General features: G+C 46.2%; 3 protein-coding genes and 1 long non-coding RNA gene across 5 annotated transcripts; 2 read left to right on the top strand and 2 right to left on the bottom strand.

The window, feature by feature from the left end:
• The first annotated feature begins 50,460 nt into the window (after positions 1–50,460).
• Positions 50,461–95,151, top strand: LOC119454326 (SUN domain-containing protein 2-like). The gene is made up of 11 exons (XM_037716287.2): positions 50,461–50,754; positions 53,676–53,834; positions 54,055–54,318; positions 54,950–54,996; positions 57,848–57,953; positions 61,365–61,577; positions 63,962–64,127; positions 68,079–68,194; positions 69,915–70,082; positions 70,808–70,900; positions 84,846–95,151. Exons 1-11 carry the CDS (start codon positions 50,461–50,463, stop codon positions 84,957–84,959), a joined length of 1,740 nt encoding a protein of 579 aa, XP_037572215.2. The 3' UTR covers positions 84,960–95,151.
• Positions 77,555–78,388, bottom strand: LOC125945945 (uncharacterized). The gene is made up of 3 exons (XR_007467250.1): positions 77,939–78,388; positions 77,717–77,856; positions 77,555–77,640 (listed from the first exon to the last, which is right to left on the bottom strand). It is a non-coding gene; the product is annotated as an uncharacterized LOC125945945 (long non-coding RNA).
• Positions 95,152–98,949: 3,798 nt separating the features above from the next.
• On the top strand, positions 98,950–122,956 carry LOC119453708 (manganese-dependent ADP-ribose/CDP-alcohol diphosphatase-like). Of its 2 annotated transcripts, XM_037715745.2 has the most exons (7): positions 99,042–99,167; positions 102,785–103,358; positions 104,144–104,206; positions 106,865–107,000; positions 112,815–113,092; positions 115,391–115,671; positions 120,068–122,956. In XM_037715745.2, the coding sequence occupies exons 2-7, from the start codon at positions 103,324–103,326 to the stop codon at positions 120,439–120,441; spliced, it is 1,167 nt and encodes a 388-aa protein (XP_037571673.1). In that variant the 5' UTR covers positions 99,042–99,167; positions 102,785–103,323; the 3' UTR covers positions 120,442–122,956. The 2 variants fall into 2 exon arrangements, with proteins under 2 accessions (XP_037571674.2, XP_037571673.1); XM_037715746.2 differs by lacking the exon at positions 102,785–103,358 and having other exon boundaries at positions 98,950–99,167.
• Positions 122,957–128,839: 5,883 nt separating this feature from the next.
• Positions 128,840–136,833, bottom strand: LOC119454325 (heparan sulfate glucosamine 3-O-sulfotransferase 6). Its single transcript, XM_037716286.2, has 2 exons — positions 136,603–136,833; positions 128,840–130,612 (listed from the first exon to the last, which is right to left on the bottom strand). Exons 1-2 carry the CDS (start codon positions 136,825–136,827, stop codon positions 130,226–130,228), a joined length of 612 nt encoding a protein of 203 aa, XP_037572214.2. The 5' UTR covers positions 136,828–136,833; the 3' UTR covers positions 128,840–130,225.
• Positions 136,834–144,179: the final 7,346 nt, after the last annotated feature.

Below are 144,179 nucleotides of genomic sequence, written 5' to 3'. Positions count from 1 at the left end.
CGGTGCAGCGTGAACGTACTACATCGGCAGTGCTCTCGCGGAGTGCTGTGTTGTAGACACACTATAGTCCCCAAAATTGTTCTTTTCCGCGGGTGGTTTGTGCACTGATAAAATGCAAAGTGCTGGCCTGTAGACTTTTGACGAGTATATGCCATTATTTACGAGCGTAAGTAATTGGCGACAAAAATAAACGGAAACATCGAAGGAAAGCTACCACTCCGCAACGCAAGCGAAAGGCGAGCTCAAAGTCCAGGCCAAGCAGGCAACACTTACACATACTCTCGACGCCATACCGTCGGAAGCACCCTCGTGAAAACGTCTATACGTGCCTTCCAAAGTCACCTTTAAAACGTTGTCTTTAAGACGCCCGCATATGACTGGCCATTTGGACACCTTGTCCGCATATAAAATTTTCAAGCACTTGTTGCAATTTTACAGCCAAGCTCACTCTTCGATGGTCGCGTCCGGCAATAGAAAAAAAATGGCTGTGGCTTAACTCAGTTATGCTTGGGTGTGCGTTGCGAGAGGTACGGTTAATCGTATTGTTTAGCTTGGTTCTCTGTATGGTTACATCTTTATCGTTTAGCTTCGTACGTCTGAGTGTTTAGGTTTGGTTGTTACCTCTCGTTAAGCTATGGTTACATAAAGACTAGACATTTTTAAAGTGTAACGCGCATTTATTTTGAAAGTCTTCATCTTGTTTCTGAATTGCCACAAACACGGCCCGATGGTCGGTGAGGCAGGAGGATAAGGGGTTGTCGTCCAGTGACTTGAACACGTTTCGGGTGCTATCCTCATCTGACTCCACTTGCCTGGCCGCTTCGTACTTACGACGCTTCTCGAGGCGTGCGGCTCGTTCTTCTCTGTCTGCTCGGCTCGCTGCCTCCTCTTGGTTTCGTTCCGACGACGAAGCCTGCCTTCTTTAAGTCTCTCCGACTCGCTTTCCATATCTGCCGACGAATCCCACCGAGCCGCCCCTTCTATATGTACGATGCATCGCTGGCTCCTCCTCTTTTGTGGCAACGCGGTTTCACCGGCTCCTCCTCTGACTTCATGCCAGATGGTACGGCGAGCGGCGCTGCCAGCTAGGCAACGGCTTAGCTCGCGGGGCTGGCACCGGCCACAGCGAAACGGCGAGAATGCGGCCAATGTAGCTCTCGCCTACAAAAAAAATCGGAGGACGCCTAAGCTTCGCCTTTAAGAGTAGAACGCAATAGTGTTATCGGGACCCGTTCGCATCGCATTGTTCACATCCGGCAAGTAGGCTTCATTCACTGCAACGCTGAACGTGGGAAAGCCAGCTTACAAAGACCAAGCTTACACCGATCCCCTTAAAGTTGGCTTCACTTTTAACCAGAAATGCATAGCTGAGAAGACGTTTTCCCAGGGGCAATATAAGTGGTCTTATATTAAAATGTGAAGGCCCTAGCACATTTTTATTATTTTATTTATTGTTTGCTATTACGCATTAGCAGGCGAAGTCCCAAGTTGACCTGCCGAAGATGCGAGCGCCATCTGGCTATTATTTTCGCAGGTAAGTACGCCAGTGCGGGGCTGTAGGTCTGGTATAAATGATGAAAAATGGGTTTGTTTGAGTTTCCTCGTGACAGAATTGTGTTTTCTCGTACATTCGAATTACAATCCGACGCTGCATGGTAAAGTCATACTTTACAATCCTTCACCAAAACATTGCACCACGTGGAGGGCCTGCGCGGTCGGGGTGCTTGGGGATGCTTTTCTCCGCCACCGACGCCGACATCGCACGCCGACGCCGGATTTCACAGCGTAAACTGTTATGGGCTCCTTCCAATAGCCGTTTCAGTTCGCAATGGTGTCCGCCGCCGCCGCCGGGGAATGTAACCGCCATCGCCGGATCGAAAAAAGTACCCGACTCCCGCCAGGATTGAGCCCGCGCCCTCTGCGTGGGAGCCAGATACTCTACCACTGAGCCACGCAAGCGCTTGCTATCGGGCAGCGGAAAAATGCCCTATAAACGCTCTCAAGCCAGGCACGCAAGCGCAGACGACCCGAGCCTCCGCTGGTATGGTGGCGCCATCTAGTTAAGGTGCCTACAAACGCCGCGTGCCCTACATGTAAGTTGCAGTTGTAAGGCTTGATCGGGCTCAGCAGACTTCTCTGCAGAAAGCATTACAAGCCGCAGCTCGCCGTCGACGCCGGGCGGACAGTTCAGATCGTTTTCGTCCGATTGAGGCGAAGAGACTTTGCCGCGAAGACCCTGTTGTGCGTGGTGCCGAAATTGGAGCTATACTCTTGAGCCGCTCCACCAGGTTACACTGCTCACCAGGTTACACCAGGTTACACTGCCCTTAATGCTCTCGCGTTAAAGCTCTCATTGGCCGTATGCTGTATGTGCGAGTGAAAGCGCGCGAGGGCGAGGGACGCGCGCTTTCACCGGGAGCGAACGCACGGCGGAGAGCAAACGCGAGGTACGTTCGATACGCCTGCCCCGCCTGCACCAGTTCACGAGGTGCTGCACCCTGCCATTCGTTTCATCAGTCTAAGTATGCGCAAACATTGTGACGCTGGTTGATCTCTACGCAGCCTTATGAATGTTATAAACTTTATCCAAGCATTATAAACCCTTATCAACATTTATCGGTCCTTATCGGACTGGATACGACCTTTATCAAACCTTATCGGTTGTTATCAACTGTATCGCAATGGACCCGATTCTTATGAACCCTTATCTGTCCTTATCAACCTTATCGGACATAATACGACCCTTATCAACCATTATCGGTGCTCATTAACCTAATCAGAATTGACTTCGACCATTATAAGCCCTTATCGCTCTTAAGCACTTTATCCATCTGCGTCAAACTATTATCTACTGTGATTAGACCTATATTACCCCTCATAACTCCTTATCATTTTTATCAACTCAGTATATGCTTATCTGTGTCTGTTGCGCGCCGTGAAGCTCATAAGCCTTCATAGATCGGTGGCATTTCGGTCGGGGAAGGAACGTCCCAACGGAATACACATCCCACGACCACCGAAACGCATCGGAGATGTGGCGTGTTCGGCATTACATATTCAAAAAATCTGAATTCTCTTGATGTCTGCAATTCAGCTATTCATGTTGTCCGAGAGGTGGATTTTACTCCACCATCACCAAATCTTTCAACAAAGCGTTCATAGAAACCGTTCTTATTTGACATTTATTGTGTACCGCAGGTACAACACATTCATATGGTTCACATAAATTCAGCCTGTGCAAGCGTGGGTGCTTACTTCAAGAACTGTCGTCTCTGTGATGTACCGGAAACTTTACAACACTCCTTTATTGATTGCAATGACGCTATATTGTTTTGGGACGTTCTCCAAACGACTTTTAAAAAGGATCTTGATATAAATCCTCATACGCGATTCGATATCTTATGCCATCGAAATGTGAAGATGTGCCTTTTGGCATGCTGCTACTTATGGCGTTGCACAGTTTATGGAAAATTCGCATGTTAGATCAGAATGCAGAACCCCCAATTCTATCTTCGCAGTCACATTTCATTCGGATTATTTCTCAACGGAAAGACTTTTATGAACAAAGAGACTTCCAACCAATCTGGTGCATTGTTGATGCTCAGTGCATCCTTTGGTCTCCCTTTTAGATAACTGTCTACAGTAATAATTGTACTGTGTAGTGTTTGTTCTGTGCTTGTAGGCGTGGCTATCACAGTTTTAACCGCAATGTAAATACCTTACGCATGTACGTTTTGTATTCGTAATAAATACCACGAAAGAAAACAAAAGTGGGTGTTTAGTTCAGTGGGCAAGACACTCGGCTTCTCACCATGGGGTCGTAGGTTCGAAATTCGCCGTCACCAACGTTCTTCCTTTCGAATTTGTTTTGTGTTATACATTATTTTCTTTATAGCATATAGTCTTACCTGACCTGCGAAATTAAATGCACGTGGATTAAATACAACCTTTGTAAAACATATTCCTTTATAAAGTGCTCCAAAACGTTATATGGCCCCTTTACGCTATGGTTCTCAATGTCCCAAGGGTACTCAAAGGTTATATTTTGCGAAAATAATGGACCCGTTATGGGTTATGCGTAGGCAAAGTTCAAAGTGTTTGACTTAATTGTAGCCTTTGAAAGAAATGATGTACATACATATCCTCTCCGGAGCGTTAAATGACAGTTTTACAAAAGGCGCAAGATTTAGCCCGCTGCCCTGGCAGAACTACAAAAGCTAAAAAAGTTCGCAAAACTTAACTGAAGTGAAATTTAGTGAACATGAGGCAGTTTGGCTAATTCGCGTGTGCATGTGGATCAAATACAGCCTTTGTAAAGTATTCCTTCCCGACTAGTTCGAATTAATTTATGGCCATTATTCCTTATTTTTATCAGTGTCCCGAAGGCGCTTTATGCTGTACAGAGTTTACATTTGGCGAAAATAAATCAAACGTTATCCACTATGTCTAGACAAAATTCCAAGTGCTTCAGTTATTGAAAGCCTGAACAATAAAACGCGTGTTTTGAGGAAAATTTACATTTTACATTTACAGTTTTTTTTTTCTTTGCTGTAAATTGCGTGTTCGAGCGCTCCACAGCGTTATGAGTGTGTCTTAGACAGAATTTGCCCTGTTTCCCTCGCAGTACTACAAATGCCCCCCAGAACAAGTTAATCGAAGTTCACAATCACAAAAGTGTGTCATTGTCAATACTGCTTTTGCAAAAAAGTTTTTTGGGCAAGGGCTCGAAAGCGTTATATGGCCAATTAGTGTTGTGTTTCCCAGTGTCCCGAAATTACTCTATGGTACACAAAGTTTACATAGGGTTAAAATGAGTTGCACCACATGGGTTGTGTGTATACGCTCTATTTAACGTTTTCCGGTTAATTACGGTCTGTGAAATAAATTACGCACTATTCAAGCATTGCAGAGCATATATGATTGAGTTCCACAAGCATCGTTAGATTTCGCACACACTTTGAACAAACAAGTGTTATACGGGCAGCGTTATACGGGCAGTGTTATACGGGCAGTATGTGATATGTTTATGTGCAATTTAAGTTCTTCTTAGAAGTGCTCGAATGAAACAGCTTCTCTGGAAATTGATTTCTTATTCTGCAACTTCGCAAAAGCCAGCTGTAATTTCTTTTTAACATTTCAATTATTATCGGTTCCTTCTAATGCTAGCTGGTGTTCTGATTTTATGTGTTTTTCGCCTTTCTAGTATTCTTTATCAGTCCTGAAAATTTACTTCCACCTGTGACTTGTAATAATCCGTCCCATCTTTCGAAAATCCCCCATTGCGGGTATTATCAATAACTTTTTTGCATAATTATAACAATAACAGCCCCGACGATGCATTACTCGAGACAGTGCCTCACCCTTTCGATGAATCGGCGCACAGGGGATAAGAAAGCACGATGCCGTCACGTTTCAAGCACCTTGGTGTGATCGCTGTTGCAAAAGGGTGAAAGCAGGGCCATGGCATCCCTAGCAGCACAAAAGGCCGTGCCAATGCAGGTGCAATGTTGGGTAATTAACACCGGCCCTGCAACAGGCGATTGGCTCAATGTTGACGCCGGTACAGTGTTACTTGGAACGTGTTGTACTTTTGCAGTGGCGTCTGTCGTGGACGTTTCCCTAGCTTTGACTCAATCTTGGTTTTAACAACTGTCATAAGAGTTTGAAAACGAAAGTCCAGCAGCCTCGCAGCGATCCAGAAGTACCGCGAGAACTGTAGGAATCCTGTACTGGTGACCTATTAGCCATCGCGCAGTTGTCACGTTTTTAACTTGCCGCGTCCTCGTTCGTAGATTCATCGAAACTATTTGTCGTGCCAACGACGTAGTCGTTTGTTTTTGCCGCTGTCGTTCTCAACGGGCCCGGCTACCGCTCGATCGATTGACACTCCGGAACTTCCTATGCGTGACGCTTTATATTCCTTTCTTTTTCAGTACAGAGCGAACGGCGTGGAAGTTTAGTTGGTATAATGCGACACGCCTTCCACTTAAAGCGTCGCACCCCGGCTGCACAATAGTAATAAATTCCTGGATGGTGGATCAAACATTGCTGTGGCTGCATCGCTTAATACGAAACCAGTGCGCTAGTGGTAGAACAGTAATAGAACAAGTACGCACCACCACCGGTGATATCACCAAAGTGTATTCGCATTGCTGGGAGTCAACGTCGCCCACTGGCGTCGCCAGGACTACGGAATTGCGCCGTGCGCGCTATATTCGAAGTTTGAAAACAATATGACAATAGCATGCTCCATCTTCCTGGAGCACAACAACGTCTTCGTGTTTGCACTTGTTTTCTCTATAGCTTTTTTTCCCCCTTTTGGTGTCTTCTCCATCTTTTTTTTTTTAAATCGTTATAACTTCCTTTTTTTTCTTTTTTGTAGAGTTTTTCTTGATCATCTTTCTATCCTAGTCACAATCCTTCCGCGACCTCGTGTTTTATGTAAAGCCAGAGGTAGAGAGATCAAATCCCGGCCGCGGTGGCCACATTTCGATGGCGACGAAATGCAAAAACGCCCGTGTACTTTGTATTTCGTGCACGTTAAAGAATCCCTGGTGGCCAAATTAATCCGCAGTCGGCCACTACGTCCTGCGTCAGAATCAGATCGTGGCTTTTACACGTGAAACCCCAGAGTTTAATTTAATTTTCGTAAGACCGGTGATTAGTCTTGCGGTTGATGACACGCGTCGTATTTTGAAACGATTGTTCTTCCTCGATGTATTAGACAGGCTAAATGTCCGTAACAATACAGGCATTGTGGAGTAAGAAAAGAGCAGACAACTACGTTGTCACCCAGTTGTTCGCCGATTCAGACGAAATGTTTACGAAAAGTTTACCTTGTGAAAACTTGGTCATGTCTTTTAAACCTCGCCTGCCGAGGAATTTCATACCAGCAGAGTTCAGCTTTTTCTTCTTTTTTTCTTGTCTTTTTCTTTCTTTTTTACACGAAACGTGATGGTAGAGCTGCCGCTTATTAATAACGTCACACTTTGAGCTTTTTTTGTCTGTGTATGACGTCATGATTTTTCTTTTATTTTCTAACCATTAGCCACGCCGAGTGGCGCATCCAGGCTACAAAAATTCTTTGGGTGGTCTGAATGACAAAGGCACAAATAATTGAAGATAGAAGCGTTCCAATGACTGAGTAGTACCAAATGTACACTTTCACATATCTCTTACACCCGTAATGCACAGCTGGTGCCACAGAAGGCCCTGTGCTGATGCATGAGGAAGACATAGTAGTACTAGTGGACAACGCAGGGGATTTACATAGGCTTACGAGTGCATGCTGCAATTAGGCAGTTTATCTGAGGCCTAATTCTAACATAATGAAATCCGGGATTATGGTATTTAACGAAGAAACGAGTAATGAAATGGTATCAATCCAACTGAAAGCCATACCTATAGTGAACTAGTATCCTGGTGCATACCTAAAAGAACCAAGCATTTACTCACGCACCAATCACGATCATCTGAGGATGAATACAAAAAACGGAATTCGGCTTTAATAAAACACAAACGCTTTGTGCTTCAATTAATGAGAGACGGTACAAGGAATTGGAAACGGAATAATCATGCAAGCCCTAATAACAGCAGGCGCATATATACAATGCTTAGAATCAGAAGCCTAGTCGGGTTTGGGATTTAATCAAAGGACGATGGGCCAGTTGGTCCTCAAGGTAAAACCACAAATGTGGCAACGCAAGCTGACATTAGTTGTGCTTTTTTTTGTCGGAGAAACGCCGAGCAAAATTGTTCCAGAGGTATTTTCTGTTGCTTCCACCTTGCTTCGCGCTGCACAACTTATAAGGTTAGCTTGTGTCGTAGTATGCAACCGTGAAAAGATTGCGCTAGTACTCGACTGCGAAGTTGGGAAAGGAAAAAAAAAACATGTGGGGTAAACTACAGGATGGGTTCTGTCCAGACAGACGCTTAGAGGATATCTTAGTACTAACTCAGTGCATAGATATTTCAATAGCTCAGAATAGACCTTTATGGATAGCATTTCTAGGTATTAAGGGAGCTTACGACAGCACAGACAGGGCATATTGCTATGGGATATTCTCCCATCCTCTGTCTCTGTTTCAGCTGCTGTATCCCTCTCCCACACGCCTAAGGTACAAAACTTAACAGGTATGGCTAACCTATCTCAACTACCTCTTCTCTCTGCCCAAAAGCAAATTGGACGTCGTGTCTCAAAGTTTTCTCATTCAACTGCGACATACGATAAGAATCCCAGCTCGTGCCGCTGCTTCTTTTGCCGCCACTATCCCGATTCTAAGAGTGCAGTGTTTCTTTTGTTGTGATGTGTGCAGTTTCGTCACTTAACATCACGAAACTGCACGGTGGTTTTATGGGACGCGGTAGTGGAGGGCTCTTGAATAATTTTGACCTCCCCCTCTCCCCCTCCCAGGTTTTCTTATGCGAGCACCTAAATCTAAGTGCACGAATGTTTCTGCACATCGCCTCCTTTGGAATGCTGCCTCCGTGGCAGAGAACCGAATCCGCGACCTTGTTCTCAGCAGCAGAACGCCATAGCCGCTCAGCCACCGCGGCGGCTATGCTGCCACGTCAAAAAATCCACAAACCGAGAAATCATTTTCTTTGCCAGCACTCACTCCCACACAAGCACCACGTTGTCATTTGTTGCCATCTTCTAGTTTTACAAGTTTTCCACTGGTCTTTGCTCTTTTCTGATTCTGGAAGGATTGACTGAATGCACGGTGTTATCAGAGTTTGTGCTTCATCAGATTGAATGGTTCGTTACGCCTCGAGATAGCTGACTATTGCGACTCGGGCGAGGACGAGAGACGGACTCTTGAAGTAGACGAAGAGGAGACGAAAATCTTTATACAATATGTACAGATATAGCAGGTAATAGCAAGTAATAGCAGGTAATAGCTGGTAAATAGCATACAAGTAGCAGTAAGAGCGCACAAGACCGACGGGGCGGCTGGTGACGACTCTCCTGCATGCGCAATGGGCCGGTTCTGCCTTGAATCCCTTTTGGGTGCCTCGTCGGCAGGAACGAGGCGGGGCGGGTGCTGACGTCACCCGCGTCTAATTCTTGATTCGTCGCGGAAAAGGCTAGGTGCCGCATGACGTCACCCACGTTGCATTCCTGTTTTGTCACGGGATTAGTCTCGGTGCACATAAGAACGCGGGGGGGGAGGGGGGGGGGGGGACGCTTGTCGCCTCGATGATAGGCGCCCGGTATGCCACAACAGCACCCCCGCCGCCAGGCGATGCATCCAGGAGTCGTGCTGTCCGACGCAGCTTGGAAGATTGGATGCGCTGGTTGAGCGACGTCGTCGATGGTCTGGAGATACAAGCTTTGCCGCTCATCCCGCCGGTGGTCTTCCTTGTTGCTCGGCCCCGTGAATGTCCACTGGAACGACCGAGAATCAGCAACGCCAAACCATTCAGGCCACAGCAAGCACCCTCTGAATACTCTCCAAGCATACAGACCAAAATCGATGAACAAAGCCTTCTGATCTGGCTACGCTAACCAAAACAAAACAAAAATATTCCCCAACAACACGAGAGACGTATCCGAGAGAACATTCGAGATGCCTACCTTTTTTTTAATTGTCAATGCGTGACAGTGTTAATCAAATCAGAATTTATTCGCAAGCGATTCTCAACTGCAATGAGGGCAGGTTGGCAAAGATCAAGGTTGCCGAAGATGACTTTAATTTTTGCCCCCAAAAGCCACAGTCGAAAATGCGGAGCGCTTCTGATCTGTGTACTTGGGCGTCACTTCACAAAAGTACAGAATTAAATCCGACAACTAAAAAAAATTATCGGGTTTTACGTGCCAAAACCAGTTCTGATTATGAGGCATGCCGTAGTGGAGGACTCCGGAAATTTGGACCACCTGGGGTTCTTTAACGTGCACCTAAATCTAAGTACACGGGTGTTTTCGCATTTCTCCCCATCGAAATGCCGCCGCCGTGGCCGGGATTCGATCCCGCGCCCTCGTGCTCAGCAGCCCAACACCATAGCCACTGAGCAACCACGGCGGGTCAATTCCGACAACTTTCACCGCATACCGAAATAGCCCTCCGCTTAGTGCTGTCTAAATGCGCTCGGCGAAACGATTACCGTATTTTTAAAGCACAGAAGCGATCCTAAAAACTAAAAACAAACACTAAAACTCGCGCGAACGACATAAAAACAAGAATAAATTAAAATTCTACTCTAACAACTACAACTAACGCGTACGATACATAAAACAAATCACAATCGAAATTAAGCATTTAGGCTCTTCCTAGCCTACACATACGTAAAAACAAGAAACAAATGAAAACACTGACGCGTTCTCTACTCGAACGTTCAGCAATCAGGTCGCAGTGAAATAATTTTCAACAAACTAAAAAATGTATGTGTCTCCCGAACAGAAAGGACCAGAGCATGAAACAGTGCGCTCTTCTTGAAATCTCAGCCCTTTCATACGCTCAACACGCGACTGAACTTTATCGCAAAGAAGAATGAAAAAATACTAAAATGAGATGTAACAGAATGAGCTTTCAGTACCGTGTTACTATTAATCGCTTGGTGTTCGCAAACACACGTTTTTAGACGCGCTAGTGCAGGTCGCCCAGTCGCGACAACAGAACAAAACTGATTTGCCTGAAGCACGTGCCAATTTCGAACTCCGGCCTCCAAATATTCCTTTACAGACCCGCATGCACAGCGCCTTTAATTCTTTCCGCCAGAAAGTGAACGGTAGCAGATTTTCAAACATACCCACCGCTTCGCTTTGTTCTTCTGCTTGCAATGCCTTGACACCACTGGGAACAGGCGGCATTTGCGGCGTCTGAATTTCTGCGAAAGCGTTGCTTTACCGACGCGCGTCACGCCTATTCTAGATTTCAGCAGCGGCCTAAGCTTCGGCTTCACCCTACTCCGCGTCTTGGCGGTTGGCGCTTGACCCGGCTCGTATCGCCGCCCGAGTCCGACTTTCTCGGCTTCTGCCTTCGCCGTTTGCCCTCGGCGCCGCTCGCAAAGCTCGTGATCTCGGCACTCGTACTTGCAGGTACGTACACTCCCTTCTCGTCACAATGATATCGCTCCTGGCGGCAAAACCAAGCTAGGCTCATGATACAGATATCTGTACAGTCTCACACTTAGGGGAAATCTCGGAGCGCATTGCATCGCGATGCGGCGAGCGCTGGTGTCGGGCGCAGGAAGCAGCTCGCGCAGGCGCAGACGCTCGAGGTGCGTTATCTTGAACCGCGTCGACAGCGCGACGCAAGATAACGCGCCTCGAGCGTCTGCGCCTGCGCGAGCTGCTTCCGGCGCCCGACTCCAGCGCTCGCCGCATCGCGATGCAATGCGCTCCGAGATTTCCCCTAAGTGTGAAACAGACTGTACAGATATAGCTGGTGGCGACTCTCCTTCACAAAGGGCCGGTTCTGCCTTGAATCCCTTTTTGGCTCCTCGTCGGCAGGAACGAGGCGGGGCGGGTGCTGACGTCACCACCGTCGCATTCTTCTTTCGTCGCGGAGAAGGCCTTGTGCAGCTTGAAGTCACCCGCGTCTAATTCTTGATTCGTTGCGGAGAAGGTTTGGTGCTGCATGACGTCACCCGCGTTGCATTCCTGTTTCGTCGCGGGATTAGTCTCGGTGCCCAGGAGAACGCGGGGGGGGGGGGGGGGGGGGGGTGACGCTGGTCGCCTCGATGATAGGCACCTGGTGTGCCACAACACTAGCTGGCACACTTCCAGAGCCACGAGGTTCAGTGCAGGCGAGCACTGCGAATTCAATTATTTGTATGAACACCTAGCTCTTGCTACTCACAAGGCTAGAACTGCAAAGTGATTGAGCCGTCCGCTTGTGAAGCATTTCTTGGCACATGCTGTATGGTGTCAAGGCCTGTGCAAACTGTTGCAAAAACCAGTTGGAGCATGGACACCTACATATAAAGTTTTATACTTTTTACGCACTGTACGTGGGTGTCCACACATTTAACAGCGCGCGAGCTGTTTAAGCCAGCTGTTAGTCCGTTAGTCGTCCACAAAAAGTCGGTCGATCGTGGCGGTAGTGCAGAAAGGGTCGAAGCGCAATGCCACGTACCCCTGTGAACTAGCTAAGCATGGTTGGGTCAGTCATCATCGATAGCCAATCAATAGGTAATCGATAATCGATCAATAATCAATAAATTCCGGAAAATGCTCGGGATGACTTGGTAGTGCTTAGCCTAGCCCAAAATCCAGGACTAGCTAGGTGCCCGTCAGCTCCGCTGTCTCTTTAGCATTGCGCCTCCAGTGCAAGCTACGCTAATTTTTTATCAATGTTTTATGTCACGGACACAGCCTTATGTACGTTATTCTTTTCATTCAATCAAAAGGGGTAAAGACTGACGATAAGCTCTTGCACGCGTATGTTTTCCATCGCGTTGCATAATGCTGGTTCCCCACAGTCAGCTTCGCCGCAACGCGCTGGTGTCACGCTGTCAAGCGTACCAAGTGTACTGCAGTGAAGCATACATACCTGCCAACTCTTCCGAATTTTCCGTAAAATGTACGAATTTGGACCCGTCTTACGATTTTACGAATGTCGGCTCAATTTTTACGGAAAAGTGGTTATATTCGCGAAATAGTTTTTTAAATTTTTAATAAATTCACACCGTTGCTGGTGGGTAGGGGCGCCACTTACGTAGGGGCGCATAGAGATGGAGGTATGCGCCGTAATCTTTATTGTCTGCAGAGTAAGGAGATTTTTCAATCTGTGACGTTGCCTTCGTCATCGGATTGTTGGACTACCTGACGACGGCTGGAAGTCACTGGTTGTCGTTACTCTCAACATAGAGGTCCACCTGTACGTAAGTGGCGCCCCCAGAGACGACGGCGATTTCGGGTCGATGCGGCAGGCACAGTTTCGGTATGGGAGGCTGTGGCTAGTCGTCCTGCCTGTCACCTTCGCTAGGCTTTTTTCGCGAGTACAGTAAAAGCTCGTTAATTCGGACACGTCCTTTGTTCCCGGCAGGCGTTTGCATTATTTAATGCAATGAAACTCTCGTTAATTCGGACGTATTTGGCCGCACATCGGTTAATTCGGACAACTCTTGGTGCTCGGCCAGCGCGGAGCGCCGCAAATGTGCGACGCAAACGAGCTATAACTAGAGTGTACTCTACCATAACGGCATTAGCGTCCACCGAAACGAAGCGACGGAGTTCAAATTTTCGTACGGGAATGACAGCAACGCCAGGACGCTTCGTGCCTATTTGAGCCTTTAAAGCTTTTATTCTTGCGTTTGCCGGCGCGCATAGCACCGCGTTGGCCGCGTGCCTTCAAAACTGCGTAGTCGCCATCCGTGATCGCGTTGATAGCGGCCGCGGTTTCATCCGCAGCGGTTGCGGCAAAAAGTAGTTTCGTTTTCACTAGTACACTCTAGTTTTCACTCAGTGTCCGTGCCGTCAGGGAATGGAATACGAACTCCTTGAAAAGACAAAAAAAAGAAATTTGAGGCATTCCACGCCGCCGCGCGTTGTTTTCCATCCTTCCCCGCATCGCCAGCCTCGCGCGCCTCTGTCCCGTTGCCCTTCCGCCCCTCCGAACATGAATGGTCTGTGCCCATAGCTCTAAGCCACGCCACCCTCCGAAACATGAATGGACCGCGCCAAAACAACGTTAGCGTCCACCGAAACGAAGCGACGGAGTACTGGAATGACAACAACGCCGGAAGGCTTCATGCCTATTCGTGCCTAGCTTGCGTTTACCGCCGCACATAGCACCGCGTTGGCCGCGTGCCTTCATGACTGCGTAGTTACCAACCATGATCGTCTTGATAGCTGCCGCGATTCCGTCTGCTGCGGTTGTGGCAAACAGTAGTTTCGTTTTGACTCGGTACGCACGTCGGCCGCGTGCCTTCATAACTCGGTAGTCGCCATGCATGATCGCGTCGATATCGACAGCGGTTTCGTCCGCAGTTGCAGCAAACGGTAGTTTCGGTTTGACTATGCGTGCGTCGGCCGCGCGCCTTCAGAACCGCAAGGTCGCCGTGCATGATCACGTTGACAGCGGTTGCGGTAAGCAATAGTTTCGTTTTTACTCAGTGTAAAGCTGTCGAGGATGAAGAGAGAGAGATTGCGGTTGTGAAGAGGAAGAGGCGCACCGTCTACATCGCGATGGGCGGCGACCCGGCGACAGTGGCGAAAAAATAAACGGGATGTGCGCGCGCTAGTGAAAAGCCCGTCTCAGATGAAGACGCACGCCGCGGCCGCAATGTGAAGGAAGTCGCGAAACCTTCGCCGCTGCGAGCTCTAATCAGTCGCGAGATGACGAGAATTGCAGCTTCCGCATTGCGTTTATGCAAAATAGAAACAGAATTTGCTGATTCATACTGCAAATAAGAGCGTGTTGACGTAGTAAGCATTTGTTTATTGTTTTCTTGATACCCTCGATAATTCGACATTCAGTTAATTCGGACATTTGTTTCGGTCCCGTGAAATCCGAATTAACGAACTTTTACTGTATGACCTGTTTTGTGGGCCTCGCTTTTGTTGTGCGACGTGCTGCTGCATCGGGCGCAGTGCGACTCCGGCACTCCGGTGTTTTGTACTAGCCGTAGAGGCTGCGAAGTGTGATGGCGTGCTCGAAGCCTCGTCAGTACTAGATACTAGCAGTACTTCCAAGTGTGTTTGAAGTCGTACTCCTCGGCAGAATTCCCGTGCACGCCCCCCCCCCCCCCCCCCCGGTCGCGAGTTTACGAATGGGAAAGTCTTGAGGTTGGCAGGTATGAGCATACGAAGAGTGGAAGGGGCCAACTGTCACGGAATATCGTGTCATACTCGCGCGCACCCGCCGTCATGTCTCATGTCACAGTAAAGGCACGGAGACGGCTAATGAATGTGCTGGCAGGCCTTCAGATATATTTCGGATCTGGCTGGGGTGATTTGAGCCCTTGTGTGGCCTACCTAGTGTGTGGCCTACCTAGCGCATCGGGCGGTGGCATACGCCACCTAGCCATGACTATTAACATATCTTGTACTTTGTGGTGGGTGAAATTTCACCCCTGCCTTGATTTTAGCCAGCAATCAGATAACCTCCGTTTGGTTATTTCTACCCGCTTAAAGTCTATTTTGCCTTCACTGTCCCTAAACCCCAATGCTTTGAAAAAAATCAGCCCCGTTGCTTTGCACTGTAGGGTTAAGCGCTTTACAGAAAAGTATGAGGTGTTCAGCCGTTTCCTCTTCTTCTCCACACGCACCGCACAATGTGTCTATACCTTGGTACTTGACTCGGTACATCTTAGTCCGCAATACTCCCGTCCTGGCTTCAAACAACAAAGAGCTTCCCCTAGAATTATCATAGATATTTTCTTTCGCAATTTCGTGATTTCGTCTGCATCCCTGTTTTACACAGACCCCTCTCTGTTTCTTTAACCTTTTTCTTAACCGCTGTTTCCTGGTTTGCACCCCTCCTGCAGTCCAAATATTTGATTGACAATTTTCTGGTCACCTTCCTCCATTTTGTGTCAACATTCCTCATGTACAAATAACTGAAAATTCTCCTTGCCCACCGCTTTTCTACCATTTCTCTCAATCGCTCCTCAAGTTCTATCTTGCTGCTGGCTTCCCTGCCCTCAAATGACGTCCATCCCATGTCCCCCTGTACCCCCTGATTTGGTGTATTTCCGTGTGCTCCCAGAGCAAGTCTACCTACCCCTCGCTGCTTAACTTCCAACCTTGCTCGAACCTCTGATCTCATGCACAGGACCTCATTGCCGAAAGTCAAACTAGGAACCATCACCCCTTTCCAAATCCCTCTCACCACTTCGTACCTATTGTAATTCCACAGTGCCCTATTTTTCATCACAGCTGCATTTCTGCTACCTTTAGCCGTTACATATTTTTCATGTTCCGTTAGGTACTCAGCCCCATTGTTTATCCACACTCCAAGATATTTGTACTTATCCACCACCTCCAGCGTAAACTCCTGTATCTATGCTCGCTGCCCTGATTATCATTAAAAATCATGACTGCCGATTTTTCTTTACTAAACTTCAAACCTAAGCTATCTCCCTCTTTACCACAGATGTCCATTAATCTCTGCAAGTCGTCTTTGCTGTCAGCTATAAGTATAATGTCATCCGCGTACATCAGTCCTGGTAATGACTGTTTAATCCATTCTCCTTGCTTGAAAAAGGAAAGGTTGAAGCCAAGTCCGCTCCTCTCTAATTTTTTCTCTAATCCTTGTAAATACAGCATGAACAACATAGGTGACAGAGGGCACCCCTGCCTAAGCTCCTGCTGTATCTCTATAGGCCCAGATACCTTGTTTTCCCATTTTATAAGCACCTTGTTACTTTTATCATCATCATCATCATCATCAGCCGATTTTATGTCCACTGCAGGACGAAGGCCTCCCCTGCGATCTCCAATTACCCTTGTCTTGCGCTAGCGTATTCCACCTTGCGCCTGCAAATTTCCTAACTTCATCATCCCATCTGGTTTTCTGCCGACCTCGACTGCGCTTCCCTTCTCTTGGTATCCATTCTGTAACCCTAATGGCCCACCGGTTATCCATCCTACGCATTACATGGCCTGCCCAGCTCTATTTTTTCTCTATTAATGTCAATTAGCATATCGGCTATCCCCGTTATCTCTCTGGTCCACACCGCTCTCTTCCTGTCTCTTGACGTTAGTTCTAGCATTTTTCGTTCCATCGCTCTTGGTGCGGTCTTTAACTTGTTCTCGAGCTTCTTCGTTAACCTCCAAGTTTCTGCCCCATATGTTAGCACCGGTAGAATGCAATGATTGTACACTTTTCTTTTCAACGATATTGGTAAGCTCCCAGTTAGGATTTGGCAATGCCGGCCGTATGCACTCCAACCCAATTTTATTCTTCTGTAAATTTCTTTCTCGTGATCAGGGTCCCCTGTGAGTAATTGACCTAGATAAACGTACTCCTTTACAGACTCTAGAGGTTGACTGGCGATCCTGAATTCTTGTTCCCTTGCCAGGCTATTGAACATTATCTTTGTCTTCTGCATATTAGTCTTCAACCCCACTCTTACACTTTCTCGGTTAAGGTCCTCAATCATTTGCTGTAATTAGTCTCCATTGTTGCTGAATAGGACAATGTCATCAGCAAATCGGAGGTTGCTGAGTTATTCACCGTTGATCCTCACTCCTAAGCTTTCCCAGTCTAAGAGCTTGAATACTTCTTCTAGGCATGCAGTGAATAGCATTGGAGAGATTGTGTCTCCTTGCCTGACCCCTTTCTTGATAGGTAACTTTCTACTTTTCTTGTGGAGAACCAAGGTAGCTGTGGAATCCTTGTAGATGTTTGCTATGATATTCACGTATGCCTCTTGTACTCCTTGATTACGCAATGTCTCTATGACTGCTGGTATCTCTACTGAATCAAATGCCTTTTCATAATCTATGAAAGCCATATAGAGAGGTTGATTGTATTCCGCAGATTTCTCGATTACCTGATTGATGACATGGATATGATCCATCGTAGAATATCCCTTCCTGAAGCCAGCCTGTTCTCTTGGTTGGCTGAAGTCAAGTGTTGCCCTGATTCTATTAGAAATTATCTTGGTGAATATTTTATACAGTACTGAAAGCAAGCTAATGGGTTTATAATTCTTCAATTCTTTAACGTCTCCCTTCTTATGGATTAGTATAATGTTGGCGTTCTTCCAGCTCTCTGGTACACTTGAAGTTGTGAGGCATTGCGTATAAAGGGTCGCAAGCTTTTCAGTTATGATATCTCCTCCATCCTTGATTAAATCGACTGTTATTCCATCTTCTTCAGCAGCTTTTCCCCTGGACATGTCTTTCACGGCCCTTCTGACTTCATCGCTAGTTATAGAAGGAGCCTCTGTATCCGGTTCATCACTATTTCGAATGAAAGTAGTTTGGCTGTTTTGGGTACTGTTTTGGGTAATATATTACTTTTATAGATATATTTTAAAAGATTACTTACTCCATCTTCCACATCTAGAGAGCCCAGTGTGTCCCACAAATCCTTTTGGATTACACTGTCATAGGCTCCCTTGATAATCAGAAATGCGAGCCATAGGGGCCTGTGTTCCTTTTCTGCTATTTCAATACACTGCGTCAATGAGAACAGATTATCTTCTAACCTTCTTTGTTTCCGGAACACATTTTGTAGTTCCCCCAGCACCTCCTCGCTCTCCACCCATGCCTGCAGTCTGTCCTTTATAATCTGCATCACCGCCCTGTAAACCAATGACGTCACTGTTATGGAACGGTAGTTGTTTATGTCGGCTTTGTCCCCCTTTCCCTTATATATCATGCTCATCCTGCTCAGTCTCCACCCGTCTGGGGCTTTACCGTCCATTATCATTTTGCTCACTGCCTTTCTTAGCACTTTCTTAGACTTTGGGCCCAATGTCTTTATTAACATAATTGATAGATGCCTTCAGGACCTGTCGACGTGCTACTAGGAACCCTCTTCTCTGCCCTTTCCCACCCGCTTTTTGCAAGTGGAGCCACTGCACTAACTAGTCTATCCTCACCTGATTGAGCACTTGCTATGTTTCGTTCTTTAAATTTTTCTGTCATCATTGTTCTTATATGTTCCATTGCCTCATCTCCTTCTAGCCGAACACCTTGAGCTGTAACTATAAACCTCTGCTCTAGGCTAGTCTTATTACTCAAGGAGTTGAGATGTTTCCAAAATTTCTTCGCTGCTTTTCTATCCTTTTTGTTTACTTCTGACAACCATTGGGTCCCCTTTCTTCTAATCTTCTCATTGATCAACTGGGATGCTTCCCTTCTACAGTTTAAGAAGTTATTCCATTTTCTGCCTACATCAGCTTCTGGTTCACACCTCCGCTTTGAATATCTCTGTTCCCTGGATGCTTCCTGACGTTTCTCTATGGCCTTCTTAACCTCCTCATCCCACCAGCTCTTGGGTTTACGTCTTCTGTTCCCTTTTGGCCTGACTCGTACCTTAGCAAGCTCTAGCTCAAATAGCCCTGTTAAATTTGCATATGTCCATTCCGTTTTTGTATCCTCTGAAATTACTTCCTCAATTTGTTGGGTTGCTATTTCAAGCTGCTTTTCCGAGTAAAATATCCCACCTGGTTGTTCATCTTGCCTCCTACCTACTTTCATTTCTCTTCTAAAACTCACCTTAATACGTTTGTGATCACTACATAGACTTCTGGAGCCATATTCATCTATGTTCATTACCTTTAGCCTATCGTGCATCCTATGTGACATTAGTGCATAATCTATCGTCGACTGCAGGCTCCCTACTTCCCATGTTATGTGCCCTTCACACTTCTCAGTACTGTTGCATACAACTAAGTCATGCATTTCACACATATCCAGCATCATGTTGCCTGTTGAGTCTGTGTACCCGTCCATGTCTTCTATGTGTGCGTTCATATCTCCTAGTATAATAATCTCGCCCCCTCCTCCTAGCTCATTAATGTCACTTGATATGCATTCCAGCATTTTTTTGTTTTCCTCTTTGGCATTTGCTCCTGTCCACAGGTATGCAAAGCCAAGGAGTGTCTGCTCTCCTGCAACTTTCCCTTTTAGCCATAAGTGCTCCTTGCATTCCTGTTTGACCCTTTGCCAATTCATACTTCTATGAATGAATGCTCCAATTCCACACCCTTTTCTGCTGCCCTCTGTTCTATTGCAATATTCCCATGCATAGTCAGGATTACAGGGTGGTTGCTCCATGTCCCTAAGATGTGTCTCCACAAACCCGTATACCATCAGCTTTTCCTGCCTTAGTTGCTCGTCTATCTCCTCCCACTTCAGCCTATTCCTGCCACCTTGCATGCACCAGGGGCAAGGTTATTCTGACACCTCTATGTCAGAATAACCTTGCCCCTGGTGCTTACGTCTATTTCTTCTCCTACCGATTCTACGTTTCTTGAATCTTGGGGCCTCTCTGGGTCCGTCTTCGTCTACACTGGTGGCCTTAGAGCTTTGGGTCCTCCCAAAAAAGCCGTAGCTTGGCGCCCTATCCTACTACCTACCCTCTCGCCCGTGGCACCACTGTAGTGAATGCCATCCTGTGCAAAAGGGTGGGAGCCAGACTTGTACACTTCCCGGTTTACTTCCATTACGCCGTACCGAAGTGGTCGGCCCAGACAGGAGGGGTAACTCGAGCGCCTTGGCGGCGAAGCGTGGAACGATAACCGGCACAGGCGGCTCCATAGAGAGCCGCCAGCCGACCAGGTCAGTATTTGAGTAGGTCGTGGGAAAAACGGTCTATAGACAGTGCACAGTGCAGCTTGCGCAGCTCCACTGGTCTACCTACGTCGGCAACGCCGGCCATTTCACAAAACAAGGCCACCCCCATCGTAGCCTCCGAGACTAGCCCAACAAAAGCCATGGCATTTCTATATGTTAACATGGTCGCGGTTGCAGATCATTCAAGTTCGGTTACAATATGGGCCTTCTGAAGGTCTCCCAGAGCACACCACAACCAACTATTTAAACCTTGACACAACATGTGTGCCTCAAACCACGCTTCCAACTTCCGTCTTTGTCGTTTCTGACCTTTGAGATAAGTGGTGTTCAAATCCACGCCTCATTTTAAAATCCACGCCTGTTTTTCTTTCCTTTTTTCTACTCTTTTCTTTCTCTACTATTTTTTAAGCAAATAAAGAAAAAGAGCTTGGTAGGAAACCGCCTGGTGGGTTGCGCTCATAACACCTATACACTTATCCAACATGCATGTGATAGCGCCTCTGGACTAAAATGCGAATCTTAAAGGCTATGCTTTTGATGGTTTAATGTGGCGGAAGTGATTTTGGAAGCCGGAATCATGTCGTAGACGTCGAGTTTTGGTTTCATACAATAATTATTGTATAGAACTCTATGTATGGAACAGAATTTGTAACTATGAGTTTCTTACTTCTATGGGTTGGCGACACAAAATTTTAATCTCAGGCATGGTGATCTCAGGTATAATGGCTAGAATCTCAGGGTCCCAGGTTTTCGTGGCGCTAGTAAATGACTATTTTTGCATATCCGTGTGGTAGTCGTTTTGATCACATCGAAGCCCTCCCTAGGTTCTCCGGAGGAGGCTTGTAATTATTCCCAGAATTTTAATGCAGAATGCTTGTTGCCTTGACACGATGGTTATATTTGTCAAACGCATAGTTTAGAATGCTTATAAATTTCTTCAATTTCAATTATTGCTCGACGAGGAGGGAGAAACTTTCAGTTTATTAGCTTACCAAACAGCTGCTTAACAACAAGAAAAACTAAATTATAAAATTTTATCATTTATTTTATAGACCACCGTGCACGAGCATTGCACGAGTGATAGATAGATGACACAGTAGAAGAATAGTTCGCACTACTCTAGCGCGTGGTTCATAATAAGAAGGAATTCTGGGAAATACGCGCGCTTCTTTCGTTACTTGTTTGAATGCATCCTGCTCGCTCGCACGTGTACGACCGGCTCTTGACTCGCCCACCGCGGGAGAAGCGGTAAAACGAGTAAGTACCACAATAAGCGGCACGGCATGTCGAAAGCGTTTTCTCCTCGCCGCGTCGACCACACTCTCAGCTGTTGGTGGGAGGCGCTTCGTGCATGGACGCGGAAGCGACGCCGCCCCGACAGACGTATCTTTTCTTTTATCTATGGCTTTCGCTTTGCGGCCGGGAAATGACGAAAAAGAAGCAGCGTGTCCTCGTCGCCATGGTGAACAGCTGAAGCCGCTGGTGCAGCGCGGCTTATTTTGAGGACCACTGGCGTGGGACGTCGTCTCGCACCTCGAGGGAGCGAACCTCGTCGCGACGCTCGCTCCTCCTCTAGGCCTACTCTCCAGAAACCTGCCGACGTCGTCGCGTCGCAAAGCTCGTCACACCACGCTACGACTACGGTACCGATGAACGCGGCGTAGCGTCGTGCACTACGTGCGCGGCACCGTCGGTGTAACGCCCCGGAATGGATCTGAAAGTGGCCCTCTAAAACGGTGTCAAACGGAGTTCCGCCCCTGATCTTCTTGTCCTGCCCGGCGTCAAACGGCAAGACGATGTTGCTCCGAAGTCGATGCAGCGGCGACAACTGCCGCTGCGAGAAGCCGCACGACCACTTTCGAAGCAGCAAGCGTCGGTGAGTGGACACGATTGTTCGCAGTCACGTAACAAAGACCGCAAGCAGCAGCAACATGTAGGCGTGATTGCTTTCGTTTCGCTTTATGCTAGGGTATAACGGGACTCGATGCATCGGGGAAAAATCTAACCAGAAGCGCGGGCTGCGATCGCTTTGGTGCGGTCTACGCCAACCGATCGACCCTCCCAAGCGAAAGCAGATGTCCGTTACGCTGATTCACGTGCTGTTTGTTTGCAACGGAAGCCGTACCTGGCCGTACGTCGCGGAGCGCTGCCGAAACGAGCGCTTATATGCGCCAGGTGTGTGCGTTTCGGGTGAGACGCACCGCGTTCCGTTCCATCCAAATGCGTGCCCGTTGCGCAAGTCTACCTAGCTGCGTCCGGCGCCGACTCGGCAATGAGCGAGCCTCAAAAAGAACTTCTGCTCGGCCTGTCATGTCGTGTTTTATGACATCTCGACCTTCCCGATGCAGCTCCGCTTTCGTGTTATCTCTCAACCACCGGTGTTTGCACTTTGTAATCGCCTGTTTGCGTCTCGCGTGCGTTTTTCTTTTTTCTCATTTTCGATCTTGCGCCGGCCGGTCGGCGCGAAACTTGGCGGGCATCGGTCGAGCCGCGTGGACAGGCGTCTTATCTCGCCGCAGCAACGGCTGCCAATTTGAATCAGTTGCTCGAAAAACGCGCGCGTCGGGTCGGCCGATTGAAGTCGTTCTCGACAGGCGGGAAATATGTAGGCCGGCACGCTTGACAGGCCATGCAGACTGTCAGCCTCTCACGCTGCTGTGAAGGCCTCTTTACGTTTGCTCTCGATAGCTCTGCGGGAGGCCGCATTGCACGCATGTGGTCTGCACGTGGGATGAAAAACAGAAGAAAGCGAAACCATGACGTAATCGGGCTGCTTAACGGCGACTGGCGAGGCATTGTGTGTGCAGTCCGGTCGCAGAGCGTAGTTCTTTCAAAACGAATTTTCAGTCAGAACTGCGGTTCACTGTATTTGTTTGTGTACGTGTGTTTAAAACCGGAAGCATGAATCGCTGCCAGTAGTGAAGCATATGTGCTGATTACCAAACTTGCATTAACGAGTTCGGTTTGCCTTGGCCTTGTTAAACCGAATTATGAAACCTCGTAATAGCATGTCATCTTATGACAGAAGGTTGCTGCAACCAGGTTTCCAAGGTCCAGCGGCATAGTGGCACATAGGGACACAGCTGTTAGTGGCAATGACACTCTCGAAATTGAGGATGCCCTCACGATTTAGAATGGCTACATTTAGGAGTGACAAATGTGCTGATTCAAGAGTGCGTTGTTTGGTTCAGAGGAGGATTTCGTTACCACTAACAGATTTTGAATTCAACCTTGATGGCAGAGATCTCTTGCATGAGATGGAATTAGCAGCTATTCTGATGCTATTTAAATATCTGGCCTTACTTGGACAACATTTGGAGTTCGAGCTAATTAGAAATCACCTTTATTTGTTTAGCTTCTGGCTGTAATTTACTCAACTGCAGCTGTTGTGCCAGTTGTGATTGATCCCAAAGCCGAGCTCGAAAATAAATTTAGTGTTGGTCATTTTTTTTCTTTTACCCACACTACCCTGATGGTGTGAGGCACAACTGCTGTCACATTGTTCCAGTAGCTCTGGAAAGCGGCACATATGTGTAGTACAGACGTGTGTGTGAAGGAGTCATGCATACGTACCTGCCAAGAATCCCCAAATCTTCTGTCAGGTTTACGAATTGTGGCTCGTGTTACGATTTTGTGAAGGTTTCGTCAGGTTTTACAAAAAAGCAATTCTGTTAGTAATAAGTTTCTTTCTTCATTCCCCAACCATGCCATTGGAAGTCTTCCGATTGTGGAAGGGCACCAGAAAGGTACCCTCTTCCAGCAAACTTACTTGAACCGGTTCCTGAAGCGGGCAAAATTGGCAGCAGCCAAGTCTGTGAAAAAGTCCCTGTGATCTAGAAACATTGTGTTGCTTGTGCTGTTCCAAATTTGCTGCTGCGTTTAAACTTAAATCATCTTTATTAAAGTGAGTATGTATCCCCGTAAATGTGTGCGCTGCGGGCAAGCTTTGCAAAAAGCACTGCATTCCATTTCCTTCATTGCCATGTCAGTGGGATTCTACGAATCCCACTGACATGGCAACTGTGATGTTAAAACATTCACAGTTTGGCAGGTATGTTATCCTTTCTTTTGCACACATTATCCTGATAGTGTGTTATTGTAATAGCCATTGTGTGTTTGCATGCGTTACGGTGGTTTTGAGGAGGACCACACTGACGTGTGTAAAGGGGCTATGGCGTACGGGCAGAGCAGGTTGTTCTTCCCCTCATCTAAGCTTTCCAGTTGCATGTCGGGTTTAGTAATCAAAACGTAAGGGCACTGTGGCAATCGCGGGTCCGATGATGTAAGATGTTCATTCAGGAGTAATGGAATGTGGGGCTGGGCGTGATATCCAGGACGTGTTAAAACATACGTTTATATTAGCATTTTGCACAAGGATGAGGTTGAATACTGCACTGTATCGCACTGTTTAATGTAGCCTGTGGAATCTGTTCCTCGTCCGCATTCATCTATCTTTCAGTGTGACAGCGTTATTGTGAAATTCGGGTCCTATTCAGTTTACTCTATCGCAAAGTTCAATTTGTTAATGATTGCCTTGGGCTCTTTGGCCATGTTTACGCAGCTTGTAGGGCATGTCTAATCTTTTCGTGATATTGAAGTTGACAGCTGACCTTCAAGTTTCTTTTATCACTTGATGGCTGGCAGCCATAATAACCCTTTGTTAATGCAAAAGCATCGGCTAGTTTGCAATTCATATTCAAGTGCGAACAGTGCTAAGAACGCAAAGATGAAGGCGCATAGAAAACGGCGCGTTGCGCTGACTGACAACTGATCAAATTGATGTAAATGAGTTGTCTGTCAGTGCAATTTGTCGTTACCTTTGTGGTTTCACCTTTGTCCGTGTTCTTAGCGTTGTTACCCCCTTAATAACTTTTGTTCCAGGCTGAAATTGAAGTTACCTAGTGTAATTTGCAAGGTGTTCACAATTGCATAGTGTGGCCATGCACAATCTTTTTGTGATTCATACCACAATCTGATCTAGTAAGAAAAGTTGTCAGGAACCTAATAAAGTTTATTAGGTTTATTATAAAAAACAACATACAATTAAGTATACAGAAGGAGCTTCCAGAACGCAAGGCAGTAGTAGGATCCCCTGTCAATGTTTACACAGTGATTGCCAGAACAGCATTAAAATAGCAGTAAACTGTTATATTAGGATCAGAAGGTTAACACAGATATAGCAAACAAAATCTCAAAGCTATTAGCAATCAGCAGCCATATTTAGAGCCATATCAATATAGTTCAGTAACTAGCAACTAGCAAAACAGCTTCTATTTGAACATACCAAGGGATGAACAGTGTCTAATGTAAGATGGCATAGCATTCCAAATCAAGCAGACAAATGTGCGGTGTGTCGGCCATACTATTACAGGTAGGAAAAAAAAATCTAAACAAATTAGGTTCATATTAAGACCAACACTGCAAAATACACTTTATGGTGGAAGGCGACTAACTTTTTAGCAGGATAGTGGCAGGAAGATATTGCAGCAACCGAGTAATTGACAGTACATAAAAGCTGTGAAGCAACAAAGAGGCACTGCAGCAATATGAACTCTGCATTATTTTTCTGATAGCTTGGTTTTGTAAATGCTGCACAGGAGTTAAGTCTGCGAGTTAAGTATTGCCCGGTGTGGTGATGCACTAGTTAATGTGGCTGTGAATAAAGACACTAAAGTGTAAGGTGGAAATGTTAAAATGATGATGGGTGTCTGATTAACATTCTTTGATGTCATAACCTAGTTTTCTTTCTTAAGTGTGCAACATATTTAGTGTACTATATCACTCAGCAGATGTTGTAGTTGGTGTGAAGAAACGGTTTATTTTTAATGCACATTTTCTCTTTGTTCAAGCTATTTACAAATCTTGAAGAAAGCGAAGCTGATTAATTGGCATTTGGTTCATAGTTCCCCTTTCCTTCAGTACACTGACAAAGCAATATTTCATTGTTACTTTTTTTTGTAATATTCTTCATTGTTGCAGAGAGCTCTTCATATCTTTGTTGGGACATTCCATTCGAGATAGCCAGCTATCTTTCTTATCTCAAGTGAATGTGAGGTTGCAGTGCAACCGCAATACATGTAATTGCTCTTCGTGCTTCACTCTCACATTATTGCATTTTTGTAAACCATAATAGGCGTTTGGTGTTTGAAAATTGAATGGTGTTTGCTTAATTCATAACTTGGAATTTGCAGCAATTGCTTTGTACTCCTTAGCACATCTTTACATATTTTTGCTCCAATCTAATCTGTACAATATTGCAAACTACCAATTACCAACTATTCCCCAGTTCACGAACTACAGTTCACAGTAAAGGATGCCTCAATAATGGGGCTTTCTGCATTCCTAGGCAACTTATGTAGGCAAAGTTATTGACAAAGCTTTGCCATTTGTATTAGAACACTGTGTAGTTTGGATTAATTGCCTAGATATTGCTTTCAGTTTAGATATACTATGCCACTGTGGCCTCAAGGCGAATCTCTTATCAAAAATTGTCAGGATAGTTTGGACCATTTCATACTGTAAAAGGCAAAATAACACAAGAGACAAGGAGCTATATGATCACACTTTGTTCCTTTGATATTTTTTGCTTTTAGGCAAAAAAAAAAATACTACACATTTTAATGAGCTTTTTTTCTTTATGTGATGTTTCCGTGGCAACGAGTCCTACTGAGTCCCACTGGGTTTTTTAATGCTATAAATTGCCATGCAGTTAAATGTTTTATCACTCGGGTTTCACAGTTGAGGCTAGATGGGCAGAGCAAAGAACTGTGGTGCGAGTGCAGTGCATGGCCCATGAATTGTGGCAAGTTCTTGGTCAGGTGGGACAGGTTGATTCTGCTACGTTCCACGAGACACTTGTTGCTTGTTGGCATATTTGTTTCAGGCAAAGACACACAAACACTACCATGTAGTAACCTTTCTGTAAACATTAAAAGCAGTCATACAAAATGACATTTTGTAGCTGTTATTATAAGAGCGGCAATCAAGCTCAACACTGTATACAGCGAAAGCCTCACCTGTGCGCTTTGATTCAGTAGCTTTGGGGGCACCATAAATTTCTGCAATAATTACCGGAGGGAACGCCGGCACTAAGTGTCTACTACTAGATCTGCAATCGTGGTGCTTCAAGGCCAGTTCGGGAATGATGGTTAGTACATGGATTTGCGTAATCTGGCTTCGTGACTCATGTTCATTCACTTTCAACAAACAATTCCATTTTAAATGCAACAATTCGCATGGACACGCAGTCTTATTGCATTCATGCATTTAGAAAAATGTCTGCTTCGAAATCTAGGCCAATTATTAAGGCAGATAAAGTATAGTAAACAAAGCCACAGGAATGTCCAAGCAACAAGCATGAAATTTACACGATTGCGTCTATTACCCTTTGTTACCTTGGTCACAGGGTGAAAACTTCCTTCTCATAATATTAGTGAACTCTTACGGGCTGTATGTGGGGCAATTGAAAGTCGACCGTCTGTATGCATTGGTGTGGAAGGGGCCCGCATTGAGGGCTGTCCGCAACAGCACTTTTGGCCGTGTAAAAAGCTTAGTTTCAGGTAGCGCAGCCTCCGTGCAAAAATCTTGTTTTTAATGCGTGTGGATACTTCGCAAAAAGCTTGCAAAAAAATTAATTTAAAAAATGGCTTTGATACCAATACAGAAAAACATTGTCGCAGAAGACATTGACGATAACACTCAATGCAAGCAAATAGCCGTATTGGTTCAAGAAAGCTATTTGCTTTATTCAAGGAATGGGGGTGCTTGACAGCATGTATTTGCTGCAGTCGGGATATCGAGGTAGCATTCGTTGTTTCATTACATGATTCCGAAGCGAATGGATCCATTAACCAGCACATCTGTGGCGGTAGTATAGGTAGACAGCCCATGTGTCTCATAGCTTGAATGGTTTGCGGTCGGCAGCAAATGGCGCCCTGCAACTTAGTTGCGCGAGCACACGGGGAAAATTAGGCTATTACTATCCCCCAGCTTTGTCAAGATTACTGCCATAGTATATACTGCTCACTTATAACCAGTTCAGCTAAAGCAAAATTTCGTTGCAATCAGCTTTTACAGAGCATTACTTCATGGTCCCTTTCCCAGCAAGACAAAAAATTAAAAATTATCTTGCATGCACCTCGTATGTATGCGCAGAGTTATTGGCAATGAAATGCCGCCTCTGTAATGTGACAATGTAGCACACGGCAACTAGTGAGTTGCTTTATCTTTATGGCTTCAAAGATGAGTTCTTTATGCAGCCTAATCACAGATGCATAATATTGACAAAGTGGTACTGTTCTTTATAGTGGACTTGTCAGTCCTAATGTTTCCTCTTTGGTCTCATCAGACAGATGTGTAGCTGTGACCATATACATAAATTCAGCCAATCACCATAGTGTTTTTTTTTTTATATGTAGCAGCAAGTTATGAATAGGCTCCACACTGTATACACAATGTTCTTAAGCTGAACATTCAGGGATAGCTCTGTGGTGAGCATATATGTTTAATTATCACATTCAGAAAGCACTAGATCTCCATAAAAATGAGGAGACACTGAAAAGTATACTGAAGAGGGTTTCAGTAACTAGTTTTACTGAAGCCCTTGTAATAATTGCTTTTTTTTTTCTTACTTTGACAGTATACATTATTTCCACAATGTTTACGAATTTGGGCTCGGTTTACAATTTTACAAGTGTTGTGTCCAGATGTGCAAAAATTAACTTTTGTTTGCGTAACTCGCAAAATAGTTTCACTTGTTTATTGCCGACACTATAATCGGAAGTCTTTTGATTACAAATGAATGCCAGAGGGGTACTTGTGTCAAGCGAGCTTATACAAACAAAATCCTGAAGCATGCGAAATCTGCAACAGCAGAGTCTTCTTCTTCTTTCTGGGGTTTTTCGTGCCTAAACCAGTTCTGATTCGCTGAAAAGTCAGTGATTTATGAATAGAGACCGGATTTTAGGCAAATGCCTTTTTTGTTCTTTGCGCTCCTATCGCCCCACTTTGATATGTGAGCATGAATTATAGGTTAAGAAGGGCTTTTATAGTGTTTTTATAGTGCCTATAAATGCCTATTTTGGCGTTTGTGCCTAAATGCTTATAAATGTCTATTTTCAATATCGGCGCCTATATGAGCACTATTTAGCCTCAAGTTTCGCTTTCGAGTGCAGTTAGAGACCGTTATTCATGTTACCGGGCAACATTGACTGTTCGGAACTCTATGGGGTTCAACCTAGTCCTTTAGTTCAACCAACTCCCAGAAAACAACTGCTAGCAGCATTGAAATAAGACGCGCCGACCAGCATACGCCGCCATGCTAACATTGCGCGAGCGGTTGGCGAATGCTAAACCGCGGAGAGCCTTCAGGGGTAAGGAGAGTGAAGAGCAAAAGAAAAACGTGATGTGCATGCGGCTTTTGTTTTGTTTGTAATTTACTTTTTTAAGGTGTTCACCACCCTTCGGGCGTTCCTTCTCAGCGTATCAGATCATTCTCAGTGACAAGAGGCACAATTTTAAATCCAAAAATCTGGAGATGGTGGTAGTTTGCTATTGTTTACACAATCTTCACAGTGATTCTTAGACTATTCCGCGTGCTCTCCAAACAGATTTCTTCAAACATGTGCACTTCAAATGGGCGGGAGTGTATTTGGCAGTGTTGAGACGTCTTGCCTGTATACAATTCGGATAATGACATTGTATATGAGAAAATTGCCAAGAGTTGTACCTATAGAACAGTCCTCATGTAAGAACATGCTAATTTCTTAATAAATCGTAGTCTCTCTTGCATTTGTTATTTGTCTGTTTTTGTTGTCTCTTAATTTAATTGCATCAGGCAGACATAAATTATCGCTTTTTTAATCAGTATTCCCAGCTTCCAAATATTCTTTTTCATGCCTGTTTCACTATATGCGACGCTCGAGTACAGTGGCCATTGAACATGAATATGAGCAGTGTGCTTATTGAATTAAGCCAATTGATCGTCAATAGTTGAGCAGTTCTATGGGACAATTGCACGGCTATGTTCAACTGTTGGCGCCTTTGCGCCATCGTAGGCAATAACATTTCTTGTTTTCCTATCGTAGATATAGGCCGCGCATGTCTTCATTTGAAATTATTTGCATTTATGTAAAAATTTATTGTACCTATATTTACGACGTTGGTGGCCTAAAACCTTGTTTTGCCTGCTTATTTTGGGCGCCAAAAACGCGCTTTTTTAATGCCTAAAGATCCGGCCTTTACTTATTATACACTTGCCTTGGAAGTTTTAGCGAATGCTAAAAACTTCCAATACAAACTAAAGACCCATCTCTTTTTTTTTTTTTTTGCCAAGTCAAGAATTTGTTATTCGTTTTATCCTGATATTCAGCTATGGATCAATGTCCCAACTTACACTATTACTCTAACCTGCCAGCCACAAAAAAGGGCTTATTCTGTGATCCTCCATCCAAGTCAACTGGGAACTGTGGTAAAATTTTACTTTTTAATAATTGGAGCTGGGCCTAGTCAGTTGTAATAGCATTGCATATAATAAAGGTGAATATGTTTGTTTCCTTGGGCCACATTTCCTTTCTGATTTCCTTATTTTTAGCGTTCTGATTTTTCTCAACTTCAAAAGGAAAGAAAATGATCAATATTTTGTTGTGATATTTGACCACCAATATATTTCAAATACTCATAAGTAATCTGATTTTTGAATGCCTGGCTTCAGACTTCATGGGACTACAGTGCAGCTGAATCCTTCCTTGCTCCTTCTCATTCGTGCAGGGTGTCACGATCTCGCCAAACCACTGACGTTGATGACACATTGCAGCGTTCCCAGGGCAATGGGACCGTGAGCCATTTGAGCGGCGGGCTGAGTGCGGTTGTGTTTACGCCTTCAGTATTCTCAACTCCTCTCAAACAGGGAGCTTCGTCTGGGACTGCTACCACAGGGACCGGCACCGACCTGTCTGCCGACGTCTCGCTGCTGTACTCTGGAAGCAGTAAGACATCGACGACACAGGTGTGCCATTACCCTTTTTTAAAGCGAAACTTTCTTCGGCTCTTCCCTCCCACACTTTGCATGTCTGGCCGAATAGACTGGGCCGATCGCGATACCCGTGCGTGGTGCGTTTCCTTGCAAGAGTTTTAATGTGGTTTGTCGTGCAGGCCAGTTCTGGGGGCAGTGCAGCCTCGCAGCAGCCACAAGCTTGATAGCATTTAACCAATAGAGCTAACCAGTAAGTGTCCCCTGCAATTTCAGCAGGTGTAACTGCACTTCGCGTGCGTCGACCATCGTCTTTCAATGGTTTCTGTCTTCTCTTCTGTTAACGTTTAGAAAAAAAAACACTGGTACATTGCCGTGCGTTGTTTAAAACTGAATCGTCATCAACTCTTTTAAAGGGCCTCCCACGAGGTTTGGCAATTTCAAACAAAGAAGTGTGACATGTACATGATGTGCTGATGATCGTGTCTGCAAAGTATTAGGGTGCTGCGCGCCTCCAGAAACACCTGAAATTTCAGACCGAACGCCGTATGCCTTTCCTCTCGTGGAAGCCTACTGCCAGCCAGAGAGTCATGGTCACTTGCACAAATGCTTGTTCAAGTGCGTGGTCGTCACTCATGACTAATCATCCGATGCTGAGGCGGAACGCTGCAAAATAAAACAAAAGTGAGAAAAGGAAAAGGAGGCGGGACTCTGCTCTGGTACGGGAGAAGGCGGGAAACGAATGCCGCTTTGGAATGCTACTAGAGGTAGACGGAGAGAGTGACTCTGTTGGCAGTGACGCTCGCCTCCAGGCGACATGATAACAGGACAGTTAATCTAATCCAGTAATAAACCGATTTGAAAAATTGTTCTGGTATAACGCTTCGTAGACAGTGTTGAGCACAGTAGAACCTCGTTGGTACGATCACAATTGAGAACACAATAAATAACCCAATATGGTTATGCTTCTTTTTTACCGGCCGATAGCTTCCCGGAAAACACTACCTTTTGGCACAAACCTTCAGTTCGTCACCAAACTGCAGTCGTATGATTCGTTTTCCTGGGGCTACATCTCGTGTAAACAGGAAAAGGCGCGAGGTGCACGTATTTGAGAATGGTAGCCGCCCACCGCAGCAGCTTTCCCGCAGTACTTGCCCGCTCGTGTCACATGAAAACACCAGCACGCGCTCAATTTCCTATTCCGGTACTAGCCAATCTCCTCGCAGGTTGTCGCCCACCGAATTCACAGCCATCGCTGCCAACCTTAATGCGATAAGCATCTTCATCTATCTGTTCCACAGCGCGCGTGGCGTAATGCCATTGGAAGAGTATTGCGTGCTTTTAATAGGTTTAACCTCAGCACCGGAAAGTGAGCATCATGTTTCGCTCTGGCGGCATCATATTCTGGCATCTGCCACCAGCTCAAAGCATGTTGGCGTCTCGTGCCACAATTATTCGCGCTGAGTGAGCATGTCAAAACTTCCTGCCAAAGTGCCCCGCCCGAAGAAGCAGCTGACCCATGCTGAATTCGAGGAGCACAAGCGTAAGCTTGTTGAAGCCACAAAAACAACTAGTGCGTCTTGGGCCGGTCAAGCCCCACCAGCTTGACCCGGGTCGGCATCTCGTGCTATAGCGATTCGCGCAACACTTCGCATTACATAAATGTCAAGTACAGTACAAGTCTGCCAAATCTTTTAGTGACTTCAGATCAAAAGTTTTCCCTGTTGGTATGTTTATTCTCCCATTTTTTTTTTTTTTAACGAGCAGGCAAATTATGTACCCATTTTCTCAGAAAAAAGGTGCGCGTTAGATTTGGGAAATGCGGTATTTGTGCTTGGGAGGGGGGGGGGGGGGGGGGGGGCTGGAATAACCCCCAACCGCATGCTCAGCTGCAGAATGCAACTTGCGACTGAGTGACCACAGTGTGTGCTGTGCTGGGATCACCTCGTGGACAGTACTTCACCAATCAGACGAAACCTACACTTCGACCGCCCAGTTTCTTTGATGCCGTCATTTGCATCAGTGGTGTTGTTTGTTGCCCTGCTTGTCTACAGGCAAATTATGCGGCGTCCACGTAGTAAACCCATAGCTGCGTTGTATTTTCTCACGTGAATTCGGGATGCATGTTTCTGGGTAGGGGTTGGATGTGGTATTGGCCGTGTATGTTCGGAAAAGGTGAAGTTGTCTCAGGATCTCACGCCCAGCTGCGCTGTGATATTGCGATGATAGATTTGGGCCATCACCCTCTGTGTGGAAATGCGACTTTGTGTGCGGATCAAGCATACAGTGTGTCCTAGAGAGTGAGAGATATGGTAGTGCGAAGGTGATTTTGCTTAGGACAAAAGCTTGGGGGAATCAGTTCCTTCTCTCGGCCCTCCGGTTTATTGGGGGGCTAGCGGTTATCTAAGTGCTTGCAAGGTACCTGATTTGCCCAACCGCACCCATCCTGCTCTGGGGTATGGAGCCCTGCTGTGAGGTCGATATTCGGGGGCGATGTCCTGAACTCGTGCGCTCTGATTTGGTGGGGGAGCACTGTTTATTCTCCCATTTTTTTTTTTTTTTTAACGAGCAGGCAAATTATGTACCATTTTCTCAGAAAAAAGGTGCGCCGTTAGATTTGGGAAATGCGGTATTTGTGCTTGGGAGGGGGGGGGGGGGGGGGCTGGAATAACCCCCAACCGCATGCTCAGCTGCAGAATGCCAACTTGCGACTGAGTGACCACAGTGTGTGCTGTGCTGGGATCACCTCGTGGACAGTACTTCACCAATCAGACGAAACCTACACTTCGACCGGCCCAGTTTCTTTGATGCCGTCATTTGCATCAGTGGTGTTGTTTGTTACTACCAAAACAAAGGTCACAAGTTTCAATTCGCGGCATTCCAATGGGTGCGAAATGCCAGAAGGACTGGTTTGCTTATTTATGCATCAAGACCTTCCCACAGATAATTCATTAGTCAGTCTTTGTGCTTTAAGGAAGATGTTGAAATGCATGGAGGCAGTGTCACACATGAGAGTTGTGAGATTCCATGTGCTGTCTTTCTCACAAAGATTCCCTCCATTTCTTGCAGTCTTCGGGAATACTCAGGTCTTCGGATGCCACTGAGCTACAGGCGAAGCAGGTACGGTTCGGGGGTGTCATCCAGAACGGCAGTCCACGCCACGGGCTATACAGTGACACTGACGATTCGGAGAACGAAGTCGTTAGCAGCTGGCGTTTTCTGCAAGGGTGAGTTGGCTGCCTGCAGCTGTTGAAGATATGGCCCGTTTCGCGCAAGAAAAGAAACAGCCCCTGTAGCCATAGCTTTGTACACAAATTACTAGAGGGTGCATGGAAGCTGCAAGCGTGGTGGCTCACCCAACGTGGCAATGATGGGTTTAGTACAGATTTGCCTAAACTTCAACCTTCAGGGGGCAAAGGGCTCTGTGGCTTGGCAAATTGATAATTCTCAACAAGATATTGCATCAGAACAGCAACAATTCACAATGCTTATGCACATGCACAGCTTTATCGCCTTCTGTGTTTAGAAATATGATTGCTTCGAAATTTAAGCTAATGAAGGTAGATGAAGCGGTGAGGAAAAAAAAAAAGCCACAAGGAACGTCTGAAGCCGGAAGCACAAAGATGAGACTAAAACCATGTACCGTACCCGTGATAATCCATAATCCGTCATTCCCATGATAGCTGAACCAGTGCATTGCCAGAGTACCCTCGAGTAATTTTAGTAGAAAACTCGTCCGACACCAACGCCGCCCAAAAAATGTTTGCTCGTTGTCAAAGGCAGTGTTTTGTTTTCAAGCCATCAGGCTTCGTAGTGCTTTAATCCTTGAGAATGCTTTGTCATGGCCTTAAAAGTATTAGAAAATCCAAGTTTTTTCCTGCAAAAGCTGCTACGAACCCTGGTGATAAGTCTTCTAGCTGTGCCAGTTACCCGAGAGATAGTCTGGACCTGTGTCCATCACTCATTACCATGCGCAGTGTTCCCAACGGCTTCTCGGAGGCGGCACACTCGGTCAGCCTCACGCGGGGTCGCGATTCAGTGAGGTCAGTCACCAGCAGCACCACCACCACCACCACAGTCACCTCTTTGACCGACATGCCGGGGACAGAGTTGTACTCGGACACTGAAGACGACGATGAACTCACGAGGCAGCGCATCCGTGAGTTTTTTGTCTCCCACTGTCCTTTTTTCTTTTTTTTTTTGTTTTCTCCATTTGCTTTGATTTATTTTAATCGATTTTTAGATGGGGGCGAAAAGCGAAAACACCCGTGTACTTAGATTTAGGTGCACATTAAGGTGTGAGGCCAAGTCAAAATTGCAAATTTTTTTCAAAATGTCATTTTTTTGTTTTTCACTTTGTTAGATGCGGAATTTATTCTCCATCATTTTGCTGAAAAAAGTTTCTTCCTACGCAGTTTCTTTCAAAGGATACATAAAAAAATGTAGACCCACCCGGCATCTACGAAACCGAAACTGAAAGTGCCAGTTTTCTGTGGAACAGAAAAAATGCCGTGGTTTGCAGTTCTTTGCTGGTTATTTAAGAATCGTGCTCACGTACAAATGTGTAATAATGCCATAATAGCATTTTCAACAATTTATTTATCAATTAAAATAATAAACGCCTCACCAGGTGGACGCGCAATGTTTTGCACGTGTTGTTTACGTTCTTGAGGCTGCACGCGCGCTAAAGGAGCAGCGGATTGTTTGGTGGATGTGTTTACTTTCTGTCGATCACTTTTTCTTACTGGCAGCCACAGAATGGGGAAGTTTATAGAGTGCAAAGACGAACAAAATGAAAGTTCGCCGGTAATCAGTACACGGCGACGGACCTGGAGACATACTGCAAATACCTCTAATACTTCAAAGCAAGCTAGGAAAAAACAAAGGAAGTCGAGGTGCCACACTAGCAAAATCAGACAACAGCAATGCCCAAGGTGGAACTGGCTACAAATATAGGGGATTTTAGCTCTCCTGATAATCTTATATAAGCACTATGCTTTGAAATCTTTTTGTTGATTTTCTCAGAACCCATCCTCTTGCGATTTCTTCAAACGCGAACATTCATAACTTTTTCCCTAATGAAGATTTGTTTGTGAAACTTGGCACAATTTTTTCTCACATTATTGGGTGTGCAATGAACCTCAACAAGTAAAATCGTGCCACAAGTTTTGATATGAATGCCTTTTACACCAAGGCACACCCAATGGAAGCACACATGTTTTTGGTTATTTCATCACTATGCTTCGACAATTCATCTGATCTCAGTAATTTTGGTTCAGTGCACAGATCAAAGCCTCCCCTGTGGCACTGCCAAAAATTGTTTTTTTTATAGAGTTAAATTAGAGTTATGACTGTTAACGTGAGACCCATATTTGAGCAAAGGTATGAAGTAACAGTGCGTAATGAACAAAGACGAGAAAGGAACGAAGACCACAGGACAAGCGCTGTTCTGTCCTGTGGTCTTCGTTCCTTTCTCGTCTTTGTTCATTATGCCTTGTTACTTCATACCTTTGCTCAACTAGGAACCAACTAGCCCTCATCAAGTTGTTACTAACCCATATTTGATTAAGTTTTTCAAATAATAAAAATATTGAAAAAATAATGCATACATTAAGAGACTCACATGGGTTTTAAAAAGTGTGCTTTATGATGTAGGCCAATAATTTGTATTGTTTATCCTTTTTTAAACTTTTTTCCCAGCACTTGGCTTTATACCTTAAACTTAAAGAACCCCAGGTGGTCCACATTACCGAAGTCCCCCACTACGGTGTGCCTCATAATCAGATCGTGGTTTTGGCACGTAAAACCCCATAATTTAAATTTTTATCGATTTTTATTGTACCCTCATCGCTAACGGTACTATACTGGGGAGTGGGCAACATGTGAAGAACAAAAGAAATCACAAAAACGAAGCACAAGGCGATGAGGTTGGATTGATGTCGGCAATGGCTGTGCAAACTTGTTCGCTGTTCTTCGCAACAACTGCACCGTGGGAGGGTGGTTCCATTCTTTTGAAGTCCTGGGAAATGCGAGACTAGGTTCAGCCTGTGGCAGAACACTGCGAAATTCTAACTTTGCGATGGTGATTAGTGCCTGATGATACGTAGGGGCTGGAAGTGGAACAAGGTTGGTGCGCAGAAAGGAATGTGCGAAGCACAGTAAAACCTCATTCATACGATTTGGAAAAGAACCTGCTAACTGAAACAATGTACGACCTGAATTGTCTCATGCATTTGGCAGACTCATCTGTAGTTGACATCTACGGTATGACCTTGCCATCCTTGTGCAGGCAACACTACCACAAGGGGCCGCTGGCCACGTGCACGTTCTGTGTATGTTATCAATGCCAGGGACGATGGGGCATCGCCCACGTTGCCCAGGGCTGACCAACGACGGCAACACAGAGAAGCATGGCTGGCAACTGCGGCGGGAGACGAGGACGTTACCATGGCAGCCGCGCGATACCAAGGGTCGTCACTGGCACGTAAGTCTGGCTGCGGTCATCACGCCGGTTGTTAGGTATAGAGGAAGACCAAAGAGAAAGATAAGTGTAGCTGTGTTACTGCGTTACCCTTCTCTGCAATAGGTGGTGTCCAAAACCGAACATCTATGTGACGTGTTTCCAACTCCCAAAATTGCGTCCGGCACATTTATCCAGCAAAAGCATAGCCACATTTCAAATCCAGAGAGCGCTACTCTATGGGACATGGATGTGGACGTCACCTGTACCAGAAATGTCACTGCAGTTAAACCTGCTTATAACGAACCTCCATATAATGAATTCCTGGATATAATGAAGTTTTTCTATTCCCCACCGTTAATCCATAGAAGCACATGTATTTGAGACCTCTACGTAACGAAGTGGCAGCGGGAGACCCCCTCGAAATAACTAATTTTCCCCGCCGACAACCTAGAGATTCCGCCCCAAATTTTGTCATTTTTGCGCGAGCAGCAACCACAAACACCTTCTCCGCCGCGACGGAATGCAAAGCGAGCGCACATGCAAATCATGCAAAGAAGAATGCAAAGCGAGCCCCCTCGACCCGGCGATCTTGCCGCCGTGGGCGTGACCTTTCCCCCTCCCTTCATTCAAACCTGAAGCTGCCGCTTGCTGCAGCTTGCCTAGCCCGGCAAGCCGGCACTCTCCTTTTCCAGTTGATGTTGCCGACGCGCTGGCAGACGCTGTGACACATCACACTCGAGCGCGGACACAAGCTGTCAAACGCTGGCGGCGTGTGGAAGCGCCACTGCAGAAGCAAGCGAAGTGACCTTCGTGCTGTTGTCTATCGCTCCAATGCAAACTGAGCGCCGAGAACACACAGCACGCACAAAACTATGAGCCGCCGACGCACCTACACTGCCTAGACTCTGCCCCAACGCAGATCGCTGTCAAGATACGGCCCGCGCGACCCACCGCGCAGTACGCAGTTGATGCCAGAGTACAGTACAACGCCGTCCGCTATCCCTCCCCCCTCACTCCCTCGCTGGTGCCTCGAGCGCAACGGAAGAAGGCGCGCTTCCTCCCTGCTTTTCTTTCTTGCGTGTGCGAGATTTAGACGCCGTCGTCGGCTCCCTCTCGCACATTTTCACTCGCACATATAGCATACAGCGCTGCGACTGCGTTATAGCCCATGGGCTTTATATGGAGCATCTATGAGCTAAAACCAATTTTAGGGCCACAACGCGTCATAGACACCATCTTTAGATAGCAAATACAAATAAATCTCAAGGGCCATACTTTTGCTGGCGGAAACACAAAATACGTCATAGTTGTCGTCCCCGGCACTTTGGGCGGCCAATGCCATCGTCAAGCCACCAAGCCAAGCGACACGTAAAATCAAAATGGCAGCTCGGACCGGTGCGAGGTGGCAGTTCGCAATGTATGATGCTGGAACGGTCCCATAGTTGCGACGCAACAGCGGGGTTACCAATGCATTGGGTTCTGTGGGAACTGTGCCGGGACCGGCTGAAAACGACACAACAGCCGGGAAAACGCAGCACCCGGGAACATAACAGCGGGGTTCTACTGTAACACTATACAACGCTACGACGCCATCGTGACGCTTGCTCTTCGTTTCCGATGCCTCGCGCTTGTGCGAAACGACACGCATCCAGTACCTGGTGCGACATTCCAAGGATGAGTGCTTCGACGAAAACAGGTGCACATTACAATCGAGAGCACGTTAGAATCGAGTAAATGTGGTAAGCGTTTCTTTTCCGAATTTTCGTGCCGAACCTGCATATAACGAAATCCTCTTTAATAACGAAGTTTTTCGGGAATTTGTCAATTTCGTTATATCCAGGTTTAACTGTACTTTATAAGCCAAAGGTGCATGGTGGCAACACTGCCACCATGCACCAGCTCACTGTACCATCGTGAAGTTTGACGGTGTCTGCTTAGGCATGGTCAAATTTGTATTGGTGAAGACAGAATGCACGGTATTGTGTAGGGGCCAAAGACAGCATTTACGAAGTTTTGAGAAGTTTACTCTGTCTTAGTGGCCCAAATAGTATGTCTAGTATGCAGGACACTATGTTTTGGTTTAGGAGTACAAGCAGTGCACTGCAGCCGCTGGTCGGAGAATCGTTTCGCGCCACTAGTTCGGTGACGATAGCAGGCTGATGAAACTTCCATATCTCCCTATAATCCCCGAGATCGGTGTTCGCAGCACCACACAAGTGTCCTGGTGTGTGGAGGCGCTACTAAAGCAAAGATGGCGGCATGCAATACCCATAGGTCAGGGGTTCTCAAGCATGTTCGTTCCAGGCAACCCTGCTAAGCTCCATGAAGCGCCAACGACCCCCCCCCCCCCCCACCCCGAATTAAAATGTCCTAATTAACCGAATGTCGAATTATCGAGGGTATCAAGAAAACAATAAACAAATGCTTAACTACGTCGACACGCTTTTATTCACTCAATGAATCAGCAAATCCTGTTTATATTTAGCACAAGACCAGTGCGGAAGCTGAAATTATCGTCATCTCATGACTGATTAGCGCTAGCAGCGGCGAAGGCCTCGCGGGCGTACATAGCAATTATCTTTTCACCAGTCAGCTGCTTGCCAACAAATTGTCCGTCCATCGCGATGTAGCCGGTGCTCTTAATCTTTGACAGCTTTGCACTGAGTTAAAGCAAAACTACTGCTTGCCGTACCCGCGGCGCACGAAACCGCGACCGCTATCGACGCAATCATGGACAGCGACATTGCGGTTCAGAAGGCAGGCGGCCAACACACGCACCAAGTCAAAACGAAACTACCGTTCGCTGCAAGAAGTGCGGACGAAACCGCAGTCGCTATCGACGCTACCATGGTTGGCGACTACGCAGTTGTGAAGGCACGCAGCCGACGCCCGCACCGAGTGAAAACGAAACTACTGTTTGCCGCAACTGCTGCAGATGAAACTGCGGTGGTTATCGACGCGATCATGGAAGGCAACTATGCACTTACGAAGGCACGCGGCATGCCGCCAACGCGGTGACACGCTAGTGGCAAAAGTTGCACGCGTCATGCCGCGAGCAGCTAGTTACCGTGCGGCAGCGCGATAAGATCTCGTGCTCTCTTGGAACGCTGAATCACCATGAGCGGAAAGGGTACGATCGGACAGCGTCCACGAATCCCTCCATGGGACCATATGGGTTCCATGGAGGGATTTGCGAGAGACGACGATCGTCGATTGGAAACCCGGCGCGGAGCGGCGGCAGTCCGGTTGCCATGGCTTCGTGACGTCAGCCTCGACGCTCTTGATTGGTAATTCACCTCGCGGCACGCGGCGCTTGCCGCAGAAATGGGTCTCAACCCCATTTCGCGCGGCATGCCGCAAAACCCCCAATTCTTGCCGCTTCTGCCGCGCGCGGCGTGACGCGTGCATTTTTGTTGCTAGCGTGGCCGTACCCTTACGCGCGGCGATAAACGCAAGAATAGTCTTTTAAGGGCACAATTAGGAATGAAGCGCTCCGGCATTGCTGTCAATCACGTCCTGCGCACGATTGTCGCTGAGGACTATGGCGATGTGGACTGCGCCGCTTCGTTTCGGTTGGACGTTAGCGCCGTTCTTGCTCTTCTGAGGCGCCTATTTGCGATGCTCCACGCATATTTATTTTTTTCTTTATTTCTTTTATTCCTCCAAAGTATATGTCAGTGCGCACGCAATCGGCACCTCCGCTATCTACAAACGGGAGAAATGCGCATGTTGGTAAATTACGGCCTCCGAGATTTAAGTGCAAAAGCTTAGGCGTGCTGCCCGTTTTCGGAGGTTGGGTGGCTACAAGCTGCTTGCGAACTTATTGCGCAGTTCAGGCGTTGCCGTTACGTGCTGTGATGTGCTTTTTGACACTCGGGCATGAGTAATGGAGGGTCTGTGGATCGATCCCACCTCGTTGTTGCTGTTTTAGCCACTTGGCGAGCGCAGGACCACGGAAAATTTATCAGTGGCTCGCGGAACCCCGAGCAGGGGCCTGCAGAACCCCAGGGTTCTGTGGAACCCACTTTGAGAACCCATGCCATTGGGCAATGCCACCTTGTTTGAGACTGAGAGAAGATGCGGGAATGGGCGCCAAATTCAAATCGTTTGTGGACACCATTCAGTTAACGCTTTATTTCATCTGTTGGATTTCGCTCCGTACCAGCAGGCAGATACAGAAACGAGTAAGTAAAATCACAAATAATTTCTTGTTTGTTTTACTAAATAAATGTGACGGGAAAGATTTGCAGCGCATGTAAAGGCTCTTTGTAATTTGTAATAAATTTTTTCGGACTGCTCGATTTTTCGGACTATTTTTCAGTCCCCGCGAAGTCCGGAAAATCGGTCGGCTACTGTATGTCTCATCATTCAATCGACGTTCAACGTCCTTGAGCGAAAACGGGGTCGTCGAAGCGAAATCACACACGATAGGCGACTCGGGGTAGTAATTCACTTACTACACCAACCTAGCATCGTGTCTCACCTATATGCAAAAGCTCACGCAACAATTCTGATGGTGCGTGGGTCAACGTTGTCATTGTGTTAAGGTAGAGTTAATTCAGGCACTCGAACCGACGACCTTCGGTAGGAGTCGAACCCTCCCACCTTTGGCATTAAGGCGTAGTTAAGGCACGGGTAATTAATATAGAGTTACTTGAGGCTATCGAACCCACGATCTTGGTGGGAGTCAAACCCATGACCTTTGGTATTAAGTAGGGTGAGGTTAATTAAGCCACCGTTAATAACCCTTTCAAATGCCAATTCGTTGTGTTAATTGAAAGCTTACTTTCACTGCATTTCTTAAAACTTCAGAATCATAAAAAACTTAGAGCTGCAGAAGAGATTAAGAGTTTTCAGTTCTGTAGTGAGTTTTGTCAAGTTAAGAATGTGGACTCCATGCAAAAACTCGCTGCAGGAACATCATATTACGCGAACATCACCTATTTCATGTCTATCAGGCTTGGAAAGAACATATCCAGCCACTTGAAAATGAGTGGTGTAACACATTGTGAAAAGCAATGAAAGAAGTGAACTGGCTACATACAATGACATACTCGCACCAAACAAAATACCGATATACCTTCATACTAGTTTTACTAAAACAGTTTGCCTGTGTAATTGAAACTTGCAGCACTATTTCAATCAGAAGCGTTTCAAGATGTTCGGGACACATCTTAAATATCCTTACTTTAATCGTTCCTTTTGCTGCTGATGCACTATCTGGGTGTACACAATTGGGTACAAAACGTCTGAAATGATTAAGGTAGCATCAGTTAAGGCACTCAAACCCGCGACCTTTCATCGGAAAAGACAAGTATTAAGTAACAACGCATTCGAATGAGAATGTCAAGTAATTTAATGGATGTCTCTTGAAAGAGCAGGCTTTCGGCCTTCACCCTCTTTGGCGTATGCTAAAGTGACTGTCAATTTTCATTTTTTCTTTAAGCACAACCAGTGATGCTTTCCTGGCAACTGACCATTTTACATCTTACAGCACACAAGTCTTTCAGATGCTTTTTTTGTTTGTTTCTTTCTTTTTCCGCAACACTGTTTTTGGCTATCATTTATTTAGTGTTTTACAGTGTAAGCTGTTATTGGCTCATTCAATAAGTTGGCGTTGTTGTCTGCCACCACTGCCGTCGGTGTCCGTCGCAGCTATCGCCAGGCCACTATGGGAGATTGACCAAGAAATGGTTGGATTGTCTTGAGGAAGAATAAGAAGATTAAGAAGATGTAGAAAAAGTGCTGAAATGAAAGACATGTATGGCATCCCTGATTAGATCAAGCAGGCTAGGTGACTGTCCCCGCCCCGTTTCACAAGGGATGCCAATATCGTCATCGTCATCAACAACAGCATCGTATCGTGCCATGATCCCACGAGTCAGGGCATATGAAATGTGCGCCACCTAATCTGGATACCTGTGTTTACTCTTCGAGGCACGTTATGGCACATCCTCGGAAGGTACAAACCGATGCTGAAGCGAAACGTATAGCTACGCGCGCGGCTACAACCAGGCAACGTCAGGGCTCAGCAAGTTGCTGTGCAGGGAGCAGCACAAGCCGTAGCTAGCTGTCGACGCCAGGTGGACAGTTCAGATCGTTCTCGTGGAAACAGCATAAAGAGACTTCACCGCAAAGACCCTCTAGTGTGTGGTGCCGAAAATGGAGCTCCTATGGAGCTGCTTTTCCAGCTTACGCTGCAGGCCTGTGACTTCTTTGGAAAGCTAGTTATGCAGCAGCAATTCCTTCTTGGAGGACTTTTTTGCAATTGGGCTCTAATGCTGTTTCAAAGTTTTTGATGCAGTTCTAACAATCTGCGATCGCGTGTCTATAACTGATCATTTGACCCTGATAGTTAGGTGTCTTTCTTGCACTAGTCAGATGACGTTTCAATTATTGATACTCTTGCGTTTCATTTTAACGAGTTTGAAAACAGCAGATGCGATGTAAATGAGCTTTGGATCAGGTTTTAAAATATTATAAATAACTGTATTAACTCTTTCGTAACGTGAATTACAAAAAAGAAGAAACATAAAGACTCCTGGATTTCTCGTGAAGCGCTCCATTTAAAAGACGGCTAAAATGATGAGAGAAAACAATGAAAAAGAAAAATTTGCATTGCAATGGTAACAAGGTCAGCGAATTAACTTCAAAGCTTAAGGACCAAGTCAGTAGCGATAGGCAGCACTTATTGCCAAGTTGCATCGCATCGGCTCCTGAGAAACTTTGGAGGAGCATTAGTCCTAAATCAGAAGAGTGTGATGTGTTTGACGTGAATGGCAAGTTGACTCATGATAACAAGAAAATTGCAAACCTATTTAATGCGCACTTTAAATCTGTCTTTACTCGAGATAATCACATTTTACTGTACTACGACGCAGTCCTGCCTCCTATACCTCATTTAGGTAGACGGAAATACGTCATAGAACATAATACAAAGAAAGAAACCAGAAGAAAAGTTCCACAAACAATGCAAAATTTGGGAATCGAACCCACGACCTCTCGGTCCGCGACGATAGATCGCCGAGCGTTTAACCCATTGCGCCACAAACGCATTTGCAGAGAGCTACACAGACGCGCCTTATATATCTAACACTCCTCCGTGTACCCGCGCTCTTGCTCGGGGCGGTGCCGCCGCCTACGAGCAGAAAAGAGAAGTACTGCATTATGACACTAACGCGCACCGACAGTGACGCTTCGGTCGTCTCAGCACTACGACGCCTCGATGCCAGCATTCGAAGGGACGCTGGCATCAAGAAGCACTACCAACGCCACCTAGGTGGCGTTGGTAGTGGCGTTCACCGTACTCAGCACAGCGGAGCGTGGCCTCCGCAATTAGCTCTGAAAATGTTTCTGAAGTTGATCGCGGAGGCTGCAATTACGACGCGCTGTACGCGCTGATTTGACTCGGTGACGATTCAGTTACGTGCTTTGTCTTGCGCGTTATGATACTTAATCTAGATATTAGAAAATCATCTGGCCCAGGTGACATTCCGAATGGTTTTCTTAAATGCTATGCGGAATGGGTGTCCAAATATTTACATGTTTTGTTTGTGAAATCCTTGCAATTAGGCCAAGTGCCGAGCGACTGGAAGACCGCCAGAGTTAAGCCACTCCACAAAACCGGGAATAAGCAGCACATTGAGAACTACCGCCCTATTTAACTTCAACTGCATGCAAACTCTTCGAACACATAATTCACAAACACATTTCGGAATTCCTTGAGAAAAGTAACTTTCTAACAACCCATCAGCATGGATTCCGAAAAGGCTATTCAACAATAACCTAATCGGTACAAACAGTGCATGCAAAGCTTTTGATAAAGTCTCTCATCATAAACTACTCCATAAGTTAAACAAAATTCTTAAAAATCATAGGCTGGTTAACTGGATTTCAGATTACCTCAATGCACGTAAACAATTCATTACTTTTAAGAATCACGACTCTAACAATCTCTCCGTTGACTCTGGCGGTCCCCAGGACTCGGTTCTTGGGCCGCTCCTCTTCCTGTTGTACATAAACGATCTTGTAAATGATCTTCCTGTTAAAATCAAATTATATGCAGACGACTGTGTTTTATATTCAGTAATAGACAGCCCCTCGGATCAAGTATTACTAAATGATGCATTTCAGCAGATAGTTGCCTGGTGTGAACATTAGCAGATGTCAGTGAACTTTGAGAAAACTGTTATGTGCATTACTCACAAAAAGAATCGGCTTAGTTTCAATTACTCGGCTAACAATATTTTTCTATCTGAAGTAACAGAATACAAGTACCTTGGCCTGTGGATAACTAACAACCTCAAATGGAATCGGCACATCGATAAAGTAACCACTAATGCCTATCGTAAAGTGTTCTTTCTTAGGAGAGCTTTAATCTGTCCACGTGTCCCGTTCCTTTATTAGCGTATAAAACAATTATATGCCCAATACTAGATTATGCAGCTATTATCTGGGATCCGTGTACACAAATTGACATCAAAAAGCTCAAACGGGTGCAGAGAAAGGCAGTTCTCTTCATTTACAATAACTTCTCCCGTACATCAGTAACAGAACTCCTAAAACAAGCCAACTTGCCTGCACTAACAGAGCGCTATCGTGTTTCCCAACTAAAATTCTTATATCAGCTTGTGCATGGACATTACAACATTAACATCTCTGATATAATTATATTTTCTTCCGGGTATGCCACGAGACAAAGGCAACAACAGTGAAGTAGAGCTCCAAGTCGGGCTAGTTGGTTGACATGCATGGTATATTTTAACTGTGCTAACCCACACGGACAAAGACGAGGCAGACAAGACGTGGGCAGACTCGCAACTGAATGTTTAATGGGTGAAAATTACATATATACAGAGAAAAATGAATTGGCGATCCAACCATGGATATGTTGACATCACACAGTAGCATCTAAAAACGCCATCTCGCAATCATCTAGTGACACCGAAGGTTCCCTTGCACACCCACGTGTAGTTTTTGTCTTAAATGCCTCAAACAGCTCCCTAGTACTACGGTCCCTATGACGGTACAAATTGATGGCAGGGTGAACTTATGGTAGCAGTAAAAGAGTGCATTACTGAGTTTAATGATGAACGTAGCTTTGTCGTGCAGTGTGGCGTTTCCCTTGAGGTTTTTTTTTTAATTACTGGGCATGTATTTGTCGTCCACATATGTATGCTGGCGAGGGCAGCAATACATCCAGAAATCAGGGGTGTGCATAGGCTCTAGGGTGGCCCCTACCCTCAGCAACATCTTCCTGGCTAAAGTGGATCGGGCTCTTAATACAACAGTCTGTAGTATGGCTTCCCGTGTCTTTTGTTATGTCGATGATTACCTGATTTTTGTAGACGGAAGTAGGCTTGAAGAACTGTCTCTTCAAGTGAAGGAAGCTTTTTATAGGTCGGGACTAGGCCTCAATTTTACTACAGAACTTCCCCATGAGATTGAATTGCAATTTCTAGACATACGTGTGCGTTCTGAGTTATTCCATACATGTTGGTTTTATCGACCAAGGTCCCGTAAGTCCCTACTCAATTTTTCCTCCAGGCATTCGAAGATTGTAAAGAGTGGAATTGCCTTGTCGTCCATAGATGCAGCACTACAGAAGTCATGCCCCCACGTAGTAACAAAAAGTGTTAGTTTCCAAGTGACTAGGCTGATGAATGCTGGATATCCAAAATCTGTAATTGGAGCAACATGTGATAAACGTACGGAAAGTTAAAGTAGTGGTGTGCACACACCCCGCACTAATAAAGAAAAAAGAGCGTTTGCTGTGATTCTGTACCAGCACAAAGTTGCACACAATTTGAAGGATGTAGCGCAGCGTTATGGGGTCAGCGTCTTATTCTCAGCCCCTCAAAAAATGTCGCGTTTATGTGCTAGAGTAATTAATGTGATTGACAGGGCATCTAACCCTTTTGTCTGCAAGATTGAGCATAAGCAAGGGTCAACCATTGTCCCCTGCGCAGTAGTGTATGAATTTCCTTTTTCTTGTGGGTGTGTATACATCGGTCAGACGGCTAGGTGTATTAATGTTCGGCTGAAAGAACATAAAAAAAATAGCACTTCAGATGGTTATTCCCACGTGGCTAAGCATTGTAATGACTAGAAAAATAAACAAGGAAACTTGCCTCCCACTTCTTAAACAAACTAGAATTTTGTACCGTCATAGGAACCGTAGTACTAGGGAGCTGTTTGAGGCATTCAAGATAAAAACTATACGTGGGTGTGCAAGCGAACCTTCGGTGTCACTAGCTGATTGCGAGATGGCGTTTTTAGATGCTACTGTGTGACGTCAACATATCCATGGTTGGATCGCCAATCAGATGTATTCATTTTTCTCTGTATATATGTCATTTTCACCCATTAAACGTTCAGTTGCGAGTCTGCGCACGTCTTGTCTGCCTCGTCCTTGTCCGTGTGGGTTAGCGCAGTTAAAATACACCATGCAACTAACAGTGACACCATTCCGCGTAAAAAATAATTGTTTTAAATATTCCTTTTTTCCTAGGACTATGATTCAATGGAATAATTTCACTAATATAGAAGTTACTCAGCCTTCGTTGTCTTTATTTGCTGCTAACATCTGTTGATTGGGCTACAAGCTCATATGTGACCTTGTTCATTTCTTTTTGCCACGTTTATTCAAATTGATGTTGTTTGTATAAACAATGTACTCTGTATTGCTTTGTTTTGTTGCCTGCATTTGTACGCTGATATATTGTACTTCCACCCTTTGGGGATTGCAGTATCTGTAAATTAAAAAATATATATTCCTGCGGTAAATTTGTCTGTTTTACTATTCAATATTTTATTCAATATTCTATATTTATTATGCTTGTTCGATTCCTATTCGGGAAAGCTGATCTCTCAATTCAACTCTGGTATGCGATTCCAACTCGGGGGTCCTGGCCGGCACTCATGCATTTCTGTGGGGTTTAATCTTTGTTAGTTCCAGATAATTAGAACTTGACGAGTCAGCATGGGCACGCCCAACCCCAATGACCTCTTTAGTGGCAGCGTCTGTCTTAGCAGAGCTGAGGGGACAGTGAGTGTGTTCAACCCACGTCAGCTCCTGTCAAAAAAGCCTATTTTCAGCCTGCCCTAGGAAAACTTTCAAGCAATAAGCGTAGCTCACAGTGTCTGATTACAGAATATAGTTACCTAATCCTAAGGGCGCTGCCTTTTTTTTTTTCTTTCCTCCTTTTTTTTCTTTTTTTTTTTCTTCCTTTTCTTGCTTCCCCTTTTTTAGGAAAATTGGTTAAAAGGTGTCTGCACGGTGCAATCGGATACGAAACCAAAACTGCCTTCGCAGCATTCGTATGCTTTACTGCATGACACAGGTGCACGAGGTGAACCTGGCTTTAAAGAAAAATGTGAAACGAAGATGACTTTTAATAAACCTACCACCTTTGTGCAACACAAACCATTATTCTTGCTAAAAATCGGATGCGCATTATATTTCTACATTATTGAGAAACTTTAGTGCCGTTTCTAGGTTAGTTTTCTACTTTGGACACAGAAAGTGGGCGTGCATTTGATTCAGGGGTGTGTTAGACTCGGGTAGATACTGCCGTGTGAGAATGGCTATGTGTTTTGGCATTTTTTCTACATCTTGTTTAATTTGATCCACCGAGTAAATCGATCAATTCAGTATTGATGCTACCTTGATGGGAGCATCCGTTCGACTTCCATTAATTTGACCTTGGTTATATTTGGTGAAGGCCTTGCTTGCAATGAGTAATGAGTGCGTTGCTTGTTTTATGTGCAGGCACTGTTCGCAGTCTCTTCTTCAGCTTCTGGAAGTATGTGTATGCGGTGGCGACAAGTGTGATTGTCACTGACATCTGGCTGCTTTCAAGGTGAGCAAAGAGAAGCTTATCTCTGGGTCCATGTAGGGCCTCTGAGGAGCATGCAGGGTTGGGTTATACTCGCGGGCAGCACTTTTAGGCCAGGAAGTCAAAACTATGGAATACGGGCTTGATTAAATCACAATACACAAACACTGGCGATGGCATAGCCAAAGTTTCGAAAAAAGTTTTCGCAAATATTTTTTGGTTTTGAACATATTACTGAAGCATTTTGCATCATTAAAAAATTTGGCAATTTTGGAACATTTTTTTTTTTTGTTAAATGAGCCCTTAAGGGGTTAAGGGTATATGCATGACATAGACAAGAGGAACCAGTTGTAATGGAATTTAACTGTGTGCACAGTGTCGGAAAGCAAACTAGCGATGCTGTGCACAGGTCCAAAGCTGAAACGAGTATTGTGTGCAGTTGCTTCTAAATTTGTTGTGAGCAAATAAACTTGTACGAGGGCGGTCCGATAAGTACTTAGCCTCACCGCGAGAGCGCGACGCTATCGCATGAAACATATACTGACGTTGAGTACGCTCTCTTAATGGGACACATGCAAAGGTCCAGTCGAATCGGGCTCGCGGTTTTGTTTTTGGCCGCTCGAGGAGGAGGAAGCAGGTGATTTTTCATGTGTCCGTAAAAAAAAAATGGAAAAAGAGCAATATCGGTCGGTGATTCGATTCTTGTTTTTGGAAGGGAAATCGCGCAGCGAAATGAGAGCGACTGGATGCCGTCTATGGTGAGTCTTCTCCTTCAATGGCAACCGTCAAAAATTGCTTCAAGTTTAAACGTGGTCGCACGTCGGTTTTTAATGAGCCTCGCCCAGGGGCCCCGCAAACGGCTACCACGGTCGATAACGTGGCAAAAATCCACGACCTCGTATTGGCAGACCGCCGACTGAAAGTGCGCGAGATAGCTGAGACAGTAGGCATCTCATAAGACCGTATGGGTCATATCCTGCATGAAATTTTGGGCATGAGAAAGCTGTCGGCGCGATGGGTACCGCGTTTGCTCACTCCGGACAACAAGCGCATCTGCGAGACCACTTCAGAGCAGTGTTTGAAGCTGTTTAAGCGTAATCCAAAGGAGTTCCTGCGTCGTTTTGTGACCATCGACGAAACATGGATCCACTGGTACATACCAGAGACCAAAGAACAGTCGGAACAGTGGACTGTACCCGGAGAACCTGCTCCGAAGGCGAAGACTGTCGCATCGGCCGGAAAGGTGATGGCCACCATTTTCGTCGACTACCTTGAGAAGGGCAAAATGGTGACAGGACCCTACTATGCTGAATTACTGATCCGATTCGACGCCGAATTGCGAAAAAAATGGCCACATTTGGTGAAGAAAAAGTGCTCTTCCACCATGACAACGCGCCAGCTCACACCTGCACCGTCGCCACGGCCAAGTTGGTCGAACTGGGCTACGAAGTGGTGCTCCATCCAGCGTATTCTCCAGATTTGGCCCCGAGTGATTTCTTCGTGTTTCCCAACTTGAAAAAGTCACTCGCCGGACAAAAATTTGAGTCGAATGAAGAAGTTATTGCCGCCACAGAAGCCTACTTTGCAGCTCAGGAGAAAACATATTTTTCTAACGGGATCAAGAAGTTGGAGGATCGCTGGGTCAAGTGTATAGAGTTGAAAGGGGACTATGTTGAGAAATAAATCGACACCATTCCAAAATTTTTCGTTTTTCTTTTGAAGGCTAAGTACTTATCGGACCGCCCTCGTAACTCACCACATTGAATGAGAAAACACCATCTTCTGCTTACACTTCTAAACTAAATAAAGCATGCTATCAAAACGATGTGTTGCCTCGTAGCATAAGATTTGTCACAATCAACTTCAGACCTTCTGAGCTTGTTATCGTTCCTGCTACCGTGCCTGCCGACAAAAGTACATTAGTGAGAATATTGCTGCTGCTTAAAAAGCATTACTAACGCTAATGCTGGAGCAGAAAACTAAGTAAAGCCAAATGAAGCTTAAGCGTACATCACCAATTTAATTAACGTCCTGCCTAAACAAAGTACACTTCGTGATTTGAAGCACCATTAAGATATTTAAATATATAAAAAGAAAGCAATAGTCTCTACTCGCAGGGAAGAAAGAAGTAGCCCCGGATGAAATGTTTCGAACAAACCAGCATAGTGTCAGTCACCTTTTCCCAATGCACAAGTTTGTTATCGATGTCGCTCCACGATGTGCATCGTCTGCTTCTTTGGGGAAATGATGAATGTCATTGCTGTCTTCCCATCGCAGTGACGTGCATATTCATACATAACAAAAGTCTTTCGACATCAGTCTTTTTTTCTTTCTTGAGCTTGTGCGCTGCGGCATCATGACTATTCGAGAAGTACGAGGCATTCGGCGCATGACTGTGATAATAGACCCTCTTAGAGCGTAAACCTGCTTTGGCTGGTTCTTGGCGTGGCCGCTAGGTGGCGAGCGATTACTTGGATTCGCGAGTACATCTTGATTCCCAGGTACCTTAGTTACTGATAGCTAGCAACATTCTTGTTACGTAATGTGAGAAGCCCCCTGAGCATAGCAGCACCGTGTTGGCTTTTGCTCGAAAGTTGTAAGCAAAAAGGTCTTCCTTAAATTTTCTGATATTCGAAATTCAGCTCGAAATCTACTATATTCGGTATTCACACACCTGTACATATAGGTACACCCACTTCTATTACAGTCACACAGAATGCTAGAAAGCAGCAGCAAAGCGCTTTTCTAATTTTCTGATTTGCCATTGGCAGCTTCACACGACCGATCAGATGTTCAGTCGTTCCACAAAATGACCATAATGTGGCCAGGCATTGCTGTGCCATGCCATGTATAACAGTGCCGAAAACGAGCAGGTCACGGTGTGACTCATTGGCGTTGCGTTACGGTACGCTTCATCTACAAAAGGAATGCATTTTGGTCTGTCGTGCGATAGCATCTGAAACACAAAGCTTGCATCAAATGATGGGTGCTTGATGTTGCCAAGAGTGTTCTAGAAATTTGTTCCTCCCATAGCTGGCTACTGGAGCACACTTTTTTTCCCATCTAAACTGCATTCATTGCAACACAGCGCAGGACGAGAACAGGCAAAGCGAAGGGCTGGTTTGGTTGCACATGATGTGTGGAGTGCACTGCCTTTGCAGTGTACCGTGCACTTGCTTGGTTTTCACCTCTCCCTGCAACTGGCGCTGCGCTGAGCATGATGAGCCTCGTGCTCGCTCGTTCCCCCTAACAGTGGACGAGCCTGTACATTTCATTTGCTCTAGATTACCTGTGCGACACCACAGCAGCCCCGTATTTTGCATTGGCCTTCCTCCTCCGACCGTGCTTTCAAGAGAAAAAAGAAAAAGCAAGTGGCGTCCCAAACTACTTGCTCATTCTCTGTTCTTGCTCTAATCGAACACGCGACGCTTACTGCGTGTCATTCAATGTTGGTCAAATACATTTGACCTGCAGCTCCGTCCTCAAAAACCAAAACTCCGCAAGAAAAAAATTATTTTGGTTGGTTGCCTCTTGGCAAACGCTCGTCCATGAAGGGTGCCAACTTGGCAGGGTGACTGTTTAGGCCGGTGGGTGGTCTGTTATCGTGAGGTTACAGTGAGAAGTCACAATGAGGACGTAGACAGGACAAGTGCTAGTTTAAACAGAAGAGTGAAACAGAAAAAAAACCTAAACTAACAACGACTGAAGCAAGATTAAATGGAGACAAGTGAGTATCAGAAAGAAAACGAAAAAAATATATAAACCGAGACACCAGAAAATGCACATGTCCCGATCGTTGTCCGTACGTGTGGCTTTCCAAAAAATTTAGCTCCGTTTCTGATAGTGCCATGGATGGCTTGCTGACGCATGTGCTTTGTTCGCGGTCCATTTGTGTATATGAATTGCTAAGGATTTCTTTAAATGAAAGGGCTCTGCTACAGGTGCTGTGCACCAGAGCCAGAAAAACATATTCACCATTAATGCACATTGCACGTCTGTTTGTGTTCTGCTAGTCTTGTTCCGTCTGCACCCTCGTTTTGCCTTTACGCTGTTGACTCGCAGTCAAGTCAAGCCGCTGCACACCCACATCCCAACATTTCCGGGGCGACACAGCAGCTTGTTAGGAAACTCCTATAGACAGTGGTGCCAGATTTTCGTCTGCGCATTGTCGTGAGAAACCCTCCGACGTGTGCTCTCCGTGTTTCGCAGGATGACCCCGCAGCGACGCAAGCGCCTGGCCGTGTTGCTGTTTGCGCTGGTGATGCTGCCGCTGCTTGGCTTGGCTGCTCTACGAGGAGAGCGACAGATCCAGTCCCCCTGGCTTCGGTGCAGCCTACGCTGGCATCTGCAGGCAACCACATCTATGAGGTGAGCTTGTGGACCTTCCCAGCACAAGGGGTATTCTACAAAAACATTATTAGAGGAACCCAGACATTGTGATCGCCTAACTACCGTGGGAGTAGTGGGTAGTATAGTGAAATCTCGATAATTCAAAAGCTATTAATTCGGGGTGTGTGAATACTCAAGCGTCACCAAATCGAATAGTGATGAATTCCGTGTGCATAATTGCGTCTCGGATTTTATCCAGGTGGCAGCAGGAGCGTCAAAGGCTGTGGGCGGCGCCATGGCTTCATTCAGTTTCCCACCAGCCTGGCTGTCGTGGGGCTCGACCAGTGGTTCGTCTCTTCCTCCACCTCCGGCAGTACCGGTGGAGTTGAAGAAGCAGCTGGCAGAGTCCGAGCTGCTGTCGGATGAGCGCATCGACGCCCACGTGGAGAAGGCGTTGAAGCGCTTGGCACTGCAGTTTCCCACCAGCCATCGGGACGACGAAGGGGCCACCGCCAGGAGTCGTGTGAGTGCAGACATGTGCTGCAGCCTTGAGCCCACTTTTGGGCCACAAGTGGTGTTGCTGTTTTTCTTCCGAGACTAGCATTAAGGATGACATGGTCAGGTCAGAGTTAAATGACAAAATGTCTTGCATTTATTTGCCAGAAAGGTTCATGGGGCTTAAGTTAAATAGGTTGAGAGCTAGAACCATCTGGTCTTCCCTTGACATTTTGGAACCCATATGGGTTTCATGCATAGGAACCCATATGGATTCTTGTCATGGGTTTCATGCACCATGGGTTTTGTGCACCATGGGTTTTGTGCACCATGGGTTTCGTGCACCATCGGTTTCGTGCTCGGGAACCTGTATGGGTTCCAAAATGTCAAGTAATCGACCAGATGAGCTTTTGTCAAACCCTTGGTTAAGGAATCTCTATGCAGGTATCGGAAGCAACTACAATGGTTGTGTAAGATGGGCATATGAACAAGTCAGAAGCTGAAAAATACTGATAACAGCTACTGCCATAAAATGAAACCTTAAGATTTCGATTGAAACTCTCTGAGACCTTATCTCTTATTTCATAGCATGAGCATTATTTGGCCTTGCATGTCGGGGGCTGCAGTGGCCCTGAGAACCGGTGACGTGCATTTTGCAGGAAGAAGTGGAACAGCTCAAGCTTCAACTGGAGGCGCACAGAATCACGTGAGTGCCACAGGCCAGTCCTTATCCCTCTGGGCACACCGGTGCAATTTCCTTGCCACTTAAAAGGGCCCCGCACCACCTCTGACATCTTTGAACACATTTCAGGTAAACACTCACATCGCGCGCACATTAGTAAACTGATTGCATTTGCCAAACAAGGCCTTGCAACACACCGCTGGAAAGCCATGAATTCACGAAACAATCCCACGATGCTCTCTGGACTTTTCTGGTCTCCTCTTCACAAGTCGCGACGCGAGCAAGATCCTGCTTATGACGTCACCCGGGTAAAAGCTGTCAATTGGTCGAGGGACGATAGCACCTACATGACAAGAGCCGGCTGTGTGTTCTTAGAAAGGAGGCGCGCTCGCTTGTTATGGCCTTATGGGTCACAACCTTTTACGAGGCTTCTATTTCGTCGGCGTCACTTGCAGGATCATTAGGGACAAACTGTGGAAGAGCCTTATTTCTGGTCTGTTGACGTGAGCTGTAGCTTTCATGGCACTGCATGGAGTTGGTGCGGGCATAGGACGAGGAGAAAGCGCTTGTGGTGAAGGGTAGCAGTGGTGGAACAGCTACACCAAATTGTGCCAAAAGCAGTCCTTCATGCTATACTACTCCGAAACGACATTTTAGCTTGAAAATTTCACTAAGTTTGCACCACAGAGGAATAAAAGCTTCCTCGCTAGTAAAACTGAGGCGTAACCCAAAAGCATGCTACGTTCGAACCCACCTTTAACGATACCTGTTTGAACAATGCAGTTAAACCTCGGTATAACGAAGTCGGTAAAATCTGCAATTTCATTCGTTATATGAAAATTTTGTTATATTGAAATTCAATCTTTTATGCAAATAAGTGCAGTCACCAATGAATTTTTCTTGCACGGAAGGGGGCCACTAAATTTTCCAAATTGTCGGGCGATCGAAAAAAGCAAATTTGAATGCAAGAAAATATATTTCTTTATTAATTTGAGAATCGCTGACGAAAAGATATGGTTTCTAGCCTTGTCGATGGTGGTATGAAGCGAAGCCAGCCACACTTTCATGTCTACTCCGCCCCCGTGGCTCATAGTGTCGCCCGCAGTGGGGCGACGCCGGTTTAACTGTATCTATATATACTGTATCTACTCGCATAATGAACGCACTTCTTTTTCCGAAAAATATGCGCAAAGTTGGGGCAGGGCGATTTTGAGCGATTTTTTTTTTTTTTTTTTTTTTTTTTTGCGCAGCCACCTCTAAAAAAGTCGCAGTTTCGCCCGAAAGGCGAACCATCGATTGCGATAGCAAATTAGTAGAAAGCTATACGAAGTACGTATAATAGTTTTATCAGCCGTACTCTTGCTAACAAAATAACAAGCATGGTGTCAGCGCACACAGGCAAACATGAACGCATCACACTCGATGACCGCGGACACTCGCTGTCAAAACGTTGGCGGGAGGAAGCGCGGCAGCAACAGCGAGCGAAGTGACCTTCGTGCTGTGTATGGCCTCTACGTAAACTGAGCGGCGAGAATGGAGCATGCACAAAGATGTAAGCTGTCGTCGCACCTAGGCTCGGCCCCCCACGCAGATCGCTTTCAAGATAAGGCGTGCGCGGCCACGCAATGCGCAGCTGCTGCACCGCCCCTCCCCCGGCGCCATGTGTGCAACGGAATACGGAGCTTTTTCTTCCCGGTTTTCCTCCCTCGAATGCGGGAGATTGCGGCGCAATCGTCGGTGCCGACGGCAAAGATGCACCTGTAGCGTCCATATAATTGCCAATAAAAGTAGGAGACACGTGCTACAATTCAGCGTACCGTGTGTCAAAAAAAAAGAAACTAGATTTGAATGTCTTCAACGTAATGTTGCTTTAGTTCTGCACGTACTGTGCAGTGTGGTCTTCCTTGCATGCGTCCTCGTACGACAATGTGTCTTTATTTTTCTCGCTGTAAGTGTGGTGAAAGTGCAGACAGTTGTTGCAAGCAGACATAATGTGATATGCACACAGGGAAAGGTATTCCATCAAAAATAAGACTAACCTGGCAATTTTTATCCTGCATGTTGCATTGATACGCATCAAGCTGACTCTGCTATATTTGTTGACTATTTGAGTTACAATATTCGGATCGCATGGCATATAGATGTACGTTCAACTCTGCACCAAAAGTGCTTATTGCTGCGCCAAATCAGCTATTTGCCGGCACTAAGATCTGTGACGAAAGGTCATAATTGCAGTTCCACCAATGAGGTTGCGAATGCGCGAGATAAAATGGTGGCCACCGTGTAATCGTTCATCACAAAGAGTTGAGGTGGAGTGATAAAGATCACTCTGGCAACAGGAATGCTATCGGCACAGCCGCTCAGCCACTTACCTCGCTACAGCCAGCGTCTCCTGCGCTCGCAGTGCACGCCAGCACTTTACACTTTGCACTTGTTGTGTGCCACGTGTTGCATTGCACAACAAGGAATTTCAGGCCAGCCCAGATTTATTCAGAGTTCTCCTCTGTAATGTCTCTCACAGCCATTGTACAAACTGGCTGTGAGAGACATTACTGTGAGAGGCAAAATCTGGCTCGGTACGACCCGACAGGTTTTGAATGAACTTGCAGCTGGTCGGTCAAGATCACTGGAACAGCCTGTGTTGATGTAAGAGCGCACACGAACAGCGCGTCTGGGTCATTGCTGCTGGTTCTGAACAACCGAGCTGCCGACCTGCGTTTACATGCATGCTGCAAAAACCCCGCTCGTCTAGAATTTACATGACCAGGACCGACCGGCATGTTTGACAAGATGACTCGACCTGCTTTTGTCAGGCTCGTGTAAGTCTCCTCTGTTGCTCTGCGAAGTTGTGACGTAATCAATGAATCTGTTTCAGGGTTGAGCGCCTTGTACACAGGTTGGAGGACCAAAAGGACTGCTGCCAGGATGTGGCGGCGCTGCTGGCCGGTCTCGACACAAAGATCATCGACAAGGTGCTTGAGGTGAGCGCCCTGTGAGGAACGGTGTGCTTGACATGGATGGTGATGCGTCTGTACCTGTGGATGGATTTCACAGAATCAAAACATGCTTGTGCTAGTGGCATGCTTGTATGTTGGCGCAACAGTTGCCTCTTCTGAGGCAAGGTGTGTGGCGACTTGGCTAATACCTGGGTCCCATGGGGAATTCTTTATGCTGATTGAGCCCGACTGAGATCAAATTTCTCAGTCTTGATTGGCTCGTTGCGCTGTGGAAGGGAAGCTATCGTGATGGATAAATTCAATCCCGGTTTAAGCCTTGATCGTAATCAAAAACGCCCCCTGCGACACCCATATAAAGGCCATTTTAAACATTTTAAATGGCACAAGCAAACCAAGAAGAGAGGCAGAAAAAGAATGACAATACGGCTTTTCTCTCTCTCTCTCTCTCTGTTTCATCTGTGCTGTTTAGAATATGTATAATTAAATGCCTCTTTCATACATCTCGGTAAGTACTTCTGTAATTTAATGAACGTTTTATCACAACTTTTGATAGCTCGGAACTTCTATGTCGTGAAATCGTAACAAGCTACTAGAAGTTAATGTTCAAGCTCCTGCTTAGGAGAGCTGCTGGGTGCGTCTCTGACTAAGGCATTGTGCCGTAGAGCCCAAGGTTGCAAGTTTGATTGCCGCCTGTGGCGACTGCACTTCAATGGGGCAGAATGCACGAGCACTCTGTGTACCAGGCTTCAAGTGCTCATAAACCCTTTTTTTGGAGAGTCATACACATCGTCCAACTTTTCAGGGCGACACCGTAGTGGTGAAATACAAAAAACTACAATTGAACTTTCCTGCTTGCAGGTGTTTCTGAACTTCCGAATATTCTGTTTATTTTCATATGAGTCAACAAGGCAGAACAATTCTGATGACTGTTAACTTCCTTTTCCACTGTGTTTAGTTATTTCTATCACTTTTCCTCAACCCACCACAGCGACACAGACACTCTCTTGATCAAAATTTCTTGTACTTGAATAACGACGCAGTAAAAATTTGCACAAGCCAATTATCTCTCATATTTGGTCATCACCGCCTGGAGGCATGTTTTCGTGACAGCTCCATGCTTTGATGATTTCAGTGTGGTTAGGCATCTCCATTTGTCATGCCCACACTGACCAAAATAGATTACATTACAGCACTCCATGTGAGGAATGCGTAGCCATTGGACTGCCTTGGCAGACTTCGCTTCGTATTGAGCTATTGATGATAGCGCTTCAAAATGCACAAGTTGGATGTGGCTACTATCCGTCGGTCAAGCTGGAGCACGGCAAAGCCGGTCTGCACCACCTAGTACAGCCGGACTGGAGCATATGAGCGCGAGCGCGCACTCAAGCTCTGCCATGCGCAATGCAAGTACCGCGCACAAGCACTGCATTTGCATGTAGCTGCAGTCGGCTAGGTAGCACAGATACTGTGGCCACCACGGGGTGCCGCGATGAGTTCGCTGGCTGAGCGCACTGCGGCTTGCTGAGGACAACCGCTTTTGGCTACGTTTACCACGTCGTAGGTCCCAAAATCTGAAGTAGTGGCATACGGGAACATCCAAAATCAAACTTGAACTGTTCACCACGGTGACGTTAAGTAGGCGGAGTGTTGTGGCCATGCCCCGCTCCGCCTTAGCCTTCGCAGTGCAAGTCATTGAAGAAGGAGCGGGAGCGCAGCGAACGGGATCATACGCGACCTTCGATTACCAATAACTCCACTTCTTCTGAATGTATCAAGTACTTTTTGTGGCAAAGTATTGCTGAATTAGTCTATTTTAACTTGACCTGCATTTCTCGACTTCGGTAAAAAGTGGTGCAGGGCCCCTTCAACCTTTGAGCCACCAACCCCGAGCTGTACTCGCCACACGAGTTTGTACCAATATCGCCAACGACGAGTCGCACTCGTCCGGCCCGATTTTCCGCTCCTTCTCCCGCTAAAGACGTATCACGGTCGTCAATTGCTTTGCTTGCAATTTTCAACCCTAGATGGCAGTAGTTGTCTATGAAAAACCGCATTTCGTGCCTTTTGCGCGTATTTTAAACTTGGCAACAGTCATTTCATATTGGCGCTTCGCAAGAAGAATGCCAGCGGCGGCGATGCTCCAAGAAAAAGAGGTGCTTCTTGGAGCACTACAGAAAGCAGCATTAGTGACGACATGTAATTTGTGTCCGACAGCGACTAGAGCGACGGCAATCACGGTCACAGTGGCGCACTGAGCAGTGCACGGGTGTGGCAGTGTGTGAACACCGATGACCCGCCACCTGTGCCTCCGCGGTTTCCGCTCTATTCAGTGCCCGGAATCTTGTGGCAGCCCACTGACGAGAATGACATTCAGTACATTCTGACGTGTTATACGGCATACATTGAGGGAAAGCCACCCTCAACAGCAGTTTTTTTTTTTAATTTTTAATTTCTGTGCTAATTTTAAACAGAAATCAATGATGTAACATATATTTTCAGAATCAGAATTGCATGAAAAAAATTATGACCGCTTAAAAAAAATTGGCGATGTTGGTACGTTTTTCGGAAGTTAAATCGGCGGTTTAAGGGTTGAAAGAGTAGACCACGCAGTATAGTGATTTCTATCTACCTGCAAGTTTGTGATAGCTTGGTACATTCTTGTTATGAAATGCTAAGGACTCGCGAGCACATGCAGCACTGTGTTTTCTTGCCCAAATTTGTAAGCAATAATTTTTTTGAAGTCTCGCGATATTCAATATTTGGCCTTTTTTTTCCTTGATTCAATATTCGATTCTAAATCTACTATTGAGTATTCGCACATCACTACATTAAACATTTCATCACTCTCTCTCTGCCCGTTGCTGCAGTGAGGGTTCGCAGAGATCGCGTTGTCTTAAAGGCCTTGTGGATGCATTGCATTCGAGGATACCATGCATGCATTTTGCTCCTCAAGTTGCAAGGGTTGTTCACCAATGCTGACACTACACTGCCATGCTGCCTGCGACTGGGTGTAGCCTTCACAAATTCGTACCTATTTCTCATTGGTATGGCTAACTCCCCCACGTGCGACCACTGCAACTGGAATGATGTCATCGAGCACCTCGTCTGCCACTGCGTCCGATTTGACATACGACATCTCGGAGCACGCTCAGCCAAGTGCACGGTCCACTCTTGACAGAGGCAACGATCCTAGGTGCTCGGCATTATCTGTCATCGACCCAGAAAGTTACGCGTGCTCTAATGGCTTTTCTAAAATCAACGAATTCCGAAAAGGTGCTTATAGACAACGTGTGTCCACTGCTGTGCACGTGTAATGTCTTTTTTTTTTTTTGCCTTCTTTTTTTTTCCGAACCGCAACTCCCTCAGGGTATCCAATGTGACGTCCATCTAGTTTACCTCCCTGCGTTTCCTGAATTCTCTCCGTCTCTAACGTAGGTGATGAACGACACTTCAGCGGCAGCACCTCGTAGCCGGCTGCAGCGGTGGCTGACCGAAGAGATGGACAGGCGGGAGGGCAACTTCGGAGCCAACCTGGACGCCCGTCTCCGCACTCGCCTCGACGAGCATCGCAGCAGCGTCCAGGCAGAGGTGGCAGCGGCCGCTCGCCAGGCTTCTGAAGCTCGAGAGGCAGCACTAGAAGCACGCAAGGTGAGGACGAAGCCTGCTTGGCCCTTTCATTTCTGTATCGAGCTGGGAGCCGGGTGGCGCCTAGTAAATCGCAACCCTGAATACAGAAAATCAATTTTTGCAAAAGATCCACAAGTTTTATGTAAGGGAACAATTGTCATCCACCCGATATGTAGCATGAAGCCACAAAGAAGTACGAGTTTCTCGGAAAACTTTGCAAAAGTAGGAAAGAACTTTTGTCCTCAGAAATTCGAGGATACAGTAGAATCCCGCTGATACGATCCCGTTTCGTACGATTTCTCGGCACCTAACATTCTCGATCGAGAATGCAAAGAATTGCCCAGTATAGTTACTTTTTCTTTTACCCGTTAACATGTTCCCGGAAAATGCACTTTAGGCACCAACTTTCAGTACATTGCGAAACTGCAGTCATACATGTTTTCTGGCTGCTAGATCCCACGTGAACAAGAAAAGGTGCAAGGCACGCACGATCGAGAGCAGTAGACACCCGCCACGGCAACTTCCCTGCAGTACTCGCCCGCCCGTGTCACGTGAAAATGCTGGCAGGCATTCAGTTTCCTCTTCCGGTACCAGCAAATCTCCCATCGCTGCCAAGCTTGTTGCAATAAGCATCTTCAGCTATCTGTTCCGTAGCACGTGTGGTACCGTTGGAAGCCTACTACACACTTTTAGCATTCACTGTTCCCGCGTCGCTGTTCCCTGCTGTAGCTGGCACCAAGTGAGTGTCATGTTTCACTGCGATGGCATCGTGTTCCGGTATCACCCACCAGCAGCTAGATTTTGTTTTGGTTTCTCGTTGCCTGTCTTTAAACGTTACGCAGTAGGAAAACGACAGCGCGTCTCTTGTCACAGCGATATTAATGTGCATTTGTGTTAAATGAGGCAACAATTAAATTTTTCTCTACAACATTCTACGATGCTACATACATGTGGTTACGTGTACTACAGTGTCATGTGTTGCTTGCATAGGGTTTCACTTGCATGTGGTTGGTTGCATGCCTGCCAAGTTTTGCGATTTTTCATTCGCGACCTATTTGGGGACAAGACTGATTACAAGAGAATGCAAATTAGTCGTCGACTAGTTTTTCAGAGCCCGACTTTTCGGACCCACTTTATTATTCGGACCTAGTGACAACAGCGCCACCAGTAAAACGCGAGGTGGAATTTCCTTACATGGAACTTTCACGAATACATGTTGTGAACATTACTGTTTTTCTGTGGTTAAGATCATTTTTGCTACCAGTATAGAGCAGCATGCCTTTTCACACTGTCTCTATGAGAACATTCGGCAAATTTTTTTTTAATAAACAGTGTATGTCTTGCATTCAAAACCGTTTTACTACTTTCCATCATATTTTAGTATTATTTCACTTTGACGGTAGTATTACAGTAGAACCTCGTTGATATTATCCCGTTAAGTACAATTTCCCGGTGCCAACGTTCGCGATCGAGAACACAAAAATTATGCAGAAACTCCACTGACAGTTACGCTTCTTTGTCACCGTCTGATATGTTGGAAAAGGTGTTTTTTCAGTACCAGTGTTCAGTACATTGCCCAAATGCGATCGGATGATAAGTTTTCCGGCTGCTAGATCCCGTGTAAACAAGAAAAGGTGCGTAGCGTGCACGTTCGAGAAGAGAAGCCAGCCACCGCAGTACTCGCCCGCCCATTTCGTGGGAAAACGCCGGCGCTGCTGGCACGCACGGAGTTTCCTTTTCTGACAGCAAATCTCCTCCCGGGTCGCCGCTTGCCACATTCACAGCTATCGCCACCAACATATTGCAATAAGGATCTTCACCTATTTGTTCCACAGCGCATATGTGGAATAGTGCCGTTGGAAGCGTACTGCATGCACACTTTTATCTGGCGATAATACAAACGCGCATCCGTTCGCTGCTGCAGGCGGCAGCGTAGCCATCGTATTCCCGTGTTGTCGAATAGCTCGAATTATCAAAGGAAAATAACAACAGTGCATACTGATCGGTCAACCAGCTCCATGCACATCGCATCGGCACCTCGCACCGCAATGATTTGTGACAGGTTGGCACGTCAAAACTACCCGCCATAATGCCCCGCTTGAAGAAGCTGCCCACCCAGGCCGAATTCAAGGAGCACAAACGTAAACTTGCTAAAACGAAAACGCACGTCTCGGGCCGCTCTGCCCGCACAAGCTTGACACACGTTGACGTCTTTTGCTGCAACAATTCGCACAACTTTGCATTACATAGATGTCGACTACAATTAAGTCTGTCAAATTTTTTATCGACTTCGGATCGTACGTTTTCGTAGTTAGTATGTTTTCCAAAACGTATGAACAAGGTTCTACTGTATTTACATCTTAAGGTTGGCAGGTCCGTGGTTGACCCTTGCGACATTTTTGCAGGTGGCACAAGAAGCAGTGGAAGAGGCTCGACGTGTGCCCCGGGTTGTCACACCATCGACCGCCGGCACAACTGATGTGAACGAAGTCACTCGGGTAGTGAAAGACATGTTGGCGAAGTACGACGCGGACAAGACCGGTCTGCCAGACTACGCCTTGGAGAGCGCCGGTGAGTGAGCTTTTCCTCTCGGTCTGCTAAAGAGCCCGCTGCAAACAAACGCACTACGCACAGATCCACTGCACTTAAAGGTACAGTCAGAGTCCTTATATAGGGAGAGGTTGGTATGCCAGCCAAAGTAACCACGATTGTGGCGCAGCGTCATTTGGAGGGTCTGAGGAGGCCAACTTGCACGCGTATTCCAGCGAAGCTGCACTATGTTTCCTACTACAGGGCTGGAGGAGAACTTGCCGTGGGCCTCTCAATTTGCGAACTCTTTACTGCTCATTACTCATATAAGCAATAGAAGATTGCCATTAAGCACAGTATGGCCCACTATTAAATTGAAAACTCTGCAAAGTCCGAGGACCTCATCCTCTACCGGACAATGAGGTCCACAGACTTTGCAAACCGCATTGGTATGTAGGTCAATGTCGCTATTTCTTCAGCTTCAGAGGGGAAAAAGCACTTAATTCTATTGGACAGACATTCTATCTATAAAAAAAAAAATTTTTGAGACCTTCGTATGCGAACTGAGTTATCAGTCCTGGTATACTAATTTGGTGTTCTCTTTAATTAATAACAGTAAAGCATACTATGCATCTTGATTCGTAGGTACCCAAGTAACTGATAGCTTGCAAGATTCTTGTTAAGTAATAAGATTAGCCTCCAGCACTGTGACTTTTGCAAAAATTTGGGAGCATAAACGTTTGTGTTAAAGTTCCTGATATTTGATATTCGATTCGATATTCGTTTTTTTTTTTTGTTTTTTGTTTTTTTAACTTCTAGATTCAATTCTAAATCTTCTATTCGATATTCGCGCGCCCCTTCAAAGTGCTTTGAAATCTATGACATCACACTGACCTACCAGCACTGGTAGGTGTCAGCGCATAATTTAATACTTGTAACTCTAACTATTCGTCTTTCTAATAATCCACTTATCACTACAAAATTTTACAAAATAAAGGTTTTAAAGCAGGCTCACCGCTGCGTGTTTTCCGTGCCGCAGTGCAATGCCTCTTTTTTTTATTGCGATAGCAATTATATGGACACTCCAAAGCAGATTTCTGCCGTCGGCGTCATCGGCGTCGTTGCCGTCGCCATCACCGTCGCCGTGAGGTTCCGTATGACGTCAATGGAGATGAAATCGTCGCCGCGCGCCACCGAACGCTGTATGTGCGAGTGAAAGGGTGCGAGGGACGCGCGCTTTCACGGGGAGTGAACCCACGGCGGAGAACAAACGCGCGTTCTGCGCCGCGCTCCCTTAAGGGCTGCAGAAGTAGGCGTCTCTTTCCTCCTTTACAATCACCATATATGTAGAGTAAACGCGCCTGCTTCCGACGCGCGAAAGGCCGTGGGGGGAAGGGGAGGGGAGGGAAGGGGGCGACGTTTAGCTGCGGCACCAAGTGGCTATTTATATCAGAGGCTCCGGCAACAGTCACCAACGCCGCACGCATTTTGTGCGAACGCGGGCAAAACACCGACGGCGTCGAGAACAGTTCTGCGTGTTGCCGGTGCTGCTGCTTGTCCAAGTTTATACAGCTGATAAAGCCACTATCATTACTCCGTATAGCTCTCTACAAATTTGCTATCGCAATTCATGCTTCGCCTTTCAGGTGAAACTGCGACAACCTTTTTTAGTTCTTATGATCAAATAATTATCTAAACTAAAAAGAAGCAGTGCAGTGGAATGTTGATATAACAAACGTCAGGAGACCACTTTAAATTGTTTGTTATTCTGAGAGGTTGTTATAGTGAAAGCCCTAAAGTGAACAATTCCGGCCATCAGTTCATAAGTTGTCGCCGTTAAAGCTGTCCACGAAAACGTTACTGTTGGCTCTTGGCCCGCGCTGTTGCTATATTCCAAAGATTCCACCAACACGCACCACCGAAGCGCAGTATAAAAAGAGTGACGCACAGAAAACAGACGCTGAGATAACTGCGGACAAAAAGAAAGCTCCCTGTCGCCTCCAAAGTGCAATGTTTCTTGTTTGTTTTCCACATTCCTTGCCGTGGACACCGCAACTGTCGCACTCGAGGCAGACACCTGAACTATTCCAAAGCGCAAGCGCACATAAACGACGTCTGGAAAGTGCAAAGTGCGACCATGTGGCATCCCCGAGAGTACGGAGGTTGCATTTCTCCGCCCGCATAGCTAGTACGGCCACAGGAAAAAGTGCGAAGTGGCGTGTGCAGAAAGAAGGGTGAAAGAAGGAAGAGAGGTGCCTCTGTTGCTAGGAGACGCTGGGTGGAGCATGCGCTCGCAACACCTGATTCTATCATTGCCTCCACAACAGGTGAAAAAAAGTTCTGTCCCGCGGCTTTTTTATCACACGCCGTCTTACGTTTTCCGAACCCATGTGCCGCGGCTTCCGCTTTTTGCTCCCTATCATCTGCTAGCCTGCTGTTTCGGCTGCCATGAAAGATACACGGAAATCTAAGAATCCCCAGATTTCAGAAAACATACTTGTTCACCGTTAGCATTGTTAAAATGGCATGGAATCTGGAAAACAATCGTTATTCTAAAATGTTCGGTATTCTGTAGTTCGTAGTAATAGACCACATATAATGTAACCGCTTGTAGTGCACGACCGGCTATAGTACGGTCTCTTCAGACTCCCGTTAATTTTCCCATAGCACTCCATGTATACGCATACCGCTTACAGTGCAGCCGCGTGAGACGAAATACTGGTTATAATGCGGCTTCCGCAGGAAAATCTCGCCGACAAGGGCGGTAGCGAGCACGCTTCTCAACGAAGTGCGCCCACCGATGCGAGAGGAATCAACAAGGGCGATGCGGAGGAGGAGCATGAGTCCAAGGGCGATAAAATCGTCGCCGCGCGCCGTATGTGCGAGTGAAAGTGCGCGGGGGACGCACGCCTTCACGGAGAGCGAACGCACAGCGGAGAGCAAAAGTGACTTCCATCACACGAATCGCCGTGGTAGTATGGGAGGGAGGGGGGGGGGGGGGGCGACGCTTTGCTGCGGCACTAAATGCCTATCTTGCAACCGGGTGCAAGGGGAACTGGCGACGCAATCTCCCACGCGAAAGGAGCAAAGCGGGAAGGCAGCGCAGGAGGGAGGGGGGCTTCTACTCTTCCAACAAATGCATACGTGCCTGTGCCGGCTTTCGGTGTTGTTGCGCGCACCGTATCTTGAAAGCAATCTCCACACGGCTCTGACCTTTGTATGCTCTGTGCTTACACCGCTCAGTTTCCATTGAAGCGATAGACCGCCGAACCTTCGCTTGCTGCGGCGGCCGCGTTTCCCCACGCCCGCGTTTTGACAGTGGTTGTTTGCGGTCATGTTTGCTTGTGCGCATCGACACCACGCTTGTTAATACAGTTAGTAAGCGAATGTTTCAAGTTTATGCAGCCGATAAAACTACTATCCCTACTCCTTATAGCGCTCTACTAATTTGCTATCGCAATTGATGCTTGGCCTTTCGGGAGAAACTGAGACTTTTTTTTTATTATTATTACTTTGTCTGCTTCATGTGAAGATCGTGAGTACTTGGACATTAATCTTTCAACGTTCATAAATTTAAACGGATGCAAAACTCCCAGTCGCAAGCTTCGATTGTCGGATAAGCGCGGCTGCTTGGTCTACATGTTTTGCATACGTGCAGGGCTTGAAAATCGTTGTTTTGGTTATATAGTGCGGTACCGCTTATAGTGCAGATATTCACGACTCCCGCGACTTACGTTATAAGTGGTCTACACTGTACTGAAATATTTTTACATTGAGACTATAAGCAGTCGGTAGGGGATTTCTGAGAAGTTCGTTAATGTGTTGTTCGTAGTAACGAGGTCTCACTGTAAACGAAATTTTGTTTCTCTCTGTGTGCTTTTGTGAAACCCTTACACCTGTTCCAAACATGGGAGTAGGTTCTCCGATGGCTGCTCCGGAACGCTGAAGTGTATTCTGAACACCTTTTGTCCATTATTGTCCCATGCTGTGCAGGAGGGAGTGTGGTCAACACGCGCTGCACCGACACCTACAGCGAGCGGGCGCCCAAGTACTACATGTTCGGCCTGCCCCTCTGGACTTTCTCCCGCACAGCGAGGGAGGCTATAACGGTGAGTCCTGAGGATGCACCATTTCTGGCACAGCAGAATCCTGTTAATTCGACTCCAGTTAAATGGACTTTTCGTTTCATTCGATCGATCCTGGCCGAAGGTCCCCTCGGTGTACATTTTGTACAGTTTCAGCAACGGCTGGCTAACGCATGTGTTTTTATTTCTCTGGATCAGGAAGGCTTCCACTATCTCTCATGTTAGTTGATTGCCATGTTTAGTGACAGCAGAAGTGTCTGATAAAATTGGTTCATACCTGCATTCACAGAAGTGAAACACAAGGTGAAAAAAAGTGACTCCCTTGAGCGAGGCGGGGTGCTCTCTGATCTGAACGTTAATGCACCGGCCTGTTTGCCCTATGTACTATTGTTGCTGTATTACTTTCTTTCTCTTGTCCTAAGCACTCTAAGTCTAGGTCTGAACCCACCACCACTTGTTATTGGCTTGTCCAACCATGCTCTCTTAGCACAAGTGATTGGCCTAGTTGCGGGGCATGATTGGAGCATTACAGAAGACTGGGCTTAGTTGCTAGCTTCATTTATCTAGTAAGTAATCGAACTTTCTGAACTCAGCATGGATTAGTCCTGTAGCCTAAACAGGGGCATTGCATGTGTTTTCATTTTATTTCATGCAGTGTTTTCTACTACAGTAAAACCTCGTTAATTCGCATTTCACGGTACTGAAAAAAAATGTCCGAATTAACCGAATGTCGAATTATCGAGGATATCAAGAAAACAATAAACAAATGCTTACTACATCATCACACTCTTATTTACTGAATGAATCAGCAAATCCTGTTCCTATTTTGCAGAAAAGCAATGCGGAAACTGCAATGCTCGTCATCTTGTGAATGATTAGCGCTCGCAGCGGTGAAGGTCTCGCGACTTCCTTCACAGCGCGGCCGCGGCGCGCTTCTTCATCTGAGACACACTTTTAACTAGCGCACACACATCCCGATTATTTTTACGCTAATGTCATCGGGTCGCCGCCCATCGTGATGTCGATGGTGCTCTTTATCCTCGACAGCTGAGTAAAAGCGAAACTATTGTTTGCCGCAACATTGGCGACTGTCGACGCGATTATGCACGGCGACCTTGCGGTTCTGAAGGCGCGCGGCCGACGCGTGTACCGAGTCAAAACGAAACTACTGTTTGCCGCAACTGCTGCCGACGAAATCGCAACTGCTGTTGACACGATTATGGATGGCAACTACGCAGTCATGAAGGCACGCGGCCAACACGATGCTGTACCGTGCCAGTAAATGCAAGAATAAAAGCTTTAAAGGCTCAAATAGGCACGAAGCGTTCTGATGTTGCTTTCATTCCCGTATGATTTCCACTGATGGCTATGGTGATGCAAACTCCGTCGCTTCGGTTCGGTGGGCGCCAACGCCGTTATGGCTCGTTTGCGTCGCACATTTGTGGTGCTCGCCGAGCTCCGAGAGTTGTCCGAATTAACCGATGTGCGGCCAAATACGTCCGAATTAACGAAAGTTTCATTGCATTAAATAATGCATACGCCAGCCGGTATCGAAGAACGTGTCCGAATTAAGGAGGTTTTACGGTACTTGCATTTACTTGTTCTACATGTGTGCTTTCATTTTGAAAGGAATGAACCAGTTGAAAGTAAGCAGTGTTCACGTTTTTTTTTCATCATTCAAGTGTTTGCACTTTTTGGTAGTAATCAGTCCCTTCTTCTCTTCCACGCCTTTGCTTCTCTACAGCCCGGCATGCACCCAGGGGAGTGCTGGGCCTTCCGGGGTTCCCAGGGACACCTGGTGGTGAAGCTTGCCCAGCGCATCAGGGTGAAGGCCTTCAGCGTCGAGCACATCCCCCGGTCGCTGGTCAGCTCCGGCCACACCAGCAGTGCTCCAAAGGACTTCCAGATGTGGGTGCGTTCCCAGACCAGCCGCCCACGAGTTCCATGGACATGCGGGCTCGCCTTTTGTTGTTGTGAACGCAAGGATATATCAAATTACTGCTTATCTTGAACTCCTGCTATAACTTCGTAATGGGTGCGTGCATTTTAAATGCATGCTTTGTATGCCAAATCTGTTTGCGTGTGCTGTGGAAATATCAAACTTGCAAGATTCGAAACGTGCACTTGGGGCGCATGCACCAGGATTCTTCACTGAGCACCGCCACTAAGCAGTGGTCTCGCTGTTGTTTGCAACTGGCCCTCATCAATGCAATTCCAAATGTTAGTTTGCCTCTGAGCAATGGAATTCCGAAAGGGTTTCTTTCATAGATACCTAGAGGCTTTCTAGCTGTTGTAACTTCTTTATTTAGCATTTCCCTTTAGTCTTTTCTGCGAAAGTGTCGAATGTTCCATTTTTATTGCAAGCACTTGCTGCTGCATTACTGCATTGGGAATTGTGGTCATTTAGTCCAGTCTATCTGTGAAGTGCTGATGTCAGAAGGGCCATGTTAAAATGGATTGTGTGGGCGCAACATCCATTGTGTATGCAGTGTTCACAACTTGATGGTGATTACCTTTTTTGGCATTTTTTTTTTTTCGGGCAAAACAAGAAACCTCAGAAATTTGGTCTGCAGTATATTTACTCAAGTTCTCTACCTTAATTTCAAAATTAATAGATAACAATTGCGTACTTTCCAGGGTCTTGACTCTGAGACAGACTCACCGGGTCGACTGCTGGGCAGCTACACCTACGACGCGGAAGGTGACGCACTCCAACACTTCATCGTTCAGGTAAGCCTGAGGGCAGAGATGTCTATACTGCGATGTCCTGAAATTCTTTCTTGCCCCCTTTTTTTGTATTGAGGGTGCTAAAATCACCTCATCGATTGGATGGTGGCTTGTTGGCGGCCCCACGTTCGCTCGACCATGCCCCTAACAATGCCACTTTTCTTTCGTACGCATGTTTGGCTTTCAGTACAACCATTGACTGACATTTCACATTCAGAGGGAAGTGCAAAAGTATCCAGAAAATCGACCACTCCGAAAACATAAATTTAGGGGCACAGTGCAGCTTCAAGACATTAAACCCCGCAGGTACATTTTTTGTATCCGATTGCACTGCAGAGGGAATTTCCAGCCCAATTTTCTCAAAAGAAAAAAGTGTGCATTAAATCCTGTAGATACCGTAATCAGGCATGGTGCATTGCTTGACATTCTTCTTAGGGCAGGCTAAAATTGGCCTGCCCATTTCGACAGATGACATGTGTTCAACGTATTCACTGCCCACTAGGCTACGCCGAGACAGATGCTGCCACTAAAGGGACCCCGCTATAATGGGGTCATGATAGGGGTCAGGCGTGTGCGTGCTAATTGGTCAAGTTCAAGTTATCTGGAAAAGACCAATTTTGGGATTGAAATAACCAATGTTTGGGCCCATAGAAATGCATAGCCACTGGCCGGAAGGAACCTTTGGTCCGGATCGAATTAACCAAGAAATCCAATCTAATGAACGAAACAGTAATGATGATTGAATACACAGTTTGGAATGTTGTGAAGCGAAGCTTTCATGAAGCTGTTAATGAACTGCTATAAACTTGCCCATTTCATTCCTGAGTCTCTGGAATAAAGGAAACTAGCACACGCACATGCGCTCTCGCCCACCCATGCTTAGCAATGTGACAACTCTTAAATTGCATTGTACTTCTTCATTTCTTGTTATTTAAGCGTACCACCCAAAGAAAGCCTTGCTTTAAAGGGGCCCTGAAACACCTTTCTAAATACAGTGGAATCCCGATTATACGACTTTGAGGGGACCACGCAAAACCGTCGTATAATCCGGGCGTCGTATAAATCGAAGAACTAAGAATATCGGCAGTGACACTCAGTCTTGCTCAAAAAACATGTACAGACTGCCTGAATAAGCCCGCGGCACGAACCTGTGCTCTCAAGGAAGGAAGGTAGATTAAATTATTAAAAATTACCGTATTTATTCGATTGTAATGCGAGTTCTTCCTTTTCATAATATTGGTTGCCTGAACTGGACCCTCGCGTTACATTCGAATAACGGCAAAATTGACTATTTGAAAACAAATACTCTAAATCCCGCGATTTTTAGCGTTACGTTGGCAACCTGTAAGTTGGAAGGTTGGAATCGATGCTGTGTTCGCTGTGCTTCTGGCTGGTTACGATGCTATGGCCTTTTGCGGTTCGACTCTGTTCATTCGAGACGTTGTGGCGATGCAGCGCATTGTTTATGACTATCGCTTCGAGAGACGAGCAATTTTGATAGTCGTGGAGCTGGGAAAATCAGCCGTGGCTCGGTGTATTGACGTAAAGGAGTCAACGATTTCCGGATGGCGGTACCAGCGGCAGGCCCACTTTAAATGGGAGACCAGTTGGGCAACATGAAGAAGTGGCCTGGTACTGACCCCGGATGAAGTGATTGTGCGGTCCTTTATAAGAAGTACTTAAATCTCAAACAAGCTCGACGGCACGGAAGATGACAAATCTCGGGCGATCACTTTCGGAGGTAGTTTCGCTTTCGCGAGACTCGGCTCGTCCCGGTACTACAGTGAACCGGCAGCCTCGAAGTATACTGCCGACACTCCTGGCGCTGATTGCGAGCCTAGGACAGCGCCAGAAACACTTGTCGGGGACGCTTTCTGCGCCGAGTTACGCGAAAATTCGCGAAAGTGATCGCCCAAGAAGTCCGCCCAAGGAAAGCTCCGTCTCCTCTTCAGATGACTATGATCAGGGAAGAGAACGTTTGCGAATTGCGAATCCTTGAATAAAGGTACCATTTCTTTTTCCGTTCATCTCGCGTTACATCAGCAGTTTTGTTTATTTCACATGACTGGAAAATCGCCCTACACGTTACATTACATTTGGGTAAATATGGTATTGCACACCCGTTATCAGCTGCCTGCAGTGTGCTTACGTGCCAGCCTGCGTCCACTTAGACCTTTTTTGTTCCACGGACGGGGCCCGAGAGGCGTCGTACGAGGCGGGTCGGCGTAAAATTGCGCCGTGTAATCGAGGTTATTAGTACACAATTTTTATGGGGTTTTCCCGGGACCATACCAATTGGTTGTAAAATGCAGGTCGTCACATAACCGGGGGACGTATAATCGAGGTTCCAGTGTAATCATAGAATCACCTCATAATTCAAGAATGTCACCTAACGAATCCCCTGTGAAAAAAAAATTATTAGAAACCTTCAAGTACCCTGGAACCTTCCTTGTTCATACATTTTAGGAAAAAATGCGAGAAAAAGCATGGAAAGTGGGAAACCGTATGATCCGAAGTCACTAAAAAAATCTGACTGACTCAACTGTAGTTGACATCTAGGTTGACATCTACGCCCACCGTGGCTAGGAAAGGTCGAGAGTTCAATTCCCGCCGCCGCTGGGCACCCACTGGTTCGCTCAAAATGGGCACAAGCATACCCCGGCCTGGCGATCGGCTTTCTTCGGCAGTGATATGCTTGGGGAGGGAGCCTGCGCCATAAATTCCTGACGAAATTCTCATGAGGCCCCCCCCCACAAGGAAAGGAGTTCGGCGGCCCCATGCTGCTAACTGTCAATAAGTTGTCTCCTTCCAAGCGTCTGGAACTCTGTAGTTGCCGAGCACCTGGCAGGGAGCACGCTTGTATCTATTTTAGTGGTGGGTACCCGGCGGCAGCTCTCGTCTGCTTCCTACAGCAGCGGCGGATGCTCGGCTATTTCACCTAAAGCTCTGGTGAGACAAAGGGTGCCTAGAGAGCCTAGCAAATCTTTTTAGGGCCCTCTTTCGAGATGAGAACCCATATAAGCAACCAAGCGCCAGGTTGTGGTTATCTCTACCCACTCGAAAAAAACGGCGGGTTTCCGGCGACACCACGATTCTAATGCAGTACCTCTTGCATACGAGGCAGACGCTCTACTATTTCACCACCGCTGCAATCACTGATCACTCACTGCATGCTGTGAAACACTGAGAAAGCACAATGTGCATTGCATGCATAAATCAGCCAACACTCAATGTGTCGCACAGGGCACGTTGAAGTAGAGTTGCAGCAATATTCTCGTCATGACTGAGCTAAGGCGAAGCAACAACGCTGACACGAATAATAGCAAGCATTAAAAGGACCATGAAACGCTTCTGACGATTTTGTACAAACGTACTGAATCGTTGGGTAGGTCTTTCTGATCGTTATTTGCCACATCTATTTTATTATAACGTTTTAAAAAGGTACATCGCTAACGATCGCAGCACGTCAATCGGCTGAGTTTTCAGCCGCCCCTGACCAAGTGACGTGATTTGACCATATGACGTCAGTAGGGCGAGCTATCCAATTGGCTGCCCAGGGCACGTCATCGATAATTGGCCAACATTATGGTGAACAAATGTTCGTAATAGCATGGTCCCTTAATAGCTTTTCTGGTCACGAAACTCCCGCCTCAGTTTAATATAGAGCCAGCGCCTGCCGCTAGGGGCGCCATAGTAAAAGAAAGGCCACCTTGCCTAGCAGCTGCCGCGGGCGGCGGTGGTATTTTTCCTTCTGAGGTCACGTTGCGCCCGAAATCCCAGCTTCTTTTCGATCTTACTTACATTCTACTCTGTCGTAGCAGTTACAGTATCCCAGCTTGAACATCTGAGAGTGTTTTCTAACCAAAATCAAGGCACGTACAAAAAGTAAACAATCTCAAAGTCGGCTGGCGGCTCCGTGTGTCAGCAGACGACGCGCATAGAATTCTTCGTACTGAGAAATCTGTCGTTAGTTGGCCCAACCGGCTTCGATTAAAAACGTCTAAGCGGCTTTTATACTCTGTACAAAGAATAAGACATTAGCGGCTTGGCATTGCCAGTAAACGACAACCTGACCTCAAGGTCGTGTGCTGTTACCGAATTCCGATTGCACTCGAACCGTTCGGGCGATGGCGACAGATTCTAATCGCACGTACCATAAGATGTTCTAGGACATCAGAATTAGTTTGGAACGAGTACATCGGCAAATCGTGGCCATGAATGAAACGCTTGCTTAAAGGAAAGTATTGTCATTTTCATGTGTCGCAAGCTTTGCTAGTTTTCGTGCGTATTATTCCATATGTGCGACAAAGTTTTCAAACGCGATTTTCGTTGTCAATGTACCCTATACCCACACGGATTAATATGCCCGACTGACTCAGCACTGCGCTTATTAATCTCTAACTCGCACAAGCAGAGTGACGATCAATTGACGGTCAGTTGCACTCAGTACCATACCTGCTTGGCGAACTGCGACGCATATTATTTGAATTGCGAGCTTTCTTTGAAGCAAATGTCGCCGTTCTAACTCGCGAAAATTTTTATGAGAAATAACAATTAATTTTCGCTTTCACTCATCACTGATGCAGTGCAGAGCTCAAAAAGGATCTGAAAGTTGTATTGACAAAGAAAACTGACATCTTGTTTTTCCCTGTTGCACTAAGTTCCTAATAGCCCATTTCTCACGGCAAGAAGCATACTTTGTTCAGGAAACAAAATTACTTCTGTGGCATGGCCCTTTTGTAAGCCGCGCATCACTGAGGTAGCAACCTTAAGCTAATGTTATAATTGTCAATAGCTGTTGCTATCAGCATGCAAAATGCATGGGAAAAAACTCAAACTAAGTGGTTATGCGAATAAGTTGCCGCCTATAAATATCAACACACAGAGTGCAATCATGGTTACAGGAAATAAATACTTTATTGTTTGAACCAGAACAAAGTTTTTATTTACACACACACACACACACTATACTACCCAAGCAGTGCTCCTAACTTGTAAGGGCGACGTGTGCTTACTGCTTCGGACAAGCAGATTTCTTGCCTCCACTTGCTGGACAGGTTGATAGCACTGATGCTCGCGTGCTCTTATTTTTTTCTCTTGTAAAGAAATGCAGGCGAGTCCTAAGAAAAAAATTAATGACATCAGCAGTGATGCTAGTGAAATGTACCTTGCAACCAACTGCAGCTGAAGCAGTGCGGCTGTCCAGCAAAACACCCTCAACAATGTTCATGTATGCATTGGCGCATGCGACTTTTTCAAGTGTGAACACTTCCAGGTGATGTTCCACAATTTGCAGAAGCATAAGCAGCTGGCTAGAGGGCACTTGAAGATGACCTTTAGATTTTGCAAGTATAAGGCCAGCTGGCTCTCGTTCCGATTTCAGCGTTCCCACACAGCTGGAGCATTTCAGCGATGAGAACTTCTTAACTACGTAGCCTGCAAGATATTCTATTATGTACTCTTTTGGTGATTCTTGGCAACACAAATCTGACGATTCCTCCACAGAGTTTCAGGCTCCAACAGGGTGTCATCTAGGAGGACTGCCAGAGAGTCAGCCTGTAAAATGTAAACCTCCATATTGTTAGTATAGTAAACAATAAACCAAGGACAGAAAGGCTCATTTGGTGTTTCCCCATAGGTAGGGCGATACACCGTCACATGCATGCGTTTTTTATATTTAGGTTGAAACTGTATTTGTGTACCCAGAAATAATGACAGTTATGTACTCCTGCATCGTCCAACAACCATTTCGTCAACACAGTTTTACTCACATGGTCTATAGGAGCTTTGGTCCGGTTGAAAATGTCTTGCAGCTTGAGCAGCAATTGCTTGCGGCCCATCTCCAGCCACTGACGCTCGCTTAGGTGGTTGTACGAGGTTGTTTACAGAAAGCATTCGATATATAAACAGAAATTGCTGCACTGTCGGCTGCCCTCCATCACCAGTAACATGCCTCACTATGCTGAAGAATCTCTGAAAGAACAAGCGTGTGTTATCAGTGAAAACGTGTGGAAAAACAGTTATTTACCTCCAGTGGATCCTGTCCAAAGTTTCCAACCAGTACATAATGAAAGCCAGATGAGGGAAGACTTTCAACAAGTGAAATAGTATTGAGGAGAGTTATCCGCAGGGCTTGGCACGTAGGCATGCTTAGGAAGCAGATTCTCCTCTGCTTTGGTAATCCATCTAGGTACTTGCAACAGCTGACCAGCCACGTCAAGTTTTCCTTCAGTGTCTGCAAAGTGCAAAGTAGTCAAATTTCAGGCTCAAGAACAAAAGTTTTATTGAAGGAAAAGAACTGATATCTTGCAGCTATATGCTCGGCTTCATTATATTGTACGTGTTCCGGCCTTCGAGAATTCAAGCAGTCGAACAGGATGTTCATTCGTCTTGTGAACTGCTATGTTCCTGAGGACTAGTGGAGCTTCTCGCACCCATTCTGTGCGCTATAAATTTCCATGGCTACAGCTGTGGATTCACTCAATAGCTGAAATAGGGAAATGCTCTTCTGATGACATCGTTCTTTGCCAACATACCATCAGTAAAAAAGATTTTTGCAGAACATAATTTTAAAGTAAAGTGTCTCACCTGTACTGCAAGCTTCACACTCATTTTCTGAAAGGCATTTGGTGATATATATAAGCCTTTGTAAGCTTCGGCACTACAAGAAGACCAGCCTGTTCCTCTTCATATTCCAGGAGGGCTGCATAATGGGAGTAGTAGACTTCTTGTCCCTGTGGGAGCTGCACATAAGTTCTATTAGTACTAAACAGTTATTGCACATTCATTAGAGAATAACAATACCCATTTGTAGCTTACCAAGAACTTTCCAACCTTCAGTAGATTGTTTCGTATACACTTGAATATGTGGGGTGGGTCTATCACTGAATAGACGACTCTAGAAGGGTCGCATGGATGCTCAAATGATGTTTTTGTGTTTCCCATTTCACCACATATGCCTAAAATACAATATTATAGAAGGTTAAGCACGTCATTTTACCATATATACTCTAGACATAAAGAGTGCACTTAAGTTATTACCCAGTGATCTCAAAGCTGACCGGTTGCTCGTTGAGTTGTCACAAGTCACCGCATCAACAACAGCTCCGGAATTGTACAAGTGCACAATGCACTGCAGCAGCAATTTTGCTATGACTGAACCTGGAGCAGCACTTGAAGTACAGAACGTGCCTACTGTTTGAGACCAACCTGCAAGGAAAGGCTGGAATAGAAAAACTAGCACGTGATCTGTGTCTCGCTCGTGGTCTGATGGCCTGGTGTGCTCCCCGAAATTCACTTTTCCTATGAGTTTCATGTCCGACTCTCTCAGGTGCAGGCTTTTCCGCACGCTCATCTCATCAAACATTAGTACACCTACAAAGGAGCAAACAAAAAGTTGGTGCATGCAACTTGTCGAAGGAATATATAAAGAAAGCATAATGAAGGGAAAAAAACAATTACAAACCTCGTCGTTCCCTCTCGGAGGCAAGCAAGCAGCTTTTCCTTCAGCACAGCAAATAAGTCAGAATCAAATCCAAAGTCTGCTTTGAGGTTCCTCATGTAGGTGTACAATGTTCGCACATTTGGCAAGGGCAGGTAGTCATTCTCGTGGAGAAATGTGTAGACTGATGTTGACTTGATCTTCAACAGAAGGCAGTCGTACAGCCACTCTTTGTTGTACCTGATGGGGAAATAGCAAAATTGTTTTGTATTCAGAAACATATTACGAAGTGCAAAAGCCTAATTCCGCTGAAATGTGTTTAGTAGCATACTGGCCATCATAGTGCCTGCCATGGACGTTAAACGATGCTGTAAATTTAAACACAGCAGGCACATAATACAAACCATTACAATGCCACAATGCCCGAGTAGGCGAACGCACATAAACAGGCTGCCAAACATGCAACCATTACAAAAATCCATCGAGGAATTGATCCAGTCACAATGATTTTGTTGCTTTCAGTGCCCAATAGAGCAGTGTTGTGATCGTTCTTATGAACATAGTGATCAGTGTTAAAGTGTACCCGTCAGAACACTCATGTCTTAATATAGGATGTGAGTGCTCTCCTTACTTTTCTAGAAGCAACGAACTTAGGGGCACGTTTGTAACCCGCAGCAACTATTTCTTTTATTTTACATTCTCTAGTAGCTTGACCTCCAGGGACGGGCCCTACTGTATGTTGTACTTTATGCTTTGACATTTGTCATCTCGCTCTTCCTTTCCTCCTTCCTCCCCTCCTTCCTATCTTTCCTTCTATGTTTCTCTCGTCCTTTCCGAAGAGTAGGCAGGTGTTAGGCCCCTTCTGGTGGCAGTTGCCAGCCTTGCTTCTCGCTTTCTCTTTCCTGTGTATATGTTTTCAAACAAATAATAATAATTTCCAGTCAGCAAACAAATAGAAAAGGCAAAGGCATAATTTACAATACAGTGCAGTCCACATATAACGATACCACATATAACGATATATCGGTTATAACGATGAGTCGAGCTAAGAGTATCAACTTATGCATTAGGGCAATGAGAAAAAAAACTATATATAACGATATGTTATTCACCGCATATCGGATATAACGATTGAAATTTTGCTTCTGGGCGGTGTTTTTCATGCAGAATAATCGTGAAAATTGCGTTCCTACGTTGCCTTCAACCGAGACGGGGCGAAAAGTTTGCCTACGCGAGTTCGTATCTGCCGCCATTACCGCGCAGCGCATCCCGCCCGCGCGCCGATTGCAAAAGCCACGGAGAGCATCGCAAGTTGGTAAAGTGTGCACAAGATGGCGCCAGCTGCTTCGCCCCCGCGTGTCACCGGCGGTCGCGCGAGGAGAGGGCGGAAAAAAGGCGATAAGCGAAGGCAACGCCTCCTCTGGCGAGAGGCGCCTGCGCTCCCTGCCGCGCGCTCTCTCAACAGAAGCAGCGGCAGGTGCGCCCCTTGAGACGAAACTGATTTTGCAAGAGGGGGGAGAAAGCGATAAGCAAGCGGCGCCTGCGCGGCCTACGCTCCCTTTACATTCTGCCTCTCTCAGCGAGCGCGGAAATGCACTGCGGAAGCAGCGGGAAGTGCACCGACAAAGCGCAAAGCTGCGTCTCTCGAGACGAAGCTGCAAATTTCGCAAGACTCGAAGTACGAGCTCGCGCAGTGGATGATATCGACGATTATGAAAACTGGGAGCGCCACGATCATGAAGGCTAGAAGCAGTGTCCATGCCGATCAACGGAAAAGGCGGGTTTTGTGCGCCGGGACGAAACCAACACGGTGGAAGCCGCTGGCATTGCCGAACTCTAGGAAGATGTCGCTAGTGACGATCATAAAGGCGGTGCTTCGATGGAGGAGTTTGTAAGTGCTGATAGTGCTGCCTCGTTCTGCGAAGAGAACTCCGACAGGGCGATCGTTGTCGCGACAGACGGCGGCGTTGTGCGACGGCGGTGACGACGAGATTCACAATGGCCCGTCTTTGACACCGACCCCGAGGTTCAACCAAAGTGGAACGTCGTCGATCGAGTCGCTCATTGAATTCATGGACGCGATGTTCACGGCGGTTGTGAATCCGAAACTTCCGCGAAAGCAAGTGCAGATTTCTATTTCAGCGTGCCTTACGATTGAGACGCTATTTAGAGCTATAAATAAAAGTTTTATTTTTCACCGCCTACTTTCTACAACGTCAATTTTTTAATCGCAAGTGGCAGTTTCGGTTTCGGGACTGCACAGGTATTTTCGGCATTTTTTTTTTTCGGCAGTCCAGATATAGCGATGATCGGTTATAACGATCGGATTTCTCGTTTTTCTCGATATCGTTATAAGTGGACTGCACTGTACAGCCAGTAAAATGTGTCGACGCTTTGGAGAATTGTTAAGTTCTCAAGCAGTGTAAAAACACAGTATACTTAAGTATTCAGATAAGTTCCTTACCGCACAGCTTTTGCAGACTTTGCGTTTCCTTTCATCACACACTGATCTAGGACAAGCCTTCCCCGATTGGTGAGCTTCTGAAGGTTCTGCTCCATCTTTTTGTGTCTGCCAACCTGCACCCTCATCTTCGCGAGCATTGTTTGGCACCGTGCAAGCTGCTGTCTGACGGCCCGAAGCTGACACCGCAGAGAGTTGGTTTCCGCCGCGCAGCAACAGCTGACGACGTTGTCCGTTTGGCAGGCGGAGTCACAACGCTGCTCACTGCTGGTGCTATCACAGGCTGCTGCAGCTGCGAAAATGTTGAAAACAGCAACAGTATGTACATACTTCACATCAAACATCTTGTATACATGCGATGCGAAGTAAATCACACGCACAAGTAGTCAAAAGGAATAAAAGCAGCCGCCTTAGCTCAGATTACGTACCGTCGTCTTCCGGCGCAGTAACCGACGTGCTCGTAGGCGATGCGGAAACTTGGACCGCTTCCATTGCACACGACAGCTCTCGAGGTCGTTTCAGTGGCGGTCGCACTGTCAGCGACCGTGGTCGCAGCTTCAGCTTCGTAAGGTAGGCTGCGAGGCCGTCAAAAACGCAAGGAATGGCAGTAGGCCTGAGGCACGGCTTGTCCCTCGGCAATGATACTGCGTCACCGTTTATCTTGAAGTCGTCCTTACGGATAATGTCTGATGGATCAAAGTGCTTCGTGCACACACACACATGCTTTGACTCGAAGCTGAAATCGCCCGTTTCTTGACGTGGTATGGCTCGCTTCCAATTCTCGAAGTACTCACGATCACTCGGCATGCAAAATAACGATACCTTTTCGGTAGTGCCTTTGTAGCCGGAACGGCACCCCGGCACACAACACCTGAACGGCATCGTTAGGCGAACCTGCCGCAGAAAGCCAGAATGCGGATCTTGCTAAAAAATATGTACCACAAACATAAAGCACGCGACCAAATTTTGACCCACGCCGGCCGCATCTGCAGTCTCTCCGTGAGAAACGTGGCCTCTCAGACGCGGTGGCGCCGCAGCGCGGCGACTTCATGCAACATATCAAGCTCTCCCATAGAGTGACGGCGGAGTTTCGGGACCAGAAAAAGTATTGAGGGACTATCGTAATAGTTTAGATGTTGGTTAATTTGTTTCTATAAAAAGAAAGTAACAGAAAGAGAATGCACAAAGACATGTTTCACTACACTAAACGCACTTCCCGGCCGGAAGCAAGTTTCGTCTGCTTGTGTTACAACGTGCTCCATGTTGACGAGAGCTGCGCGGTCAGTGTTGGTCTCGTTCTTTCTTTTCACGAACACCATGGTTCGCCCTTGTTGCGTTGTGGGCTGCAAACCTAGTGACTGGCGACATGTCAAGCGGCGACATTGTGCCCCTCTGCAAGGCGCCAGACTAGCGGAGTGACTGCAACGCATCACACTGTCGGTATCCAAACGGCGCCAGCATCTACACGTTTGCGACCGCCACTTCACGCCGAAGCATTACTACCACAATAGAGTTTAGCATGTCCGGTATTCAAGTAAACGCAAGCGCAAGTGTACTGGGCGTTTTACGTGATGAACAGAGGCACAAACGTGAACTGCTTGCACGGTGCAGCCACCTGGCGGCTCAAATCGCAGCCAAACACAGAGCTAATATAGCAGTAACCAAGTTTATTCTACTTTGCTGCTGGCACAAATTTTCGGCAGGAGCGTAATCTTGAACACGTCTTTTGATATGTTTACAATGTTTTATACTTGGTTACAGCAAAATTAGCTCTGTATTTGGGTGGTTAAGCTCTGCGCCACCAGATGACTGGACCGTGCATGCCGATCAGGTCACTCACGTACGTCTACGAAGCTCCTTCAACACAGTGGTATGGAGGGGCTTTAGTTTACGCCTCTGCCTGTCCGTCAAAACGCCCTGCTCGCATGTGGTTACCTGAATACTGGACACACTCAGCGCTGCGACAACGCTCGCAACGTGCGTTGCATGATCGTCCTCGCTGGGGATCGACAGCCAGGCAGCTAGCGAAGAGGTTGGAGAGGCCTCGTGCGCTGTCTCCAAGGCAACCGGAAGTAGACGACATGACGTCACATCATGACGTAGAACCAGCGAAGGCGGAGCTTAGCCCTGATCACTCGGCGAACGAGTTGAGAAAATGCATGGCTAGGGAGGAAGTAAACTTGTAATCGTCCGTAGCTCTCTAAATATGAGACATTTCCATAATTTACATAATTTACAAAAAACAATTATACATCGTAAGTACAATCGGAGGTCCCAATCGGTGGCACAAGTAGTAATTTTGCAAAGATACAGGTCATTGCCGGCGACCTGATACATGGTGACGGCGCTCTCCGCCATGGGAAGGAGTGGCACTGGTGTCCGTCGGCAAACTTGAAGTTGGGAGCTCTATAGAGTTGGCAGCGATAGCTGTGAATGTGGCGTGCGACAACCCAGGAGGAGATTTGATGGTACCAGGATAGGAAACTGAGTGTGCTCTGGCGTTCTCACGTGAGACGGGCGGCCAAGTATTGTGGGGAATCTGTTGCGACGGGCAGCTACTGTGCCTCGCACCTTGTTTACATGGGATCTAGTGGCCAGAGAACGTATCAGACAATCGCATTTTGGCGATGTGCTGTAGAATCTTGTTGATACAATCTTGTTATGTACGATTTTCCGGCGCCAACGTTCGCGATCAACACAGAAAATGACTTCATATAGTTATGCTTATTTTTTTACCGGTTTATATGATCCTGGAAACACACAATTTTTCGGCACCAACGTTTAGTACATCGTCAAACTACGATTGTATGATACGTTTTCCGGCTGCTAGTTCCCATGTAAACAAGGAAATCCACGAGGCATGTGCGATCGAAAACAGTATACAGTCAAACCCGGATATATCAAATATGAAGGGGATCACAAAAAGCTCAATATATAGGTACAGTGTAGACCGCTTATAACGTAAGTTGCCGGAGTCGCGAATATGCGCACTATAAGCAGTACAGCACTATAACCAAAACAACTATTTTATTGAGGTAATGGACACTCCAGGTGCATTTCTGCCGTCGCTGTCACCGTGCTCCAGGTTCCGTATTCGCTTACTAAATAAATTAACAAGCACGGTGTCATGTGTGCACAAGCAAACATGAACACATTTCGCTTGTTGACCGCAGAAACAAACTATCAAAACGCTCGAGTGATGAAGTGCAGGCGAGCGAATTTACCTTCGTGCTATCATGCCTCTCGCTTCAACGCGACCTATAAGCGGCGAAAGCACGGCGCACGGCGGACTTTCCCCGTTGCAGATTGCTTTCAAGATAGGGCCAAGGCGATCGCATCGCCGAAGTGGATAGTGGCAGATTACGTCCTGCTCCGGTCCACTGAAACCGTTCCGCATTGCTTTCCTGGCGAAAATCCTCCCCTTCTGTTTGCGCCAGTCCCAGCCAATCGGATAGCTCGCCCTACTGACGTCATATGGTCAAATCTTGTCACCTGGTCAGGGGTGGCTGAAAACTCAGCCGATTGGCGTGCTGCGATCGGTAGCGGAGCACTTATATGCGTCAAATAATGATCACAAGGACCTACCCTAACGAATCAGTACGTTTGTACAAAATCGTCAAAATCATTTCAGGGTCCCTTCAATACACAGGACATATGATGGGGAACTGCATTGCCATAGCTCAATTGATGGAGCAACGCACACATCTCATGCGAAGGTTGTGGGTTTGGCTCCCACATCCTGCAAGTCCTCTTTTCTTCCACTTCCCTTTTCATTATTTCTGCACTTCATTTTAATAGGGCAGGTAATTTCCACCGTGCGTTTCTGGTCGTCACTGCCTGTTGGCTTCGTTCAATTGTTTCTAGCAATAAATCAAGCTTCAAGAGTGTTGGGCTAGTTGGTACGTGATATTTTGAACAGAAGCAGTGCAAGAAACTGGTCTGTGTATATATTTTGTCCAGTTTCCTTGTGGTGTTTTCTTTCTAAGTAAGTCGAGCCCCTCAGTTTTCCTGATTATTCCCGGTTGATTTCACCTTCACACGTTTAGGATCCTGAGGCAGCCGTGTACGAGTACGTGGAGATGAAGATCCTGAGTAATCACGGCAACTTGGAGTACACATGCCTGTACCGGGTGCGCATCCACGGAGAGCCCATGTCGTGAGGTGCCACACCGGCCCCCACGCCACTGGTGACACCAGGCTTCGCATCCTTGGCTGACCCTGGTGCTGCTGTGCCTTCGAGAGTTCTTGCGCCGTTGTGTTCGGGGTGGTTGGCAGCGATGCACTTCACTTGAAACAGTTTTGTGTCGCTCACCAGACGATGCGTGCGACGGTGCGTGACACATTTAATGTAAAAACAAGTCTTGGCATGAAGCCATGTGTGTTGTGCAGGGGCATTCGGTGCTCCTTTCCTCACCATGGGGCTACGTGCTTGAAAGCAGCCACCTTGCAGTCGTCGGTGAGTGCCGCGGGGACTTGTGCCGTTGTGCTCCCGGTGGCGGAAGAAGACAAACGCTGTTGGTGAGCTGCTGCCCGCTCAGCAGACGTGCACCGCTGTCTGGAACCTTGCCTGTAGGAAGGCCATTTGCTGTGTTTCTCCCGCAGTTGTCGCGTAGCTGTGCATTTAGAATTGACAGACGCGCAAGCACTGGCCCTGGGTGTTAATAGATCTGACTGCACCGTGCTGCACAGGTTGCACTGCGCAGCTTGGTGTCTTGCAGCTTCTTTTGTGTGATGGGCGCGTGATTACTTACCGTAAGCAAGGTGAGAGTGCGAGCACAGTGGAGTCGTATTGGGCATTTAGCAGTTTTCGTCAAGTATGGCAATGCCACTTTTGCACAATTAATTTCTTTGTTGGCAAGAAGCGACAAATTATCTGTCTTTATTTGTAAAATTTCTGTGTGCACTTTTTCTTTTCTTCTTCGTCCATTTTTAAAGCAAGTGTTTTTAGGTTCAAGCATTTTTATGTTCAAGTGTATTTAAGTTCATTTTTAAGTTAAGTGCTGTGAACAGCTGAAGATTTAATCAGACGTTGGGCTAGTAGCCAGGTATTGTCTGCCATTTGCAGCAGAAAGTGCACAATATTGTTTTGATGGATGCAAGAGTCGTCATACCCATGGAAACTAATGTGCCTGTTTTGTCACCACTTGCAAGTATGCAGGTGTGGACCTAGTGTGGTAGTGAACACAAAATCCTAAGAGCTTGCCTCTCTCTTTCTCTCTCTCTCTCTTTTGTTAATAATTTCAAGGTGCATGTGCTTCTATTTTTACTTCCAGTATGACAGAATTACCAGGCTTATTGGCATCAACAATTTCTTCAACTGAAAAAGAATTCAGAGCTCGAAGATTTCTTTGCAACATTATGCACTGTCAGTTGTTCATCACTACTTTAAAATTTGTATGCCAGTAAGAGAGCAGAGAGCTATTGCGACAGTCTTTTTAGTCAACTCTTTGCCGTATGCCTTTACTGTGTTGTGCCTTAACTGAGGGATGTCTTCTCTATCTTTAAAGCCTAGTTTCGAAAGTGATACCATATTTTATTTTCTTAAAAGCTAGCACACAGCCAAGCTAGGTTGTTGTTTAGGTGCACAGCGTTTGTGTGGTAATGGCTGTCTATGCTGACAAGGTGAACTTTAAGAGTGTTTCTTGTGGCACAGAATGCTTGAACAAAAAAGTGGGAGCCTTTTGTTTGTGTGTGTGTCTGTGTGTGTCATGGGCTTTCAGGTGCAAGCTCTGAAACTGCCACAGCAGGTCACAGGACTGTTCATATTAACCCTACGTTAGTGAGCTGCCAGGAAGTCAGCTGGAACAGCCCACTGTGAGTGGGGCTTGCGTTCTAGTAATATGCAGATGCTTTTTGCACAGATGTTTGTATATATGAATTTGTTCTAGCAGTTATGGCATTGGGATTTCTTCTTGCCTGGTGAACCTCAAAATCCAATTAGCTTCATCTAGCACTAAGCCTAACTTTGTTGCTAAGCCTAACTAGGAATATCAAGCGAAATTTTGCTGCTTACATTCATTGCTTAATCATTTTGTGTGCAGCCTGCACCAATTTGTTAAGCAGCAGAAGTGGTCATGTCGGCTCCATCGCAAAAAGTTTAGATGGGTTGAAGGGTAAATTAACAGCAGAAGCAATACATTATACATCAACCGTAGGGGATATGATTGAAACACTACGAGCAAGATATGCCACCGAGTGTTTTGACGTTAAAAAAATTACATCTCGCCAGCACCTCAACAGTTTGCACACTCACTTTGCCTACAGCATTACATGCTGCAGACGCATTGCTTTGGCTACTGTTACTTGCCTAACCGGCCGCCACGGATGGCAGGCAACAGAGAGCAGTCACGCACAGTTTGGCCTCTGAGATTGGGAGCACATTAATCTCAGAGGCCTTTCATGACATGGCTTCTTTTTGTCATCTGCAAGGCATGGGTGCATGCGAGGGACAATGGAAAGGGGATCTCATTTTCATGGACCTCCTGTTTTACATATATACGATAATTTAGTAGCTTTGGTACATGCTGAGAATGCCCCAATTAGGATCAAAGTAAAAAACCTTAGCGCCATGTTCTGAAAGCAGTTGCCATTGGTTACACTGAACGGTTGTTTTCTGGTTAGTGCAGCAGGTGATTGTTAGTGTTTCAGTTACTCATGTCGCCCTATCTTTTTTTGTATTTGTGCTGGTCAGTAGAATGGAGTTTTTGTACCTGTAATTGGCCACACCAGTAGTACCAACTGTGAATATTTTCTTTAACTTATTTATTTAAATAGCAGCAATGTGTATGCTGCAGTGCTGTTCTCCTTATTGAAGCTTCTAAACCAAAGTGCTGTAACTACGACTAAGAAAATGGGGCTAAAAGCCCCATTTTAAAGTGCCATGAACTAGAAAAAAAAAATAAAAGTGAAAAAGAAATCCTATATTCAGAGCGCTTGTAGTTTGGGTCAACACTGGTCGGGCTATGTGAGCTTATACGTCCTTACTAACATTTGCATGTATTGTTTGACGCTGCCATATCGGCGAAGGTTCAGGATGCTGCTGTTCCCTCAGCCTTGACCTACAGCGGCATCATTTTTGTTGCACCATTTGGGCACAGTGACATTGCCAATGCCGGAAACTCGTATCAGTTGACTGTTCTTTGTTCTTTTACGTACACCACAGAGACTAAAGTATATGGCAGAAAAACACGTAAAGAGCATGAGCAGATAACTTTAAACTATTTATTCACAGTTCAATATTTACAGAACCTTCATTATTGTAGAAATGCCATCTCTTGGAACAGTCTCTTGTCTCTCGTTTGAAGTTCTTGCGCATTGTGACGATCTGCAATGTACAAACCCCATGTAAGCGGTCTTGTGTGCGACGGCGACAAGCAATGCGATGGATATGGCTGTCGCGTCTACTCGTCACCTACAAGTCAAACCCCGCGCGAGCAACGACCTTGAGCGATGTCTCCCCGCTGTTGCCGCCATGAGGGCAGCAAATGCGTGCCGAAACTGGTGGGAAACATGCTCTAATAATTTAAGTTGATTTTTTTTGCTGTACAGAACAGCATAAAGTATTTGTAAAGGTCTTGCAGTAGGTTTTTTGTATGCTTGCACGTATCAAAATTCAGTCGTTTGCTCGCCTCGTGCGACAACCGGAAGTAACACTGATGTACAGGGTTGTCCATTCTTAGTACAAACATGGCGTGGCCACGCATGAAAGGTAAGCGATGCACCTGCACTGGGGCTTGGAGATGTCACCTGCTAAAGTGCGGGACCATTCCATGCTTTAGCAGACAACACACGACACGAAGCCCTACCTCCAAGCCCCTGTGCGCCTGCACCGCTTAGCTTCAATGCGCAGCCGCACCATGTTCGTACTAAGAGTGGATGACCCTATGCATCCTGTTTCGGCTTTTCGCTATTAGCTAGCCGCTCATAGCACTTCCGGGCGACGAGAACGAGCGATCTTGGGTCGCATGAAGGCTCGTTTCGTGTGTCAAAGCCGTCGCTCGTTGCTGTCGCGCACAAAATCGCTCTCATTAGCTTTGGTTGCTTAATTCGGGGTACAGTGGTCACAGAAAGATTAGCACAAGTGATCAGAGTGACCAAATTGCGCTGCAGTGTGTGGGGAGTAGGCAGATAGCGAGCGTGCCGAGATCATCCCTCGTTTGCAGTGTGGGGAGACGTTCACACTTATCTGCTAAATGTTCGAGCTATCGTCACTCTGTCGCGATCTTTCCACCTTGTGCTGATATGCTGAAAGACCATCACCATACCTGCCAGCTCTCCCCTATTTTCCAAGTCACTGTAATCTAAAAAACTGTGTTCTGCTTGTCAGTTTCTGCCGTTCCAAGTTAGCAGCTGCTTGTGTCTAAAGCTAAATCATATGTATGTGGGTATCCCACAAAAGCTGTGTACTCGGGGGCAAAATTTAAACATGCTACTAGTATTCCTCCCTTAGCTGTCTTAGTCTTACAAATTCTAAATTTTGCAGTTTGGGCAGGTATGTGCCATTGTTTTCAAGCCGCAACTGTCTACCAAACTATTCTTAAGTGCAAGGAACTGGAATAGCTTGGCACTCTTGCTGTCAGCATGTCCTCACTATATCGCAATTTCGCCAGATAGATCAGCGGTCACTTGCACGTGCTAACCTACTTCCGTTGCCACTGTACTCGCAGCTAATATTTCTCTCCAAGTAGCCTTGCCTCTTGCCTTATTTAAAAGAGATGTAAACTGCTCGCTAAGAAAGCTGTAAGGCCGGCCACCTCTTTTGCAAGATTGGGCCATGTCGTGGTGCTTAGGGCATTCCGGCTTCAATTGTGTGTGTGTGTGTATGTGAAGGTGTCACTTCTGTTCTGCTTGTTCATAACTTGTACGCTAATGGGCGTCTGGTGGGTCAGAAAGACTGCATCGAATGCGTGTTGAAGTGCTGCACACAAAGAATATGAGAAAGTGCCTGATCAATTTAGCAAAGATGTGGTGTGTCATGTCTGATGGGCAGATAGCTTTCAGTCCAGTGGTTCTAGAATGTCACCGATGTGCCTCATTTGTAGTGTGTCCTCCCCCCCCCCCCCCCCTCTCTGTTCTTCCTTTTTGAATTGGCATGATATGTGTGTTTTTCAGACAGACATTGCTAGAAATGAGCATACCTCAGAAGCCATCATCTCAGCCAAGTACCCGCTACATCTCAATAATACTGCAGAAACAATGGTGTTTAAATTAGCTCACATACAAAATTGTATTGGTGGCCACAGATTGTGCACGACTCACATCCCAAATCGTTTTCACAACTTTCACATGCTGTGTCCACAGTTGTACAACGAAGACAAAAGCTATTGAAAATGATAGGATTAGGCCTGATTAGAATTTGGAGCCAAAATTGGTCGGTATATCCACAAAGTGCGTCAAACAAAAAACCTGGAAGCTAGAAGTCTTGGCAGTAGCCTGCAGAACTGCTATCTGGTCATGGAAAGGGAAAATGTATTTATTAGCTTTTCACGGTAGTTGTTTATATAGGATAAATTTATAAAGTGGAGCTGTTTTCCAGGCATGCGCATCACACACCAAATGGTCAATTTTGTTCCTATACCCGAAGTATTTTGTAGATTACGGTAAAACGCGCAAAAAGATAATGTTCAGCTGCTGTCTGCATAATCTTCAAATTCAAAAAAAAAAAAAACAAATGGCAATACTGAATTTTTAGCTCATAGCATCATATTGGCATCTGAAAGAATTCAATCAACTTCAGTAGGGGCATGCAATCACACTTTAAGTGGCACCTTGAGTATATTTTAGGTATGGGTTTAGGTTGCATCTTTTCAGTTTTTTTTTTCTTGCTTTTTTTTTTTCAGTCATGGTACATTTCCTACAACTTGGTTCTCTGACATATGCTCCTGAATGACATTTTAACAGGTCTTGCCTTATATCCTGCTAGCATTTATGTGCCATGTTTAGCGCGTCATATTGAAAAGTATGTGGTTTTTGCGCACATGTCATCCTCATAATGCTACTCTCATTGCCCCTGCATGCATAATGGATGTGTACTCGCGACTTTCACATTGTAAGGAATGCTGAGCAGGCAGGTGTGAAAACTTGCATGCTCGTATGCTGGCGTAGCATTTTAAGCTGTTAGACTCTGCCATGTCTGGTGTCTCGAACCTCATTAATGTACATATGTAATATGCACAAATCTCACTCTGCAATACGCACAGCATTACTTTAGAATGCATTGAGCGAAACCACTCAGGCCAACTGAACCTATGTGTACTTGAATGAGGTGGGGAATTGGGTAATGAGGGCATGTTAACGCTTCCGTTAGCCATACAGACATTAACGAGGCTGGCCTTCTTTGCATCTTGTTAAGTAGACCACAGTTTCTTGCCAAGGTTGCTAGAGGGAGACCTTGTAATGCAGTTGTTCATTCAGTGTTGGAACCATCGCCACTACAGATTTTCATCTGTGGTTTAGCTCATCTTCATTGAATGGGCTAATTGTATCTCATGTTATATTGGCTCTTTGAGGTTCAGCTTAGTTGAACGCCTCGCTCCCAACATTGCTCGATTCAAATATTTTCGAATTGCAGCTAATTTATTCAGTCTCGTAATTTTCAGCAAAGGAATATAAAAGTAAAGGGTGTGCTAGTAAATTTTATGCCAACAGCAACACTCGCAACCGATAATTTTTTGCATGCTATACATTTAGTAAAATTTTTTTTTTAATCTGTACTTTTGAAGAAATATCAATTCGTAGCAGTTGGAAGCTAAAGAAGGCCCACTATCGCTGCACAGTAAATTTGTAATGACAAATTAGCTTCACGAAAGCTAATACAAGTAGCCAGAAAGACAGCGCACAGATCCTTGTAATGGCTAGCATTGTTGTACTGGTTTAATCACCATACAAGCAGCGCACCTCAGCACCGAAATTCCCTTCCTGTGATCTGCAAATCTGCATAATCTAGACATGTCTTTGTGCGTGCTTACATGGTATACTTAGCTTTTCTGTAGGCGTGCAGAGTTTTCTATTTTCATGTAAAGGTCCACAAAGATGTTGCATCTACAAGGGTGCTCTGTTTAACCGGGCTTGCAGATGAGCAATAGGAGTGCCTTCCGGTTGCCGGTTGTGTATGGTGAGAATCGCCTGTGTGGCCTCTCTGGATCTGCGAATGTTGCAAGTGGAAAATGTCATTTAAGATTTGAGTATAGTTTGCCATTGTGGCGCATCTCTGAACTTCCAGTAGCCTTCTTTCGCACCTGTGCTTTGTGTATTGGATGCTCCTTTCAAGATGCACTGTGGTTATGTGACATCAGAAACAAAGTGCTTAGTTAGTGCACAACCATACCTGCATTTTTATTATATGCGTGTACTGCATTATAGAATGGTTCTGGAAACCTTAGCAGCTGCACCTGCACCAAGAACTTCGATGCGGTCTTATCAGCTTGCTATCATTCACAAAGGTTGTATGCTGCGTTGATTGAGTGAATCTCTGTTTTGAAGCAAATGTTGTATTTAACGGAGGCACTGCAAGCTGCTGTAGGTTTGGAACGCACATTTGCGAAATTTTGCCCAGTAGCCAGAGATTGCACTCTCAGTAGCACATAGTGCACATATCAGAGTACAGTTTTGCGTGTGTCTGGTTCGACAAATGCCTTTGTCAACACTTGAGAGAAAGTTGCAGCGAAAGTTTTCCGAGCGGCCTTTTCTGCCACAATATCTTTCTCCCTTCTTAAGCTTTTACTTTTTAATCACTGCCCATAAACTGCGGAAGGTAGTCTTTTTCTTCCTGTCACTTTTTGAATTATTAGGGGCCCCAGAATTTGTAGGAAAGTATAGTGGGGCTGAACAATGTGTCATTGAGTCTTGGAAAGTGTTTCTCAGAGCACAATCTTAGAGATCCTGCGTTGATTTCTGTCCGCAGTAGCCTTCTATTTCTATACCTAGGGCGTTGTTGTTTGATAACCAATGCAGTTTCGTAGCACGAGTACAAAGGTCTGCTTTGATGATAACAGAAATAGCTCTTTCACATTCGGTGCCTTTGCGTCCTGAAAATAAAGGGGGGGGGGTTAAGGAGAGACTGTCACCATCGCAAGTGGCCTTGCCATTCTGAACTACCACTTTCAGAGGCAGTTACAGTGCTTGTGCAGTGAAAGTTGAAAAATAAAGGCATCTGTATTACTGTTTTAGGTTTATAAAATGACACAAGAACACTTCAAAATAAATGTTAGTTTTCTCGAACTTGAACATCTTGACACGAATGCAGCAAGTTAGGCTGGAGCCAGAATGTCTTGGTTTGTAAATGCAAAAGTAGCTCTAGTCAATATATTATTAGTACAGAGGTAGCAAGAGGCATGGCAACAATATCAAAAGGTAGCATAGAGTGGACAGCAGAGTTAGATGTGCAAATCCGGCGTTAATGACTAGATTCAAGTGCTTCCTTCCTGTTTCCTTGTCTTGTGATCTCTCAACATCTTGTTTATGCTGTTCACGCCTTCTACGGCGTAGTGCACATTACAGTCGAGGCAGTTGTCTGCCTTGAGCTATGCTTTTCTTCTTATAAGCTAGCCCAGTTTAAACGATGCACTTGCAAAACAGCTGTGAATAATTGCGCTTTGTCAAATGCGTGAAGTAGTAGTGGGCATGACAGATCACAGAACACTGCCGTGGTTGTGTGAGCAAGTATAAAACGAGCGCAAATTCATCACAGCTGCATGAATGGTTGTGTTTAAGCTTCTCGCATCTGGATTTTTTTTTTCATGCTGTAGCTTTCGCACCGTTTTCTGGGAAAGTGCCTGCGTCAACACAAACGTGAACACTTGCATGTAGTTAGCATGACCTTTTCATAACTTGTGTAATGTACAGCCTTTCAGTAATATATTGTGGCTGTTGACTAGTTATGACTGTTGACTAGTCGTCGTTGAGTACGGGAGTGAAACGAATGGTCAGCGTGTAGCACACAAAGCAGCTGTCATCTAACTAGGCTGCTGTATGGAGGTTTGCAGCATTGTCCTATGTAAGCAAAGGAGAGTGGCCATGACTCGGCGATTGCCAACAGAGTGAATGAAAATTTTCTACCGGCAAAAGCATGCAATAGGCAAGCGTTAGGCCCATTTGACCATCGACAGGGTCGAACATAATGACGTGCAATGTCCATAATGATGAGTGTCTGACGGTAGCAGTGCACTGCAGAGTAACAGCTATGCAAACATTATCTCGGTGTCTGTGCAAAGGTTGTCTCTCACCAGTGGACTAGTCAAAGCTCAAGTGGCCTGATTGGACTGGCAGGCAGCATGTGTCCAGGTGCTGTTAACACTCTTAAAAGACGTGGTAACATAGCATAATGTCTTTTATTTTTATCCAGATTGTTGGTTATTGGTCTCCTTAAGCATGGGCATAAAACAAATTGAGTGGTAGGCCATTCGTAGCGCAACTCCCAGAGACGTTCTTTCAGCACAGCATTCACTACTAGCCAGTTGAATTCTCTGGAAGGAAATTTTGTTCATTACTCCTACTCCCGTTTGCTTGGAGCGTTTTGAATGTACTTCCATTGACACATCCATTATACTTCCTTCAAAACATGTGCACCCCTTAAGGTGTAATTTTGACCCACAACAATGCGGTGTAACAGGTACTGCCTTGTCAGGAACACTGAGAATCCATAACTTGTGAAATAGGGAAGTACTTGGCACACAGCGTTAGAGGAAAGAAACTCCAAGAATAAATTAACGTTATGGGGAAAACTTGCACCCTTAAGAGTGGAGTGCGGCACCTCTTAGGTGTAAATGGGCGCTATTGTGGGTTCCTAAGGGTGTAATGGTTCAATTAAACTTTATTTGGGTGAGGTGCTCCAAAGGGTGTAACACCTCAATTGTAGCTTCTAAAGGGTTCAATTCTGATTGGCTTGGGCTACTTTAAGAACAGGTATGCACTGCCTTGCATCAGCGTGCCTCAAGGTTTCCTTGCGTAAAACGCACTACACTTCTGCTGCATGCGTTTTTAGCAAAATGATCTGCATTACTTCTTTTTCGTGTTTTCCACTGTCGTATAAATGCCTTTCACAATTTTGAAGAGCGACAATCCTGTTTGTTTCATCTGCTGTGAATAGTTGTTACAACTTAAGAGTGGGTATGGTATGAGTTGTCATAAAGCGTCCTAATTTATTTTAAGAAACATCAAAAACACGCACATTTGCTTGTATGGTTGTTTTTTGTTGACCTGATCTTTATTATTTTTTTTCAGCAAGAGTTATTGCTTTATTTGTGTGTGTGTGAGTGTGTTGTGCAGTTTTTCTTTAATTTAAGCTGCAGTGCAATTGCAGAGCCATAACTAATGTTGATGTTGAAAGGATTAATAAAGATTGTTTTTGCTGATGCTGTGCGCTTTCTCACGAAATGCAAATGCCTGAACGTTGTAGTAGTATTAAGCATGACTACCTATGCATGCTGGTCCACATGTGACAATCACATGGATCAACCCAAGGACAATCACTGCTTGCAATTAATTCATCACCTGAAGCAAAGAATATATACACACTTAACATGCGAACAGATAGTAAGCGCATGAAGGCAAGGAATCGCAACGAAAAAGCCAGGATTCACTACTGAAGAATGAGACATATTGCTAATATTGCCATTGCCTCTGCCTTTTATCTTATAGAGCTTCTAATTCCAACGAGAATTGTATCATTACTTCCCCCAGAATTCTGATCTCTAAAACATGGCTCGCATATGCAAGTTTGTACGCGTATGCATGCGTTTGTACTTACATGTGCAAACACAAAAAAATGTCACAGTTTCGCCCTAAGGGCTGAAGCAATGAATGCGATAGCAACACAGCAATGTCATACGAAGTAAGGTGAGCGGCTTTGGTAGCAATATGAATTGTAGTAAACATGAGCTGATTAAGTAAGCAGGTGTGCTGCGGCGTAAGTAGACCGAAGAGAGACTCGATGACCACGAGAAGGCGCGTGTGAAACGGTGGTGTTGATGAGAAGCGCTTCCCGTGGGCAGCGCTTGCGAAGGGACACACCTGTAGCGCTGCACTGCCGATCCGGGCAGCATTACATGTGTAGCGTGCGTTGGAAAATGTGGCCCGACTATTACAAACTGAATGAACAAGCGTGGTGTGAGCGCGCACAAACAAACATGAATTGATCACTGAATGACTGCAGACAACGACTGTCAAAACACTGGCAGCAAGCGCATATATACGCCGCAGCAGCGGGCGAAGGTACGTGCGGTCTATCGCTTCAACAGAAACTGAGTGGCGAATGCACAGTGCATAAAGGTCAGAGCCGTGTGGAGATAAGAGACGGTGCGGGCGAGCGACGAGGGCGGTTGTTGGCAGAGTAGAAGTGCGCACCCCCCCCCCCCCCGCTCCCTCCGGCGCTGGCTTCCCGCTTCCTTGCTTGCGCATGGGAGAGATAAGAGACGGTGCGGGCGAGGGACGAGCGCGGTTGTTGGCAGAGTAAAAGTGCCCCCCGCTCCCTCCGGCGCTGGCTTCCTGCTGCCTTGCTTGCGCGTGGGAGATTGAGTGCGTTCGCTCGCTGTGATAGCGCGCGTTCCCGCACGCTTCCGCTCGGGCATACGGCGCGCGGCGAAGCTTTTATCTATACGGAACCTCACGGCGACGCCGACGGCAGAAATCCGCTTGAAGTGTCCATATAATTGCTAATATCGCAATAAAAGCTCCAAATTGGGACGAGAGGTGCAGTGTTGCTGTTGTCATTTTGTTGTGCACTCTCGCGGGGAAAATAACCTTCCTATGCTGATGTCCACGAGGGTTGCATACCTGCCAAATTTTCGTGTTTTTGTGAATGCCGAATTTCTATAGATTGCTTACGACTGTATTGATGTCAATAATTTTAAGATTTTTCATTTGTGTCCTATTTGGGGCAAAACTGATCTCAAGAGAATGCGAATATACTCGAGCGATTTTTCAGGGCACGGCTTTTCAGATCCACTCGATTATTCCAATTTCCTGACAGCAGCCCCAGAAGTAAAATGGAAGGTGAAATTTTGTCCACCATTACAAGAATATTTCGTTAATAAATATGAGCGTTTCTGTCTTTTCTATTATGGATCATTTCTGCTGCGAATATAGAGCAGCAGTGCCTTCATATTCGAAGTTATATTCTCATATTTGAAGTTAATCATAATTATGGGTATTTATGCTTATTCTGTGCATGAAAAATACAGATCTTTTCAGGGTGCGTCTTCCGTTATGTCAAACTGCCATGGCAATTCTTTATTTCACATTTCACTACCTTTGGGAAGATGTTACAAAAAACCTTGTACATTGAGGGTGCTTGTGCACTACTCGGGGCCACTTCGTCACCAACATTTCACTTTTACACGCTTTCCAGCTAGCCAAAGTTCCACGTAAGATCAATATCTAGCGTCAAAATTTCGGCTGTTTTCTGCCGTAGTGAACATAGTGAATCGACATAGTGAATAGTGAAAAACACACAGATCTAGGCATCCTCTTTTTTTACTCAAGCTAAACGGCATTCAGCATTTTAGTATGCCCTTCGTTTGCAAATGCGCATGATTATATATATGCAGAATAAGGCTCGAAAATATTTTGCTCGGGGCAATGAAGTGATAGTGTACAAATGACATTGAAGGGATGAAGTGTGATGTGATTTTGTGCATACAAGAAATAAAGAAAAGTGTGTATTCTCATTAATAATAATAATGCTTTAGTATTGCTATTCAATGTTGACTACATTTTGTGCCCACCTACCCATCTCAATGCTCGCAAATGGACCACTAAAAGCTGGGCATAGCGGACAGCACCAATAATTATAAAACAAAATAAAGCGCAAATGTTTAAGAACAGTACAACGTCAAATTATAGATGTACATACAAGAACATGCGAAGGTTCGAAGGAAACGGCTCGCATATCAATGAAACTTCGTATAAACCTCACAGTTGCATTTGCTTCCACTGTTTCCTTACTTCATGTGTCATATTGAAGAGCAATATATATATATATATATATATATGTACACACGAAAGAATGGCGCAAAAGAATAGGGATGACATAGAAAACACGAATGAGCGCATCAATATGAAAGGAAACAGCAAATTTTTTTATAACTATGCATGATAACTCGATCGTTGTGCACGAGTTCAAATCTTGAAACTTTATACTTAATAAGTTTTCCTGATGAACTTTTAGTGTTATTCAACATTTTTATCGAGGGCATGTGCATGTGTTTAGCTTCTACGGGCGTTTGAAAAAGAATAGGTGTTCCCTTTCACCATAGAGTTTCACACTATAAAACCGTTATAGTGAGAAACTATATGCCCTTCACAATGATGACAACTGTACATGTAGCGTTCTTGACAGTAGTGCGCACAGAAAATCCACCCAATATAGAGGGTTATTGTTTGGGGACAAGCCAAACTCAGTTTCTTTTCTTTTTTTTTTTGTGTGTGTGTGTGTGTGTGCGTGCGTGTGTGTGTAAGGGTGCAGACTAAAATCCCTATATATAAAAAGTAGCGACACTCTCCTCCTTCGCCTTCCCTCCTCCTCGTTTCTCCTCTCTTTCGTGCTCCTTTTTCGACCGTTGCGCCGCCTACACCGCTTGAAACACGTGCACTTGTTTATCTTTCGCCGCTGATCAGATTCGACGATCGCCGACTGTGTTCGCCGCTATCGTTGTGCTCCTCGCCAGTCGGTAGACGCCTCTCGGGCGAAAATGGCGATGGAGCGTGATCGTAAACAAACGCAGCCAGCGCCCGGCGGCGCGACGGTCCACGTGATACCATTAGGCCAATACCGACGCGGCGTCGGCCTCGGACAGTGTGTGCGAGGAGGCGGCGGCATTCTTCAAAGCGTGACGCTACTTTTTATATATAGGGGTTTTAGTGCAGACCCCTCTTCAGCGGCCCGTATTCCTGGTACGTCGCAGTGACTATTTGACGATTTTTGCGTCGCTCAGTCAACGTCTTAATTCCCTTTTGAACCGTTTCTTGGGCTTTCACTTATACAGACTTTGGTTCCTCGCTGCGAAACGCTGCTCCACAGACTAAAAAATGTTCGTTTTCGGTTTCTCTTAGATCCAACAGAAAACCGCCATACCGGTTCCTCTCGTTCAACGGACGAACCGAAACCGAAACCGGTCGAGATCGAGGAGGTAACGGTTTCGATCGACTGCATTGTAATCCCGTCGGGCTATGCGGCGAGATCAGCGGGGAGAAAGAGAGAGCGAGAAGGGCTTTGGCGGTGATCAGATAAAGCCGACGACAGAAATATTTAATCTGTGTTCCGTCAAGGAACGGCGACGGAAGTCTCATTGTCGTGACCGAGTGCCACCCCGCTGCAGCACACGAAAAAAATTCGCACAAGCCCTTCGTCGCGAAAGCTCATCGACGCTGAGGTGAGTTGGCGGCCTCCGGTCGACGCTCTTCATTCATTCGTCGCGCGTCAGAGCATGACGACTAGTTCTCGATGCGTATCTGATTTTCGTGACGCCGTGGCACGGCCATGAGGTCGTGCAAACCCGTTCGTGTTGTCCAATGATTTGCTTTTATCGGAGTTCACGTTGTGCTAGTTAAACTGCCGGTTAGTGTGGTTGCGGCATCGCGCGTGATCTCGTTGGCCCCGGGCCAAAGAAGGCTAGCATGTCTCGTGCAATTAGCATATATAATAACTGTCCCGTCGCGCTACTGCGCCCCGCATCTACACGTGTGACCTTGACCTTGCTGTCGGTCTGTACTTAACCTTATCGTGATGTGTCGCTGTCATATATGGCTTCGGATAAAGAGGATATTAATAAGCACACTCGCTCTTGTTACTAGGCGCCTTGGCAGGGGAGCGTGAGTGTCTGTCGGTGCGGCTCGTTTTGATTCCGGAGATGCGGCTTTGATAAAGCTATTAGATATAGTTATCCGTGATCTCCAGATCAATCGCAATGGAGTTAGCGGACTGTGCTAACGGGTGTAGCAACGCACGAGTTTTTTTTTTTTTTTTTTTTTTTTTTTTTTTGTCAAAGGGTGCGTCGCATAGCAGTAAATATTGCAACATCGTAGTGACTTGATTGTAGCGACACAGAGAAGCCGCAGAGCACAGCTTATAACTAAGCGCAGATCTGCATAGCTATAGTAATTTTCTCTTCGTACAGCAGCAAATGCCAATAAGTTTCTATTAAAAAAAAAGAATGTTGAGATGGGAGGGAGCTGGGAAACAAAAACGGCCCACAAAGCTTATTAGACATAAAAGGGGAGGAAATGGGACACAAATACAGTGCTAGTGAGAACAAGACAGTTGGTCTTTTTTTAGTGAGCTGGTTCTTTTTTGGGTCCTCATTGCTCCACACATTGCGCCACATTGGCATTCAGCTTAAAATAAACGAGTGCAGACAAGGATAACCTTGTAAGCAGCAGCTCTGTGCACTTAATTGTCGTTTTCTGCAAAGTCATTTTCTGCTAGGGATGGCTTGTACAGTCTTGGACAAGTGACAAGATGAACAAGAAATTGTGAAGTAGGACAGCTTTTGGGGGGCACGAAAAACTCAAGAGCACTATCTTGCATTGCTACAATTATTGGGTCGTCAAGAAAGGTATGCACCTTACATTAATATGTATATATTATCATCTCGCGTGCCGATATTGCACATATTAGTAAAAGCAGGAATGAACAATGTGTTTTGTGTTTCAGTGTGTTCTAGTTGTCTCTGACTTGTTCGTATTTCAATTGTCCATGACTGGGCATATTAGGCATTCGCACTTCTTATTTGGTTTAGCCAATTGAGAGCGGAGCCATATTTAACCTTCATGTGCAAGCCTCTCTGCATGTATGTTGTGCTAAATGCATCATGCTGTCAAAAGTTTCCATGAGTGCTCACGATGCAAGTTTCCATGCACGTGTTTTGTATTGCCATGCTGTATCCATTCGGTTGCTAGACCAGTGGCTTTGTGTTTGCATGCTCAATTACTGGCCAACCATGCGAGGTGACCCAAGGCCAGAAATAGCAATTTTTTTCTTTCTTTTTTTCTTGTTTAGATCGCTTTTTCCTATCTGTGCATATTTCATTCGAAAAATACCTGGAACTAATAAAACACTTTTCAGCACATTTAATTCTTGAACCAAAGCAGACATTTTTATCTTTGTTGCAAACTAAAATGCCTGCCACGATTGAGGATTTTTTGGGGGGGGCATTAACACTGGAGTTGCCACTGGTTCTGGCAGCAGGTAAGTTTATGGTTTAGGCATGCATGCGAAAGGCAGTGCGCCATTTTGGGTGCAACGCAAAAGGTGGGAGTAACCTTTTCATTTATGACTCCAGATGCTGCGTGAATGAATTATGAATGAAGAGTCTCGCATTTAGTGTGCCCACCTTCCTGTGTATGCACAATAAAATTTGTTTTTGAGCTGGATTTCTTGCTTGCAAATCTGATGGTTTCAAGCTGTGCTGAAGTGTGTAAAGCATATGCAGCTGGTTTCGTATACAGCTTCAAAATATTGGACCCATTATTTTACTTGGAGGCAGTCTTGTGCAAATTTCATTAATGCTACCACCAGCTATTATGCTTATGCTAGTCTTGATTTTCCTCTTATAAATCCAATGAGTAAATATGGAGATTAAGTTCATTAAATGGAAAATGAGACATCCACCCTGATGTCTCATTTTGTCTGGGTTGATCTCTCATTTTCAATTTCATTACTTCTCTCCACCTAGCGGGTTTCTGCTGAACTATTAGGTCATATTAAGTTCATGTTCTTCGTGTTGAGTTTAAATCCAGGTTCTTGGTGTCTATTGGAGCTGATTAGAAAAGCACTCGGTTCAGAATATGCTACTGTTCTTTAGATTACATACACTGCCGGGGCACCCAAGTTAATTGTCTTCTGAAGCAAGTGAGGAAAGACTAAATCGCTGCTATCTGATGACTCCAACTAAAAACTTACTTTGGTTAACTTTGCAACAGTATTTTTTGCGTGTTGAAGCAACAGCTAATTACTTGTCTTTGTTGTGTTTATAAGCTGTATTTTTTCATTTATACTGGTAGCTGGAGCTGGTAGCTGGTAGTCTGGAGTGCAAAGGCGAGGGAAACCTATTCAGACTAAGTTGCCAGGTCGCAGCCGAAAACACTATTTTTTGCGAAATGTCTCTAAGTGATGAGGATGAAGACTTGCTTGGAAATATGTCTTTATAGTGTTTTAATTGTTCCTAGGCATCTTTCTTGACATATTTAACGTATAGCTTTACATAACCTCTTGTGGGGGCAAGTCAGCGATCGGAAAGGAACAATTGGAAACAGCGCTTCATCTTCTGAAACAGTGTCACTTCTCAAGATTGTGCTTTGCTTAGAAAAGTAGCTTTGATGCGTTCATATAGCTCGCTAATAAGCTGTTCGGCAGGTCTTCAGAAGTAGCGGAAAATGGAGGAGCATATATCCCCCTCAGGTAAAATGGCCGCGAGTCATTGAACTCCACTCTTTTTTATCAGGGCAATTTACTGGTTATACGCTCCACTGAAGACTCGCCAAAAGGGTTGCCAAGACTTCAAAAGGGCAAAGTTGGCGTTAAGGTGACTAAAAAGTTCACTAAATTTAGCAACTTCTTCGCCAAGTTGCCAACACTGCTTCACAGTTGTGGATGCCTACTTAGTTATGCAATATCCTTTTTGTTTAAAGCTGTTCCTACATTTATGCAGCTGCGTGATAAGACTTTCTTCACTGAAAATGGAGCATCTGTCTGCAGCTTAGTTTTTTCTTCCAAGTCTCTTCATACAAATGTGCAAGCTCACCCAAATTTCACTTGTGTTTACAAAGCAGTTTGTGCCAGTAAAGCTCCTTGATTAGTGCTCTACGTAAAACCAGCTGCAGATGCCAAGCAAGATAAGCGTGGTGTGGTTGCGGCTTGAGTTGCATGGAGAGCGTCGCCTGCTACACTTTTTGTACGCAGTCCCGCTCAGCTTTCCGCGCTTCGTAGCTCGAGAGGAAAGAAAGCTCCTTTCACAGCCCAGGTGGGAATTTTTTTTTTTCGCATTTCCAGAGTACCAGCAGCTTCTTCCTCCCAAGCACACAACAAAAGTTTCAGCAGATCATCTCGTTGCACCAGACTTCTGCTGAAAAAAAAGCAGATGCTCCACGGGCATTGCGTTTTTTGAAGCTCTTGCCTCCCCCCCGTCGTCGTCATCCTCGTCGAGCCCACGACACGTAGGGCGCTAGCTGCAGACGCGGCACCACACCTCCGCCACGTGTCCGTCACGCAGCGACACCCCAAGATGTGTGACGCAATGGACGAGCCGCCGAGAGCGGCACGTCTGCTCGCCAAACCCGTCAAGACTTCCTCGGACGACAGCTGTTGGCTCGAGCAGTATCGGCGGAACAAAGAGGATCCGGTTCCCCCCTCCTCCACTTCTTCCAGCTGGCCGATAACACTGCCTCCTCCTGCAATCTTGTCTCGACCCTGGCGGATGTGTTTTGGGAGTGAGAGAGGATGATGAGTGCTCTCGGTGATGGTGCTGAGAAGCGCTTGCTTGAGTGTCCTAGTTTGAGGCAAAGGGTAGATAGCCTTGTAATGTGTGGGGCATGGGCCAGAAGACATTGGAGGCTTGTCGAGAAAGGTAAATATGTGTCTGGCGGCATCTGGCATGCCTGGGCAGATGCTACCATCCTTTTGACAACCCCCTTTTTCCAACTGCCCTCTTAAAACCTCGATGTAACGAATTTGAATACACCGAAATGTTGGATATAATGGAGTAAATCTGGAACGTCTCTTGCCAATATCGGCGCGTAACAAATATATGCTTATAAGCAGATATTGGATATCGCAAGGTTATTTCGTGTTGTATGCAGCTTCGTTATAACGAGGTTGATCTGTGTTTACTTTGCAGAGCGGCCTTCTGATTTTTTTTCTCTTAAAGGGACCTCGAAACAAAACCTGAAGAGAAATGAGATGGCAATTGTTGCAACTGTCTAAAAATGCATTTGCGAGTGGCCACATTGTTGATGGATTGTCCGTTTATGGATTTGCGATAAACGAACCTTTGTTATTTCACCGTCAATTGGGAGGAATAACAAAACTCCATGTTTTGACCTTGTCGTTGTTGGCGTACTTTGTTCAAATTACTTAGTGTGCTACTCTTGCCTGCAGGTCAGTGCAACTGTGCTTTAACAGCTTGCAACGTCGGGCACCTTAGCATTCTTGTTGTGTCAGCAGCACTTTTGCATTGGGGTCGTTAGCTACTCCCATGCTAGTTTTGGCATTTCTGTCGGAGCAGTTTTCCTATGTGCAGCTTTTGCTGTCTTATTCTTTAGGGAGTTTGTTTCAAGGTTCTCTTTAACTGTACTAGGGGCTGCATTAATGAGAGCCTGACTTTTGCAATACAGTGGCTTGATTATTTTCTAGGGCCTACATTCTACGCTTCCTAGGACTCCTGCCATCAGTCCAGATTGTCAGATTCAAGATGAGGTGAGTGAGCCTGGAGCAGTTGGCTGCGGTTCATTTTCTTTTTTAGCACACTATACATGGCATAAGGGCAAGAGATTGCGTGCTTCTGCATCATTTTACAACACTTTTTGTAAGGTCAAAACCATTGTATAACAAATTGTCATGTTGTATAAAAAACCGTCACCCTATTGACAATTATAACATGTCAAGCAGGTGACCTGCAGGCTAAATATTGATGCTTGGAAAAGAAAAAAGTTTGTGCATTTAATCTGCGCTAATAACTGCATGAGTTCCATTTGACAAGCATTGTACATTAATTCTTCGTAAGTAACCTCGAGGAAAAGTTCTCTGATGTAAATTGCCACAATATCCATAGCACTTGAAGTCTTGGCTATTCCAGTAGCACTTGTATTCCTTTCATCAGATTGCTTACTGAGGGACACCTCATATTTTTCTCTCGCTACCTTATTATCATAATTATTGTCGCTCTTCTTGCTGCTGTTATTAGTTTGCCTACAAAGCATGCAAAGCATAAGAAAGCACATTACATATTCATACATTACCGGGGAGAAAAAACATTGCAGATGGAGGCCAATCCGAGCAACTCGTAGGTCAAAGACAGCGAAGCTGTGTAAGGGAGTGCTCGTAGCCGTGGGGAGTCCTAGAAGTCCTGTCTGCCATGGCACAAAATTTACCCGATACATTGCAAACGCTTCATTGGATACAGTGCAATTCTTTCCAATTGCACTACTGTGCTATACCGATTCCAGCGTCTGGCTACGCATATCAATAGCCCAGTAAGGTTGCATTGGTGGCTTTTCTTGGTTAAAGCCTTCCGCTGGCGTCTGGTTGTGCTTTCTCGTCGATGCCATGGTCGTACGGCTGCTTCGGAGCAGCATTGCTGGGCATTGTTTCGTTTACATTTGATACTGACCACACCAGTGCCGCTACAGGAGAGTTGTGGAACTTGCCTTAGCAGCTTCGCTGTAACAGTAGTGGCCTCTCTAGAAATTGCCTTAACTTTGGATACAAAGATGTTACATCCGTGTAGGGACGCAGGCATTTTGGTAGTATATGTTCCAGTTGTATACGTTGCTAATAAAACAGGTATGTGATTATACATTATTGCAGGGAAAATGGGTTTGAATATTTTAACCACTTTTTGTATGGCTGTTACAATGCGAATAGAATGCAAAAATGCCTGTCTGCATAGACTCCAGTTCGTTTTAAACCCCAGGTCGTGAAATTGGTCCACAGCCCACTACTGTGGCATTACTCATTACTTGCTGTTCAGTTTGACGACGTTAAACCCAACCGTCTAAATAACCGTTCTTGGGCAGCAAAAAATGGAACATGGGAAAGAATACAGGACAAGCGCTGGTCTAAGCATTTAAAGTTTTTATTGGAAGAAAAATATATGGGGACAGTTATTATGAAAGTCATGCGGATGACGTGTAAAAGATCACATATTCACTAGCAATCGCTGCATGCAATCTCTTCATTTGATAAGGAAACTTACGGTTGGCTTGTACACATGTTCTTGTTCTTAGCTATGTTATTTGCATCAGCAATTTCACATGTGCGCTGATTATGATGTTTTGTGATGATTGAGGTATCCTCAAAAGAAGGCATGCAGCCGTAATCACGACAACGGCTGGCGAGATGCGATGACACCACTCCCTCTTAGTAATTGGCATGTTCACGTAGTCTGATGTTCACACACTGGCCAGTCTCTCTGATGTAGATGCTACAAGGAATCCTACACACCACTCCAGAGGAACAATCGGCGTACTTATTACGTATCAGCGCTTGTCTTGTATTCTTTATTGTGTTGCATTTTTATGGCGCTTCCCAAGAATGGATAGGTTCCAACTCGCCCGCTTTTCAATCCTACCGCCATCTAAATAAGAACCTTCGAATATTTGTCCGGCCGTTGTAATGTAAGCCAAGCTTTGCGTTGCAGCTCTGGCTGGTGGTAGGTGCTTCACCTTATCTCCTGCATACAAAAGATAATTAGATAATAAGCCATGACCACTCCAAGCACATGCGGAAGGATAAAAACATTTGTTTCGCTTGTGGGTTGCACAGAATGCAATGATAGGCTAACAAGCAGGCACCGTGTTTAATTGCTTGCTGTTTCAGAAGGCAGCTCTGAAAGATTTTTGACTTATTGAGCTAATAGCTGCAGTATGAATCTGCTAAGTCATTCTGCAGTCGATATTCAATGAAGTAACCTCATACTGACATACCACTTATCATAAGTAGCATTGCTACTTCCTTATGTTGCATCCTTCAGTTCTGAATATTGAGGAAAGCGACAAAGAAAGCAGCATTCTGAAAAAAAAAAAATCTCACTACACCACGTTCTTTTCTCAATATTCTGCATGAAAATTGAAAACAGATAACAATAGAACAAAAAAGAAAACTTGTTTTGAGCTAGACTCTGCTCCTTCCTCAGGGGCTAAATGACAGATGGAGGTGAAGTGCTGCTTAAAGATCTAATAGGATTACCTTGCAAGGATTGTTGCACTGTTTTCACACAAACCTGGCGTATCTTCATTTGGTTAGTTGTTATCGAATCTTGCTTCCAGCGTGGTTACTGCCGCCCACGCTAACAGTAACCAGGTATTTTTGTAAAGAATAGACTACCTAAAACTCTGTAACGACTCTTTGTTGCAGCAACGCTCCTCCATCAAGTGAGAAGCCTCTCCTGACCTTTGGCGTCTTGACTGACGTCCAGTACGCAGACTGCGATGACAAGCCAGCCGGGTATGATCCGTCGCTCATACGCTACTACAGGAATGCCCTGAACCAGGTATCTCTCTCTTCTCTCTTTCTAAAAATTTTTTATTTATTTCTGTCTGTATTGGTTCAGAATTAGTTTGAGCATTTTTTGGCAGGTTCGCCCATCACTAGCAGCAGCTAATCACTGTCACTAAAAATCAAGGGACATGAAGTATTTTGCAAGTGTTAACCTAGAGAATCTGGAGCCTGGAGGCTAACGTACCTGAATTAAAGCTAAGGACTGCGTGCGTGCTAAGCTATGGAACGAAAAATAATAGACATAACATTAAGAAATGGGAAGGAAGCGGTATTGACTGTAAAGCAAATGCTGATGAAGAGGGACCAGTGGAGTTAGGCAGGGTACGCAACATATAAGAAAGATAATCTGCAGTCTCTGGTGTGGTTGCCTTGTGGTATGTTGCCACATGGTATGTATGTTGGTACGTTACGTGTTGGTACGTTATTGGTACGTGTTGGTTACGTGTATGTGTGTTGGTACAGTATGTTGGTATGGTATGTTGCATGTTTCCTTCTGGTGCGGTTGCCTGGTGTGGTACACTACTCGTCTGCGCGTACACTTAAAAGAAATGTTGGATTTAGTAAGGGTATTTTCTTATCAGACGTAACTTCGTTATAACAGGGTTCACTCAAAATGAAAAAGTGAGCCCACATTCACAAAAAAAAAAGTTATTGCGCTAAAACTTTTCGTAAGAGCAAGTGCCTGCCCATTTCACTTTTGGACACAGCATATTTTGTTGCATTCCAATGCACAATGTTCTTACAGTAACATTTCTTGAAACTTTTTGGTGAGAACAAATCTTGAGGGGGGAACCATCAAGGGTGTAGCAATTTCTGCTTGTCGTCATGAGAAATCAGGTGCATGTTTCAATCAAGGGTATGTTAAAATCGAGTAAATACTGTCTTAATGGAGGCAGCTGGCCAGTGGCTAACAGCTCTTGGAAACGAAAAGCTTTGCAGGATTCGGTCCGTGGTCACTTAAATTCAGCTGTAATCAAAACAAACAGATGGTACTGTTGAGCTATATTGGCTTTCAGTGCACATTTTTTTTTTTTTTCACTACAAAGCCTGATGCTGCGTATCCGTCACTGCTTTTACCATCGAGGTCGTGGGATCAATCTTTGTCATGGCAGCCGAACTCTGTGTGGGCGAATTGCAAAAATGCTCGTGTACTTAAATTTAGGTGCATGTTAAAGATACCCGGGTGATAAAAATTAATCCGGAGGCCTTCCACTACGGCGTGCTTCAAAACCGGATCGTGGTTCTGCTGCGTAAAACACGAGAATTTGTTTTTCACTGCCTGTGCCACAGTGACGACCAACCAGATTGTCCATTCTGAAACTCTACTCCGGTGACTTGTGGCCACGACACTGGTGGCATTTGAGCCGCTTCCACTGCCAGGCCGAACTGCACACCTTCTTATCTCTTTTTATCGGCTGAGCGTCGTGGCTGTTTGCGGCTCTCGTGTTCCGTCCGTGGGTGTGTCTGTGATTGCCCAGTTTCCTTTTTTTCTGCCGCCAAAAGAGGCGCGATAACGCACCGCAGCTGTCCTCCTAGTTTCCCGCGTGGCGTGACTGTGAGCATGCCAAAAACAACGCTGATAAGGGATATCACACCCCTTTTGCGGAAGCAGTGTGTGCATTGTCGCACGTGCCAGCGAGCGTGCACCACTGATTGTGGCTGCCTGCAAACAAAAAACCCGTGGTTCTCTAGCCTTGTTTTAAGGGTGTCTGCAAAACATTTGAGGTTCATGACTGTTTGTTTATTTTATTTCTGGCATTGAAGAATGAAACCGCAAAAAAAAAAAACAAGCTCGTACAAAGCATTCTCAGGAAGCGCTTGCACAGCTAGTGGGTTTTGCATGCTTCTTAAACAGGCTCGTTAGCCTGTTTAATTTTGATGTGAACTCATTTCTCGTATTGTTGGCAGCTTTAAGCACAGACAGCTGCAAGGCATGGTCGGTGCAAGTTTTCCAGTGAGTTCTGTCAAGTGCTTACATGTAGGCTTCATGCCTAAAACCATTTTTGTGCAGGAGAGCTGTGTGCAGCACAGGCCAGATTGGAAGTATAGTACCATATTTATTCGAATATAAGGTGAGGGTGCAGTTGAGGTGCCTAAGAAACAGAGATAGAGTATGCACACCAATATCAGGTGATGTACAGTAGCTGACAGATTATTCAGACTCTGCGGGTATTGCCCGAAACACCAAATAATTTAAAGTCTGAAAAAACTCGAATTTACCACGGAAAAAAAATATTTTTTTCATTTTGCAACTGGCTTGCGAATGCAGTGTTTGGGGTTGTGCGATGAGAACATGCACATGTTTACATACAACCGCGTCGGCGTATTTGAGCAATTGTCCTGCTCTCCTTATAGATACAGGAAAATACAGTCAGAGCTTGTGTTAAATTTTCACTGGGCCTGCATCGGCACAGACGGCAAACGTGGAGGGGGCTAATGACTTTTACCCGCAAAAACTCGTAAAAGGAAAGAACAATGTCACCGGAGACTTTGTTGCTATTTATGTTATAGTCAAACCTCGACATAACGAAGTTGTACTTGCAGCGGAAAACTCCCTTATATCACAAATTTCATTAATTCGAGGTTTGAAAAGTTCAGTAGTAAAAATAATTTCAGAAATTCCCAGAACATTCCTTCTGGGTAGTATCTTGTCAGTAATCACTTATAAACAAATTACAAGAAGGTCGGGTTATAGTAGCGTAGTTATGAGCTCCAGCGCACGTGGTGCAGATCGCACCGACAGCAGTGAATCGGCGTGGCTCATGACGTCCGAGATTAGCGTGTTGCGTCGCGCTGCGCTGTAAATCTTAGACGCCATGCATGGCTGACCGTGCTTAGTGCCTGCCGCCGTCATCAGACGGCGCCCTCAAGCTAAAAACAAGCAACCTCAAGCAACCACCAAGATAATCTGAAAATAAAGGGGAAGCGGAATGCAGCATTAATGAAACACAGAGCACTGTGGGGCCACAATAAGTATGAGGTGGTGCGTGGAATCTGGAAAGGAGTAATGGTGCCAGCGCTAACATTCGCAAATGCCATTATATGCTTAAAATCGGATATATTGGCGGGTTTGGAAGTTAACCAAAGATCAGTAGGCCGGTTGGCTTTGGGAGCACACGGTAATACGACAAATGAGGCAGTGCATGGAGACATGGGTTGGGCCTCTTTTGAAGTCAGAGAAGCACAAAGCAAAATTAGTTTTGAAGAAAGGCTCAGGAACATGGATGAAAATAAATGGGCGGCTAAAGTGCACAAGTATCTCTACATGAAAAGCGTGGACACAGAATGGAGGAAGAGGTCAAGGAAGTTGGCAACCAAATACAGGATAATCGAAACTGTAAATAGACAACCAGGGGTCATCAGAAAGAAAGTGAGAGAAATAGAGACCGTGAATTGGATGCAAAGAATGGAAACGAAAAGGACAATGGAGATTTACAAGAATGAGAAGAAAGAAATTAGAAGGGAAAATCTGTACGATAACACAAAGGGCAGTGCCTTGCTATTTGAGGCTCGAGCCGGTTGCCTAAGGACGAAAACATATCGGAACAAATATTCGGAACTAGATGAGACATGTGTATGTTGCAGTAAAGATCCAGAAACCACTCAGCACATCCTGATGGAATGCGACGGGATCCACCCAGCGAGAACCGTAGGTAACGTGCAACTCCCAGAAGCGCTTGGGTTTAAAGTGGAAGGAAACATAAACAGATCAGCCGTAGAGATCAGCAAGAGACGATTAGAGTACTGGTGGAAAAAAAGTAGGGAAAAGATGGATGCGACCTGATCTCTTAAAATCATAGGCAGCGGTACAAGGAAAATTTTTGAAAAAGAAAAATAATGATAGGTATACAAAAATGCTAGATAAAGAACATGTATAGTATACCTGATTAAATCAAGCAGGCTAGGTGACTATTTGTCGCCGCCCCGTTTCAAAGGGGATGCCAATAAATCATCATCATCATCATCATCATCAAAAGTGCAAAAAAGATACGGATATTCGTCCAGAGAAAAACAGTGTCGCAGTTTCGCCACAAAGGCGGAGGAGCGTTGATGGCGATAGCAGAGAGACAACTACACAAAGAAAGATTCGTAGTTTTTTCACGTCTCACGCGCGCTCGGGCGAAGATCACTTGATGACCAAAAACACTCTCTATCGCGACGCGAACGAACGCTTCCTTCCTTCGCACCGTGCCTCGGAAAGTTGAGATTACACGACCGAGAACAGTAGACGTGCGGGAACAAAATGCGCATGAAGGCACCAACCACCTCGGCTCGGCCTTTGTGCTTGCCGAAGATTACCTCCAAGATAAGGCGCATGGCCCGCATGTGGACAGCTCTGCACAGTTACAGCAAGGGTAGAGTAGTGGAGACGCGCGCTAAGGGAAGAGGGTGGAGAGGCATGCGTCCCTTGTCCCTCTACCCCTCTAGTGTGTGTGCTTGATCATGTTAACACGTGCTCGCCCTTTCCCCACCTCGCTTGTGCAGAAGGAATTTTCAGCTCTCGTGTTTCTCCAAGCTGTTTGCTGACCTAGTAAATGTTTGCTGAAGGGCATGTTTCTTGCTGCAAATTAAGACACACACAAAAGGAAGAAACATAGCCACCCATGCAGTCGTCTGTGTTGCTGCCTTTTGTGTGTGTTTTAATTTGCGCCAAAAACATGTCCTCCAAGCAGTCCAGACCACCTCATACCCCGCGGCCTCTGCAAGTTGTTACGCGACAAATATCACACCGCTGTTTCCTACATACTGTGTCGCGCTTCGACAGTGTTTTTGATGCTTTGAACTTCTCATGTGGAACTTTTTCCTCTGCTGACATTTTATATTTTGCTAGGTTTACCAGCCTTACAGGCTCCAATTACATGCTTGAAATGGCCGAAGACTTCGTTAAATGGAAACTGTGTCATAAAATTACTTCGTTAAATCTCAAAAAAAAAATAAACCATGGTTTTCAATGGAAGTAAAATCGGCAAATAACAATAGTTCGTTACATCGCGAATTTCGTTAAATTGAGGTTCGTTATACGAGGTTTGACTGTATGCTAAACTGCAAAACGTCGACTCTGTTGCTATTTATATTGCGTTAAGCTTGCCATCTCCAGCTTGGCTTTGCTTGTCCCCTAGGCTTGGCCGGCGACTACTGGGTTGACTAGGCTATGGACTAATCCAGAAGCTAAAGGACTGAACCTTTGGTTTTGCGGATGCACTACCAATGTAGTAAAACAAAAATTTTGCTCATTCTGTTCATAGCGACATCAGAGTTTTTACACCGTTGTACAGGTGTAGTCCAAAAGATGGAATGGTTCACTGCCTGCATGGTGTCTCAAATTGCAGTTATCACATACATCATCAGCCTATTTTTATGTCCACTGCAGGACGAAGGCCTCTCCCTGCATCTCCAATTACCCCTGACTTGCGCTAGCTGATTCCAATTTCCACCTGCAAATTTCCTAATTTCATCACCCCACCTAGTTTTCTGCCGTCCTTGACTCCGCTTCGCTTCACTTGGCACCCATTTAACTTAAATGGTTTACAGAATGGGTTCTGAATGAATAGATACGTACATATGGGGGCCTGTGGAATAATTGTGATGATCTCTGAAAAATTGGTCAGCGACTGCAGGTGACTCGGAAACATTAGTTAATTCCGTGTCAGCCAAAGGTAATTTAGGTGCTGCTACAGATGCAGGACGCCGTCTTTTTTGCTGAATGAGCTATTTGACGCTTTCGCATCAATAGTAAACTTCTACTCGGTGCCAGCCGTTTGGCTTACGTCAGTCACTTCATCATTTGTGTCGCTGTGTGCGGCAGGTGGAGCGTGCGTATGCCCACTGGAGCCGGGTGCCAGGCGTGAGCCTAGTGCTGCAGCTGGGCGACCTGATAGACTTCCACAATGCGGGCTGCGGGCGTGGCCTGGACCGTGTCCTGGCTACCCTGTCCAACGACGGGTCGCTACCCACCTACCACACCCTGGGCAACCATGAGCTCTACAACTGCACCCGGCGCGACCTGGTGCGGCGCTATGTTTGCCCGCGCCTTCTGCCCAACTGGACGCCTCCTGCCACGGACGACCCGGTCTTTTACTACAGGTGAGAGACCGGTTGGCAAGCCATCCGGACTGTGGGTAGGTGAACAGCTGGGCAAGTTGATTAAAGCCTGTTTTACAGGCAGAAATTTCGAACTGCATTTTTCGCAACTGCGATTTCTGCAAGTTGTCGACTCCCAAATTCTGCAAACTACATTTTTTTTCTGATTCAAGTTTGCTTTTTCCGATTGCCCAATAATTAGAAAAGTTTGCAGCCCCTTCTATGCAAAAAAAAAGTCCAATGGATACTGTACTTGTGGCTTAAAACATCAAATTTCAATAGAACGAAATTTAAGTTTAATGAAGTAAAGTGCTGATTTTATTGGCTTCGTTATATCGAGATTTAACTTTATAACAGATAATTTGAAAAGCCTGCGTGCATTGATCTGGGCATAGTTGGGCAGTTTTTGGTTCTGGCTTTGCATATCTTGGATGCGCTGTCAGAAATATGGCGGTCATGACATGCATAGAGTTTCATACAATTACTAGAGGGAACTGTGGCGCTAGTTTCAGGAGCTTCAAGCAGGGCAGTTCAGCCAGCATGAGAATGATGGGTAGTACATCGATGGTACTGCCCATCGGGATGGGTAGCAAGAGGTAGTAATGATGCCTTTGTCCTTTTGGCTTTAAATAGCTTTGCGACTTTGCAGAGTGACCATTTTTAAGAAAGTGCTACGTTATAAATAATTAAGGACACATTAAAATTGTCTGACAGCACGATTCGAACACAGCATCTCTAGCACAGAAGCCCAATATTGAAACCATTACACCACGGACACATGGACAAACGGAACCACTGCGATTATGCGTACTTGCGGAGTCTTATTACCTTCAGCTTTAACAGAAGTATAAAGTGCTTTGAGATTTAGTCTCATTTCGGCCAAGCTAAAGCGTAATAAACAAAGCCACAAGAACGTCTGAAGCCCCAAGCACAAAGATCCGACAAAACCATGTACCCATGGTGGTCCATCAGTCCATCATGAACGATCGCAAGTCGCCGAGGGCGACAGAAGCAAAAAAAAAAGTCGCAGTTTCGCCTTTTGGGTGAAACATCAATTTCGATAGCAAATTAGTGGAGAGCTACATGAAGCAAGGATAGTAGTTTAATGGGCTGTATAAAGTTGTAAACATTCACTTACTAACTAAATAGACAAGCACAGTGTCACGTGCACACAGGCAAACATGAACCCATCTTGCTCGATCGCTCGACCCTGGAAACTCACTGTGAAAACGCCGGAGTGAGAAAGCGCGCCAGCAACAGCGGGCAAATTGACCTTCGCGCTGTCTCTCGTCTCGCTTCAACGCGAACTAAACGTCGAAAGCACAGCGCATACGAAGCTACCGGCAGTCGGTGCATGCACTTTGTCCCCATCGCAGACCGCTTTGAAGATGAGGCCCGCGCGGGCGTGCACTTCGTCCACATCACAGATCACTTTCAAGATACGGCAGCTGCGCTTTGAGCAGCAGCAGCCGACGGAGCAGAACGCACCCCTATTCCCTCTCGGTAGCCTCGCCCCGTGTCCTCGCGCGCGAAAGAAGAACGCGCGTTTCAGGCCTTCCTTCCTTCTCCTCAGCGTGCGCTGCATTGAGCCGTGATTGCCGGCTGACCCTCGTGCGCTTTCACTCGCACACACAGCGTACGAGGCGCGGCGACAATTTTATCGCCGTTGGACTTCATGCGGAACCTCACGGCGACGACTGACGGCAGTGGCAACGGCAGAAATGCGCTTCGAGTGTCCATACAATTGCTATCGCAATAAAGCAAAGAAGTGAAGGGGGGGTGACAGCAGGCAGCTGAGGTGAAGGCGCTGTCGAGGTAGAAAAAATCTCAAGGCATAAAGGGGGGAGGGGGGCAGTACGCTGCCGCCGTAGTTCCACTCGACGGACATCAACGGCACGACAAACTTTGGAGCTACTCAGTCTATAAGGACAAAATTGTAGTAGGTGCATTGCTTATAAATGTACTGTGCGTGTAATCAGCCAAGACATTTTAAAAATACTGCTTTATTGTTAAATTCGAGGCTCTGACTTGCTAATGTTTGAACGTGCGCTGGTTGGTTCTTGGCAAATTTTGACGAAAAGCGCTCTATTGTCAGGAAAAGACGTAATTCCATTCCCATTCTGTTCCTCCAAGATTTGTTGCCATTCCATTCCAGGGTCGCGAAAATGTGCAATGATTCCGGAGTCATTCCAATTCTGGAGTGATAACTCTGCTCACTTGTGTGCTGCTGTGCCAGCTTCAGTGAACAAGGATTTTTATTTCTTTTATTTATTTATTTTTTGGCCTTGTTTCCGCCTACAGCTTCAGCCCCGTGCCGGGTGTGAAGCTCATTTCCCTGGACTGCTTTGAGGAGAGCGTACTGGGCCGCGATCCGTCGGAGCCGCGGTGGCAGCAGGCAGCGGAGCTGCTGACCAGGGTGCACGGCACGTCGGACCCACAGGCGTGGGAGTGGCCAGATGCACTTTTGGGACTGGACAAGAGGTTCGTCGACTCCAACGGAGCACTGAGTGAAGCACAGTTGCAGTGGCTCAGTGCAGAGTTGACGGAGTCGGACGCTGCAGGCGACGTGGTCATAGTCTTTGGTGAGCACGTCCACTTGCCCTTCTGTTGAAGTCGAGCATGGATATAACAGAATATGAAATGCTGCATTGTAAAATCTGTCTTGCCGATATCAGCATGTAAAAAATATATGCTTATAACGAATGTCAGATAAGATGACTGCAGCTTCAGGTCAAATGCCACTCTTTCATAACAAGGTTTGACTGTACAAACATGTGAAGGTTCTTTGTCACTACATGCGGTGGGCAACGCCTACCTATTACTATCAATACACTTATGCAGGGTGTACCAGCTAACTTTAGCCTAAGCTGTTAAAAAAAAAGACTGGTTCAGTATAAGATTACGAGACTTACGTTGTTCAAACATCTGGCCTGTTCCACCGCCAGCGTAATTATTGTGTGCATTACTTGTAGTAGGAAAACTGTCATTTGGCAGTTTTCACAACGCGTGAAATGCAAAAAGTGCCGCATAATTGGTGCACCATTACACTTGTGGTACCGAATGCGATTTGAAATAACGATACCGCTCGGCAACTGCCTGGTCATCACATAGGCTGCGAACGGTGTGCGCAACGTGCAGTTCGCTATCTGCTGAAGCAAACACGAACAGCTTGCCACTTCCAGGGGATCAGTGATCAGTCAAGTTAGGTCCTTCAAATAGCTTTTGAGACTGCTGGTGTGGTGGCATGCAATTGCGTGTAACTTTTCACATTTTGCATGCCACGAGTAAAGCGTGGAAAAAATAATTTGCAGGACACAGTGCGATGGAATGGGTTAAATCGTTTATTTTGGCCCACAGTAATCTTTCACATCAGAAGTTGTGCCCTGAATTCAGAAATGCTTATTTCGTTTGGTTAATCTTCTGTAATTAGCAGACTAAATAAAAGAGATTATCTTGACAGTGGAAGACGACTGATAAACAAATACCGTAGGTCTCATATTCATCTACAGTAGAATCTCTTACATACGTACTGGAAAAAAAACGGTAGAAAAAACATACCGGGAAAACGTATGATCCAAAGTCGCTAAAAAAAACACGCTCGACTGTAGTTGTCATCCACGTAAAGCGAAGCATTGCGTGAATTGTTGCAGCACGAGATGCCGACGCATGGCGATCTAGTGGGGCCAGAGCAGCCAGAGGCGCACATTATCGTTCTTGCGACTTGCAAGCTTACGTTTGCACTCCTCGAGTGTCGCCTGGGTCAGCAGCTTCGGCGGAGCAATTTGGCATGAAGTTCTAACGTGGCTACTCGTCTTTACACCACGAATCGTTACAGCACGAGATGCTGATTCTGATCTGGCTGGTGGAACCCGAATGACGCCCGATGGGTGATGTCGTTTTAAGACAGTGATGGGGAACTGAAACGAAATTAAACAGGTGGGGAACACTGGAATACAATGCCACAATGCCATCAGACACTGTGACGCTTTGACGCATTGCGTCGCCTGCAGCAGGGAACGGCGGTGCATTTGGGTTATTCCCTATTTAAAGCATGCAGTACGCTTCCACATGCGCTGTGAAACAGGCAGGTGAAGGTGCTTATCGCAATAGGGTTCGCGGTGACAGCTGTCAATGGTGATCTGCGATGACCTGTGAGGAGATTTGCTGGTGCCGGAACAGCGGAGCACGTGGTGGTATTTTCACATGACACAGGCAGGCAAGTGCTGCAGGGAAGCTGCTGTTGTAGGCACCTACTACAACTCGGTCGTGCGGGTCTCGCACGTTTTCTTGTTCACACGGGACCTATTGGCCAGTAATCGTATCGTACGTTGCAGTTTGGCGATATACTGAATGTTCGTGCCAAAAGATTGTTTTTTCTGGGAAGCCTAACCGTATTGAGTCATTTATTGCGTTCTCGATCCCTAAATATGACAAAAAAGACTGTAGATTCACAGGATGTTTTCATGTTTGCTTGCGCTTTTGTTATCTAAATGTTTTGGTATATTACAGAAGTGTGGTACTTTTATTTTGCATGCTAAGTAGTAGCTACAGTCGTGTCGCATGATTTCGGCAGTTTGGAGACTTGCGTGCATTGCAGGACAAATGGGTAAAGTGGTTAAGGCCTAGCGTAGGCCGCCATCACGTTTAGGATGGTTGTGGAGTCTTTTATTAAGAAACGCTGAATCGAATGCAGTAGACGAAATGGAGGACAATGTGTTGTAGTCCGTATACAGTGATAAAAAGCTGTTTGGGATGGATCACGGTAGATATCAAGCGCAAACAAACTTCTATTGTGTGAAGGCTGATCCTTCACATTTCATCTTATTTGTGATTGCAAATTGAAAGCATGCTACATTTTTTTTTTCATCATTAGATCTTGTGTACATTTTATTTGGGTGCACATTGTTTTGTACTATGAACCCGTGAAAAACTGTGTGCACAATTGATTCTGGCGCTTGTTAGAATTGGGCAAATACTAGCAGATGAAGCAGTGGCGGGCTCAGTCATTCTGTTCTGCCTCTTGATTTGACCTGCCAGGTACCGTGTTTACTCGAATCTAGGCCGACTCCGATTCTAAGCCGACCCCCCAAAAGTTCGAAGTCGGAAAAAAAAAAAAACTTACCTCGAATGTAGGCCGAACGAAAAAGCAAGGAAAGCATTCGCAAAATGAAACAGCATTTCAGTAGCGCACCCAGGATCTCTGCCAGGGGGGGTTGACAGTTTGCCAATACCATCTAAACAGCACTAATTTCGATTTCTTCACGGGAAATTGTCAAAAAAATGTGCTTCTTGCGAGTGTGCAGACGATTGCGCGTCTTACATCTTAATTGCAGTACTCAAATGCGTAAGGAAAGAAAAGGGGTTAAACAAAAGGGGGGGTTAAGTCGGCCTCAGGGGGGGGTTCCAACCCCCGAATCCCCCCCCCCCCCCCCGTCGGTGCGCCACTGCAGCATTTATTAAATTTGAACATGCCGAGCTCATTCTATGTCACCATCGCTGCTAGCCTCGTCGCTATCTTGCTTACTGCTGACATCTTCAAACAGTGCGCTATATTCAGTACCATCCAGCGCATTAGAGATGCTGCATTTTTGGAACGAGCGCATGTTGCGGCGCACGCAAAAACCATCTCCCGTGGCCCCCTCCAACGACAGACCGATGCCGAAGTTCCGCCCGGCTTGAACGTTTGACGATGCCTCTACGGCTAGCACAACCACAGTATTTACTCGATTCTCACGCTTCCTCGATTGTAACGCGCACCCGTTTTCCGTGAGGAAAAAAACGTCCTTTACCAGCACCGCGCACCTCATGCTTTCAAACAGAAATACAACTTTCTGTCATTTGGAAAAATAGATTTCCTCCCGATGCACTGAAGTTGCGATGAATAACAAAAAGTCGCAGTTTCGCCCGAAAGGCGATGCGTCGAATGCGATAGCAAATTAGTAGATCGCTATTAACAAGCACGGTGTCACGCGCGCACAAGCAAACATGAACACATCTCGCTCGTTGACCGCGGAAACGAACTGTCAGAACGCTGGAGACGAAGCGCGCCTTCGTGCTAGCATGCCTCTCGCTTCAACGCGGCGAAAACACGGCACGCGGCGGACTTTATCCGTCGCAGATTGCTTTCAAGATAGGGCCAAGGCGATTGTATCGCCGGAGTGGATCGTCGCGGATTACGTCCTGCTTCGGTCCACTGAAACCGTTCCGCATTGCTTTGCTGGCGAAAATCCTCTCCTTCTGTTTGCGCCAGTCCCGCTCGCAAGTTTCGGATTCTCCGAACGCCCGTGATGCGGCCCGATTTCTGTCCGTCTCCGCACAGATGATCACTTTCTTTTTAAATGCGGCATCATGATGAACTCGGTACTTCATGCTGATAGAGCAGACGCTGAGAACGTGAAGACAGACGGTAGACTATTGCCTAAGCACGTGTACTGCAGCACACGGAGGAAGCTTCCGCATGCTACGGTAGCTAGGCTCGACGCGCGTGCGAGGCTGGCCATTTTGAAATGCCGACGCAGATTTAGGGTCGTGTTGAAAGTGCGCGTTAAATTCGAGTAAATACACTATTCGTTTAGAAAGCGGCACTATAGTGGCATCGCCCATTTGGTGCCATTACGATAACGCCACACCGTGCGCCGATGCTGCACCATACCCGATACTACCAATACGACGCAGGTCAAAATGGCGACGTCGCTCGTGTACTTCAGTTGGCTACTGGCGCGACTAGTAGCGGCTGAGATACTGACTTTTCTAGATGGCGCTAACCATATTTTTTAGTTTCAGTTAAAAACTGGCGCGTTTTTTTAAATCCTCGAATCTAAGCCGACCCTAGAGTTTCGTATGTGATTACTTGAAAAAAAAACTATCGGCCTAGATTCGAATAAATACGGTAATTGCATTCATTCCATTTTGCCGGTCCCATCACGATCGAATTAACAGAAGTTCGAATGTACCTAATGGCTGTCATTTTCCATTCAGGCCATCTGGCCATCTCGCCCGCAAGCGCCAATGCCGACTGCCTCCTGTGGAACTACAGGGACGTGATGGACTTGTTTGAGGCGCACCCGTGCGTGGCTCTCTACCTGTGCGGACACACTCACCGCTGCGGCTATGCCACGGACGCCCGCGGCACCCACTACATGGCGCTGGCAGGGATCATCGAAACCGAACCCGAAAGTGTAGCCTTCTCCACGGTATCCGTCTTTTGCGACCGGATCGAAGTGGTTGGCTCCGGTCGTGAGGAGAGCCGGACCCTCGCAATCCGTTGCCCGGAACCTGCGGTGGAGGACAACGCGGAGGAAGAACTTCTGGCTGCTGCAGCGTCTCCGCTCGCCGTTCGTGTTGCGGGGTGATGTCTGCGTCGGTGTGCCTTCCTGCAGAGCTGTTGGCTTGTGCACTTGTACATTTGATCCGCTTGGCTTGCCACAAGTGAATCGCAAGAAATCATTTGGTTGAGGAAGAGTGAGGCAGGGCTTTCATTGACTGGCAACCATGCTCTGTGTGAAAGGCTTTCACCTTTAGGGTTTAAAGGAGCTGGTGCTAGCTTCACCTTCCTCTTCCCAGTACAGGAATTTTTTTGTATCCTGGCTGCACGGTTTTTGTTCATGTGTCATTTTCGTCGCCATGTAAACAAGCATACTCGGTCCCCCTTACAACCAGTACTGTTCCATGCAGGCAGAACAAGAGCCACCTCCTTTGTGCATTTTAGCCAATTGCGTTGATAATCTTTTATCGCCTTCTCCCCAATTTTTTTTTCTTCCCCAGAAAACATTACAGCATCCACGCAATCGTAAGGTTCTGAATAATGCGAGGCAGTGGCAATATTCGATCTATCTGTGGGCTTGTGACTACTTGCAAGCATTCTGTAGTGACTTCACACTTAGGCTTGCTGTGCACATTCATATTCATTATTGATTGAATTCAATGTGCTGCACATGCGTCCTTAATATCCCTGTGCCACATACTTGCAAGCCTGTATGTTGCCAAGGGACCGAATCAGCAGAGTCAGTGACAGGTCACTTCAGTGCTGCGATAGGTCGATTCAACATTCCTTGACTTCTCTAGCCCGCTTTTAAAACGGTCATAGTAGAGTGTTTTAGTTGAGCGCCTTTACGGTCCACTCCGCTCCGAGTTGCCCCGCTAAGGCCACAGCGAAGCAGTGGGTGATGTTCAGCTTTTAGTTATGCCTTTAGCGTAACGGAGTGAACCTTTCGTAGTTGCAGCGCCCTCTGGCCAAATTCAGCATAGTGAAACAAAATAGCAAAACGTTTTGTCACATTTACACAGTGAAACGAATATATGTAACTTGTTTGTTTCATGAAGTATCTACACAAGCACTTGTAATGCGTTACCAGTTCGTTTTATCGAGCGGAAAATGAAGCGTCAACTTGGTGAACGCTGCGCGATAGCCAGCGAGGTTGCATTCTGCATCCAATCTAATCCTTTCTGATGCCAATGCGCTGACGACGCGCGCTCGCACGTCTAGTGCCTCGATGCAAGGTGCATTGATGCACCCGCGAGAGAGGGTACGTGCATCGAGCACCCTCGCTAGTGAAAGACAGCAGCGATGCTCCGCTTAGGCATCTTGTAAGCGAACCATGTTTTTCACTCCGCTAGCCCGCTTGCGACTAAGCGGAGGGTGCATGGGCATTCGCACTTCTGCTCCACTTAGCCGCTGAGCAGAGTGTAAAAACGCCAAACTAAAACACTCTAGTATTTCTATCGCGTTTTTGGGATGTTTAGCATGGAAGACGTCGATTGTAAAGACCATAGATTTGGGAATGTACGAAATATATTGATGAGAAATATTTTTTGCCCTGAAATACATTCTGGTATATTTTCGTTTTACTTGTGTTAGCTCGAAATTGTTTTCGTGGGGCTGGTCTTGGACTATCTTGCCTTTATCTTTTCAACTTCATCGTAAACCAGTTCCTCATTTTAGTTTTTCATTTCGCACTATTTTAATTTTTTCCTAGGTTAGCTGAACTTGCTCCTAATTAGCTGTGTGAGACATCTGTTGATGTCACCTTAAGAATAGGAATTAATGAGTGTGTCCGACTTGTTTGAGCATGAAGGTTTTATATTCGAAAGATGTGCCAATAAGTTTTAAAGTTCCTGGAATGCACTGATGTTTGCCAAAAGCAACACGTGCACATAGCGCAACCAAATGTACTTATGCCCCGTGTGGAGCGTTTTGCCATGTAGTACATGTTGTGAGGTTTCAGTACCTCCTGTTTCTTGTGTCTTTCTTGTGTATATGTTGCCCGTGTTTTACCGGGATGTGTTATGGTTTTGGGACACAGCAGAGCTTCATTGGAGTGGTACCTTGCGGGAAAAGAGAGCTGATTATTACGGTGGGCCTTTATACATACCACACTATGTGCGAGGGTTTAGTAGCTTGTACTGCATTTGTTTGGTAGAGGTTTTGCTGCACATTGTCTCTGTTTTTGGAGGCAAGGGAGCAAATTTTTGTTGAATGCAGCCACCATTGCCATTTTTTCGTAAGCACTAATGCCACATCCTTACTTGGCCATTTGTGTGTTTCTAGGGAAGTCTTGTGTTAGTCATTTACTTACTATCTTAGCACCAAATGTCGCACACACACATGCATCATGTCATTCTAGAATTTTCACTTTACACAAGCTGCCTCACATAATGCATGGCAGTGTGTGGCTTTCTTATTTATTGCTCTGTTATGGTTCACGTTTAAATGTGTTTACTGCAATGTCAATTTGCCTTGCATTTCTTTTTTTGTACTGCATAATATGGGGAGCACGAATCTCAGCAAGAACAGTTGAGCAGTATTTCTTCTTCTGGCTTTAGTTTAATAAAGTTCATACAAATGCTGCCACATGCTTATTCCTTCTTTCACATAACTGTATTTATTTTGTTTCGTACATAGCAAGCAACACTATGAAGGTTAGAGACCTATTTCATTGTTTGCATTTGCAACTTAAATATATATAGGGTCTCAGTGAAAGATGAGTATGCGTCATGTAATTTGATGCAACACTATAAGTGTCAACTTTTTTTGTCACAAAATATGATGGTGATTACATGGCAGGCATCTCAGTTCTGGACTTATTTGCCATCGAACATGCAGAGCGAAACATTTATGCAGACAAAAAAAAAGTGTCTCGTGCTGGATGCAAAGGAATAACGTGGACCGTCAGCATTTGTTGACGTGCGGTGCGGTGAGAAAGACTCAAAGGCAATATTGGGACGGGCTGCACAGACAGACATATAACTCACACTATTCTTTTACACAGACACAAGTAAGATTATCTAACACATATTATCTGATAGCGTATCAAGTCTTGCGACGCAGCAGACTACAAAGTTTCAGTCACTAGCCCACTAACGCGCAAAGTCCGGTTGTCGCGATATACGGCCCCCCAGTGGTCGCTCACGTGTGGTCGTAACCTTCGTTCACATGCCGAATGCGTCGGAGGCGGCTTGGGTAGGCAGTGGCGGTGACGTGGCGACAGCCACTTGGTTGGTGGCTCAGGATTCTGACGCCGGAACTGCGAACGCACCAGACTCCCGAGAGCACAGGAACTGCCAGATCTCGGCTAGGCACGGGACACGGGCAGGACCTCGGTTCGGTGGCTTGCGACCCGTCGCGAGGCTGCCCAGCGATACACCCGGGTAGCCCTCTCTCGGGACTGCTTCCACGAAGCTTCCTCGGCCCTCGTTTGATCAGCCCTCGTGGCCGCAGTTTGCTTGCTTGCTTGCTTGATCCTCATCCGTGGCGCTTACCCACTACGGGGGATTGGCCAAGAAGCCGGCGGTTAAAGGTTAAACGGAAGGGGGAGATGGGAAAAAAAAACTAGACTGAAAACTAAATCAGGGTGAAGTATAGTGTTTATGATAATTTGGAAAGAGATTTACAGGGCAGAGACAGAATTAAAATCATTGTAATTGTATAAAAACAGCACAAAAATTCTGGTGGTATTAGAATAATTTCGAAACACCAATTAGCGATTTAATGAGTTGTCCAATTATTTATTTCAAGAATTAACTGAGTAGTCTTTTTGTGTCACAGATATAGTCACAGAGGGCCACGCAGCTGCCTGTTCGCTCGTGTCTTCTTCCTTTTCTTTTGCCACCAACCCTCGTGCTCTCTTATTTGTCACGTCGTGTTGTTGTTTACCTGAGTGGTTGTAGCGCATACCCACAGTGGGGGATTGGCCATGAATCGGGTGGTTATATTCGGTGCATAAAAACAAGGGAATTAATGAATAAAATACTGGAGTTTAGAAAGGAAAATTTTGTGAGAAGAAAAAAAGAACTAATTATTAACAAGTTAAAGAAAAGGAATAAAAGAAAACTATGATGGGAAAGGTGACAATAAGTTTAGCGTGGTAATCGATTTGATTCAATGAGATAATTTTGGATTGCCAAGCAAGCATTTCTGTGGCTGAACCCAATAATAGAGTGTCGCATATGTAGCTGCCATCGTCCTCGTCTTTCACCACACTGGACGTACAAACATGAATTAAAAATGCATGATTTGACACAACCTTGTGTCCACAAGTTGTATTCGACCACGACAGGACCGACACAATTGATCGAATGATCCAACAGTTTGAATTGAACAAGGTGCATAATCGCCAAAGCACATTGCTTATTCATTTGGTAATATTTTCTCAGTTCTAACAGACCCCAAACTCAAATGTGTGCCCACCTTCCATGTGTCTAAAGTGGAAGACTAGTGTAGAAATGACATTAAAGCTCCTAAACAAAGTAGGAATGTAATGTGCACCCGATTTGTTATCAAGAGAAATAGACAAGGGTGTTGAGAATTTCTTTGAATCGCTTGTAGCAGACAGTGTAATTGTACTACATGAGCTGGATTACTTGAAGCAGCGCACATTACTCGCACAAAAAAATCAAAATCCATAGTCGACTAATTAACTTTTTAAGTGTTTACTTTGTGGCACAAATTGCAATTTATGAATTGTAGCCGATGAGATTCAAGCCATCACTGCATACGGCGTGAACTTATCTCACTAGGACGTTATGTGGAACATTACGGCGACCGGGAAAATTCGCTTAGAGTGTCTGTATATAATTGTTATCGAAATAATAAAAGCGTAGATGCCCTTCTTATGCAGAAATTGTAGTGGTTACCCTTAGCCAACTCGTTAAATGTCTGCCCGATCCGTTCGTACGTAGCCTGGCAGCTTTTTATCGTTTCGCGGGCAGCTCAGGCTCGTTCCTGGGCAGCGGTACAACACGTCTGCTGTGGAAGCTGGAGAGAGAGAGAGCACTTTATTGTTCGTGCCAGTAAGGCATTCGGAACCCTCAGTCCAGGCAGCGCATTGTGAACATTTCACTGGGACACTGCTTGCACCAGAAGTGCAAAAAAGAAAAAGAAAATGGGACGCATTGTGACGGCCTCGTTTGCGTACTGGCACAGATGTCCAAAGGAGCCGGGCGCAGCTACTGACTGCGAATTCGAAGGTTCGTTCATCGGAGCGCACGACAGAACTCACCAGAATCACCGCACCGACTGGCAGCGCTGTGAAGCGCAACGCTATCTGGCCACCGGCGCGGTCTGTCTCTGACCACGTGACTTGTTCGTCCATCGCAACCACTCCTCTAATTGGCAGAAGCGCTCGTGACAGTCGCACGCACTTCCTCCAATGGTAGCATCACCTGGCATGCGGTCTGTCTGTGACCACGTGACGTTTTGTAGCATCTCGGGCCATGCCACCGGATTTTCCACTTCACGAGCCATGTAGTGCTTTCGCATTAATAACCTTCACAAACAACCCTTCAAAGTGCTCTGCTGCTTGAAAACGAGGGAGACACGCAAAACGAGGTGGTACTTTCGGAATCATTGCCTCGGAAGGCAGGAGAGTGGACTAGCGGATTCAGAGGGATTTCTTGCCTAACGCCGGAAGGTAGGGACTTCGTTGACGTGCGCTAGGAGAAGGCAATTAGTGACTCTTTAGGGAAGGGTAGCTCGCTCCCTCATGCAAATCCATTTGCTTGTGTCCCGGCTACTGCTTAACCTTTTCATATATTAAAAAAATCTTGCAGTGGAACACAACCTGGGCGACCCTTTACAAATCCTTGTGTAAAACTAAAATTTCTTATGGGGCCTGATAAGGAGCCTTTTAATGCTCCTCCAGCAAATTCGAGTGAATTTGCCGAGCGAGAAAGTGAGCAAAAGCGGGAGATGTAGCTTTTGCTCTTCTCCATTCGCAGGCGAGATACGCGCTCGAAAAAAAAAAAAAAAAAGAAGAAGCAGTGCGATGTTTTTTTTTTTTTTTTTTTTTTTGGACACCGTCGCACAAAGGTTCCTGCGCTGCACGTAAGGTCCCTATATAAAACAAGTTTAGAAAACTTGTTTTATCTAGGGGCCTTAGCTGCACGCAAACACTGCCGCACTGCGTTACGACTGCGCGTGAGAAAATGCAATGCTCTACACATGCAGTCTATAGCGTCTTACTGACGTATATGTGCAGCTTTATTCCTGAATACACCGAATTTGTCTAAATGTTGCAAACGCTAGAAAAAAGCGACCCACAAGGTCGCCGCTGTGTCCTGCATGCGAAGTGCGGGAAGACATGGCCCATTTAATCTGCGCTTGCAGGCTATTTACAAATAACGGCCTATCTATCTATCTATCTATCTATCTATCTATCTATCTATCTATCTATCTATCTATCTATCTATCTATCTATCTATCTATCTATCTATCTATCTATCTATCTATCTATGGAGAGAGAGAAATGACATTTTTTGAGAAATATATAAGTAGTGCGAACTTCAGGAATATGCTTATACTAGGTCGCGCCTGCTATGGAGCCGGCAAGGACAAGACGCGCAAAACCCGGGTGGTTACTCCGCCTTCATATTCTGTGTAAGATCGCCGTAGATTTCGAGATTATGTGCACGAAGATTGATAAAGAAAGGCTTAAACAGTTTGAGCACAGTACCAAACTTTTTTTTTTTTTTTTCATTTTCTTGTGGACGAAAAAAGGCGCAGAACAAAATGCCATAAAAAACCAGGACGATTCTGTTCATCATGCCGCGCCGCGATTTGCGCGCGAAATTCGAGAAAGGGGAAGTTTGCCTTTTCTTTCTTATGCGCTATAGTGAATTTTTTTTCCTCGAAGGAATGCGAATAGCCCTGAAAGAATTAATTAATCTTCCGACTTAAGTTTTGTTTGTTTAACGACTCCCTTCATTTTCAAATCACTGACTGCTTTAGGAAAGACGGACGCAGTTTATACAGTGCATCGTTGCACCTTTCCCTGTATTGTTTTGTTTTGTTTGTGTGTGTCTCTGTCATTTATTTATTTCCTCTTTTCTTTCCTCCTATATTAATTTCCTCTATTCCCTCCTCCTGAAAGAGTAGGCAGGTTTTGTGCCTCTCTCGGTGGCAGTTGTCAGCTTGCTCCCTTCCTATTTCCTCCGTGTCCTTGTGTGTATATTGTACAAACCAAATAATAATAATAATAATAACAATAATCGAAACCGAGAGTGGATCTTCCTTCCCGCTTTGGAAGCACTTCGTCCGTGGGGCATCCACTTGAAGTCCTAATATCCGTACACCGTTTCGGAGACAAATATAGGACATCTGGTGGACCTATATAACTCTGAATATCCTATTGAGGATAGTATGTACCTTTTTCGGCCCGCACGTGAATAGTTGTCCTCCCATGAGGCTTCGTCTTTTAGCTTCCTTGTGACATAACTACGTTTTCTTTGTGATCAAATGACAAGTCGATGCCATCATGTCTACAGTTCGTATGTAAAGCGCTCGGCGATTGAAACGCGTATACCGGGAGAGTGTGGCTGGCGGCACTGTTTGCGCCACCGAGCAGATACAGTTTTATATCAATCATATGAACGAGAGAGTCTGTGCGATTCATCGTGACTGCATTTCGCCTCTCGGCGATCAGCCAGCACTCAAGGGTGGCGCAAAATGCGCCGGCCACCATGCGGTCCGAGTATGGCGTTGCAGTCATTGAGCACGGTAGTTTTAATTTTCTCGAAAGGGGGGGGGGGATAGCAGCCCACTGCAATTCCCCTCTCCCTCTACTTTCACTCTCTCCTTCATATATTACACGCCCACACACCTGTCCCCTCCGTATGCTGTACATTTTACTTTGCATATTTTCTAACGCAGTTCGGAAACTTGGGATAGTTCCATATGACACTTGCTTTGTGCGCGTTCTGCCCGCTGCATCTGTCACTCAGCTTTGTAATTTTTATATGGTAAGCACTGCACAAGGCCCTCACATGGCCTTGCAATCCACACATCTTATCACCATCTGGTCCCTCGCGCACATGCAAGGGATGCCTGCAACACACGTAAGGTGCCAAACGATCGTGCGAGGGACGTCCTGTGCGTGTATTGAACACATACCTGGGATATCCATGTTCTGGCAGGGGATGTCCATAGGATATCTATTAGACTTTATCACTAGGCTCTTCCCCCCCTCCAAAACTGACCCACATACATGTTTTTTTTTATGCCTTTGTGGACTAGTTAATATTGTAAAGAACAGCGGATGGAGGAATAGCACAAGAAACGTAGACAAGCGGTCATTCTTCTGTCAGTCTGCTGGTGCACTGTTTTTTTTTTTTTTTTTACCGAGAGTCACGCAACGGCCCGGTCACGCACCTTGACTAGAGTGTGGCCCCTGAAGCCACTACTTTGGTATAGACTGCCCACACGCCATAGATTCTAGAGTGGGGACGAAGGGGGGAATCAGAAATTGATCACGAGGTTCTCTCAAATGAAATGCTGCGTTCAAGGTACTTTATTGTCACATATGCAAGCTGATCGAAGCACACCCGATACTCTGGCGTCTCAAAAAATACGCTTCACGCGACGTATTTATATATACACTGCAACATTCAGACAAATACGTTGCTATCTTGAGACCATCACCGGTACTGCAGATATTTCCGTCATACTGTTCGGGGCTACGTGTCACAGAAGAGTTCGTATACAGCGGTCCCACTTAACTGTAATACTTATCGAAAGAAAAGTAACACTTGTACTTCACTAAAACACAATCCGTACGCGTAGTTCCTCCGCGATTTCCTGCGGTAAACATTTCGTTTGCTAAAACAGCAGCTTCTTCGCGATGCTGGGGACACGGTACACCAGTGTTGCTGTCGAACCAAAGTATAAATATAGCGAGCGCATGTAGTCCAGCGTTCACCACGCTGGTACGCAGCGATGTGACTGTCTATGTGGATGAGGAGACTGGCTTCTGCGCATTTCACGGTGGCTACGGCCAGGGTCTGTACCAGCTGGTGAATTGCGCGTGCAGATGCCGGAGGCGCATCGACGATTCCCCGGAACGTGTTGCGAAAGTCACCGGTGGAAGTCACTGTCAAAGAGACAATTCCAGGGCCGACTTCTTTCCACGGACTACTAGGCACTATACAAAACACGGTAGCATTTGAAGAGGGCTGGTTCTTGTGCACCAAGCACACTTGATACACAGTCAAACATGGTGGGATATACTATATATAGCCGTACTGCGCACTTCGAGGCGGCCATCCCAAGTCCGTATGCCGATTATGCGCGCCACAGGCACTGGTCGTGATCTGCGCATGACATCGTGCAGGAGCCCGTCGAGTACACCGAGTCCACCTTATGTCGAAGGTCGACTCTTCTGTGGGTGAAGAACTGGAGCCACCGGAAGGATGTTGGTGGTGAACAATCGCAGTTCCAACGTTGATTCCTTTCCACGTATACTAAGAGGCACTAAACAGCTTGAGGGAGATCTTCGAGCATCTGCAAAGAGATGCTTCTTTACAAGCACACATGACATTTACTACATTCACTATGGGTGCAATAATACACTTCAAGGCGGCCACCCGAAGTCGATCCCTGCCGATAATGCGGCACAGCAGCATGGGTTGTAAGGTGTGTAGAACTCTTGGAGGAGCCTCTATAAAATTGGGCATCGACCTTGGGTTCGGGGTCTCTCGAATGAGTCAAGGAGTCGGTGAGCACTTAGAAACTGCGGTTCCAGCGCTGTCGTCATTCCACGGACTACCAGGCAGGCACTACACAATATCTTTCAAACATCTGTAGAGAGTTGGCTCTTTGCAAGCGCACGTTACATAATACTACATTCAACATCGACGCACTGCACTTCAAGGCGGCCATCCGAGATCCCTGCCGATGAGGCGGTACAGGCGCCGGTTGTGGGGCGCGTAAAACTCGCGCAGCCTCCTCTCGAGGGAGGGGTCCACCTTGGGGTGGGGGCGACCCTTGGACGGGTCCAGGCAGTGGGGCGTCGCGCCGGGCTCCCGGAGCAGGCAGGGGAAGCCCTTGGTGCTGTTGAAGACCAGCTGCCGGGCCCCGACCCAGGGCGGCCTCAGGCCCAGGAAGCGCTGGAGCGAGGCCAGCTCCGCCTCGGGCTGCGCCACCAGCCTCTCGCCGCTGACGAAGTGGAAGCTGGAGCGGGGGAAGTGCTCCAGCCAGCGGGACACGTGCTCGTCGTACAGGCCGACACGCACCAGCGGCTTGCTGGCGTCAACCTGCGCAACACGTTGCGTTGCGTGTAATTAACGATGTCAGGTCGAAATTACGACACACGCATGCCGAGCTCGAAGTATACGTCATTAGAAACTGACGATCTGGTAAACCAGGCGGCGTAGAAATCAGAAATCGGAAGTGAAATTGCATACACTCGAGTCGCGAGTGGTCGCTTTTGGTCGACTGCTTGAGGTCAATCGCTCGATGCTTCAACTTTTCAGTCGTGCCGACTGCAGTCGCAAGCCTACAACCTACTGAAAAAATCAATGCCGCAGGAACAGGGGATCTGTACAGGCGGGCGCTTAGTTTATTTAGCTTACGTGCGACGGCGCTGCGACCAGACGCGACCGGCACCAATCGCGAAACATTTCGGTGTGGCGACGGGCATGTAAACCCTAAAAATGTTTACACCCTTAAGGGTGTTTGCTTGTCCCAAGGGTAACGCCCCTACCGTTAGGGCTTTAAGAAAAGTCGCAGTTTCGACCGAAAGACAAAGCATATCGATTGCAATAGCCGATTATTAGACAACTATACGAAGTAAGGATAACAGTTGTAACGGCCATATAAACTCGCAAGCATTCGCTTACTAACCAAATTAACATGCATGTGACCCGCGCGCACCAGCAAACCATAACACATCTCACTCGATGGCCGCGGATACTCACTGTTAGAGATGGGCAAAACGGCTCACTTCAGTGAGCGGCTCGGAACGGCTCAGCTCACTGAAATGAACCGGTTCATTTGAACGGCTCAACGGTTGACTTAAATGTGTCACCTGTGTTGTGCATATTCTATAGTTATTTGGCTTTGAAAAAAAAAACGATAACCTTGTTATTGGTATTTTCGCTATGTTTAGAGGTTATGTTTACATATTTTTAAAGCATGGATTTTTAGTTCTAATGAAACTTTCTTTTCTCATATTGAGGATAAAATGCTTATAATACTGTAACAGGCAGAATGCGACCTACTTTTTGCAGAAAAAAAGTACCTTCATCGTCATTACAGGAGCTTTTCTGTTTTTGTGGTACTTTAAAATCAACTTTGGTCAAAATAAGAACACAAAATTATTGTACATTATCTTTCAACTTTAGTAATTTATTCTTGTATGCACGCGCACTATAATATGAGTGAGCTGTAACGCCATGCAAAATGAATGTCGAAATCATTTCTTGAAGTACAATACAAAAATCATACTAAATATCCACAACACTACCGCACACACCTTTCGTATTTTTTTTTTTTCTTCTCTCGAGCGCATGCGCGATACTGGCGATCATGCCATCATGCGCAAGGACAAAAAAAGAAAAAGAAGAAATGAAGTTCTATTACAACACAACAGATCATTCGCTTCGTTTTAACGATGTGCTAATGATACACGCTCAGAGAATGCAATGAACTGGATGCCATGAGCGACATTTTCATGACTACACTAATTAGCACAAATGAAGACCAGGACGTAAACTGTGCGTTCACCTGTTGTCTTTAAAGACACGGAAGACCATCTTCGAAGTGTTGTTGCGCCAACGCACGATGTGCGATCGGTGAGAGTCGTGAGACATCGTTCGAACAGCAGCAGGCAACGAACGGTACCATCCTTAAGGCTTCTTTACTTCTCCCTTTGGTGGCATCGGGACGCACAAAAAACCAAAGTGACTGCTGCGCACACCACACTGCGAGCGAGTACGAGTAGCGCGAGTCTGCCCACGCCGGCCACCACTCGTCGGTTAGAAAATGAAATCTCGAAACCCAGCAGAAGACAAGGCTCTGACGGCACGGTCCGGCACGGCTCACAGAACGAGAGAGAGCCGGCTTCCTCCTCCGAAAGAACCGCGCTCACTTACTGAACTAACGCTCCCTCGCTCTTCAAAAGAGCGGCTCAAAAGATCCGGCTCGCTCCTGAGCGCTCTCTAGGAACGGTTCCTCACGGCTCACTGAACGAGAGAGAGCCGGCTTCCTCTCTCCGAAAGAACTGCTGCTCACTTACCGTGGCTCAGGAGCGAGCCTTATCTTTTGAGCCGCTCTTTTGAAGAGCGAGGGAGCGGTGGTTCAGTAAGTGAGCGGCGGTTCTTTCGGAGAGAGGAAGCCGGCTCTCTCGTTCTGTGAACCGTGGGGAACCGTTCCGTCTCTTCTGCTCGGTGCGACTTCCGCGCCATCTATAAGCAGTGCGAGAAAGCAACTGCCCTCCAGCCCTTCCTCGCAAGAGTCGCCTCCACCCCTCGTCTTCGGCTTCTTTTGAGCCGCTCATATTGAAGAACGAGCGAGTCGTGGTTCAAGTGAGCGACGATTCTTTCGGAGAAAGAACCGGCTCCCTTTCTCGAAAAGAACCGCCGCTCACTTTTACTGAACCACGGCTCACTCGCTCTTTAAAAAGAGCGGCTCAAAAGATCCGGCTTGCTCCTGAGCGACCCATCTCTAACTGTCAAAACGCTGGCGTGAGGAGGCGCGGCCGCAGCTGCGAGCGAATTGACCTTCGTGCCGTCTCTCCCTTCAACGCACACTAAGCCGCGAGAACACTGCAAACACGAAGCCATCAGCCTTCGGCGCAACTAGACTGTGCTCATCGCAGATCGCTTTCACGACAGGGGCCGTGCTCAGCCGCACCATAGGCAGCCACCGCCGGAGTACAACGCCCCACCCCTCCCCCTCGGTGCCTTAATTGCGCGCAGTGGAAGACTGTGTGCGAGATCGAGCCACCATCCTCGGCTCACCCTCGCACTGCTTTCACTCGCACCCACAGAAAACGGCGCGAGGCCGCACTTAGACTTTATACGGAACATCACGGCGACGCCGACGGCGGAAATGCTCCTGGAGCGTATGTATATAGCAACATGTTATAGAGCACGACAACGAGCTCTAACTAGACGTGCGATGAGAAAAAGCGCGGTTGAAAAGTGTGATAACGCTGAAAACATTGGGTGCACAGAAATATCCCACAGCAATAGCTTTGAAAGTTTATTTAATGCACTTTTCGTGTCATCTGTCGCAGCCAGCATCATTTCTACTTGCCAGAAAAAGTCGGCAAATGAGATGCCATCATTAGTTCCCACCAACAAGTCGATCTTACCCCTTAAACGTGAGGGTGTTAGCCATGGAACAACCGAACACCCACGAAACACCCATAAATGAGTAAAAATGTCGGTCGCCGTAAGTTACTCCTTGCTCGCCAGTCGCGGTCTTTCACGCGACCACTCTCCGTCGCCGGTGTATGACAGAGCCCCAAGTTAGTTTCTCTCACGTCATCAAAGTCAATCGCCTAAGGCGCATTTAGGAACCGAAAAAGGTACATTCAAACAGGTTCGTGCGTTTTTTTTTTTTTTTTTTTTTTGTGAACGAGAATGACCATTTCAGTCATCTCAATAATACGCGCTGAGCTTTCGTGAGCAAAGCCAAGCTGTACGAGACAAAATTGTCCGTGCGTTTCTTGTTTGCGTCATTCGATACTTTGCAGATACTTTGCACCCGCCGTGCCGCTTAGTGGCTATGTTGTTGGGCTGCTAAGCACGAGGTCGCGGAATCGAATCCCGGCCACGGCGGCCGCATTTCGATGGCGGTGTAATGCAAAAACACCCGTGTACTTAGATTTAGGAGCACGTTAAAAACCCCCAGGTGGTCCAAATGAATCCGGAGTCCACAGTACAGCGTGGCTCATTATGGGATGGTGGTATTATGGGATGGTGGAAAAACTCCATATGTTTTTAATAGTGCTGGTGCTTCGCCAAGTTAGTATATTGCCAATAGGGATGTATAGCAACTCTATTGTCACCCGTGGTGTCACCATAGGCTATGCCTTCTTCCCTCGATATTTGGAAACCAGTCCCAAGAGGTTAAGGGTAAAGCTAAAACTCTATAAGCACTTGAAAGGGGCAAACGAGCCGAAATACGGCTATAAGGACGGCTACGCGTTCAGCTTGAAGCTGACAACACGGGTACCGCCATGTCGGGCGATGGGGTAGTTTTCGTGGAATGGAATTGAGCCTGCGGCAGGCATCGAGAAAAACCGCTGTTGCGGTTTTCTGATTTCTTTCCAATGTTTGTTCACAATATCACTCAAGCCGTAGCTTCTAGTACGCTGAACTTTTATTTGTCATTTCCAATAGCGACGTTCAAAAGACAGATAGAGGGCAACATAGCTCTTTTAGCACTGAGACAGGGTTGCCTGTGCTCTTTTGAACGCCAGCGGTCCGTGAGTCGTGAGCGGTCCATGTCAAGAAGAAAAAATAGCGACAGACGCTGAGCGCGCTGCACTGTTGGAAGAAGAAAAGCGGACGAAGGCGGCGGCATCACAGGAGGTAGCAAAAGACGGCATATGGTAGGCATTTCATGCTTACATCTACGCTCGATTACGGGAGAGCCAGCATTTCTTTCTCTTTTTTTTTTGTATTCGACATGAAAAATTCTACGCGTATTCCCGAAAAGCATCGGCACACTCGGCCACGTCCCTTGTCCCGTGCACGTCACTTTCTTCTGTTTTCTTCGTTTCTTTTTAGATGCGAAGCATCTTATGGCGGGGGCTTTGCCGTCCCTCCCGCGGCGTCCCACACCCCCACAGCGCATGCGCGTCCCCTCCCGCTCTCTTTCCTCTCCTACGCTCCCCCCTTTCTCTCCTCTAGGAATCCGTAGCGGCGCGCACGACAGGTGGTGCGACAGCTGCATACTCCGCTGGGGGCGCTACGGTAGTTCCGCGGTATAAAAATGACGGAGCGCGCGCACCTCATTCTCTCTCCTGTGCAGCGCCGCGATGAGCGCTCGGGCCGCTGCCGCGAAACCATCTCCCGCTCAAGCTAACCATTTCCCCACACATGGTTCCCTTTAGCGGGAGATGGAGTCATTTTTTCATTTAGACCATTTTACGTTGCACCTTTTTCGTTTAAACTACTTGGCTGTTGACATGGTGGCGCCACCTTGCTACCATCATCACTGACAGCGAATGTTCGCTTCTCTGCAGAAGAAGACAAAGTGTGCTGTTCGTCTCGCCTACAGTGCCTTGTAACTAAGCAACCTGAACCATTTCTTGCTTAAGGACTTCTGCGACTTTAGTCTACGTAACACTACACACCCCCAGCTTGGTCCACGGAAGCTGCACACCATGGACGAAAAGGGCAACAGCCACATGAACGCAGCGAGGAGAAAGGACAGGAGGACGTCTCTGAGGACGGGTCGACTCGGCGCTACGCCGCCGTGGAGGACAGCGATGCTGCAGGACCGAGCGCGTTTGTTCCGGAGACTCGGGCCAGATTCGAGTCATCGCTGTCACTGGTCGAGCCCCGCCGGGAGACGCTACATTGTCTCGCACTCGCCGACGGCATTTCAGGGGAACCAGCCGACTCAGAAAGCGAGGGGGAAAGCCAGGCTGACGAACTCGTGAGCGAAGACGTTATAGACGACGTGTGCCGAATGTACTTAAACGTCATCGCCAGAGAAACCTACCGCATCAACTCCATGTCCCAGCCGCCCAACTCTCTCGGCGCATTCGGGGCACTCAGGAGGCTCGGATTTCAGAGCTCGTTTGAACACGCGTTCAAGGCCCGGTTCGGCGCCGACGCACAAGTGCCAGACTATCTGAAGAACATCCTAGATGCGTACGGTCTCTCCGGTGTCTTGGCAAACAAGGAGCAGCCTGATGTTGGCCACGTGGACGAGCAGTTTGTCGACGAATGAACGCAAGGTCAGGGCTTGGCTACGGTGACCACGGAAGGTCGAGACATGGACATCGCGGTAATGTAAGACGCCCGTTTGCACCGTCCGATGCCGACAACTGCTCTGACAACCAGAAGTCGGGATCAGAAGCCGAGAAAAAGGAAGACGCCGAGTGACGGCGTTGCAAAAAATAACACAGCAAATTAAAAGGTGTTTGTTGTGTGCCTTCATTCGTCGGTTTCTTAAGTGCTGAATTTACGACGTATTTGTACCACATGCCACATTTGTCGTCAGCAACGCGGTTGGAACGAATCGGTTGAAAGAAGAAGAGAGGCGACACTCATGTCGCACCCACCATTCCGGTGCGGTTGTCGGTGACCGAGTGTAGGAAGGAGCGCCTGGCGCGTCCCTTGGCCGCGGCCTGCGTGTAGTCCGAGACGGCGCGCGTCACCGGATCCCGTAGCACCAGCACCAGCTTCACCGACGGGGACATGGCGCGCACCCTGGCGGGCACACGCTCTCGCACCAGGTAGCTGGGCGTCTTCTCCATCGTCATCTGGCCGCGGACGCTCTCCGGCATCTGAGAGCTGCGCGAAACAATCACAACTATTCACAGACCGGTTTGGTCCTATGCAAACTTTTCAACCAATCAGTCAACCAATCAAGCAATCAGTCAATAACTCAATCAATTCGTCTTGTCTCGCCAACAATCGTCGTGTGAGTCACCGACTGATCTGGTTTGAGTCTGGTCGCCAGCACGCCAATCAATTAGTCGGTCAACCCAGCAAGCGAACAATATATCAAGCAATAAAACAGCCAGTCTTTTCGGTGTACAGTTCGGGCTCATGGCGGGAGCAGCTTAATTATGAGATAATCGGTGCATTTAGTCTCAGCGCAATACGGGGGAGCATTACACCAGCGTCACCGAGAAAGCACACACGATCAAGACGCACTGCTGGGCCAGTTAGTGCGCAGACATGATGATATGGTAGCGCAAAACCAGGGAAGAAGGAAAAGAGGCGCTATGTACTGTCTCGCTGCCTTCTTTGCAGCTGGTAAGCTAACTATACATATTTTCTTTATATAACGAATAAATACAACATCCTATAAGCTTCCTTTTGCGCTGCGTTTGCTGATAACGTCAAAGTATACACACGCCACAAGGCTAACTATATAAGGCCCCGAGCGCATCTCTTTACCACACCCAAGAAAACTGCCAACATCCTACGACCAAAGGAAAAAAAAAGCGATTTTCGGTATAACAAACTACTGGTTGCGCTACTGAGCGAACGTGACGATTATTGCATATTCGGTGCTTTTCATACTCGCTGTTTTGTGTGATTATTCTGGCAGTATAGCGCCATAGTCCACGGTAAACAATTATTCCGGCAGCCATGGACTATAACTGCCAGAATAATGGCACTACTCGCAATGAAGCACTGACCCTGAATGCGAGGCACTGCAGCCTCCAGGCAGTGAGCTTTTGTCATGCATGTGCTATATGTGACAGCCCTCGGTACGTACACGAAGATCGACAGAGGCCGATGTGGTGCTCTTGCCCGCTTTGACATCCAGCCGTTACCAGAGAATGTTATACGAGGGTGGGTCCTTGGCTTAAGTGAAGATCTAGATTTCCCGCTATCCAGGACTTACTCGACTCTTTACGGCGAAGCTGCATCATGCAGGATCCACCGGTTATCCATCCTACGCATTACATGGCCTGCCCAGCTCCATTTTTTTCTCTATTAATGTCAATTAGAATATCGGCTATCCCCGTTAGCTCTCTGGTCCACACCGCTCTCTTCCTGTCTCTTGACGTTAGTCCTAGCATTTTTCGTTCCATCGCTCTTGGTGCGGTCCTTAACTTGTACTAGAGCTTCTTCGTTAACCTCCAAGTTTCTGCCCCATATGTTAGCACCGGTAGAATGCAATGATTGTACAATTTTCTTTCGAACGACAGTGATAAGCTCCCAGTCAGGATTTGACAATGCCTGCCGTATGCACTCCAACCCAATTTTATTCTCCTGTAAGTTTCCTTCTCATGATCAGGGTCCCCTGTGAGTAATTGGCCTGGATAAACGTGCTTTTTTACGGACTCTAGAGGCTGACTGGCGGTGGACCATTAGAGTTACAGAATGGATACCAAGAGAAGGGAAGCGCAGTCGAGGACGGCAGAAAACTATGTGAGGTGATGAAGGTAATTGGAGATCGCAGGGAGAGGCGTTCGCCCTGCAGTGGACGTAAATATAGGCTGATGATACTGATGATGATGTTTACTGCTAGCAGATTCGCCCGTCCGTCGCCTGTACGCAGAAACTATCATCATCAGCAATTTCTCGAGCGTCGTCGTCTTCTTCCACAGCTGGATGCGTTGCCTCTAATCATTCCCGCGTATAGAATTTCACTTCTCTTCTGTCGTCGTAATGGGGAGGCCGCGTTTGCGGGATTATGAGCCATTGGTTAAGGGGCTGTGAGCCATTCATTGTCTTACATGACGGATAGATTTAATTTTGAAGCAATTTAATTCTGAAGGATCGCAAGCGGCAATGTGACAACGCCGGACTATACGGGCATACTGTCAGTGACGTCGTTTTCTCCGTCGCAGCCGAACGTGTGTGTAACCTCATTAGCAAACACCCAAAGACGTAACCGATAATAGAGAAATACTTTAATCTATACCGTCGGGATTAACCCAGTGATAAACACCGGAGCCGCACGTTTCAGCTTCGCTGGTTAACCATCTGTACGGAGTGGTTGGGCGGTGATTTTTATAAAGTATACGGGGTCTGGGCTACAGGGTCTGTGGGTAGACTTACCCGCTGTGTGTTTTGCCTCTCCTTTCGGTTATCATCGTCACCAAACTTGTTCTTCATGCTTTCCGTCTGCCTAGCTCTTCCCCTTCCCCAGTGCAGAAGCAGCTTGCTGAATAAATGTATACCTCAGGCCCGCGTCCTCTCTGCCGTTCATATCATCAAATGCTTATCTGGGGCTGAGCACGCGTATTAAGATGAAAGGAACGGGTCTACATGTATATCAGTCCTCGCGTGAGTGGATATATATGTATATACATACACGCGTCAAAAATGAAATAAAATGGCGACATCTAGTGTCAACATTTCTGCAATCTTTAACGCAACCTCCCCCCTTTCCCCTGCAACCACAAACATCCAGTCGAGAAGGCTGAAACAATGTCCCGAAATGAACTCCTTTATATCTGTACTGTACCATAGCAACCGTCGTTATCTCGTTGCGCTATCTTTATCAATCGCACCGTTCCTCAACGCAGATCTCAAGGGAGCGGGAATACTTCGCGGAAGTCGGTCCTTGAACGAGGTATCGGCGCCTCCAAGACCGTTGGACTGAGTAACGGTGTGTTTATAAATATAGGTATACATGGAGGTGAGGCGAACATCGCTAAGGGGTGCACCCACGAAAATCGCGCTCACTCACGCGCCTGCAGCAGCGAAGAGGCCGTGTGGTATAGTGACGCAATAGATGCGGGCTTTCTGACGGAAGTGCGCAAATCCATCTCGAAGGCGCCCGCCCCGGTCGCGCGGGCGCGCTCCCCCACGTGTAGCGCGGTATATCGCTCGCACGCCTCTCTGTATACCGTATTAGCGCGAATTTAGCCGCCATCCCTTAGGAAAACGGCCAATGCGTTCAGCTTGTATACTATAGCACCACGCGCTTGGGGCCAAAACGTGGCGGATAATAAAGCAACTTGAAATGGAGCTGGAGCAACAGAACGGTGTAACGTATAGAATGACGGCCTTATAATGTTGTTAAGAAGTTGGAAGAGAGCTGTATGAGTGTATATAGCAAATACGCGTGTTCTGGCTGCCACGAAGAGAAAGAAATGAAGCTGGGCGCGCCATTAATGCGTAGTGCGGTTAACCGGTAGAGTCTGTTATAGAGTTACAGAATGGGTCCCAAGGGAAGGCAAAACCAGCCGAAGACGGCCGAGTATTAAATGGTGCGTTACGATTTGCAAGGACTCGCCACGGTATACTACAGTGGATATGGCGTGCGCTGCTGAGCTCGAGGTGCCGGGTTCGATTACCGCCGCGGTGGTCGCATTGCGATGGGGACGAAACGCAAGAACGCTTGTGTATACATATATATGTTTATTTTTTATGTTAAAGAATTCTAGATGCATATAGTCAAACTTAATTTGCAGAGTCCCACACTACGGAGTGCCTCGTAATCAGATGGTGGTTTTGGCACGGAAAGCCCTAAACGCAATACAACTGGGGTATAACTAGAGGTTGTTTGGAGATTACTTGTGCAATAGCGAAACTCATGTTCGGTTTATCATGCTCGTTGGTCCCTTCCATAGTCGGGCCCTGTTTCATGTCTGCGGTTGAATATTAAAAAAAATTAATCGGTGTGATTTTTTATTCTGCGCCACGACGAAATATTTCAAAGAGAGTGTAATTGATCAGCACTCGATCATGTTGGACACTTCGACATGCTGGCGCCAAATATGAATGTCGTAAATGTCCCTCTGAAGACATACTCGTGGGCTAGTTGGTTAACCACAATGATAGCGTACTTCGAAACAAGGACGTAACACGGTACAGCGCTCATGTTTTTTCGCTGTGTTATACCTCCTTCGTTTCGAAGCGCGCTGCCATATTCCATCGTAAACTGTCTCTCGGTGTTCCTCAGTCACCCGGGGCTGGTTAAATCCGCGTCGATGCGGTATGCCTTCCCGCCGAGGGCCTCTCGGCCGAGCCCGAGCACGTGCGTGCACAATAACATTTCCTCGCCCGTACAGCCCGCAGCTTCGGCGATGCCGACGGCGCCGGGCGTGACGATCGACAAGCCACAGACCTGTGGCTTGCCTCTTGGGCTTACAGCTTCTATTGAAGGTACGGGGGCGCGCTGTTTGCCAAGGCTTCCTCTATGGGCTCCGAGGAAAGCTTCACGGCCTTCTACGCACTGCCCTGGAAAGTGACTGCGCCTTTGTCGACCGGTCGGCTTGAAGAAGCGGCGACACGTCTATACCGTGGCCAAGTATTCATTTGCATCTGGAAACTTCTAGCTGAACGTATACATGTTTGCAGAATTTTCTTTGTAAATCTCCAGATTTTTTTAGAGAAGCCGCTCGTTTCCGCTCACGTTATATAGTAGTTAAAGCAACGGCGTACTCAAAGCAACGGCGACCGGCGTGTTCAGGTACAACACGCTTGGCTTTTAGTTCATACTGCCACGTGCATTGCAACTCAAATGAAGCATGGTTAAAGGTACACTAAAGAGAAACACAAAATTACTTTAATGACGTAGCGTACTCTGTTTCAAAACATATTCTTTTTTTTTTCTTTTTTTTTTCTTTTCTTTTGTGCAAGATGTGCAAGATAGAGGGGGAAAGGAAGGCCAAACTTGGCATAGTTGGTTCGACATTAGTAATGGTAAAACACACGTTTAAGCAAGTAAAGTGAGGTGGTTGTAGTCAGCACCTCAGTATGATTCAAGTCTTCCCATTCTTCCATTACTTTCGCGCTGCCTTTACCACTCCAAAACTTCAGCACCGAAACGTCAGCGTGACGTCACAAGGTTGGAAAGTATGGTCTCGCATTTGGGCGGTCCGTTCTGGCGCAGCCGAAGTTATCAAAACTCGCTATAGGTTTTTAGTCCTCGGTTTCTTTAAAAATGTCAATGGGGCAGTCACAGCTCACCCGTAAATCTAAGAACACAACCGAAGGAAACGCTGTCGATATCTGCGACGTCACAAGAAGCTGTTGCGCGGGAAATTCAGTGGGGCGTCGGCCACCCTGCCTTTTCAGTCTTCCGTGTTCTGCGGCCCGCACCAAGCTTATACTGCTCACGGTAAGAACAAGCATTCCCACTTTCCGCATATACGTCACATATTGCTAATGCAGCGTAGTATATTCTCGTTGTTAGTGTCCCTTTAACTCGTCGCAAATAACTAGCGCCAGTGTTGTTTCGACCCGTCCCATCCCTCTTTATTGATTCATTCTGCTCACTTCTCGTGGCAATCGATAAATTCATTTGCAGTGAGTAAAGATATACGACTGGATAAAAAAAAACTGAAAAGAAAAAGAAGAAAAAGAAAGGTCGTTCACAGGACAGTAACGCGAAACTACGAAGGGTATTGAGAATGTTGTTTCTTTCCACTGTCGTCCTATCGTGATCGAATGCAAGGTGCGTAACCAGAACAGAAGGTTTCAGTTTGTGCACGGTATTGAGCGGTATAGACAGATTGAGCGTTTAGCGCCGACCAACAGCTCATGATCAGGTATACTGCCTCATACCGTGTTTTCGCCGCAACTGTCGTGGACAGTTAATTAAACGAATTAAGGCTAACTATAGAATGCGTTCCTTTCATTTCCGCGTTCGCCCAATTCTTGGAAGAGTGGCACGGTTTCGGTTTGAGCGCTTAGCGCGTGGACTAGCTACATGTATACGCCGTCTATGGCGACCAGCATAGCGGAGCCGAGTTGCTGCTCTCGAGTTACACTACTTGTAGCAGGTGTCGCACTCTGTAAATCTTTGTTCTCGCGTTTAATTTGTCCACGATGGTACAACTCTCCTGTATTTAATAATCTCGCCGGGCGTCGACCGGCACGTCGGTCAGCGTCGTGTCATGGAGGGCACCTTGGAAAGTTGGGCTATATAGTTGGTGGATGTTAATCTTGTGAAAAGGGATACTGCGCTAGACTTCTGTGCTTCTGCACTTCTGTTGTCCCTGTGTTTCTAGCGCAGTACCCCTTCATACAAGATGAACCTATATAGACCGACACGACACCGATTTTTGTCTGCGGACTGTTGGCGACAGCGTTTTCCTTCCTGTAAACTGTTGTCGCCAACAGTCGGCGGACCAAAATCGGTGTCGTGTCGGCCTCTAGTGTGAATGAGCCTTAAGCGTCCACCTATATATGGTCCATTTCGTCTGCTGCTGAAGTGCTGGTTGGCTGTGGCGCCTGGCTCTTGCTGAAACGCTCCCCAGCCCGTGGTCAATCAGAACCTCAACAGCAGACGAAATGGACGTGTCCGCTATAGGTGGACTCTTACAGAATACCTCCCCAGTACGTGCCCCATTCCTGTAAATCGAAACGAAGGCTAATCAATTTCGAACCTGAAAAGTTCTGCTCGGCTCTATATACGCACACGCAGTGACGAAATTTCCTAGCAGTTCGTGCACGCATCTCGAGAGGTCGCGACGTCAAAGCGCGTTATCGCCGTCGTCTGTATATATATCGACCGCGCCATATAGTCGGGCGACTGGCGGGCCTCCAGGTTCTTTGAGTGCCGCGGATGGTAAGTACGTGTGCGCTGTACTATATCGCTGGCACGGCTGGACGAAGTCTTCTGCCAGCGGGATCTGTGAAGCACGAACGAAACGGCCCGCGCACGGCTTTATTTCGGGTATACGGACACGTGACACGCTCGCTCCAGCTCCCGCGCTGCCGTTCTCTCCCCGCGCGATGTGTGTATACATATACCTTGGGTTCCGTCATTGCGTGCAAGCCGGCCGGAATAACATTCGCGGTTGACCGTGAGCGCTCATCGCAGAAACACAATGCACGGCGTTTTCAAGCTCGAGCCTTGAAACTGTGAACATCCTATTATGTGATGTAGAATACACTGTAAAATAATTTACACCCCTAAAAGTGAAAAAGGGTGTAAATGTGTCTATAACTCACACCCGTATGGTGTGACTTATATAAGTCACACCATACGGGTGTGAGTTATAGACACATTTACACCCTTTTTCACTTTTAGGGGTGTAAATTATTTTACAGTGTACACCGCGGCCGAGGTAACTCAGTCGCTACATGGTGTTGGGCTTGCTAATCGTCGACGGTTCGATCCCAGTGGCGGCCACATTCTTATCAGTGCGGTATGGATGAAAAAAAAAAAAAAGATCGTGTGCCGTTCTTTGGATGCGCGTTAAACAATCCGAGTTGG

Source organism: Dermacentor silvarum, chromosome 5, assembly GCF_013339745.2.
Source record: "Dermacentor silvarum isolate Dsil-2018 chromosome 5, BIME_Dsil_1.4, whole genome shotgun sequence".
Lineage (NCBI taxonomy): Eukaryota > Metazoa > Arthropoda > Arachnida > Ixodida > Ixodidae > Dermacentor > Dermacentor silvarum.
Note: the sequence above shows the minus strand (reverse complement) of the source record. Positions and strands in the feature narration are given on the sequence as shown.

Coding starts and splice junctions, on each gene's coding strand:
- LOC119454326 (XM_037716287.2), top strand. CDS start 50,461: ATGAGAAAGCTGTCGGCGCGATGGGTACCGCGTTTGCTCACTCCGGAC. Junction 50,755..53,675: donor ACCTTGAGAAGGGCAAAATG/GTGACAGGACCC, acceptor CGTGTTTCGCAG/GATGACCCCGCAGCGACGCA. Junction 68,195..69,914: donor CAGCGAGGGAGGCTATAACG/GTGAGTCCTGAG, acceptor GCTTCTCTACAG/CCCGGCATGCACCCAGGGGA.
- LOC119453708 (XM_037715746.2), top strand. CDS start 98,965: ATGCGGCGAGATCAGCGGGGAGAAAGAGAGAGCGAGAAGGGCTTTGGC. Junction 107,001..112,814: donor ACAGGAATGCCCTGAACCAG/GTATCTCTCTCT, acceptor TGTGTGCGGCAG/GTGGAGCGTGCGTATGCCCA. Junction 115,672..120,067: donor CGACGTGGTCATAGTCTTTG/GTGAGCACGTCC, acceptor TTTTCCATTCAG/GCCATCTGGCCATCTCGCCC.
- LOC119454325 (XM_037716286.2), bottom strand. CDS start 136,827: ATGCCGGAGAGCGTCCGCGGCCAGATGACGATGGAGAAGACGCCCAGC. Junction 130,613..136,602: donor CCGACAACCGCACCGGAATG/GTGGGTGCGACA, acceptor CGTGTTGCGCAG/GTTGACGCCAGCAAGCCGCT.